This window comes from Cibotium barometz, chromosome 46 (genome assembly GCF_041138505.1).
Source record: "Cibotium barometz isolate CiBa-2024 chromosome 46, ASM4113850v1, whole genome shotgun sequence".
Lineage (NCBI taxonomy): Eukaryota > Viridiplantae > Streptophyta > Polypodiopsida > Cyatheales > Cibotiaceae > Cibotium > Cibotium barometz.
The window spans coordinates 27,045,102-27,189,280 of record NC_141091.1 but is presented as its reverse complement, the minus strand read 5'-3'; the positions used below and the strand labels follow the sequence as shown (position 1 = coordinate 27,189,280).

Below are 144,179 nucleotides of genomic sequence, written 5' to 3'. Positions count from 1 at the left end.
CTGCAGATTTTTCTTGGCATGTCGGGGTTCTACCGACAGTATGTGAAGGACTACGCGAAGATCGCAGTCCCGTTGACTGACCAGTTACGGTCAAAAACAAAGAACATTAGTTGGGGGGACACCCAACAGAAAAGCTTTGATAAGCTCAAGGTGACCGTAGCAGCTGCACCTGTTTTGACAATTGTCGATCCGAATGAGCCGTTTGTTTTGGAAACAGACGCTAGTAATGAGGCCATTGGGGCCATACTTATGCAAAGGGGACGCCCAATTGCATTTGAAAGTAAAAAGTTAGATCGTGCGCAACGTAACTACTCGGCTTACGAGCGAGAGTTACTAGCGATAGTTCATGCACTGAAAAAGTGGAGACACTATTTATATGGTGCCACTTTTGAGGTCCGGACGGACCATGAAAGTCTGAAATGGCTTTCAAGTCAAAATGAACTGAAGGGTAGAAAAGCTCGGTGGGCGGAGATTCTACAAGAGTTTGACCTTCAGATACGTTACCAGAAAGGTAAGTATAACGTGGTGGCAGATGCACTTAGTCGCATGCCACAGATTAATGAACTTAGTTTCACAGTCTTCAAGAATGATTTCTTGGAGTCCCTACGTGGTTTATGTGAGCACGATCCATCTTTTACAGAGGTCTGGCGCGCTGTACGCGTACGCACTTCTTCACAGACGCGACCACCTCCCTCGTTGGCACGTATTGCTAGTCCGGAGAGACTGGCCGAAGGTGCAACGGGAAAGGAAGCGAGAGTTAGTCCGGAGAGACTAGCCGTGTCTTCTGGGTATAGTTTGGAACCGGAGAGTTCTGACGTAGGCCCTTCATCACCTTTGACTGCCACGGCTTCAAAGGGGAGTGATAAACTTCGTCGGGGGGAGAAATATGCTAATTACTCCATTGACGACGGGTACTTACTCTACAAGGGTAGAATATGTGTACCAACTATTGGTGACTTTCGGGCCCAAATTCTTAAAGAAAGTCATGATAGTCCAAGTGCGGGTCATCCCGGGATTCAGAAGACCTATGCACTAGTAAAAAGACAGTTTTATTGGCCTAGTTTGTTTAAGGACGTCCAGACTTATGTGCTGAAATGCAATAAGTGCCAGGTCAATAAACATGAACGTCTTAAGGTTGGAGGACTACTCCATCCGCTGGAGATTCCTCAAGGGAAATGGGAAAGCATTTCCATGGATTTCATTACTGGTTTACCCAAGACGAGTCGAGGGAATGACTCGGTGTGGGTGGTAACTAAAATGGCAAAGTTTATTGCCACGAAGAAAACTGTTAAAACGCCAGAGTTGGCAAAACTCTTTATTGAACATCTCTACAAGCTATATGGCCTGCCCGCAGATATAGTGTCGGATAGAGATAGAAAGTTCAACAGTCATTTTTGGAGGGAAGTCTTCAAAAAGCTGGATACTACTCTGAGTATGAGTACGGCAGATCATCCGGAGTCTGATGGTCAAACTGAAAGAGTTAACCAAATTCTAGAGGATATGTTGCGTTCTTATGTTAGTAAGAAGCAATCTAATTGGGAAGAGTACTTACCCTTACTGGAGTTTGCCTATAACAGCTCCAAACACTCAGCGACTGGATTTACACCATTCATGTTAATGTATGGATTCCAGCCGAGATCTCCGATGGCTGTAGGCCTAGAAAAGGAGAAGATTCAATCTGTCAAGGATTTCCTTGAAGATATGAATGATATGCTCAGAGCCGCACGTGAGAGCATTCGTAGCGCTCAGGATCGCGCTAAAACTTATGCGGATAAAGGACGAAGAAAGGTGACCTTTGCAGAAGGTGACTTTGTATTCCTCAAGGTTCCTGCGCAGTCAGAAACCATGAAAACGGGAAAGTGTGATAAACTTTCTCCGAGATATTGTGGTCCTTTTAAAATCCTTAAGAAGATTGGGGATGTAGCGTATAAACTTGAGTTACCGGAGAGTTCTCAAGTCCATCCTGTCTTCCATGTCAGTAAACTGAAGAAATCAGTTCACGGGTTAGAGAACGCAGTTTCTCCAGAGATTTTGGTGGACTTGATAGAGCCACCAAAGATACCACATGAACCTGAAAGGATTCTACAGTATCGTGATAGACAGACCCGACATAAAGTGTACCAGGAGGTACTTGTTAAATGGACAGATAGGGATCAGGAGGTAGCTACCTGGGAACGCCGTAGTGCAATTTCCAAAAGGTTTCCCCAGTTTGTTTTCGAGGACGAAAACTCTTCTTAAGGGGGGGGTAATGTCACGTAGGCTGTAATGCCTGTGACCGACGGCAGACCGGATGGCCATATCCGGGGTTCAGTGGGAGAGGACGCCCATGCGGAGTCATGGGCGGCCAGGCTAGTGTGGACGGCAGGCCACACACTATATAGCCTGGGGGATGAGGGGCAATCCTCATTCTTCCTCTATGGCTGGGTGGTGAGCCAGAGGCCGTCCCCTCTCGTGGTAACGCCCGTAGCGGCGTTACGGATATCTAACACAATCCCACTATTTCGTCCCTATACTTTCTCAAGTACATTTGTCAAATACACTTAGCTCATCTCTCATAAACTACTAACTCCATTCACTTTCCATTCTCATAGAGCTTTCAAGCTTACCCACTTACTCAAGAGAAATCTCATGTATGCTTCCAGCAAATAACATGGAGCTTCAATCTCGAGATAAAGTAAAACGGGAGCAAGAGAACTCCTAAGCATCGAGCTATTTCCAAGACCTCTTTGACTGTTATACCAAGCCTTCCCATCCCCGTTGTGGCTTTCAATGAAATCACATCCTTTCCAACCACGCTTGATTAGCTTGAAAGTCAAGCAAAACAACGATGTGTTTTGAGGCCTTTTTTTTCTTGATTTTCAAGCTAATCGATGCTCTATGGTTGTGCCCACAACAACCATGCCAAGACATATATTCAAGCTCTTTCAAAGCCATGCCATGTCTATAATCTCAAGTATGTATCCTCTTTCCCATCATTTATTTAGTTTTTCAAGCCATGCCATGCCCTTCGATGCCATGTCATGCTATCCCTTGTATATAATACCCTTTTCAAGCCACTTTATGGCATGCCCTCACCAAACTTGGTTCAAGGCCATGCATAATACCCTTTTCAAGCCACTTTATAGCATGCCCTAACCAAACTTGGTTCAACTAGAAAGCTCATTGAGCTTATATAGTTCAAAAACTGAGCAAAATGGGTCTAAAAAGAGGTGGCGTTAACATTGAAGCCCTTTTTTTTAAATATCGATTTAGACCTTGAATGCTCCCTTTCCATGCCTTGAATGCCTTTCTTTTTCATAGATTGATTACACATGATGCCAGGCCATGCTCATGATGAAGCCTTTTATGCCATGCTATGACATGTGCAACATGCAGCCAACAAGGGTAGTGTATCCATTCTTCACCTTAAAAAGGATGGAGTTATAATCGAACCCCTAAACAACAACCTTGCACCTTTGCAACATCAGCGGACATGGAAATCGTTTCTAAGACTGGAGATGATGAAGCTAATGACAAAAGCGTTTCTCTGTTCTAGTCTAAGAACGAGCGTGCTCGTTTGTGACGCCGGCTCGAAAAACAAAAACGAGCACGGGGTCAAAAACGAGCACGCTAGTTGTAAGACTCGAACAAAGCGCTCATTCTAAGAATAGGAAAGGGCAGGGAAAATAGCTCAGTGTTTTTTTGTTTTTCGAGCCGGGGTCAAAAACGAGCACGCTAGTTGTAAGACTCGAACAAAGCGCTCATTCTAAGACTCGGAAAGGGCAGGGAAAATAGCTCAGTGGTGGCACCAACTTCTAGCTGGAAGTTCAACATGCTATGGTGGTCTCGGCAAACGAAGCTAGGGGAAGATATTATGCTTGAAAAGGGTATTTCTGGCAAAATGTAGCAGGGAGATGGCTTCTTGATGGACGTCTGAAACACCAAGAGGACTCTGAGTGCTCATGACTTCATGCATCTCTCGCAGTACAGCAAAGTGAGTTGTTGCCGTTTGCTTTCATCTTTGCAGAGGAAAGGAGAGGAAGCTGCTCTGCCCTCTAGCGAAGACCTCGCGATGCTGACAGTGGGTCTCCGACATGCCCATGGGCAGAGCATAGACTCGCCATGGATGGGCGCACGGGATAATCGTTCCAACGACATGAGAGCTTTGTGATATGAAGGTGTAGGGAAAGGATAGGAAAGTCCTTTCCTTGAAGGAGAAGGGGCGACGCATGGCTGCCGGAGCCTCCCTCCTCCAGGGAAAGGATGACCCCCGCCCTTTCCCGGCCGTCAAGGACAGGGGAGTCAGAAAAGGACTCCAGATCTGCTTCATTCCGGATGATGGCAATAGCGCCATCGATACTTCTCCACCCAATCAGCTCCTGCAGAATTTCTTCTGTAGCTGCTGATCTGTAGAGATCTGCTTCATCTTTCCCGTACAGAAAACAAGGCTCGTTGGATGGCCCTGATCCCCCCTCTGATGACTCAGTCCTCGACGGCGCAGGAAGAATTGAATCAAAAACAACATTTGGATGAAGGTAAGAGAAGACTCTCCCTTCTCTGGGAAAAGGGATGCCGCCCTTGCATTCGGTTGAGGACTTTGCACGCATCTTGCACAAGTGCAGAACGAAGAGAAACCTAGGGCTTGCACTGCGCTTGCACGCCTACATCTGTGAGAGTGGGCTGGAAGGTCATACAGCACTGGGGAACTGCCTCGTCTCTACGTTGGTGGACGTTGGAAGTATGTGCCATGCCCAGCTTGTTTTTGACCAGCTGCTGTATCGTGAAGAGGTGTCCTGGAATTCTCTCATCAAAGGTTATGTTAAGCACGGGGAGCCACATCATGCTCTCACCATGTACCAGAAAATGCAGGAAAACGGTTCTCTTCAACCTTGTGGACGTACTTTTGTGGCCTTACTAAAGGCTTGCACTGAGCTGAATGACTTGGAGACAGCTTGTGAATTACATTCAAAGATTGCCAGAGAGGGATTGCTGGAAACTAATGTTTTTGTTGGCAGTACCTTGGTCGATATGTATGCCAAATGTGGGGTCTTTGTAAAAGCACAGGAAGTGTTTGACAAGCTTCCAGTTCGAAATGTAGTCTCATGGACTGCACTAATTGCAGGATGTGCTGAACATGGGCACGATGAAGAGGCCCTCCGCTGTTTTGAACAGATGCAATACGAGGGTGTCTCTCTGGATGCTGGTACGTTTGTTTGCGTATTGAAAGCTTGTGGCAGTATTGGAGCCACAAACAAGGGGCGTGAAATACATGCTAAAGTTGTCAAAAGAGGGTTGGAAAGTGACCTTTTTGTTGGCAACACTTTGATCGATATGTATGCTAAATGCAGCTTGCTTGCAGACGCACAAGAAGTGTTTGACAAACTTCCAGCTCGAAGTGTGGTCTCATGGAATGCACTTATTGCAGGATATGCAGAACATGGGCGTAGTGAGGAAGCACTCAACTGTTTTGAACACATGCAAGACGAGGGGGTCTTTCCAAGTGCTGTTACACTCGTATGCTTCTTAAAAGCGTGTGGCGGCATAGGGGTCACAGATAAGGGCCGAGAAATGCATGCTGAGGTTGCCAGAAAAGGGCTTCTGGAAAGAGACCTTTTCATCGGCAGCACTTTGGTAGATATGTATGCTAAATGTGGCTTGCTTGGAGAAGCACAAGGAGTGTTTGACAAAATTCCAGTTCGAGATGTAGTCTTGTGGAATGCAATGATTGCAGGCTATGTGGAACACAGTCGTGGTGAGGAAGCACTCCATTGTTTTGAACAAATGCAACTTGAGGATGTCTCTCCGGATGTTGTCACGTTTATTTGTATCTTAAAAGTGTGTGGTAGCACAGGAACGACAGATAAGGGCTGCAAAATACATGCTGAGATTGCCAATAAAGGCTTGGAAATGGGCCTTTCCGTTGGCAGCACCTTGGTTGATATGTATGCCAGATTTGGCTCCCTTGCAGAAGCTCAGGAAGTGTTTGACAAGCTCCCAGTTCGAAATGTAGTTTTGTGGAATGCACTGATTGCAGGATATGTGGAATGCGGGCATGGTGAGAAAGCACTTCACTGTTTTGAACAAATGCAAGGTGAGGGCATCTCTCCGGATGCTGTCACACTTGTTTGCAGCTTGAAAGCTTGTGGCAGCACAGGAGTCACAGTCAAAGGACAAAGAATACACGCTGAGATTGCCAGAAAAGGGTTGGAAAGAGAGCTTCACACTGGGAGCACCTTGGTTGATATGTATACTAAATGTAGCTCACTTGCAGAAGCACAGGAAGTGTTTGACAAGCTTCCAGTTCAAAATGTTGTCTCCTGGACTGCACTAATTGCAGGATATGCCAAGATCGGAGAGAGTAAAAATGTTTTTCATATGTTTGATAGAATGATAGCAGAAGGTATCGACCCAGATCTGGTCACTTTCCAGAGTGTTCTTAATGCATGCAGTCATGCAGGTCTAGTGGATAAGGGCCAGACATACTTTGACGCCATGAGCGAGGATTATGGTTTCTTCCCAACTCTTGAGCATTATACTTGCATGGTTGATCTCCTTGGTCGTGCAGGCCATATAGACAAGGCAGTAGTGATGGTCAAAAAGATGCCGTTCCATCCTGGCTTAGACTTGTGGCTTAATGTTTTGGGGGCTTGTCAAAAGTGGGGGAATGTGGAGTTTGGAAGGCATGCCTTTGAACATGCAGTGCGATTGAATGAGAATGACGCCGCAGCGTATGTATGTATATCTAATATCTATGCAAATGCTGCCAAGCAGGACGCAAACAATGGTGGATAGATGCCCACAGAGTTGTGCGTTTTTTCTGGTTGGAGACTAAGGACAATAACATCCTTCTCTCTAAATGGTGGAGGATATGCCCCAAGTTTGCATTGGGTGTTAGCAGATGTTTCTTGATGATGCAAAGAAAGATGGGTTATGGAGGCACGATGAGAAGCTGGCCACTGCATGTGCATCAATCAATACGCCTAAGGGGACATCCATACATGAAGTCAAAAGGAATAAGGTAAGTGAATCTTAGCAAAGCATGGCAAAAGGAAGAGCCATTTGCTGTTCACCTTTAGACTCCAAGAATATTCCCTGTTTTTAATGGATTAAGCTGCTTAATTCATGTACCACCCTTAATAGAAACATCCCAGCATTGTCACTTTTGAGCTTGTGTCAGTGCATATTGGGGGTTGAAGATGAGCTGGGCGCCCCCTTTTGGATCTTTATTAACAAGGGTATTTATACTTGGATGCCAAGCTTCACATGTACCAAGGAATTCTCTATCCTTAGTACCAATTTTTCAGTACATGTCATACTAGCCCAAACCAAGTCAATGAAGAATCCTCTAGAATTTCCACATAAGTATATATAATAGGATAGGTATCTTGAGATCTATGTTGCTAGTGCTAGTGCTAGGATGTTATCAGTACGTAGAAGACCCTATGTCAATGTTGAAAGCAAGATTTTTTCACTTCAATGAGTTCAAACACCCTCTACCTAGACTTGATTGTAGTGCAACAACTGACATGATACAATATTATGGCATGACATGGGAAGGTGAGAAACACACATCAAACTAAAAAAAATTAACATGAATTTATGGTGATTTAATGTTGAACGTGTCAATGAAATTCTTGCAAAATGCAATGGATTGATTATTTTTGCATAGAAGCTAGATGAATGGCAAATAATCAACGGTCACAAGCAAGAGAGGATTAGTTCAACAATGATGAATAGATCACTCAAGGGTAAGAAGACATCAAAAGAGGAACATCTTGAGACAACATTGAAGTACAGGAGATGCAGGAGGCTCACGATGTAGATACATGGCAGCATAATGATTCTCAAGGTAAAAAAGAAGAATATAAGGGGTATATTTTGGTGTGCAATAACAAAAAAAACATAGGGTGGTAAACTACATTTGACCTTCCCAAAGAATCATGCAAAACCTTGAAGTGGTACTTTTTGATCAAAAGAATCACCAAGCTCTCTAAAAAGAGTCACCTTGATCAAAAAATGGGACTATTGTTGAGACTACTATTGAAGGAAGGAGATGATGAACTACTTGAGACTATTGCTATGAGAAAGGAGGTAACACTTTTATAATAGGATCTCTAAAAAAGAGTCACCATGATCACAAAGTTGAAGATGGAAATCAATGCAAAGAACTTAAAGGAATTAGCCAAGAAGAAGATTGAGGAGATTGAAGTAGTAGTTATAAGATTCTTCTTAGGGGGGATCTCAAATATATAAGATTATGTGTTATTGTAGCTATTTATATGGTAGTGATGAGTGGACGTAGACTAATAATGGGCTAGGGCATTTTTTCCCTCTTTAGGAGTTTCGCCCTCCCCCCTTCCCCCCCCCCCACTCGCCCCCCCCTAGCGTATGTACACACTCTTATGAGTGTGTGTAAGTGACCTTATCATGTGACTTCACTTGTATTTCACTCATTCTCATCAATCTACTTTGAGTGTTGTGCTTCTCTTTATCTTTCCTTGTTGCGTGTTACATTTGTGTGTGTGTTTATACTTTGATCTCCACTCCAACAATTGGTATCAGAGAAGGTTCTCTTGGCTCTCACCCCCTTCTCACCTTCTCCTTGAGCTACTCTTTTGATAGTTTTAGATTGAGCTATTCTCTTAGGTGGAGAAGGTATACCTTACAATGTTCCATTAACTATGCTAACTGATGAAAAACAGATAGAGGGAGAGGAGACACACACACAGGAGCAAACCCTAATGTATATTGCAAACCCTAACCATTGAGGGAAGCCATCTCCCTTCTCACACAATGCATAAAGCCATAATCCATAATACACAAGACACACTATGAGTTGTGTCCACACACATCTAACCCTAGCTAGTGTCCACACACTATGACCAACTGGATGCGGTCATTTATGTCTCACACATGCTGCTACCTAACATGCCAGCACATAGTGCAGCTGGCACACACTGACATCGATCTTGAATCTCAACAGCCCCTCTCATGCTCATGATGTACTGCCATAGATGAAGATGTAGATGAGCTTGGGCTATCAAAGCTCTCAACACTCCCCCTCAAGCTCATCCCACGTACTCCCAACATAGTACGGAAGTACTCAAACTTCTCCCTACTAAGTGGCTTTGTAAAGATGTCAGCCACCTGCTCTTCAGTCTTCACATACTGTAGATCCACTGTACCATCCCCTTCTCTCTGACAAAATGATAATGGACCTCTATGTGTTTGGTCCGCGCATGAAACACTGGATTCTTGTGCTGCTGATGTTGTCACAATGAATGACAACTTTGCCATCAATAGGCTCACCCAAATCAGCCAAGAGATTCTTTAACCATATTCCTTCACAAGTAGCAATGGCTGCACCCCTATATTCAGCCTCTGTACTGGATAAAGCAATAGTAGGTTGCTTCTTGCTACTCCAACTCACCACAGCACTTCCAAGTGCAAAGGCATAACCACTAGTAGACCTCCTGTCATATGAGCTACCTGCCCAATCAGCATCTGTGTAGCCATGTATATCCAAGCCTTTACCATGCTCATAAAGAAGACCATAATGTGCAGTGTCTTTACATATCGCATAATGCATCTCACTGTATCCAAATGAGGTTTTCTGGGGCTCTGCATAAATACTAGCCCCACATCATAACTCAAATCCAGGCGTGTGATAGTCATGTAAATGAGACTACCAACCATCTTTCTGTATATAGATGGATCATCCAACTCCTCACCAAAATCAGCCCGCAACTTCACATTCTGCTCCAAAGGTGCACTCATTGGCTTACACCCTGTCATGCCATATTTTGCCAACATATCCAATGCATATTGGCGTTGCACTAACCATGTACCTGCATGGTCTTTGATCACTTCAAAGAAAGTATCTCAGTTCACCCAAGTCTTTCATGTCGAATTGCCCACTCAATGCTTTCTTAACATGCATCACATCTGTACCATGATCACCTGTGATAATCAAGTCATCTACATAGATGACAAGTAAAACAATCCCATGATCTGTTTTCTTCATATAGAGTGAAGAATCTACTGTAGAAACCTAAAAACCAAGGGAGATAAGATATCTGCTCATCTTATCACTCCAAGCACGAGGTGCTTGCTTCAAACCATATAATGCTTTTTTCAATCTGCATACATGAGTGGGATACTTTGGGTGTACATATCCTTCTGGCTGTGTCATATACACTTCTTCTTGTAGATCACCATTTAGAAATGCATTTTTGACATCCATTTGATGCATTTTCCAACCATTTGCTGCAGCCATAGCAATGACTGCTCTCACTGTTCCCATCTTTGCCACTTGACTAAATGTTTCATCATAGTCCAAGCCTTGGGTTTGTGCATAACCCTTAGCTACCAATCTCGCTTTATGTCACTCAATGGAACCATCTGACTTGCATTTCACTTTGTAAACCCATTTGCAACCAATAACATTTTTGTCCTCTGGTAATGCAACTAAATCCCATGTATCATTATGAACCAATGCGTCCATCTTAACATCCATTCCTTTCTCCCATACATGCTTTCCAATAGCTTCTGTATAGCATGTAGGTTCCACATGCTTCACCAAAGAGGTCATATATGCATAATGCATAGCAAAATCATGATATGTCAACCTATCATACCTGACCCTTTGGGATCTCCGCAATGCATGCGAATCACTCTGAACACCTGTCACTCTAGCATGTGGTGGCACATATCTATCCTGCCTTGCACCAGGTGTGCATAAAACAAGTATGCCAAGTTTCTCATCCAAACTCTCTGAACTTGACGACTCATAACCTGTAATTCCAATTCCTTCAACCTTCTTTTTCCCTTTATCCACAGCACTGCTCCCAGTGCTCACACTCTCATGTCTCAAATGTCCTGACCATGGACGTACAGTGCTATTGTCAGACTCTGCTGGCCCAGACATAGAAGTAGAACTAGAACTTGCTTATGGCAAGTTCACATGCACGTCCTGACCATGGACGTACAGTGCTATTGTCAGACTCTGCTGGCCCAGACATAGAAGTAGAACTAGAACTTGCTTGTGGCAAGTTCACATGCACATCAGCATCAAGTGATCAATGACACCCTCATCCTTTGCTTTGTACCAACTAGTAAGTTCATCAAACACCACATCTCGTGAGATAATCACTTGCCTAGTTTGTGGATTGTAACATTTGTATGTCTTACGATCCTGTGCATAACCAACAAACACACACTTTTCTGCCTTAGGATCCAATTTTCTCCTTCTCTTGTCAGGCACATGTACATAAGCTATGCAACCAAACACTTTGAGGTGTCCAATGTCTGGCCTAAAACTTGTAAGCCGCATCTCTGGCGTACTTCCATGTATGGCTGCTGTGGGTGTCTTATTAAGTATATACACCGTAGTAGCACATGCTTCTGCCCAATAATATTTTAGCATGCTCTTTTCATTGAGCATTGCCCTGGCCACTTCACAAATGACTCTATTCTTTCTCTCAGCAACACCATTTTGCTGAGGTGTATACCTGCAAGTTAATTGCCTTCTTATGCCATGCTTTCTCAAGAAATGCTCAAAAGCATGTGAGGTGTATTCACCACCTCCATCTGTCTTCAAACATTTTATCCAACAGCCATATTGCTTCTCCTGCAAAAGCTTTGAAATCCATAAACTTTCCCAACACTTCACTTTTCTCTCTGAGAAAGTAAATCCATGTCATTCTATTGAAATCATCAATGAATGTCACATAATATAAACTGCCTTTAATCGATGGATTTTGTGTAGGACCCCATACATCGCTATGTACTATCTTAAGTCGCCTGCTACTCATGTTGTCTTCTCTAGGAAACCGCAACCTCGCCTGCTTTCCAAATTGACAGGCTTCACAAACATGCATATTCCCATCATACTTGAATCTAGGCAACCCACTAACAATGCCTCTTGTCTGCATATTCTTTAATCTTTGTATATTCACATGTCCAATCCTCTTATGCCACATATCAATGTCATGTACCATATTTTGGCTTTTAAAAAACATGGCTGATTTCAACTCAGGAATCCCAGCATCTAGCTTAAACAACCTGCCTTCTTTCTTTCCTTTGGCAATGACTCTACATCCATTTTTGAAATCCTCAATGAAGCAACCCTGCTCGTTGAAACGAACTTGTAATCCCTGTTCCACCATTTGACCAAGAAGGCACATACAATACATCTGACATAGATCTTTGTTTCACCATTGTGCATAACCAATGGTACACTTCCAACATGTGTAATGGCATGCTGGGTATCATCTCCTTTTTGTGATAGAAGGCACATACAATACATTTGACATAGATTTTGTTTCACCATTGTGCATAACCAATGGTACACTTCCAACATGTGTAATGGCATGCTGGGTATCATCTCCTGTTTCCACATAACCTTTCACATCCATAGGCTTCATATGCTCAAACCATTCACCATGACAAGTCATATGGTTTGATGCTCCAGAGTCCATATACCAAGTGTCATCATTTTCAGCATTTGTTATCATAGATCCCACAACATGTTTCATGGCAAACAAGTGATTTGCGTTGCCATCATTACTGCTTGATGCATAATTTCCACCACCATGTTGTGCATAATGTCCACCATGTTGTGCTCTACCCCCTCTCAAATCAATTTGTTTGTGGAAACAAATGATTGGAAATAAGGATTCAACCAGAGATTTTGAGGATTATGATCAGTGACACTATGATTTCATTCAATGATTGTTTTAAAGACAGCTGAATCTGTGAAAAAGGTAATTTTATATTGGGTGTGTAAGTGGTATGACTAGTTTTAAGTTTGCATGAATATCCGACTAGGGAGCATGGGAACTCTTTTCCCTGTGCTCCATCAAATCTCTCCCAAGAGCCTTAGTGAAAATATCTACACAATTCTATGTTGTTGGACATAGCTAAGCTCCACCTTTCCATCCATGATAAGCTCATGCACATAATGATACTAAATTTGTTGGATTACGTGTTTGTGGGCACCTCCAAGTTATGAGTCTCTCAAGGGACAGTAGGAGAGCACCGCTTGTGTGTGTGTGTGTGTGTGTGTGTTTTGGTAGAGCATGAGTGTTGGAGTATCGATTGTTTTTACGGTAGTAACACACACACACATATGCAACAAGTAGAGAAGGAGAGAAGCACAATACTCAATGTGGATGTTAGATATCCGTAACGCCGCTATACGGGCGTTACCACAGGAGGGGACGGCCTCTGGCTCACCACCCAGCCATAGAGGAAGAATGAGGATTGCCCCTCATTCCCCAGGCTATATAGTGTGTGGCCTGCCGTCCACACTAGCCTGGCCGCCCATGACTCCGCATGGGCGTCCTCTCCCACTGAACCCCGAACATGGCCATCCGGTCTACCGTCGGTCTCACATGCATTACAGCCTACGTGACATTAGCCCCCCTTAAGAAGAGTTTTCATCCTCGAAAACAAACTAGGGAAACCTTTTGGAAATTGCACTACGGCGTTCCCAGGTTGCCACCTCCTCATCCCTATCTGTCCATTTAACAAGTACCTCCTGGTACACTTTATGTCGGGTTTGTCTATCACGATACTGTAGAATCTTTTCAGGTTCATGTGGTATCTTTGGTGGCTCTATCAAGTCCACCAAAATCTTTGGAGAAATTGCGTTCTCTAACCCGTGAACTGATTTCTTCAGTTTACTGACATGGAAGATAGGATGGACTTGAGAACTCTCCGGTAACTCAAGTTTATATGCTACGTCCCCAATCTTCTTAAGGATTTTAAAAGGACCACAATATCTCGGAGAAAGTTTATTACACTTTCCCGTTTTCATGGTTTCTGACTGCGCAGGAACCTTGAGGAATACAAAGTCACCTTCTGCAAAGGTCACCTTTCTTCGTCCTTTATCCACAAGTTTTAGCGCGATCCTGGGCGCTACGAATGCTCTCACGTGCGGCTCAGAGCATATCATTCATATCTTCAAGGAAATCCTTGACAGATTGAATCTTCTCCTTTTCTAGGCCTACAGCCATCGGAGATCTCGGCTGGAATCCATACATTAACATGAATGGTGTAAATTCAATCGCTGAGTGTTTGGAGCTGTTATAGGCAAACTCCAATAAGGGCAAGTACTCTTCCCAAATTAGATTGCTTCTTAATAACATAAGAACGCAACATGTCATCTAGAATTTGGTTAACTCTTTCAGTTTGACCATCAGACTACGGATGATCTGCCGTACTCATACTCAGAGTAGTATCCAATTTTTTGAAGATTTCCCTTCAAAAATGACTGTTGAACTTTCTATCTCTATCCGACACTATATCTGCGGGTAGGCCATATAGCTTGTAGAGATGTTCAATAAAGAGTTTTGCCAACTCTGGCGTTTTAACAGTTTTCTTCATGGCGATAAACTTTGCCATTTTAGTTAACCTGTCCACTACCACCCACACCGAGTCATTCCCTCGACTCGTCTTGGGTAAACCGGTAATGAAATCCATGGAAATGCTTTCCCATTTCCCTTGAGGAATCTCCAGCGGATGGAGTAGTCCTCCAACCTTAAGACGTTCATGTTTATTGACCTGGCTTACTGCATTTCAGCACATAAGTCTGGACGTTCTTAAACAAACTAGGCCAATAAAACTGCCTTTTTTCTAGTGCATAGGTCTTCTGAATCCCAGGATGACCCGCACTTGGACTATCATGACTTTCTTTAAGAATTTGGGCTCGAAAGTCACCAATAGTTGGTACACATACTCTATCCTTGTCTGGTCGAGCTCGACCGCCGCTACGGGCAATTCGACGTGCCATTAACTGGGGAAGTCATTGGTAAGCAAATGTCTAGTGGTACTCACGCAAGCCGTGATTTGGTATTTCAACCAAAACCCCAAGGTAAATTTCATGCCTTGATTTTGCATCATGTCATTAGCACAGAAGCTAATGTACTGGAGAGCACTCTAGTAGCGCAAGTTCTTAGACTATGCTACTAGATATTTGTAGACTACACTACCATGTTGCATCACCAACTTGTTAAAACTTCTGCTTGGAAAACTCTACGGCCATAGGAGAAATAAACTAGAGCCAATCTAATCATACATCACAAGGATTAGTTTCAAAGCTGAGAGATACTTTCTCTCTTAGAGTAACATCTTTGCACAAGCATATGCTCTAGAATCTTTTTGAGTTTCTAACTACCATCAATCTACGGATGGTTAAACTCCACTGTAACTCAGAGTAAATGTAAGTTTTGAAAATTTCCCTTCAAATATAACAATCAAACTTCCTATCTCTTATGCCATACTATATTTGCGAGCAGACCATATAGTATGTGGAGATGTTTGATAAAGATTCTTGCACCACTACGGGTGTCTGGAGTTACATCCAATCACTTACAATTCTTTGTTGCTATTACCAGACACATCCCTTCAAGTATTGTCTGGACTCACACAACTATTCGAGTTTATGTGATATTTGAGGATATTCCTCCTTTCCCTCAAGAAAGGTTTTTGTCCTCAAAAACTCTACTCTCAAGCGGACTAGGCGCTAGTGTCATAGGTCCAAGAACAAATCTAGACCGTGTTTAATATCATATGTTATATTCTTGAGTCCTTCCAAGAAACTTTCAAACATCTTGCAACGAAGATGTGGTTTAGTGTCTACGCACATATGGTGGTACTATTGATAAACTGCTTTGCAACAGATCAGTGGTTTCACACTTGTAACAAAGTGCTTCATTGTTGCATATTATTACCCTTCATAAGCGGTTACACACTTATGAATCATTTGGGTGGGTTGTACCATCTATGAAGAAAAATTTCAAATTACTAATAACCACATTATTAATCCACAGATAATGACTGAGCTTGCTGCGAAGCCATAGGTTGCTAGATAATTGATGGTAATTACACAAGCCCAATGTCTCATTACATCATACATTCAATATAAATGCAAACATCACAGTACTTCGTGATGATGAACTTAGGAATTTCATCCTATCCCTGTTTGGTGTTGGTATGAAGTATAACTATGAGAACATTGTTTGCTGCCTTCCATTATAGCGGCAAAGCTACCTACCCATCCGCAGGTGGCAATCTCTACCAAGCTATAACCAATGACAAGCAAATAAACGAGTACTCTTGTAAGAACTTCATAACCATATCTCACACCAAACTCATAATCACTACGGATTAAATGCCAGGGCTTGCAAAACTACGGATGACCTTGACAACTCACTAGGACTAGTGATGTGTAACTTTTAAGTTACTCCACTCTCCTTGCTTATTCCATACCATTGAACAAATCGGTCCCTCGATTTGAGCAACGTCAACATATTTATGAGTACCTCGATACTCATGGAGTGTGGTTCGGTAATTTAAAATGTTGATCTAGAGTATCTTTCACTCGAGGATCTTAATTTTATTAGCAGCTATGTATTAGTAGTGAGTAACTACGTACCCACTATCATCACACTAGTAGCTCCATACTAACTCCGTACCCAATGGCGTACCTTCCCCGAGTGGGAGTACCATATACAACCATCTATAACAAGATGCTTAAGTCACTTGCTGCTAAGAACTGACTACACAAATTGACATACTAGTCTGTGAGTAACTCCGTATCCAATGGCGTACCTCCCCCGAGTGGGAGTACCATATACAACCATCTATAACAAGATGCTTAAGTCACTTGCTGCTAAGAAGTGACTACACAAATTGACCCCTCTATTGCACATTGCAGTACAATTTTTGGTATTACAACACGAATTTTTGGACATCCTTATCATAGAGGTCAACTTAAAAACTAGTGCATAGGTCTTGTGGAGTCTCGGCTGACCTAACCACACCACTGGTGACTTCCTACAAAAAATGTGGCACCGAAGTCACCACCTATGTACTTTAACTCCGTAAAGTACATGGTCTTCATCTATCATCTATGGAAAGTTGTAAAACATTCCTGCGATGGATTTTTATCACCCTAAAATTATTGTGCACTATTTTAGTGTGAAGAGCTTTTTTCCTGGGTACCATGGTTCACCCCAAGCTCATCTGTTGCTAAATTCTACGATTTAACAAAAGATATGTCTGCCTCCGAACACTCTAGTTCAGCCCCAGACTTTGAGTTTACTTCTTAACACTCCGGTTAAGTCAAAACTCACCAGATACAGTAGGATTTACCACTAAGCTCTACAGCTTAGCCTCCTATCCTAACTCAGCCCGAGTTTATGTACACTACATATGTCAGATCCGATACTAACACAACCAGGCTCGTCTGGAGTGAGATACTACTCACTATTGCCATGTAAAACCTTATTAAATCCTAGAAATGCTCCACTCATTCCCCAGGGGTCATACGACTTATAGGGTTTACACGCACATGAACTTTGTAAGCAAAATAGCCTGTCATGCAATATTACAATTGCTTATGTAGGAAAGTAATATATTTCCCAAATTCATATGGTAGCAACTAAAATGTGTTCACAATCGCACACTTATGTTGAACATAGGCAAGACTACGCTTGCAAAATGCTATAGGGCGTCCCCCATGCATGAAACTGTCCAACCAAACTAGTCTTACTGCTAACCTCTAGATTTAGATCACTCCGAAACTAAATCACTCTGTTAGCACTAGCACACCATCATGGTCTTGCTACCTAGAGCTTCTCTGAACTCTGTAACTGGGTTTTATCCCAACTTATGGCTATATTTGGTAATTTTCAAAGTTCAAATTTTATCTTGCACACTTTATCACTACAGACAAGTGTACATACAGACCTGCCAAAGAGTCAAGTTACATGCACAAGCCTTGGCGTCCCATTCCACCAAGACTACAATCGATTCCGTGAGAATTTGATGTCCCATACCATCAAATTACCACCAAACCAATTGATGTGACATATAAAAAGGCCCTTTCCCCCCTCGAAAAATCACCACAAACTCTCGAGCAGTGGGATGTCGACGCATGGCATTAAAAAGAAGAGAAAACCATGCTAGTAAGTTTAAGAACAGTTCTCTTCGATCAATTTCTATAAGGGCATTGAGCATTACATCTCAAGACTATACCCCTTCAGATTTACCTTTGATTTCTACAAATCAATCCTAAATCTGCTATTATTATCTAGGCGTATGCTAATCCGTCAGATTAGTACTCCTAGATAAACCATTCAATTGAGTACTGCTAGCAGCACTGCTAGCCCCTTTATCCCAAGTAATACACACCTTAGGGATTACTTTGACAAGGCAATCTACGTGACTAAATCAAACTAGTCACCACTCTCTAGGCCCTTTATCCCAAGTAATACACACTGCTAGCAGCACTGCTAGCCCCTTTATCCCAAGTAATACACACCTTAGGGATTACTTTGAAACGTGACTAAATCAAACTAGTCACCACTCTCTAGGCCCAAGTAGTGACACTATTTTGTTACTACCAACAAGGGCCAGCTTGCCCTACGGGCCAAGGCTCTCTTGTTGCTACAAACAGTAAGCAACTTGTTTGGACACAAGGCATAACCACATCAAGACTACGCTTGTACATGGTTCTCATTTGCCAAAGTTTATCACAATCTTCTAGCAACAACTGTTAAAAGATTGTGAAGGGTTATGAGCACTACGGCTCAATTAAGCTTACCTTGATTTCTTGTGATAAGCACTTCGTCTAATTTGGGCACAACTGACGCCATTGCCGGTCCTCTTAGCCCAAGTAAAACACACCGCAGTTTTAGATTTACACTATAGCCAAACTACGTGACTTTGATGGTCAATACTAAGTCTATGCTCAGCTTAAATTTAGTCTCTCTGAACCAAATGTGTGATCACCACATGTGCTACTTTCGAGGCGCTACGGCCATAGAAGTGTTCACTAGGCACAACGGCCATAGAACGTCTCTCTCCTCTCGAAGGACTCGGCACTACGGCCGTGGGATTTGTCTCTCTCTTAGCACGCGGCGCTACGGCCATGTGCGGTGGGTCTCTTTCGTGGAAAACGGGCACTACGGCCACACGGCACGACGGCCGTGTTGGGTTTGTTTCATGGGGTGTACCGTTGTTTTGTGTTTTTTTAAAAAAAATAATAATAACGGGCCGGGCCGGCCCTCGCCGCTTGGGCGTGGCTGCCCGCCCGCCCGTGGGGAGCTTGGCCGTGGCTGGCCGCCCGCCCGCTGGCCGCCAATGTGAATTTTTTTTAAAAAAATAAAAAAATAAAAAAATAGCGGGCCGGGCTGACCCTTGCCGCTTGGGCGTGGCCGCCCGCCCGCCCATGGGGAGCCTGGCCGCCCCCGCTGGCATCACTGGGCTAGCCGCCTAAGGACTGGCCTGGCCGTCGCCGCCCCTGGCTGGCCTGGCTGGCCCATGGCTCAGGCAAAACAGCAGCAGCGCCATCATCCACACGCCCGCCGTAGCCACCTGGCTTTGCTGGTGCTTAGTCATTACACCTAGGTTTCCTCACAGACGGGTGGCGCTGGCCGCCGCAGCCAGTATTCACAGTCGAGGGAGAAAGAAAACAGCCAGCAGGTCGTGTCTTCGCGTGCTGCCTCCCCCAAACGTTGCAAACGGGTCGGTAAGACTGTCGCCCCTCCACCACCACACACAGACGTGGTCTGCTCTAGCAGTCGTGGGGCTGGTGTCGCCCCCCACGCTGGTCAGTATTAGCAACGGGCACATTTGCTTTTCTTCGCACATTTGTGCTCTTTGCCCCACTTCTCAGACGACGACCACTAGATGTAGTGGGGCTGCTCTTCGCCCCCCCACCTCCCCCACACACAGTATAGAGGCGACTTCTCTGTCACGAATTTCAACGCAGACAATTTCAATGCAGAAAAGAAAAAAAAACAAAAATTGCTTACCTCCAATTTGCTTGCTGTGTGTGACGGCGGGGAGAGAGAGAGAGAGAGTGTGTGTGTTCTTCCCTTCCATTCTTCTTGGCCGCCTCCCTCCACACACTCCATTGGAGATAAGGATGAGGAGATGAATGGTTGAAAAGCAATGAGTGGGCTCCGGTCCCCCGATCACGCGCGGACCCTGAAGACCCCATCGAACCACGCTCTGATACCAGTGTTAGATATCTGTAACGCCGCTACGGGCTTTACCAGAGGAGGGGACGGCGGCCTCTGGCTCACCACCCAGCCATAGAGGAAGAATGAGGATTGCCCCTCATTCCCCAGGCTATATAGTGTGTGGCCTGTAGTCCACACTAGCCTGGCCGCCCATGACTCCGCATGGGCGTCCTCTCCCACTGAAGTGTTAGATATCCGTAACGTCGTTACGGGCGTTACCAACCACAGGAGGGGACGGCCTCTGGCTCACCACCCAGCCATAGAGGAAGAATGAGGATTGCCCCTCATTCCCCAGGCTATATAGTGTGTGGCCTGCCGTCCACACTAGCCTGGCCGCCCATGACTCCGCATGGGCGTCCTCTCCCACTGAACCCCGGACATGGCCATCCGGTCTGCCGCCGTCGGTCACAAGCATTACAGCCTACGTGACAGTGGATTAGCTAGAATGAGTGAAGTACAAGTGAAGTGACGTGATAAGGTCACTTACACTCATGAACATGTACAGGGATATGGCTGATCAATCCCCACAAGGCAACAAGCCCAAAGCTTTGCGAAAAGCTTCGAACTTTTCACGAGGAAGTGCCTTCGTGAACAAATCTGCCATGTTGTCATGTGTCGGCACATAGACCAAGCTGATCTCTCCTGTACAGAGTCTCTCCCTGACATAATGATAATGCAACTCAATGTGCTTTGTGCGAGCATGAAACATTGGGTTCCTACCAATGCAAATGGTAGTGGAGGACTGTTGTCCAACACCCAAGTCAGCCATAAGGCGTCTGAGCCAAACACACTCAATGGTGGCTGTAAAAGATGCCCTATACTAAGCTTCATAGCTCGAAGTGGCCACTGTTGGCTGCTTTTTGCTGAGCCATGACACGCTCAATGGTGGCTGTAAAAGATGCCTTGTACTCAGCTTCACAGCTCACTGTTGGCTGCTTCTTGCTGAGCCATGACACGCTCAATGGTGGCTGTAAAAGATGCCCTGTACTCAGCTTCTTCACAGCTCGAAGTGGCCACTGTTGGCTGCTTCTTGCTGAGCCATGACATGCATGAATCACCAAAATGGAAGCAAAAGCCACTAGTGGACACTCTAGTGTCATAACATCCAGCCCAGTTTGAATCTGTAAAAGGTATGCAACTGTGAATCACCTCCCCTGGGATAAAACAATCCAAGGTACTGAGCGCCCTGCAAATAGCAAAAAACTCGCTTGACAGCTTGCCAATGCCTAGTGCCTGGGCTATGCATGAATCTGCTCAACTGTGAGACCCCAAACTGAATGTCTAGCCTCGTATTGCATAGGTAAATCAAACATCCCACAGCCATGTGATACAGTGTGTCAGATCAAAAGGTTCTCCTAGATCTTGAAGACTAAGCCTGGCACGTATCTCAACTGGTGTAGCAACAGGCTTACAATCTTCAAGCTGAAACCTTTCAGCAGCTTCTGTATATACTTTGACTGTAACATGACAATACCATCATCACAGTGTTAAAACTGAATGCCCAAATAGAAATGCAACGGGCCCAAATCTGTCATCTCAAATGACGTGTGTGATTCAGCCTTGAAGGCCGAAATCTGATCCTCATCAGGGCATGTGAGCAGCATGTCATCAACATACAAGATGATGACCAAAAATGAATCCTTAGTCCTTTTCACATAGAGGATACTCTCAATAAGACCGTTGCAAAACTGAAGTGCAACCAAGTATGCATAAATCTTTTCATACCATGCCCTGGGAGCCTGCTTAAGGCCATACAAGGCTTTCTTAAGCCTGCATACTTTATGTTCCTGCCCCTTTTGCACAAAACCACAAGGCTGAGATACATATGCCTCCTCGTGCAAATCACCATTCAAGAAGGTAGTCTTGATGTCCAACTAATGTACATGCCACCTATGATGTGTTGCCAATGCAATAATACACTTAATGGTGGTCATACGAGACGTGGGTGCAAAGGTCTCATCATAGTCAATGCCCTTCTATTGGGCATAACCCTTTGCAACAAGCCTTGCCTTGTAGCGATCAACACTACCATCTGCCTTTCTCTTCAGCTTGTAAAGCCACTTCGTAACAATGGCTTTCTTGCCACCATGAGGTAAATCTGCCAAATACTAAGTGTCATTCTTGAGTATGGAATCATACTCATCTTGCATGGCACACATCCAATGGAGGTTGTATTTGTAGCACCCTGTTGAGCACCACTGTGCTCGACATATGGCTGTCCCAAATTGAACAATGGCAAGAGAGTATCAAAGATATCATGTGAGCATACATCATGCTGTTTTTTGCATGAAAGCATGGGCTGAATTGAGTTCTCCACAAAGACAACATCTCTACTCACCAAAATCCTCTTTGTAGCCGGATGGTAGAGTCTATAACCCTTGCTTTTTGAACTGTATCCCACAAAAATGCATTTGACCGCCTTATCATCAAGCTTACTGTGTTGCTCCTTAGGCACAAGAGCATAAGCGAGGCAACCAAAAACACGCAAATGAGCCATAGAGGGCTTTCTCCCATTCCAAGCTTCATAAGGCGTTATTGACTGTAAGGCTTTGGTGGGGCATCTGTTTAAGACATATGTCGCACACATGACTGCCTCCAACCAAAAAACATGAGGCAAATCTTGCCCCTTATCCATGCATCGTGCCAGCTCCATAAGAGATCTGTTCTTCCTCTCGGCCACACCATTCTGCTGAGGTGTGTAAGGCACTATGCATTGATGTTTAATGCCTCTTTCAGCCCCATAAATACATGGAATTCCTTTGAAATATACTCCCCCCCTCGATCGGTACGAAGGGTGCCAACTTTGCAACAAGCAGACACATTTTCAGCCATAGCAATGAAGTGTCTGAAGCACATAAATACCTCTGACTTTGCCTTCAATGGTACACCCAAGTGTTCCTAGAGTAGTCATCTATGAAGGTGACAAAATAGAGGTAACGGTGTCCTCATAGGACCGCAAACATCACTGTGTACAAGTTGCAATTTTTGGATAGCTCTCACAGATCCATCCTTTGGGAATGATGCCCGTTGCATCTTGCCCAAAATGCACCCACATACATGCTTGACAGGGGTCTCAAGCGGTGGCAACTCTGACACCATATCCTACTTATGTAGGCACAACAAACTACCAAAATTCAAGTGACCAAAGTGAGCATGTCATAGCTCTGCATCACTCATAGCACGTGTGGCAGTAACTGTACATGCATCATGTGCCAATCTCTCATATACATCCAATATGTAAAGACCATGGCATAGTGTACCGGATGCAACAATGATGTCTCCATTACTCCGGTCATGAACCGTACACCTGTCATCCACAAATCTGACAACTAAGCTTGCCTTAGCAATGGCAGAAACTCACAGCAGGTTCTTCTTGATGCCAGGACATATAGTACATCTGAGAAACTAATTGTCCTACCATTTCCAGCGGTGAGCCGCACAATCCTTCCAACTCCTTTCATAGGGTACAAGGAGTTGTTAGCACATGTGACACTGCCTCCTTGGGGAGCAGACCCAAGAGACTCAAACAAATCACGCTGAAAAGTAATGTGCTTGTTTTGCTAGCACCACTATCAAAGTACCAGACATGTGCATCAGAAACTGGTAGACATACATCCTGGTAGACATACATCCTGAGAAGGATCATAGTTGCAATGCACCACGAATGCCCAATCATCCTGTGCATAATAATCCACATAGTCAATTGGCAGGCCAAATTCAAGTTAATATTAGTAGTAATAATATCATACTAGCATATATGTTATGTATTATTCGAACCCAATATTGGATTTAAATACTTAGTTATTATGGTCTCACCACCTTGTGTGTGTGTGTGTGTGTGTGTGTGTGTGCAGGTGTGCATGTGCGTGTGTGCGCGTGTGTATGTAAATAATATATAAACAAATATACAAATACGAATTAACATATAATGGTATAACTAAATATACTTGTTTTTTACATGTATTTAATAGAATTGTTAATAATTAATGATTTTTCAATTATGCACATTCATGGATAAATAGCGCGCGCACACACACACACACACACAAGATAATTCTTAGTTGAGAGAGAGAGAGAATGACATGTAGGAAAAAATTTCAAAGAGAATTAAGTATTTCCAATTTATGAAGATTACCCAAAAAAGGTTTCAAAAACATTATTGCGACTAGAATATTCTATCTTCATCAATCAATACTCGCGAAAAAAGAAAAAAATAAGTTTTTTGTGCCCTATTTCAAGGAGCCATTACTAACATTCCTAAATTTGGAGGGGGGAAAATAGCCCAATGGTAAAGCTTCAGCTTTGGATGGTTAGGTCTCGAGTTCGATACTCACACCTCCTCAGGTTAGAGGTCTCGAGTTTAATACTCACCCCCACCCCGGTGTTCTGCCGCGCACCGTAGATCCCACCTCTTGGACCCTGTGCCAGATACAGCTGAGCCCCCACCGAGGGCCTTGAGCTTTGGATGCTTGGGTCTAGAGTCCTCCTCCTCACTCCATATATGTGGTTATGAGGTCAACTGCATGATTATTAAAAAAATAATTAAAAAATCCTCAACCAGGGTGATTATAAAAAAATAATAATCCAAGATTAACACTCAGACGTTTATCTAGGGTGACATTTCACCGTTCAACATTCCTTGCCAACTCAAGGGAGGCGAAGAGCCATTGTGATGCTGCTATCTATGAAAGTACCCATGGGGAGCCTAGCGCCTGGCATGGATGTCTCCAAACTCTGTCTCGGTAACATGTTGTCTCTTTTTCATGTGCTTACACAGAAGCTTCTTTGCTAATTAGTCTGCAAGTGTGCTTAGATGAACTGCCAAGCTTTGCTGTTTCAACAAAGAATACAATGCAGATTAGATGCATAGAAAACTATGGCTCGGTTGAAGAATTAAATGATATTGGTTGGGGCGGTGGAGGAACTCGGACGCTATTGAGCCAAGGGTAGGAGAATTGACAACATCGCTTGCAAAGATGCTATCAACTGCTGGTTCTGGAGTTGCATAGCGTTTAGTTCAAGCTTTTGTTGCTATTCTCGGGTTGCTTGGTCCGTTTGTCATTGGTCCTGCGTTTTGAGTCCTCGGCTCTTTGTTCATCATCATGTCGGGCTTCTTTGGCCCTTCGTTCTTCAGCCTTTTTGGCTTCTTCTTTTTGTCTTTGTTGCTCCATGATAAGGAACAATCTTTCGAGTTCTGAATGTTCTTTTGGCTTTTCAACTGCTTCCTTGGCTTTTTCAGCCTCCTTTTTAGCTTTTTTTTTTCTAGCTTCTTCTTCTTCAGCCTCAATTTTTTGCTTGAGCAATGTGTTTTTATCCAAGATTGCTTTGACGAAGTCTTCAGTGAATTGTGGAAGCATTTATGTGGTGGTGTCCTCTTTGTTGATCTCTCCTTCCATGTCTTCTTTGTAGCTTTTGAAGAAGTCTCTCTTGACATTGTGGAGGCCGAGGTGGTTTTTCTTGACCGCAGTTTTACCATCCACGAGATGTTCTCACTTTTGGGTAGCTATGTTGGGTCACAACCTGTAGCTGTGACACAATGTAGCATGCAATAGATTGGCCGTAATGACGTGCAACAAAGCTGCCTTTAAACGTGTGAGTTTATGCAACCCACTTTACTTTAAGAGAGAGAGAGAGAGAGAGAGAGAGAGAGAAGATGAGAGCCGACATCACATTGGGTCACTGAAGGGCCTCCCCCTACAAGCAAGAGTATTTGCTTGTATTTCTTTGGAGAGCTTTGTAATGATAATGAATGATGATTGTGAGAAGTGCCCAACGCAAGGATGATAGGCCGAATGTAGGCTGAACCATATGTTGAACCAATAACACTGTAGAAGCCACTTATGCGAATCTAGAACATGTTGAGGATATGCACATATGTTGGCTGAAGATGAGAGGATCTTCTATGCTGCCTTGGACTGAAGCACGGAGTGTTTGAGGCTATTTGTTTGCTTCTTCAAGAATCGAGGGGTCTCAAGCAGCACACATGTTCTTTTGAAACTGCTTTGCTGAATTCTGATGTTTGAAGTGATTTATGCAATGGACCATGGGCTGATTTTATATGCATCTTTGCTGCTGTTAGTCCACATATGACGCTATCGGCTAGTTTAAATGTCCCACAACTTGTTGAAAATAGCATTTATTGCTATAATTGCTAGTGGACTGACATTTGATGCTTCGGACTTGCATTTAATGCTGTTGACTTGATATTTGATGCGACTGGGTGTTTAGGGGGGTGTATGGTGTGTGAGCACCATACACAAGGCATCCGTCAATGTGGGGAGCCTTATGGGTTGGCCCATGCCCTAGATGATGCTTACATGCTTTCCATATGCTTCTTTGTGAGATTGACCTAATGCTAGGTTGACTTCTACATGCTTCTACATGATCAATTCTCCAAGTCGGGAAGAGGATTGACATATATAGACTAAGGCTTGGAAGACTGGCCTACATGACATTTCCTGGACTGATTGGGGCTCACAATGGGGCCATGACATACGACAAATAATCCTAAAAAAGGTATGAATATTGTATGATTGTACATATAATGCTGAGGCAGTGTGTCACATAGCACTATAGTGTAGGGTGCATGTGACAAGTAAACTCATAGTGATAACTAATGTGTTAGAATTTGTGCATATCAATGTTTTGAAGGAACATGACCTTTTATTTGGCATTTATGTATTTTCTCATATTTGCCTAGTCGTGGGGATTTATGGGTCGTGGGTTGTTTGTCAGCTAGCCTCATGTGCAGTCGGCCAGCTCTTGGCCTTTCTATTTAAAGGGCATCATCTCATCACTTGTAATCCAATTCATCTATTCACAGGCACATTGTTTGATACCCATCTGCTGGTCTGTCATCTCTCTCTAGTATAGGCGTGGTGTCCGAAAGCCAGGTGTCCTCTGTCTCCTGCGGGCTCTGAGTGTCTCTACTCTCTGGAGAGTAATTCCCTGCTGTGTAGAGAGAGAGAGAGAGAGAGAGAGAGAGAGAGAGAGGCCCACTGCTGGGCTGTCGGCTGTGTGTCCTCCTGGGTAGTCCCTCTAAAGAAGTCAGTAATCTGTCTTCATGTGGACTCCCTGCCAGTCGGGCGTCTGCTCCTGATAATGGACTCTCTGAGCCTACGGATCTCCAAGAGATAAAAACCCAAGCATCGCTGATCACAATAGTCCCTGACTCTAGCTAGTGGTCCAAATCCCTCTCTGAAAAGGCAATGGTAGCGCCCTCGAATCTCATCATATGCTGTGCAGCGACGACAGATGTAGTGCTCCTCCGTCTCTGGCTCTATCCAACAAATCTGACAAATCCTGTCCCCTGGAGGTATGCCTCTAAATTTGCTTGTCTCTATCTCTAACTGATGTGAAGAGGTGCGGATCTGTCCAATGGCGCACCTCAATCCATGAGACAGATGGGTATCCATGTAGCTCAGTCTAAGTATAAAGCCATCCTCAGTGGTGCGGAGAAGATGGTCTCTATAGAAAGCCATCTTCGTCCCCAACTCCTGTGAGGGCTCTAGCCATGTCGTCCTAGTGTCCAATTGAATGAGGTCCTGTCTGATGACTCTACTAATCTGAGAATGTGTCAAGGTGAGAGAGGGTGCCTCCAGAGAGTACTGGAAGGGTGGAAGTCTGTCTAAACTGAACCCATGGAGCTCAAACCAGGATGCTATCTGCGCATACCAACATGAAGTGTCTCCCTCCATGGCTAGCTGATGAGAGGACTCTAAAGCAAGTCGTGCATACCGGTGTTGGGGAAGCTCCCAGGTGCTATGAATGAAGGACTGATTTGGCAAGAGCCTTGACTACGATCGGTGGTGCTCCCATCTTGGGTCTTATAATCTCATGGGGTACCGAGGCCTTAGCCCGAATCATCCTGGAGATCATGGACACAAGTGGTCTCTCCATCGATCTCCATCCATCGTATGTGCGTCCTGATCGATTGTGACGATCTAGGCTAGGCCCCCAGATCTGTACTCCATATAGCATAGCCGATGTGACCAGCGTGTCAAAAAGCCACAGCTTAGTGCGTGGCTCCTGAAACTGAACCTGTGAGCACATCCTCTCTAGACCTCCTAGTGCTGCATATCCTCTAGTAAATCTGGCCTCTGCTGCCCCCCTCATGGAAAATGTGGGCCCTGTGAACACCACTCCAAGATATGTGTATGAGTCAACATACTCCACTGTCTCTTGCCCATATGTGAAAATAGGCGCTGATCTCCAGACCCACTGAGCTGTCGTGCTAAACACCATAACCTTGGTCTTACCAAGGTTAACTGAGAGCCCACTGTCCTGTGCATAAGCATGTAAAGTATCCAAGTGCCTCTGCATACCCTCTAGTGAGTCTGCTATAAGCACAATATCATCAGCATATAAGAGCAGAGGTATCCAAGTGCCAGCCAACTGGGCTCGTCTGTCCGCTCGTGTCCCAATATAGTCAGAGATCTCATCAATGTATAGTCCAAATAGAGTCGGAGAGAGCGGGCAGCCATGTCTCTCTCTAGCCGAGCTAAGAATGCTCTCTTCTTCCGCCGAATGAGGCATCGGAAGATGATGCGTGACTGTCTATATGTAGTAACACTTGTGGCCACCTCTCTCTGTAGCCGGGCTCTGAGCTCCCTATAGTCATCATCATACCAACTATTCTATGGCATGCTCCCAGGACGTGGTCGTACTGTGGGCTGCGTGTGTGGGAAGGGCATCCCTGTAGCTATATGTAAAGCCTCTGTTAGGATCTGAGTGAGCTCTGCTAATGGCCTCTGTGGATCCTCTGCACTCAACAAGCTGTAGATCTTTGCAGTGTATACTCCATCAGTCTCTCTACAGAAGGTATATCTCGGATGATAGGAGGACTGCCCAACCTGGCGGGTACTATAGTGGAAATCCACTGTAAAGGAGAGAAGTGCATGATCCACCGTAACTCTGATGGGCCTGGGGCCAATCGCAAAATCCTGGATACTCAGGATGAAGGTTGGCGAGGCTAAAACATAATTCACTGTTGTGGCCCCATGTCTGTGTGGAAAGCAAGTAAAGCCACTGGCAAGTGGATACCTCTCTAGGCCATTTAAAATGGCCAGCCCATGTGTAGTCCCCATCTCCAAGAGGTATCTCCCATACTTAGTACACTCCACCTCATCCTGTGATCTTCGGGTCAAACACATCTCCTCCACATCTCTCTCTCTCAACATCTCCTCCGAAGTGTCAAAGAAGGAGGTCTGGTATTGAGCCCGAGCATTAAAGTCCCCAAGTATGATAACATCTCCCTCCCTGGAGAACTCCCATATGTCCTCATCTAGAATCATATATGGAGATTGCCCCTTGGGCACTGCATAATGAGATGTGCTGGGTGGAAAGCAACATATAGCAATGTATAGGGATCTACCCTCATTTGCCCTCACTCTGACCCACATGTACCTCGCGCTCTCATCACGGCGCATAACATGGATGAGTGGCTGAAGCTCCTCTCTAAAAAGAACTGTAACTCCTCCAGATCCGCGACCACCATGCTTCGAACGGGCCTCCTGTCTACAAGTCGTCTCCCATCTGTATCCCACCACTCTGGGTAATGTGCTGCCTGGGGCCTGATGTGTCTCCGAGTAGAAGATGATGTCCCTATCTCTGAAGCTGTCCTCAAAGGCCCCCACATCCAGTCTCAATGCTCCGTTGCAGTTCCATACTGCAAGTCTCAGACTGGTCCCATAGCTCGCACCGTCAAGTGGTGCGTCTCTCTAGTATCACCACTCTGCCTCCTCTGTAAAATGCTAGCTTCCCTTTTTCTCTGGCTGCCCTAATCTCCGGCATGCACTCCCTCATATGTGCTAGCTGTGCCAAGGTGAGGTCATCTCCTAGAAAGATGCTCGTTTTCTTAAGGGCAGAGCGCTTGGCCAAGAAATCCTTCTTGGCCTCCAAGGTGGGAAAGCGTAAAATGAGAGGTCTCTCCTCCATTCTTGTCTTTCTTGCTCACTCTCCAAGCCCCCGTGTGTGTAGGCCTCGAAATGCCCATGCGTGTGTATAAATCTTTGGCTTCCTCCTTTACATTGTCACCGTCCTTAAGACCCGTGATCGGCACATGAAGTTACCTTGTCTTTCTTCTTTGTTCCTCCTCAATGGCTAGGTGATAATCTTCGAGGTAGATGTGCTTTCGGCCTCCTTGTTCTTACCTTTCTTCACCACTTCTATCCATTTCTCCGTTTCATCTACTTGCTTTTGCGTCTTCGTGACCACCTCCACCCACGAGGAGGTCTCCTGGGCCTTCTTTTCTTCTCCCTCTTGAAGTGTTCTCACTTGGGCCTTGATGGTGTTCAGCTCCTCCATCATGACGGGCTGAATTTCACCTTCCTCGAGCTTATGTTGAGCACGTGCTTCTTCTATCTCCTTCTTGAGATTTGCCATCTCTTTATCTTGGGCTGCTATCCGCGCTTCAAGCTTCTTGACTTTGTCAAGAAGGCTCCGGTTGACCATATTAATTGCATTGTCCGTCTCTTTCTTGTGTTGTTGGATGGCTGCCTTGATCAGGTCTTCAATGTTGATCCTCTCCATCTTGTCTTGGGCTGAAAAAGGCTGGTTTCTGGTTAAAAATTAATTTACCCTTGGCCATAGGAAGAGCTCCGTGCGTGTCTGCATGCAGTGCTTCCCACGGAGAGAGAGGCCAGAGGGGGCTGTTGCGAAGAGAGAGAAAGATAGGCAGCATGCGGGAGAGGGAAGTAGGCAGGGGAGAGAAAGAGAGAGAGAGTGGCGGGAGGGTGCTAGGAGGAGAGAGAGAGATGGCCGAGTCCTTTTGGGGCGAGCAGAGAGAAGAGAAGAGCTTGTGGGGGCGTAGTGAGTGTACTTAGCTGTACCCGACGTGTACATATTGTCCCTACTGTACTTCACTGCCTGCTATCCGTACTGTCTTTTACACTGGAGTTTCAGTGGAGCTCCCAGCTGTGTGGAGGTTCTTGTGACTCGGACGTCTCAGCCACATGGGGAGTATACATCTCGACTACTATCAAGATTGATTCATAGAGGTGATTCGATACAATGATGAGATTTCTCTATGTACAATGAGATAGCTTCACAGTTATTAGCCTGTGGAGGATGGGCCGTATTGCGAGTTGAGGTGCACTAGTTTTATTTGTACTTATCTAGTAATTACGAATTGTGCAAGTTAAGGTTTTGCAGAATAGATATCCCTTTCCACCGTGATCGGATGAACGTGGATGAATCATGTGATATGGTTGGTCTAACGAGTATACCAAGTGTTGTACAATTGAGGAGGATGATGTCTTTATGTCAGAGTGACTATTTTCTGATTTCCTGGATACCTTTGGCTTATGTACATGTTTTAGCTGAGGGTTACTGTAGATGCTGGATGATCTTTCACTTGACGGATCACTATATTTGTTGTATGTCTTCTTACATGACATTCTATGCTTGGCCTCATCTGGGTGTTTTTGGATGAGAGATGCTATGGATTTGGTATCTGAAGAGGTTCTTTGATAGGACCTGATCATCACAGGATTTTGGATCTCTTGGCTGGGGCATGTACATTCGGGTGGGCAGACACGAAGGTTAGAAACGTGGTGAGTTTCCTTGGTACTATTGGGAATTTTGTTATGTTGGGCTTTATTGTCTCTTATGCGAAGCAATATGATTCTGTTCTTGGTAGTATTTGGGATTTCCTAGGATTCTTCTCTTGTTTTTTGCACTATTGTCAATTGGTTCTTTGATTGAAACAAAGGAAGTGCTGATGCTTTTCACAAAATTCCTATGTAGGACTTGGATGTGGTAGCAGTACTCAGAGAGTGGCTAGCCAAATGTAGCTATGATTTGTGACAGTGAGTAGCTACGAGTACAGTGTCATTTGTGGTGCTGACATGCTTTGTCATTTTTCATGCTACAAGGTTGACGAAGAAGGTTATAGCAAATGTTGTATTTGCCAGATTGATGTGGGGTCTAACCTGAAAGCGGCCGACATTTAAATGAGAATTGATCATCTAACGTGGGCTTATAGGTCTAAAGTAGGTCTTATATGGAGTATATCATGGTGGTATGGGACGCTAGGATATGTTGCATGTAGGGTTTCTAGATGCATTTATGCTTTTGGTTGGGTGTCAGTTGACTGAAGGTGAGAAGCATTGATTTTGAATCAACTTCAGGGAAGGGAAAATAAAGATATTAAGGATTGCAAATTATTGGAGGTTTTGTTGCTTATTATTACAACTTTGATTAGATCTATGATTGATGAAACGGTTCGTTTGGTCATTAGTATGGTGAAAGTATTATATTTTGCCAATTCTGAAAATCGATTGGCACATTGTTTCAGCTAGCCAATGGATCCAGATGGTTGCACATATTTATTACCCAGAGATCTGTACTCAGAACATGTATCACTGATGTTGAGATTAGTTGATTTCTTGGGTGATTTATTCTTCCGAGATGACATCGTTTGTGTGCCAAATGTTGTTGGGGACTTACTGGCTAGCACCTTTATTGTACCTCGACAAAAAAATTTGGGAGTCCGTAAACTGGTGTGTGATGGATTAGTAGAACATGTAAGGGGCATATCCTGGTGGTATGGGACACTAGGACCTACCACGTGTGGTTTTACAGACTTTGACAAGGTGGTTATTTTAGCCTTTCATGTGGAAGATGTCCAAAACTACGTGGTAATGTGTTGATTGGTATTTTGACACTTCAATAGTCAATGATTGACTAGGTTGAGTTGCTTCTCTTGTTGATTGTCCTCAGTTTGCCAGGCAGCAGAGAGGATGTAATGAAATGTTACATGCATTTCGACACCAAGAGACCATTTGGTTGGTCAGAATTGCCTATGATTATGCTGAGCATATGACTCCTAGCGATAGCTTGGTCATGTTTAGTACAAGCTCTTGTAGCCTAGGTTTCTTGAAGGAATGACTCTAGGAGCAAGCAGTCCTAGTAAGGTATGACTATAGGAGCGATAGCTTGGTCATGTTTAGTACAAGCTCTTGTAGCCTAAATTTCTTGAAGGAACGACTCTAGGAGCAATCAGCCCTAGTAAAGGGCTGATGAATTAATGTTTAGTTGTTGCATGGATGTGTGCTGACAGATATTTGCTCGGACTAGAGGGTTTTTTTAGTGGTGTTCAGGTGTGAATGCAGCAGGCCTGCTATGTTTTATCAGAGGTATTCTGATTTGAATATTGGCCCTATGATGAGTGCATTCTCTGATGTTACTTATGATGAGTGTTGAGATACCCGATAGTTTTATGATTCTTGGATAGGGAGGAATTTGTTGATCTTCCCTGGTCATGTTTAGTACAGGTTCTCGTAGCCTAGATTTCTTGAAGGTATAACTCTAGGCCTAGTAAAGGGCTGATGACTTATTGTATAGTTGTTGCATGGATGTGCACTGACAGATATTGGCTTGGACTAGAGGGTTTTATTAGTGGTGTTCAGGTGTGAATGCAGAAAGCTTGCTATGTTTTATCAGAGGTATTATGGTTTAAACATTGTCCCTATGATGAGTGCATTCTCTGATGTTACTTATGATGACAGTGTTGAGATACCCGATAGTTTTATGATAGGGAGGAATTTGCTGATCTTCCCCAGTCTAATGGCAAACAGAGAGGGTGAATCAAGTTTTGGATGCTTTGTGCATAGGTCTCCAGGCAACCATCTAATTGGGAGAGGTACATCCCAATGGTCGAGTTTGCTTAAGATCCCTGGTAACAGTAGGACTTCTGGGTATTCTGATTTATGCTGTTAGAGATTTCTTGATGGATATGTAAGAGATGCTAGTCGCTGCAGGATTCTATCGGCAGTGCTTAAGATAGAGTGCAGTTTTACGCTGGTAGGAAGTGTTCATTGAGGAAATTTGCCAAGGGAATGCTTGTGTATTTGAGCGTACAAAAAAGTTTTGAGGTGTTGCGGGTGGGGATGGATCCCCTAGGTACGAGAAACATGAATTACCGGTGTGGATAGGTAATATGATTAGCTATGATAATTGTCTTCGTACTTGATGCTAACCACATGGTTATTAGTGGGGCCTAATTTGGGACTAGGGAACCTTGAAGATTAGTGCAACAGGCTGTGATTACTTGGGTTAAGGTTTATTAATGATATCCCATAAGTTATAGCTATTTATGAGTCAATGGCTACTTATAGGTTGTTTGAGGCTATATAAGTGGGGTGAGCCTATTGTGTGGACAACTATATTGTTTTTTATCCTATTGGTATGGTCGGATGATGGGAGGCCTATGCCTAGGCTTCCAATGTGGTCCACGGAAGCCTTAGCCCAAAAGGCTCGGGGGTGGTCTGTGGGGACGTGGACCTACGGTTCGGAGGTGAGCTAGCTTGCACCCCTTCTATTTGGTACTGATTTTGTTGCTTGTGTTTAGGGAGATCTTGGGGGGGGGGGGGATCTTACAGTCGGCCATGTCCCCGACTGGGTACATGGGTACATGCGTACATGAACCAACCCTGCAACCCAATGATAAGCTATCTCGGGAAGATCTCCTGCTACCCAAGAGTGCAGTCCATTAACCCACACTTGCATACATCCTGCTTGGCAAGGTACCAAGTCTACATACCATCTCCTAACCATTTGGCCACCATCCATTCCAATGTCTAAACCAAGAACTGTTGGTGCTTACAACGGTGGCTCCTCGTATATGGGGCCTTACAAGATGGAACACATCCATCACCTGCACTTGGCAACATGAGGGTGGAGCATTGAGAAAATGCTTTTCCAACACATTTTGATGAAGGATCTATTGGACAATACTTGGTAGCCCGTTGATCTTGTGGGCCTCCATAGTGGGGTGTAGGATCTGGTTATTATACTTCCAGAAAACCTGAGTTAGGTATATGGTCCTTTTTGTATAGGTTTGAGAACCGACGTTTGCTACTTATGATTTGCATTTTGGAGAGAAAGCAGAATCTAGAAGTGCTTACCACCTTCATTATGGATTGCTCTAGAAATGCAATGTGACTTGAGGAGTAAGGCCTTTTTAGGCTAGGATTTGAGTGACTTGGGAGAGAATGAATTCTCCACGAACAAGCTGCTTCAGCTATAAGTCCTCTTCTACGAGCCGTGGGCTCAAGGGTAGAAAGGATGAAATTTCAGATTTTGGTTTTGCTTTGAGAGGTTTCATGGAGTTATTTTCTGTTGCAAGCTTTCTTGCCCATGGTGGGACCGTCACTAGAAACTTCCATGGGAATTGATTCTGTGTGAGGACAGATTTTGGTGGAAGAAAGAAGATTGAGATAAGGAGAGAAGGTTGGCAGATAAGCCTTGGCCGTACCAAAAGTGAGTTGGGAACTTCTCCCGACAGACTTAGGTGAGAGAATTTGCATCTTGTGGGGAAAGCTTCATTAACAAAACAAAGGCTTGTTGGTGCCTTTGGCGAGTTCTAGTGGAAGGGAGGAATTTCCAGCCCAAAGGTGCAGGAAGGTAGCAAAATAATCTATTGATTGTTGAACCATTTTGGAGCAAGGTCTCAATTCAGCCGTCAGTTTGGGTTGCTGGTAGAGGGGATGTTGTGATCAGATTATGGTACTCTTGGGTATTTCTTGCAGAGTAACATAGGTTGCTTTCTTGCTTATTGGGTTGTGCTAGAGGAATTTTTCCTTGCCCATGAAAGCATGTACCACATGGTGTAACCAATATACTTTGAAAAAGAGCTATTGGTGGGCTATACGATCAGTGATATGGTGCAAAGATTTATGCATGAGGCAGGAAAGTTGGTATGACTTGCTACGGACATATGTGTTGATTTGGTTAACACATGACTGTATAGATGTGTACTTTGGGTATTGTACATGAAGTAAGTGCATGTCACGTGCACCCATGCACTGAGGTACACGGTGACACAGTAGCTCATCCACAGCGCAAGAAACATGTACAGAAGTAGTACCTTGATATGATATGGTGTGACCCCTTTGTGAGCCCTAGTCCGCTGGGACATGTTAGCCACGAGCTACGTAGGTTAGTCTCCCCACCATAGAAGTATGTCAGGTACCTACTTTGGAGAATACAACAAGTAGTCCTCATATAGGTGCATGTAGATGTTAGGCTTAGGAGTAGAAGTCATTAGAGCATGTTAGCTGCATCCATGTAGTAGGGAGTAGCCCTAAGGCCAGCCCCAAGGCCAACCCAAGGACGGGGAAGCCTTGCAAAAGGTATTAAATACCTTTAGCCACCATCTAGGCCCAGCTGGCAGCCCTAGATAGAGCCTGGGCCACACACTCCCTAAGCATTGATGGTCTACTATCTTTCCAGTATAGCTGTGATGTCCCCCTCTTGCCCCTCACGCACCAGGAGATCAATCGCCTCATCCGCACAGACTTCACGAAGTTGAGTACCTGGCTATGTGATCAGTTTGGATGGAATTCGCCTTGACCCTAAGAAGATAAAGGCAATCCTCGATTGGGACATTTTGAAGATAGCCCAAGACATACGATCCTTCATGGGACTTTGCCAAGCGTATAGCTCACATATGGATCGGTTTTCTAACCTTGCAACACCATTGACAGATTTGCTCAAGGGAGTGAAGACTAGAAGACAAAAGGTTTTAGTCACACAGGAAAGGCTTTAGAGGCATTCTTTGCTTTGCAAAAGGTGGCTTCAGAAGCACCAATCCTCAAACTCGCATCATGGGATGATCCCTTTGAGGTGATCATCACCGATGCTTGTAATATTACCATTGGAGCTATATCGCAACAAGAAGGAAGACCCATGGCATATTATAGCAGGAAGTTGAATGATGCAGAAAATAACTATTTTGTCTATGACAAAGTGTTGCTAGGGGTTATCACAGCCTTGAAATAGCGGAAACCTTTTCTTAATGGAAGGGAATTTACTGTGAAGATAGACCACCAGGCCTTGTAGTGGTTATAAACTATGCCAAGTGCCCAGTGGAGCGATAGACAGCACTGGTGGAGTCGGTTGTTCCAATTGTTTGGTGGAATGATTTGAGTATGTACCAGGTAAGCACAACCCTGTAGTAGACGCTCTTTGTTGGAAAGGTAGTATGCAGACTAGTATGCAGACAGTACGGGAGTCCACTGTGTTGGAGATACAAGGAAAGGATTTAGACAGTATGAAGACACAGTATGCAGATTGTCCAAAATTTGGAACTCCTTATAGTATAGCCCTTTATTTAGAATCAGGTCATTATACCATTCACAACAGTTGGCTCTTTTACAAGAGTTGGCTATGTGTTCTCAGGGAGAAGAGACCGGCGCTTCTCCATGATGCCCATGATTCACTCATTGGTGGTCATCACGGGATTAATAATACTTTGGAGAAGTTAGACAAATCATTTTATTGGCTGAAGATGTGCAGGGATATATAAAACTATGTTTCGGCATGTCCCATATGTGAGAAAGTGAAAGTACCTTACACCAAACAGGCAGGGTTGCTTCAGCCATCACCCGTTCCTGAGGGTCTATTTTACGACATTTTGATGGATTTCGTTTAACCACTTCCTGCGTCTACTGGATCTTGGAATACTCAGTGTATGATAGTTGACACATTTTTTAAGTTTTGTATGCTTATACCATGCAAATAGACGGCCACAATAGAAGATATAGCCCAGCTTTTTCTTCGACATTGGTATCCGTTATGTGGTTTGCCATGGACCATTACTTCATATCGGGATCCGAAGTTTACATCTCACTTCTGGCGAGATTTGTTTGACAACTTTGGTACCAAATTGCAATTGTCCGGTGCATTCCATCCCTAGACCGATGGTGAAACAGTTGGCTTTCGATGTGCTTAAAGCGTATTGCCATGATCAGCAATTGAAATGGGAGCTTTATCTCCCGTTGGTGCAGGCGATTCTCAATGACACACACTCATCAAGTGTCAGCAAAACTCCTTATGAGCTAGCCTTTGGTCGAAGATTTTCATCACTCGGATGATATCTCCTTCCTTGGAAGTCAACAAGACATTTAGTCAAAGAGTGCCTTACCAAAGCTCAGGAGGCTTATACCAAACAGGCAAATAAGTCAAGGAGAGACCTCAACTTCAAAGAGGGCGAATGGGTATACTTAAGGATCATGAAGCAAAGACTCAAGCAAGTGGACAAGCGATGTCCAAAGTTACCATTTAGGAGTTTTGTTCCTTTTCCCATTATCAAGAATTTATGTGATGTCGCCATGCAACTCAGATTGCCAGACAGTTGGACGATGCACAATGTCTTCCACGCCTCTTGGTTAAAGCCTTATATCGGACCTTCATTGCAAAAAGAAAAGCAGCAACGAGAAATGGTTGATGAAACAGAATTGATAGAGCCTGAGCAGATCCTTCTACATTGCTGGAAGCATGGTTCCGGACGATGACTTTGCCAATTTATACCAAGTTCAAAGATCGAGGGACCCATGAAGCTGTTTGGCTAGATAAAGAATTCTTCCTCGAGTATCCACAGTTATTGGTGGACTAGCTTGAATCCATGAACCTGCTACGAAGCTAAGTAGGAGGGAATGTCACGTGCACCCATGCACTGTGGTACACGGTGACACACTGGCTCATCAATAGTGCAAGAAACATGTATAAAAGTAGTACCTTGATAAGATATTTTGTCGTATGCCATGACCCCTTTGTGAGCCCCAGTCCACGACATGCCAGACACAAGCTACGTAGGTCAGTCTCCCCACCATAGAGGTATGTCAGGTCAATGTTAAGTCAAGCCTCTTAACCCACTTTGGAGAATTCAGCAAGTAGTCCTCATATAGGTGCATGTAGATGTCAGGCTTCGGAGTAGAAGTCATTAGAGCATGTTAGCTGCATCCATGTAGTAGGGGCTTGCCCCAAGGCTAGCCCCAAGGCCAACCCAAGGAGAGGCAGCCTTGCAAAAGGTATTAAATTGGTGATCTTTTCTCCAAGGGGCATCCTTTTGTGGATCATTGGCCTTCTTGATGACCTCACCCCTTGTCTTCTTGTTAGGGAATGAGACATTCTTGCTTTTATCTGAGGAGGCCACATAGGAGGATCTTTGCACTCTAGTACAGAGAGTCTGGTGGTATGATTTCATGGATGCACTTGACATACAAATCCATCTTCAATTATAGTTCAATGTTATTTACCTAGTGCTAATCCTTCGGATTAGTGGCCTAATCCGGAAGGGTCAGGGGAGCCCTGAGATTAGGATAAATTAGGCTAATGCGGGTAGCTAAGGTTATTATTAATAAATCCATGGCTAATGTTCAAGTCTGTGGGAAAGTGCAAAAGCCCCCAGTTCTGCATTTCATCCTTGCTTGCCAATCAAGTTTCCATTGAATTTGTTGTTCATTATTGACCTTAGAATCAATTTATCAAGCACACAATTTGGATATGACCATGTTGATCATAATGTTGCTTGGTCAATGGGGCTATGTCTTGAATTCTTGATACAAATTCTTCTAAGATTTGCATCAGCTAATAGTTGACTCGATTTTGATTACCCTTTGTTTGAAACCTTGCTCATGTGATAGAAACTTAGTTCGCTAGTTTTATAAAGCATGTTCTTTTGGACTAACCTTATACAAACTTGCACCTATTCTTGGGCACTGATGACGTGAGTAGAGATGTCATAGCTTATTGTCCACGCTATGCATGATAGAGTTGATGAACCTGCACTTCATGTTCGGACGGACATCGGAGTTAATGGTTGCACTTTTGAGTCGAAGTCTTTTTAAAAGTTTAGCTTAATGTTTGATTCTGGCTCTTAAGTGCTTTAGGTCTAGAGTTTATAGTTGTCTGTTTTGCTATTTTGTGTTGTTGTTTAGTATCTCAGCTCAAAAGGTTTAAGTTCTTATTAAGAAGAATTGTGTGTATGCTTTTGTGTTTGTATTTTTTATTTTTTAGTTTTTAAAGTTTCTTTCATTCATGTAATTGTTTTGTTTTGTTTGTTTGTTTGTTTGTTTTTTGTCAATGTCTTAATTAAAAGTCTTCGTTTGATATTATCTTTTGATTTCCTCTCCTTAGTAGCTAGGTTTGTTAGTTTATTTATTTTTTATCTTTCAATTGCTTTGTTTTTGTCTTTGTCCTTCTTCACTATTATTTCTTTCTCAAATCTCTCAATTCGTAAGTTCAGATTTTTATGACCTTATGAAGGTATATAATTATATAAATATTAAGGATTTGTGCTGTTTAGTTAAATATCACACTAGAACTTTTAGATATGTGTGCAGGTACCATGACTTTCGGTGAACGAAATACTTTTGAAGATGCTGCTAAACAGCTCAGTATGGCAATTGATTTTGGAATCAACTTCATTGACAGTGCGGAGATGTGAGTTTTTAGTTGAGAATCATGCCATCTTTTCCAAAAAATGCTAACAATTTAACGCAGTTTGGTCATGCTTAGCCGTGGTTTAGAAAGTTTTAGGGCTTAATGCCACTGTCCATTCAGGTATCCGGTTCCACAACATGCAAGAACTCAGGGGAGATCTGAAGAATATGTGGGTCGATGGCTTAAAGAAACAGGAATATCGCGAGACAAAATAATCTTGGCTACAAAGGTCTGATTTGGATTTTCGATGACATGATATTATGTTCTTAGGTAAAGTAAGTTTGATAAAAAAGCTGCTGAAAAAGGCCAAGTGATGCTCATCCTGTGTGCATCACATAAACATGAGTTACCAGATGTTGCATACACATTACGGCATGCATAAAAAAAACAAAAACAAATAAGAAACAATTCTATAGTAAGTATGAAAAGAGGTGTAAAAAGTTGGAAGACTCAACGTACAAATACACCATGCAAAGCATGGAAAATTCATGAAGATGGTTGAAATCTCCAAGATAAGCTAGAAGAAGCCTTAGGGAAGAACGGGATTGTGGAGGAGTCCTTTACTTTGTGTACTCTGGTTCAAGTGGTCATCAAATTATAAACAATGTCACTGTTGGGATTCAGAGTCTCATGTGTGTGTGCCGCCTCGTGTCTGTGAACCTCTGTTTATGTGTGTGTGTGTGTGTGTGAGAATTACTGCTTTCAAAGCCATGGATAAAGGAACATGCAAATCAAATCGGGTGTGGCATATAAAAAAGTCCTTAGGTTGGTGGAAAGGTAATTTGAGGAATATATGGCAAAGCAAATTGCCTTTAAAACAGTAAGTTTTTCTTTGGAGAGGCCTCACGGGAACGCTCCTAGTAGGAGAATATCTGGCAAAGCGGAAAATTGCGACCCCAAATTGTTTGCGGTGCCATCATCACACTTAAAGTACTTATCATTTTCTATGGGCATGCACTGACAAGGGATTTTTTGAACCGTCCATTTTCTTTCCTGGCATGACATTTGGGAAAATGTTTTGGATGTTTGGAAGATATCCTTCTAGACTACAAGAATATGCACTTTTCTTTGCCTCGGCGAGATATTGGGCTATATGGCTGGATTGCAATTATGAGGTGTTTGCACATCCTCGGATCCACAAGTGCAATTATGAGGTGTTTGATCATTACGTTCTGGGGCGAAAAGAAAAGGGCAGTCCTCTGTAGCAGCATCCACCCACACATGCTGGAACACACTCAAAGAACAAAACAGGGGCACCACCAGCCTTTACTAAAGCTGGAAAAGGGAAACTCACACACTAAACCTCAAGATCCTCACAATCCACAGTTCAACAACTCTCTACAGATTCTGTCCAAACAGTGGAGACCCTCTAGAGACCAGCTCTTGGACAAGACATGCACAGATGCTTCTGGAGAAGACTTTAAAATCTCTCAGAAATAGAAAGATCTCTTTATTTTGCTCACTTTCTATCTGGGGGGGGGGGTGCGGCTGGGAGATCCAGTTAACCAATAGAGGGCAATTTTCGGGGACAAACCCACTTGCCTACGTTGCCCAGCACATACAGAGACCATCCAGCATTGTTTGTGGGACTGCACATAGGCAAGGATCATTTAGTATGGGATGGACAGCCTGATTCATAGATTTGTATCATTGATCACTTATCTTGCTTGGGGATATGTTAGTGGCTTACCCAGTCTGGACCTCAGCTATTCTATAAGAGAGCAGATTCTTCTAGAGCCATCTAAATATGTCGTCACACAGTTGAGTTTTGCCACTTGGATGAGGTGCCAATCTCTCAGTTCAGGTCATGCCTACACCAGTCGACACAATCTGTAGAACTATTGCCAGAATTACTGTGTGGAACATGCTAGATGCACCAAGATGGGACACTTCCATGCCACTGCGCCTTCAATGGTGCTTTGGGGACTTCAATTCAATGTAGAAGGCTTCAATTTGGAAAAGCCCCAAATTTGGATGCTGCAGGTGCTCCAGTTTGATGCAGAGAGCCAATTTTTGCAAAAGCCCCAAAATTCAGAGAATGCAGAAGCTTTAATTTTATGATTTTACTATTTTTTAGAAAAATCCCCAATTTCAATGTCATGCAATGACTCACGTTGTTGGGAGTTTTTTGAGTGTGGTTTTCTGGCAAATGTACATATAGATGCATGTTCATATAGCACGGAATGTCCAACACCTCACCCACTGAGGAGGACAAGAACCATTTTTTTGTACATAGAAGGCAGAGCGGAAAATGAGGTTCTCCCACTTGTATGAAGGAAGTGTTGAATAGTGCATGGGTTGAGCTTGTGGCAGTGGTGCAGAGGGTACATACAAAATAATAGAGTTCTGAGATAAATTTTCATCAATAATGATGACCAAACCAAGGGGGTGAGGTTTCTTGTTGAGGGCACACACGCGGTCGGAGATCTTCATCACCAACATCAAAGGTGTGCATGGTATTAGGGCCTTAATATATAAAGGCCTTAATACCTAAGGCCATAATGCATAAAGGCAATAATGCAATACCATTTTCTTTAAAAAAAAGGTGGCAGAAATAAAATAACAAGTGAAGAAAGGTTCAAACAGAAGCTGGCGGATGCAAAAGCATGGCGGGTGTGGTGGTTGCCAAATGCAGAACGAGGATCCAGAAATTGCCCGATATCGCCAGAGGACTTCTTCAACACGCTGACAGTATAAAGAAGAGGTGTGCGGTGGCTGTTAGGGGAGTCTTTTGATGTGTGTATTCTTTGTATTTGTGGCCGCCATTTCACTGAGGTTGGTGATGGCGGAGGGAGTGTGATGGGGGGTTTTTTCTTTGGTTGAGGATGCCGCCTCTGAGGCCAGTGTGACTGTGTGTATATTGTTGAGGTTGCCGCCTTTGGCACAGAGTGGTGTGTTGCTTTGTTAGCTGCCGCAGAGCTGGCAGGGCTCGTGTGTTTCATTTTAGTTGTTTTGCCCCCGGTCCTCTGGGCTGGCGATGCCAGAGTGAGTGTGTGTTTTTCGTCTTTGCTGCTGCCGGCTCTCAGAGCCTGGCGACGCCATTTTATGTGCATTGTTCATGGGTTGCTGCAGCAGCAGGGAGTGTGTGTATGCTTCATTAGGTTACTACCGCTGGTAGCACAGAGAGTGTGTGAAGTGTTATTGTTGGGTTGCTGCCTCTAACCGCAGAGAAGGAGATGTTTCTGGTTTCGCTCCGAAGAGATGAGTGGATGCTGCAGGAGAAAAGGCAAAAGTATGAGATGAAGACCTCTTTGTGAGGATAATGAAGATGATGAACACTATGGAAACCCGGGGAGTTCGTTAAACTCTCTTCAACCTCAACTTGTGAAGAAGCTATCTTGACTCCTACTCGCGATATACCTGCTTGGTGATGTTTTTGTGAGATGAGTACTATCATTTTCATACCTATCATAGTGTAAGGGCTAGCATTAGAAAAAATTTATGGTGCTGATTTGGCTTGCTCATTCATGAGCTTGTATTGTGAAAGAAGCTTGTCGCCTGAGTACGAATCTAGTTGGTTGTGTGATGTATTGCGTGGTATTGTGAGGGTGCATCCTCTTGTGTAATCACTTCTAACCTTTGTGTTGAACTTAGTATGGGTTAGCAAAGCCATGGCCAGTTTTGGGAGTGTGGTTTGAAAATGGTGGATGTTCATGGTGTGTATAGATATGTTGGGTTTGAGTCATTATGCTATGCATATGTTATCAGTGGATAAAGGCTATTTTACACACAAGCTAGCAACACATCCTACTTATTTTATCAACTTGAAACCACTAGAACCTCATATACTGTATGTGTGTGTGTGTGTGTCTGTTGATGTCCTTTGTGTGCATAAGTATGCCATTTACATGCTAATATCTCATTCCCTCTCCCTTCTTAACTGATCTATTGCTTATGGCTGTTGAGCCTGTATAATCAAGGGTTCCCACCCATATATATCATCTACCAATGGAGTTGTGAGGTAGAGAAGTGTGTAGTCACCCATGTTTAATGCAACAAATGCAAGAGATCTCCTTGCATTCCTTACAGTGGAGTTGAAGAACGGGTGATTCATTGCAACACCTTGTCAAGTGCAGAAAGTACTGAGCGGGAGTTTCCCCTCTGTTGCACACCTCCCTCCTGTTCCTTTGCCCTCCCCCTGACTGTGCTCCTCCGTTTCGTCCCTCTTCCTCGCTATAGCCATGGCCTCCCCCTCCTTCCTCCCTTTTGCCCTTCCTCCCTCTCGCTCCTTCGCCCTCCCCCTGACTGTGCTCCTCCGTTTCGCCCCTCTTCCTCGCTATAGCCATCGCCTCCCCCTCCTTCCTCCCTTTTGCCCTTCCTCCCTCCCGCTCCTTCGCCCTCCCCCCTGACTGTGCTCCTCCGTTTCGCTCCTCTTCCTCGCTATAGCCATCGCCTCCCTCTCCTTCCTCCCTCCCGCCTTTGCTTCTTGCTGTCACCTCCCTCCTGTGTGCAGCTCCCTGGCTTTGTCCTCCGTTGCGTATGTCCCTGACTTTGCCCCCGGCCTCCTCCCTCCATCTCCGCTTCTGCCTCTTCTTCGCCCTGCCCTTCTCCCCTTCAAGCTGGTCCGCGTGCACCCCATCTCCTCCTTCCTCTCCCGCTGCGTGCTCATCCAGCCAATCCTGTCTCACTGCCCTGCCGCCTTTCACCCTCCCTCATCTGCCATTGCCTCTTCCCCACCTTCTCCATTGTTTTTCTGGTGCCTTCTGCTCCTGCCTGCCTTTTGACATTCTCACAGGTGGGCATCTTTAGGTTTGTTGGTGTTGGACTCACACACTCACACACACAAACCTGCACATTAGGGTTAGGTGCAGGATAGAGAAGCTCACACAAAAATGAGAGAGAGAGAGAGAGAGAGAGCCAAAAGTGTGGTATCCACAAAATGCAAGTCAACCCTTGCATGTGCTTGGTACGTGCATGAAATACTGGATTTCGTGCCACGGCCATAGCACTTTGGCTATCAGCGAGAATGGTGGTGGGTGTCTGCTGACACTCATGAAGATCAGCCAATAGTCTCCTCAACCATACACAATCTACTGTAGCTGTGAAGACTACCTTGTACTCAGCCTCACAAGTAGATGTGGCAACAGTGGGTTGCTTTTTACTCAACCAAGATATGCATGAACTGCCAAGAAAAAAACAATTCCCACTGGTGGATCGCCTGGTATCATAATCACCAGCCCAATTTGAATCACTGTATGCATAAAGCTGCAAGCTGCCCCCCCCGGGATAGAACAAACCAAGATCCAGGGTACTCTTAAGATAACGAAAAATGAGTTTGACTGCTTGCCAATGCTTTGTGCTTGGGCTGTGCATGAATTTGCTCAACGAAGACACCCCAAAAGATATGTCTGGCCTCGTGTTACACAAGTAAATGAGGCATCCCACTGCCTGGCTGTAAATGCGGGCCTCAAAAGGCTCTCCAATATCATGCATAGTAAGCCGTACACCTGGTTCTACCGGAGTAGAAATGGGCTTACATTCATCCATGTGAAACCTTTTTAGCAAACTTTTTATGTACTTAGTTTGCTGCATAACAATGCCATCATCTGTATGCATAAACTGTATGCCGAGATAGTAGTGTAAAGGCCCCAAATCTGACATATCAAATTCAGCTTTCAAATCAGCTTTGAAATCTGAAATTTGTGCTTTGCTAGTACCTGTAATGAGCATGTCATCTACATACAAGATGACTATAAGAATATTGGCATCGGTTTTCTTCACATACAATGTGCTTTCAGCTGGACTATTCACATAACCTTGGCTGGTTAGATGAGCATGTATCTTATCATACCAAGCTCTTGGAGCTTGCTTTAACCCATACAATGCTTTGTGTAACTTGCATACTTTATGTTCCTCACCAGGAACTACAAAACCAATGGACTGATTTACATATACTTCCTCCTGTAAATCCCCATTTAAGAATGTAGTTTTGATGTCCAATTGATGCACTTTCCATCCTTTATGTGCAGCCAATGCAATCATTGATCTTATTGTGGTCATTCTCGAAGTAGGAGCAAAAGTCTCTTCATAATCTATTCCCTTTTTCTGGGAGTAGCCTTTAGCCACAAGTCTTGCTTTGTACTGTCAATAGTACCATCAGACTTTCTTTTGACTTTTTACATCCACTTTGTTCCAATGACATGCTTGCCTTTAGGCAATTCCACAAGATCCCATGTATTGTTCTTCATGATAGAAGAAATTTCAACTTGCAAAGGTTGCAACCAATGCTCATTCTCATGTGCTTCTTCATAAGAAGAAGGCTCTTCTGAATCAAAGAGACCACCCATTGCTAATGCAGACTCCCCACGATGTATATTCAAAGCATGGCTGGAACTAGCCCTTGTTCTACCTGTGAGTGGAGCTACAAGTTTGCTTTCTTGCAAAGTTTTCAGCAACCATCTTGGCACTGACTTGGCTATGTCTATGGCTGTTTGCTCTTCCCTGACAAGATCTTCCACTTCTTCCATAGAAGGGGGCTGAATGGCTGGCTGTTCCACATGTTCTACATGTTCTACATGAGGATTTTCTTGTGTAGGGGCTGGCTGATCTGAATCCCCCCTAATTGCAATGGTTAAAAGTCCATCAAACATGTCCTGTATGCCTGTATCATTGCTTTTATACAAGCTGTACATGGGCTGTTCTGAATTTTCAGCAAATACCACATCTCTACTGACAAAAATCCTTCGTGTAGTTGGATTATAAAGACGGTATCCTTTGCTCTCATTGCTGTAGCCCACAAAAATGCATTTCATTGCTTTGTCATCTAGCTTTGTTCGGAGTTGTTCTGGCACATGTGCATATGTGTCACATGCACTCTGCACTCAGTGCATGGTGACAAGATGGCTCATCATCAGAAGTGCAACATTTGTACAGTTTTAGAACCCAGTAGGATGATATTTGTCGTACGCCGTGACCCCATTGTACATCCTCAGTCTAGGATAAGTCAGGCACGAGCTACGTAGGTCATTCCTCAGCTTTAGTGGGTCAGTCAGTCAGTCAAGTCCCTTAACCCACTTGGAGAGAATCATTCATGCATGTAGAGTCAGTAGAAGCCTTAGGGTTTGCATCAGAAAGCACTCTGCATCTTGCATAATATGCATACATATGCCTGTGCATCATTTAGAACATCCCCAAAGCCTTAGGGAATTTACTGGGATTTATCTGGTATTTTTTCCATATTTATTAGTATTTATTTATCATTATTTGCATTATTGGGCATTTATAAATATTAACTTTATTAAATGACCAACCTCCAGTTAGTATAAATAGGCTTGCCTAGAGCCTCTTTTCCTCATTCAGTCTTCATTGTGCTAAGAGCTCTCCTCTCTCTTGCTTTCAGCCCAAGACTAATCCAGCCCTAGTGCCCATAAGCTTTCTTCTCCAGCCCCTTGAGATCCATAGCTTCAGCCCAGCCCTAGGTGCCTGTCTTCAGCCTCTTTCAGCCCTGAATTCAGCATCAGTTCATGCCCACAGTTCAGCCCACAGATCAGCATAGTTTAACGCCAGCAATCAGCCTTCATATCTGCGTTTTTGCACAGCCGTACAGTAGAAGACCTCTGCGTTTTTCTGTCCAGCAGCCTCAGTTCCCTGCAGCTTCTGTCCAGCAGCCCCAAGACACCTGCGTTTCAGTCCATCAGCACTCCAGACACCTGCGTTTCTGTCCACAGCAGATTCCAGCCCTGAAGCAACAGTCTACAGCAGTTTCCAGCCCTGAAACAGTTGTTTGCATCAGTGTCCAGCCTTCTCTGCATCATCAACACATTCAGCAGTCATCTGGTGAAGGTAACTCAGCATTCATATGTGTTTTCAGCATTCTAACAGTGTGTAGAACAGTCCACCTTCTTCTTCTTTGAGCCTCAGGTGTGCAGCCCTTCCTCATGCCCTTGGGAGGAGTGCATAGGCTCGAGATCAAGTCATTGAGGTGTTTCTACAGCAGTGTACAGATCAGCCGCTCTCCGATCCTCCGAGATCTTGCGTTTGGCTTATCTACAGTCCAAAGTCATTCTCTCTAAAGTAATAAAGCAAATACTATCTCGTTATCGGGATAGGGGGCCCTTCAGTGGGTAATTCGGGACCCAATCTGGTGTACAGTTCTCATATCTCTCTCTCATCTCTTTAAAGTTTGAAGTAAATGAAATGGATTGCTAAACTCACGAAACTCAGGATACAGAAGACGGTGTGAGCATATTGTGTGACAGGATCAACCAATACAAAGACTTCCGCTGCATATCACAATATGCCAAACACCCAAATGTACGCATATATAGTCCACTGTTGGCTTTCGGCTTTACCAAGCCTCAAATGGTGTAATGGTTTTCAAAGCTTTTGTTGGACACCTGTTCAATACATGAGTTGCACACATTATAGCTTCCACCATGCATCTTGCCATCTCCATGAGAGATCTATTTTTCCTTTCAGCTACACCATTCTGCTGCAGTATATAAGGCACAGTACATTGGTGTTTGATGTCCTTTTGAAGCATATAATCCTTGAATGCATTTGACATGTATTCTCCATCTCTATCTGAGTGGAGTGTTTGGACTTTACATCCACACATATTTTCAGCCATTGCTACAAAGTGTCGAAAGCATGTAGACACATCTGCTTTCGCTTTCAAGGGGTAAGCCCAAGCAAACCTGGAGTAGTCATCAATGAATGTGACGAAGTAAAGATGCCCCCCTATGGATGGTGTCCGCATTGGACCACATACATCACTATGTATGAGCTGTAATTTACTTTCAGCTCTAACAGCTCCATCTTTGGGGAATGGTTTTCGTTGCATCTTTCCGAAAATACACCCCTCACATACATGTCTTGGTGGAGACTCAAGAGGCGGCATATTATCAGCCATATGATGCTTCTGCAAAAGCATCAAACTCCGAAAATTTACATACCCAAAACGAGCATGCCATAGCTCTGCATCATGCATAGCAGGAGTGTGGGCAGCCACTGTATTTGCATCATAAGTACGCTTGTCATAGTTGTCCAGCTTATACAAGCCTTTGTATCGTGTTCCAGAAGTGACTATTTCATAACCCTTTGATGGGTCTTTTGTATGTCTCCCGCATGAATTAACCTAACCCTAATTCTTAATGTACTAAGTGCACTATGTGTACTATAACTTATGGGCTTGTACACACTATAAGGGTGGGCACAGTGCCTTTACCCCAACATCTTTTACCAAATACTTCCCGTCTTCAAATTCAACCTTTAAACCTTGGTCGTTTATGGCTGAGACGGAGAGCAGATTTTTCTTTATCCCTGGAACATACAATACATTTTTCATACATATATTGGCACCATTGGCTGCAATAAGTATGACATTTCCAATTCCCTTTACTGGATATGTGGTATGATTTGCACATGATATAGTGCGGCCATTTGAAGTATAAACCAAGCGCTGAAATACATCTTTGCATGAAGTGATGTGGCTGGAAGCACCACTATCAAAATACCATGATGCATTCTGTCTGTCAGATGCAATGCAAGACATATCAGTGGACTGAAGTACTTGGTGTGTCACTAGTGCATGTGACCAAAAAAGTGTACTCTTCTGGGATTACATAAGCTGATTGCTGTGCTTTGTCATCAGAAGAGTCTGCTACTGCATTGCCTGCTTCTTTCCTTTTCTCTTTTGCAATCCGCTTCCTACATTCACTGATGTAGTGTCCAGGCTTATGGCAGTAGTGACATTTGTCCTTCTTTTTGGGCTTGTTTGCATCCCCTTTGTCAGACTTTTCACCACCAGAAGAGGGCTGTCCATGACCAGCCTTGCTAGACTATTGTCCCCCATGCTTAAAGCTCTTTGCTTTGTCAGACTTTTCACCACCAGAAGAGGGCTGTCCATGACCAGCCTTGCTAGACTATTGTCCCCCATGCTTAAAGCTCTTTGCTTTACCCTTATCCTCGGCTGTAAATACCTTGTCTCCACCACGGTTGCTCGATAAGTTTGCTCTTGTTGGCTCTTCCTGCAAGAGTAAACCCACCAGCTCTTCAAAAGTGACGGGATCACCACCTCTTCTCATTGAGAGGTTGAGAGAGGTGTGAAAGCCCAAGTAGGAAGGTGGTAAAGAATGAAGAGTATTGGTGAACATCTATTTGTGCGGGATAACCTCATCAATGTTGAGCAATTGTTCCTGCAAATCTTTCACTTTGGTGAGATGATCTGCCATGGAGTCACCCTCATCCATAGAAAGAAGATCCAATTGCCTCTTCAAGTAGGTAACTCTTGCCTCGTTGCGTACCTGATACATTGCTTCCAATGTGTCCCATGCAAGCTTCGATGTCTTGCAAGAACGAATGTGCGGAATAATAGTCCTTTTCACTGAAAGGGCTATCAATGACATGGCCTGTGCATGTCTAGAGTCCCATCTCTTCTGCTCTTGTGTGGGAGCAGGTTCTACATCAGGAGCTCTTTGAGCACCTCCCCTTTGAGGCGTGGCTGGCTGTATGGTAAGTGGGCGTGTGTCATCACCACACACGATGCCCCAAAGCCCTTTGGCTACCAGCAAATTACGGATCATGAAACTCCAGAGGGAGTAGTTAGATCCATCCAACTTGTCCTCCTGGGTGAGACACCAAATACATCTGTAGCATTTTGTGCCATGTCAACAAAATATACCTGCAAGCAAACCAAGCACCAATGTGTACTGCCAGGCAACCAAATGTCCTGTGCAAATGTATGCCTGCAAACCAAAGCAAGTGTAAACCTGCACCAAATTGTCCAATTACACACAATGTGTATACATACGCGACAAATCACAGTTGTGATGCCCAATTACATGCTCCAATCTGAAAATCCCCAACTTTTATGCACTCCAATCGCTTCAATGTGCATTTAATTGGCCAATTTTCACAAAAGCCCCAAATTTCTGCAACTGAAAGAGGTTCAATTTGCTGATTTTGACCTCAATTTTGAAAACCCCCAAATTGCAAGCAAAGCAACATGCCCACTTTTATTAATTTGTCCTGAAATTGAGAAATCCCCCAAATCGCATGAACCCTTTACCACATGCAATGTAGTGTCTGCAAAATCTTCAGGCAAGGGCAGCACGTGTGAAGCAGGTGCTAGGCGGGGAGCAGACAGGCACGTACGTTGAGGGGCCTACAGCCAGGCGCAACCATTGGAGGGAGCCGCTAGAGCTGGAGAGTCGACGAGGAGGAGCACACGTGGTCCTCGTACGCGGCAGTACAGGTCGCTCCGTGGGCTTGCTGGTGTGACCAACAGGGGACGGAGGCGCTGGGCACGAACAGGGGATGGAGGCGATAGGAGCAGGGCGAGCATCGAGCTTGAGACGGAGGCCGCAGGGAAGCCCGAACGGGTTGGAGTCGTGAGCAGGGCACGTGCGGAGCAGCGACGGCGACCGTAACGGAGCAGTGACGGAGGTCGTCGGATGGGAGGCGATGCAGGGCGGCCGAAACGGAGCAACGACGGTGGGGCAGCCGGAATAGGTCTGTGACGGGCGGAGGCAGTCCTCGCAGCACTGTCGCTGCCGGCTGCAGAGGGAGGTGCCGCCAGTGGGCTGAGCGGCAGTGGTGGGCTCCCCACTAGTGCCGTCGGTTTCTGGTGGTCGGACGGCGGAGCAGCAACGGAAGCGCCGGCGACGGAAACTCGCAGGGCGACGGAATTTTGCAGGTTTTCCTCCAAGGGCAGAATCCCAGGGCCAGCTCCTTGCTCTGATACCAATTGTTGGTGTTGGACTCACACACTCACACACACAAACTTGCACATTAGGGTTAGGTGCAGGATAGAGAAGCTCACACAGAAATGAGAGAGAGAGAGAGAGAGAGAGAGAGCCAAAAGTGTGGTATCCACAAAATGCAAGTCAACCCTTGCATGTGTGCCACATCTATATAATATAGAAGTACAAAATATTATATGTTACCAGTGTCCTTTCACACTTGATATCCAAGGGGAAAAACGACATGGGAAAAAGTGCCCTTGGTTAAGCCCTGTTCACACATAGCACTACCATAAGTGAGCATATGCCTACAAGGTTGGGCTCCAAGCGCTGTTTTCTGTTAAATGTTTTCCTCTCAGTGTCACCCCTAGCAGAGAGTGGGATTGTCACTCTGCCTAGAGAGTAGGATTGCGAGTCTGCCTTCACTCCCAGGCAATCTCCCTAGCTCAACATCTGGGAGATAGCAATCTAGTTCACATCGTCACCCACTTTTGGGTCCTGGCCCGCATGGAGTTAGTAGGCTCCTGCCTCCATGTCAGGATGGAAACATTGACGCCCCAAGCTTGGAGATGATATTGTATGTGTTCCTCCATGTGGTAGTCACTGTCCTCTTGAGGCCCTTCCTCTGCTTCCTTTATTGCGACGGATGGAGCACAGAGTAGGCATATTGCAGGGCTAGAGCGGAGTGGAGCTTTATGGAGGACAGGATCAGGGATCACGTGGCCCACATCTAGACCTGGTTAGACTGTGAATATTCCCCCCAGACCGACCCCGAAGACCATCTGTGGAGAGGTTGCCATGAGGAGGTCCCACTCTCCCCATCCTTAGTTATGTGGATCGTCTCTTGGAATGTTCACAGGATTGGGGGAGGGGGTAGGGGGCACTTCCACTACAGAAGAGGAGTGCTTCTTCAGGAGCTTCAAAGAGCATGTAGGAGGCCCAGTTAATCTTTTGTTCGTGCAAGAACATCTTTTTTTTAAAAAAAAATAGAAAGAGACTTCTATTAAGTATGAGAAAAACATACACAGCTAAAAGCCGGAAGAGAATAGAATCACCCCAATATGTAAGGTGATTTCAACCACTAAGGAGCATCATGATGCTATGTAAGACTTGTGGTACTAGAGGAAAAGAAGATGCCATGGTCCCATTCCCGCATAAATATCACACGCTTCGCTTGCGCAGAACGAGAGGGCCCCTGAATGCGAGCCCAAGTAGCCATAAGAGTGTGGATGATATCACCCCATATAGTACTAATGCACTGAGACCCAAAAATCTCGACACCCTCAAGAGCCTCTGTGCATCTAGCTCTCCAAATCTGCCATGCTGTAATACTGGCAATAATCTCCCAACTGGTGTCAATCCTTTGTCTAGGGGGTGTATAATCAGAGTGAGGAACATCCTACAATAAATCATGCTGGGCAATACCTCTACGAATGAAAAAAACAAAATCTGTATCACTGCTCTCATAAAAAAGTTGTGGACCGAACTGGGAGAGCCAAGCAACTACCCCCCCCCCCCCAGTCACATGCATGGCTCGGCCACTCAATTTGCCCATAAGTTGGGCTACAGGACCCCAAATCTGCTGTGCAATGCTGCATCCCCATAGACAATGTTGTATGGACTTAGAATCTGCCGCACATCTAGGACAGGAAGGTGCTACACCGAAAATTGATCTCCACTGATTAGTGGGGAGACCACCATGTAAGAATAACCAAAAGAAATGAGAGATCTGGCTCCTTATGTATGAGTGCCAAAATCTATGCCAATATCTGCGCTGTATCACTGGAGAAATATCATAGCTCTCCCAATGAGGCCTGAGAGTAGGGATCCTATGCATTTGTCGAGTGAGGAGAAGCCTGGCATTCCGAACAATGAAACTGAAAAAAGGAAGGCTTTTCAAAGGATCGAAGGCATTAATCCACTCCCACTCTCCTGGATCCCACCGAAGATATCTGACAGGACTGCCACCATATAGCCACAAACACCAAGAGCCATGAGTCACTATGTGAGGAGAAGGGTCAGTGAACCAGTGCTTCCGTGAGTGACCAGCAATCCTCACTGGACTAAGCCTAGTATTTGGTATGATCTCCTCCATACTACATCTCCTCAATCTCCCACTAGGCATGATAGAATAAATGAGGAAATCTGTATCCTCCTGGCCTGGGAGAGCAATGACCTGCAGAGGTATGCCTATCCTCGAAAAAACTCCCAGCCAGCTCGGATGATAGTCTCCGTGAAAGGTCCCAGAAAGCCACTCATGCAGAATAGCTGCATCAATCTGATCAATACGAATGCGAGAGCCCCTAAGATGCTGAGTGGATGCAACTCTCCGATCCTCCGGAAGACTCTTAAAGGTATTCCATGCAAGAACTGTGTATGCGCATCTCTCCCATCCTGACCATTGCATATAACGAGATGCACCAAGTGACCGACCAGCCTCATCCCTAATGAACTCGTTCCACATAATAGGTTATCGGTCAGCCTCGTCCAAAGACCTAGGAAGCCTTTGTCGCAAAAAATATCTCATGCTTCTCCATGCTCTGACAATGGCTGCAATAAGAGGGGAAGATGGTGCCCTAATATCAGCCTCTGTGAACAAAAAACGTGTGTTGGGCATCCAGTCTCTCCCGACCTTGGGTGTACATTTGGAAATCTGAGAGAAGAAAAAATCCTTCCACGGTTCAGTGCCTGGTAGGAAACCTCTGACCACAAGTTTGCAAAGCAACGCCCTGCACTGAATATCCGGATCGATAATATTCAAGCCCCCCTCTCTTTTGGGTTGAATAACTGTGAGCCAAGCTACCCTGGCACGAGTGTCTGAGGTGCCATCCAAGCCCGACCAGAGAAAATTGCGGATCAATCTCCGCAATTGGCCAATGCACGCACGAGAGAAACACCAACAAGACACAATAAACCAAGCTGAGGCAAGTAAAACCTGATTAGCCACCAAAGCTCTGGAGGCTAAATCTAATCTCCTGGAGCTCCAATGGAGGAGCTTCTTCCGGATACTCATAAGTACCGGAGCAAACTGCTGTGCAGGAGAAATATCAATCCCAACTTGGCATCCCAAATATCTAGCAGTGCATCCTTTGCTGATCCAAGTAAAACCAAGCTCTGCACCCCAATCAACTCTCGGTGAATCACTAACCCAAAAACCAACAGATTTGTGCCAATTAAATAGTGCCCCTGCTGCCAAACAGAACTCCTCTAGTGCTACCCGGAAGGAACATAAGCATATATGTGAAGCCTCCAAAAACAGGGCTGTGTCATCAGCTTACTCAGAGTCAACCAACTCTTCATGACTACGAAGAGGCAACCTCAATCCTGAAATACCAGCAGTGGAGCGGAGAAAGATGCTCATGGCCTCTGCAACTATGATATATAATAAAGGGGCTAATGGACAGCCCTGTCGTACTGAGCGAGAAATCTGAAACCGCTCTCCTCTATCACCGCAAGCAAGAACTCTACTGTGGGCATCACGATATATGCATGAAACTCCCTTGATCCATCTCTGAGAGAAGCCCATATGACTAAGAGTACCCTCAAGGAAGTCCCAATCCACTCTATCATAGGCTTTCTCAAAATCCAAGAGCAGAATGGCTAAGGGCTGATTGCTCGCTTTAGCCCATTCGACGGCCTCCCAAAACGAGAAAATGTTATCAAAGATGCTCTTGCCGTGTAAGATTCCATTCTGGGTATCATGAATTACATCCTGCAAAATTGGCTGCAACCTGATGCTCACTGCCTTAGCAAGAATCTTATAGGCAGTCCCAAGTAAGGTGATAGGTCTCCACTGGCCAATCAATGTCTTATCCCCGCTCTTAGGAATAAGATAAATAAGCCCCTTAGTGAGAGAAGAAGGCATAGAACGTGTGTCCCACATCTTCTGCAAAGCCGATGTTATCTCAGCCCCAATCTCATCCCAAAAAGTAGTGAAAAAAACAGGGGAGAGGCCATCCTCCCCTGGACACTTACCATGAGGTAAGGCATGAAGAGCATTACTGAACTCCTGCATAGAAAAAGGGGCATCCAAAGTGGCACACATCTCCTCAGTGATCAAATGTGGCAATGCATTCCAAACCTTCCTCTGTGCCGTGTGTCTCATATCAGAATGCGGCTCAGCACTAAGAAGCTGGCAATAGAAATCGGTGGCAATCTGTCTAACCGTAAGAGGATCTGAGTGAAGAGTGCCATGTGAATCCTGCAACTCCCTGACACTATCTCTGGCATGAGATGGGCCGTGAGAAGCAAAGAAATGTTTGTTACATCTGCCACCCATCTGTGTCCAAAAGGATTCTTGGGCATGGAAACGGTACTCCGCACGCTGCTCAAGAGAGTGATGAAGTTCTGCTCTAACAGTACATAAAGAATCTGCAACCCATTGAGCATGAGGATGTTTCTCGTGCTCTTTCTACAAGGCAGCCAAGTCCAAGGCCTTTTGCCTCTTAGACAGGGCACATGTGTGATAAAAGTCACTAATATCACAGAGAGCAGAGGCTAGGCTTTGAGAGGCCTGTAGGAAGTCTTGAGATCTTTAAATATCAAGCATACGACGTGATAGTTCTGCATCTGAAAACAAATGATCAAGGATGCGTACATGGGGTGCTGATCCATGGCAATTCGGATCTCTAATACATAAAACCACTGGGCAATGATCCGATTTGGAGGAGCCTGTAGCAATCAAAGTATGTCCACCTCTGTCAAGCACCCAATCATCCACATAAAATCTGTCTAACCATGCATAGATACACCCTACATCTCTTCTCCTGTTAGACCATGAATAAAGAAGTGTGGATGGACTCCTCAAAATGTCATCCTCATGCCAACAATCTCTACCATGAATGGAGAGTATAAACCTCTCCCAAGACGCTCTTTCAAGAGGATGCACCAAGCCCTCATGTCCACCTCTTTTATCCGTTGGCATCTCAACCATGTTAAAATCCCCACCAATAATCCAATGGTCGGCAAGAGGCATCAATGTAGTGAGAGATTTCCAAAAGGCAATCCTCTCACCTCTATGGTTCGGAGCATAGAGGTTGAGAATACCAATGCGTGTAGTACCCTGCATAAGAAGGATCCACTGCGCTCTTGCAGGCAAAATGACAGGAATATCACCTTTTGGCAGGGTGTACCCACAAATGGGGGGAAGATTTTACCTGGACGCATCCATACCTTTTGGTCCCTAGCTTTTGGCCTTGAGCGGAATGAGGAAGGGGTGTGCATTTTGATTAATGAGCAGACGCTTCCATTGGTGCTGGATTTAGGCATCATTGTTCAGGGGAGGGCGCAATGGATTATAGTCAGGGTTGGGGAGGACCCAGTGGGTTCTCCTCAACATTATGGCCCCAATAGGGTGGTGGGGTAGACCGAGTTCTCGCCCCAAGTGAGACATGCTCTTCCCCAGGCTGATTTTTGGTGCACAAGTGGAGATTTTAACATGTTGGAGGACCTAGAGGACGAGCAGGGGGGAGGCTGTGATGCAATCATTGGGAGTGAGTACACGGCTTGGGAGGACCTGGTCCTCTCCCTAAGAGGATAGGATCCTTGGCACTTACCAGAGTTTGACTAAACGCCAGAGGAAGCCTTTGCTTCTCTATCTCAGACCAGAGGATGCATGGACGAACCTCTCGCGCATTGACAGATGGTATTCTCGCAGGCACCACGTTGTCAGATCATTTTGTCAGTTGTACTTTTCTTGGAGGATGTTTGGAGACTAGAGTGGTAGCAGAGTGTCCGAATCCGTGACAGCTTGGTCGAGGACCCTAAGATCATTAGAAGAGTCGAAGAGACTTGGGAGTGTTAGAGAAGATATGGAACCCCGGGGAATTCACTTTCCATAGAAAGGGGACGTCAACTACGTGCATGAAACTAAAAAAAACCCCCTATTTAAGTTTCTCTAAAAAATAAACTATACCCCTTGCTAAGCAGATATTGATGTTATACATGGATGTAAGTGCTAGAAGCACAAAGACCTTCATATACTCTCCAAAAATTATTCCATGTGTGGTTAGCTTAAAAGAGTAGTAAACTAATAAAGTTTTCAAACTACACTAGATCACATATTGTAAACTACAAGAAGAAACATAACCCCTGCTTTCATTCTCCGTTGTTCCCTTGTCCCCCCCCCCCCCCCCCCCACCATAAATGTCCCTCACCTCGTAACTTATAAGCTTAAGTCCCCCCTTCCCAAAAACCCCCTCCCTTACACTCATGTGATACCATAAAATATGGCTTGGGGGAGGGGCGTCTTGAGGGGGGAGAGGGTGAGATGGCTCTGGAGCAAGGTGAACTTGGTCCGGCTCTTGAGGGGGGCGGTGAGATGTGGGAATGGGGGTCGGCTCATCATGTGATGCAAGGGTGGGTCTGGAGATCTACAAGGGCATTGGGTGATGGGGGGAGGGGGGGGGTGGGGGGTGATAGTAGGGCAGGTCCAGGAGATCTCTGAGGCTACTGGCTCCAACCATTGTCTCGCGGAACGGGCCCTCTACTGGAGGGGCAGCGGGGCGGGTGAGTGCTAGTGGGTGCTGCAGCTGTGGTGACTAGCGTTGAGGTTGGATAACAATAGTTCTGGTGGGGGAGTGTCGCGGTCTCATAGGAGGAGTTCTGAGCCAAGCGACTAGCCAATCAATGTTTCAAGTGTGACTCCACTGAGCACATTACAAAGGATTTTCCGAGGACATTGCAAGCCGAGGAGTATGAGCTAGAGAATGTGTCCGGAGATGCATGTGTGCACATCTCAACGTTTTTGATTTCTTGGGGTGAGCACACACCAAGGGTGTAGCATTGCATGAGGCGGCCATGCGCACAAGAGGAGGAATTTTCCATCCAAGTCTCTGAGGGAGTGTCTTCACACAATTGCCAACTGCACTAGGTGGAGAATCTTTGGCTTTAGTGGCAGTCGCTTCAGTTTCCAGGCTAGTACAAGAGGACTCTTCTCACCTGCTGATTGTAGTGGGTGGAGTATCTTCAGTGTTGGATGTCATGGAGGCACCGCAAGAGTACATGTCACCAGATTTCTCTTTATCTTGGGAGGATATGCTAGTTGATGTGTTTTCACAATGCACATATTTCTTGGAGACTGTATAACAGTGGGGGTTTTTTCTTCAATGTATCAGAGGAGGTATTTCTTGGATTATGTTCCACAAGTTGTGGTGGTCTAGACATACAGGTGCCGAGCAGTACTGGTGAATACAGATTTGATGCCAATTCTTCTAAGGAGTATTGTTCTTGGTTCTCTACTCTCTTCCATTAGAGTCCATTGGAGTTGGTGCAAGCAGGTCCTGTGATTATTCAAGCCACGACATTGGTGGATGGAATGTGGACAGCGGAGTTTCGCCAGGCCATTCTCTAGAGTGTTCTCTTGGGCTACCGGAGGGTACTCAACAGCCTGCAGTGTTTCTTCATGGACAGTTGGACAAATGAAAAGTGCTGGATTAGGTGAGGGTTATCCACAGGTTTCTTTGCAGGTCTTTGTGCTAATGCCACGAGGACGAAATGTGAGCCTTCCCATTGTACGCAAAGTGGTCTCATAGAGTTTGGAATCTTGGGTACCTTGGATGAGCATTTCTGGAGCTTTTTCTTTCATGAAAGGGCACTATGTGGACACCGTGCAATCGAGGACAACTACAGTAATGCAAGTGGGGGAGAAGTGACACCTTACCTATGGTACATTTAGACAGCCTGTAGGGAACTCGGGCAGCAGGCGCACAGGTTGGCCAGCCCTGGGGGCAGTCTCGGGCACACCATGAGCTGGTTGGCCACGAGGAACAGGTTCGCATCATGTTCAGCAGGCACCTAGGCAGCATACATGTTGGATGTGGGCATCTATTGTAGTTGCGGGGTGTTATATGCAGTTGTGGTCCTTCAGCAGGCTCACAGCTAATTAACAGGTTGACCAGCACAATAGGGAGCTATATATACGCACATGGGAAAATTGTCAATCTCATCTGCATTTCTCAGTGTTGAAGCCATATGGAGCAACTCTCTGGTGCGAGGGATCGTGGTCAACATTCACTGATGCTTCCTTTGAAATACAATTGTAACACCTTTTTCTTGTACATAATACAATTCAGTAGTTTTGGGTGGTTGTGTGTGCTGTGTTTGAATTTCGCTGCTCTCTTCTCTCTACTCTCAAACCCTTGTACATAGGCACAAGAGCAGTTCATATAATAACATGTATGGCCACATATTAATGCAAGTCAACACATGTGGCGATGTCCAAAACTGAAGTCCCATGTTGATTTCTTGCCATAACCTGTCATGGGCACCCAATTGATAAACCCATCCCAAATGAGTGTGAAATTCATTTCTCACCGGGTCCACCCTTTTGATATTAATGTGATAGCTTTCAAAAGACCGAGCTGTGCAGCTTGTAACTTGTCCACCCGCACTATATGAATGTGGATATTCATTTAAGAGCCCGTTTCCGCATCAAATCCTTTCCTTTATCTTGGGGGGCGATCGAGCTTCCCACACGAGACTTGGCCATTTCTATGTACAATGTCCTGTCCTGGTGGTCACGACCAGGTTCCAGGCGCTTGGTTCTTGTATTGGGTGAACATCCCATTCCTAAATCTTGTACTTTGTTGATGTTTCAAGCATCCTGGTGTTTTCGAGAGCCTGTCCACGTGTAAAAATACTTAGAAATGTCCAAGCTAGTGATAGTAGGAGTAACGGGTGAAACTTGTGGTAGAAGCTTGGGGGTTGTGGGATTCCTCCTGCCATGGATGCTCCTTTGAACTAATCCTAGTGAGAGGTACAACGAGTCTACCAAAGCACAATAGGACCATCCAGCATGATCAAGTGGACTGCTCTCATGGGTTCTTGCTCAGAGTGCAATAAATCATCCACAAGAGAAAAAAGTTCTGCACTTCCTTTGATCAAAGCCTAAGCTCTGATACGAATGTTACACAAGTGGTGGTGGAAGGACTTCAACAGTGATTAAGGTGTGCATGAATTACTGATTCGGAAGAGATTAGACAAGGAGAGAGAGAAGAGGTAGAGAGCTTTGCACAATACACAGTGTGTGGTCCGACCCACCGAGTTAAGGGCCCCCTCTGGTAACAGAGTATTTGCTTTGTTTATGCAAGAGAAATGAAGTACAAAACTGTGCATGGATATTTCTTTAGATGGACTGACCTGAATGGAGTCTTGCTCCCTCAAAGAACACCCGTAAGAACTCGAATTTGGCTGCCCTGAACTGGTCGCCCCCTTGCCTGGCTGCCAGATGCACCCGCTGGGCGTTGCGTTTTCTTCTACACAGGTTGGAGATATTTGTTATTCTTGGACTGAACTGGGTTTGCGATTCTGCAGAAAATATGCCCCTTGGTTGACCCCTTTGCGCCTTGCGTTTTGCTCTATTGGCTGCTTTGGACGATGGACGCTGGCGGACTAGCGGGTGCATGTGACAGCTGCTGTATGTACTGTCCCCATTAAGAGGAGAAGCTGTGGTTGAGTGTCTCAGCCGCCCACTTTTCCATATCCACATGTGATGGTGGCCTAGGAGGCACAATGGTGTAGAGACAGCTTAGATAGATTTGGCACACTGACAAATAGGTACACGCTTGAGTGGGCGGTTATCTCCACAAGGGTCCACACATAGGGTTGATAGACTTTACTATTGGACACCCCGTCGTAAGTCCTAAGGTTGTGAGACCTAGACAGTTTTGGATGGACTCGTAAGCTGTTGCATGACCGTAAATCTCTTGTGACTAGCATTATTGGTGGGTGGATGTGGAGCAGCCATATTGACCGAGTTTGCACCTACTAGACGGTGAGACCGCTGAGGGCCGCTTGGACTGAATGCGGTTCACTCAGGCTATTTGAATGGCTAGCCCATCAACTCAACAACTGCATGTGTAACTGCCTATTGCACCCTAGCTTTTATTAGCATACAACCTTACGTCTCAACAATTGAGATGAGTCATTGAAGCTCCCTTCAAAGGTATGGGACTTGGCCATCGATTGTGTCACATCAGGAATAGTATTGTTCCCCATCTCTGTTATTGTGTGCAATCTGAGTTTAAATTTTGTGCCGTGATATTTGTCACATCTTGCAGGTTTCACATCACATCTGGTTGGTTTCATGTCGTGTTCTTATTACTTGTTGAGCGTTGCCTGCATACATGGCATATTGTATTCTGTAACACCTCCAGCTCATCTACATTGTACACTGCTCTTTGATTGTGCTTCAAATCAGGCTCTACCAGCAATTTCAGCTTCTTCGTTAACCTCTATTGCTTCAGTTGATTTATCCCAATGTTCCCTGACTCTTTCATTAAAGCTACTCCTAGTGTTCACATCAAGCATACTAGTTTTATCATTTTCTTGTACCGATTGTGACCAGCTAATTAAAGAACATGATTCTGCTCAACTGGCTTTTATAGCAGTGGCCAACAACACAGTTGCTTCTCTTTAGTGCCGATATTGCTAAGATCAAATTCTCAGTCAAAGCTTAGTAAGGTGATGCATCATCTTTCAGAAGGATTGAGGAGTACTGAGAAAATTTCCCATCGCATTCTGGTTTGTCATAGGCATTATGAGCAGATTAACCATGAAAGGAGCTGGTTGTTGCTTTTTTGTATTTTAGACCTATAGAGTTGGATTCAAATATAATATCTTTGTTTGTACTGAAGCGGAAATTTCCTCCTGCAATGCCAATATATTGTGGCTCTTAGTGGTTTTCCTGTAAAGGTTTCAGGACCCTCTGGGAAAATGACGTGGATCCGAGGTGGACCGCCATGTATTGATGCCAAGAATATCATGTATGCTTTAGATGGAAGGTATATCTTTCTAAGGATTTTTTGAGTTGTGGAGCTTGTTTGTATTGGACAGTTGGATGATTGTAGGTTATTCAGGTTGTATGTAGATGATGATACTGTTTCAAAGCAATAAGCTTAGTGATTATAATTGTCATACATTGTGTGTCTTTGCCAAACTAATTACTGTCTTTGAGAAATCTTCTTGGACGTCTGAATTGGGCAGGCTGAAGAATCATTCGTTTATTCAGTGAATGAAAAGAAAGCATGTGCATTTGATAGACTCTTCTGTGTTGTGTCAGCCTTCATCATTGTTGACCTGCTCTCTCATTCAAGCATGTTTGTTATGCCATTATGTAGTACTAGGCTTGAACCTATAATGATATTTTTTAGCATGCAACTCAAATATACGATCACTCAAAGATGACCCAATCGCTAAAAGCCATACCACTGTGTCCTCTCTTACTCACCCTGAGCCCGTAATCCTAGCTTGTCATAGACTAGTTACTTACAAGAAACTTAAGGGTGTACACTAGGAAAAGGTTTATTTGTACACGTGCATATGCATGCACCCACACACACTCAGAAAACATATAATTGTCATAGACTAGTTACTTACAAGAAACTTAAGGGTGTACACTAGGAAAAGGTTTATTTGTACACGTGCATATGCATGCACCCACACACACTCAGAAAACATATAATTTCTTAATTTAACTGAATTCCTTGGGTAATAACCATAGTGTTTGGCTTAGGGGAGGTTTGATGTGGCAACAAGGGTTGTGGTGATGACTGAAGTGAAATTAAATTGCAGGGATGTACAGCCAAATGAAAGCTTGTGCAGTAGAGAATTTCAAAATCTTTGTGTTTTGAAAACGACGAGAGGATAACGCGAGCTCCCCGAACCTCCCTCTGTCGACTGTGTCGCCCCCCTTCCTTCCTCCCCCGCTGTTCGCCCCTGCTTCTGTCCGCCCCTGCTTCTGGTCGCCCCTCTTCCTCCCGCTGCTGTCTCCAGTCTGCGCCCCTTCCCCTCCTGCTCTCCTTGTTCGCCTCCCCGCCTCCTCCTTTCTGTGCAGCCTTTGCTGCGCTGCGCTGCCCTTCCTCCGCCCTTCTTCGCCCGTTTTTTTATTTTTTGTTTTTGTTTTTTTTCTTTTTAAAATTTTTTTTTTTGTTTGTTTTTTTTGGTGGGTTGTTTTTGTTGTTTTTTGGGTTTTTTTTTTTGGGGGTTTTTTTTGTTTTTGTTTTTTTTTTTGCCCCTTTTCCACCCTCCTTTCCTTTCCTCCGCCTCCTTGCTTGCCTCTTCCTCTTGGTTCGGATTGCTCCTCATCTAGGTTCAAGTCGGCCTTTTTCTTCGATTAGCATCATGGCTAATCAATCTTTTCCAAAGCGGAGCTCGTGGTCCTCTACGCTGAAATCGAGAAAGGCTCCAAAATGACCCTCATTGCCAGAATCTTTGGATCTCACCCTTCCTGTCTCCAGGCTCGGGATTGGGTCATGGCGGCTCTGCCCTCCGACCTCGCCTCTCACTTTCGAGATGTCAGGTTGCTTGGAAGAGGTTTCTTCCAAGTGGATTTTGATTCTGAGGACACAGCCTCAGAGGTTTTGAAGGGCAATCCTTTGCAATTGTGCCCGAGGAAGATATTCTTTCTTCCCTACTTCAGCTATTTTGACCCTGTTGAGGAAGACCGGAACCGTTTCCTGATTAGTCTCAGATTCCCAGGTCTTCCTCGCGCATATTGGCCTATGTTAGAGGCCATCGGGTCCGCCTTTGGGCTGGTTCTTCAAGTGCCCTCCCTCCACGCCTTGCCGACATCTTCTCCCAGGTAGTCACTGCCTCGGCGGATGCTGTCCCCATTGAAGCACTGACATTGAGCTCTTTGAGGACTATGTTTTGCTTCCGGGCCCTTGTAGCCCGTTGAAGCAATGTATGGAGATTACAGGTAAACCCGATCAATGCCGGGTTTGTCACCAAGAGGGTCACTTTGCTCGAGATTGCCCTCGGGCTCGGGGTCGCAAGAGGCCTCGCAAGCGTGCTTCTCAGGCACCACCTCGCTTGGTTCCTTCCCGTCCTTCAGTCCGCGAGGTGTGGCGAGCTGTCTCTTACGCCCGCTCCCCTAGTGCGATTGATGGGAGGCCTCCTCGGATCATGTACAGATAGATGATGTTTATGGTCAGAGGGATGTGTCAGCCTATGCATCTTTGCAGAGAGATGATATCTCAGATCAGGATGATTTTGTTGAGTCCTCTCTACTTGGAGGGGGCGATATGCAGGATGTTCAGCATAGTGGGGATCATGTATTGCAGGATTTTTAGCATGATGCCATTGCTCTTGATGCGCCGCAGGGCAAACAGGTTTCTCGTACATATGCAGGTACTGTGGAGGGCCTTGGACAAGGGCATGTTAGTGGACTTTGCCCCGTGGATTATCCCGTCCTCTTGCATTATGAGAGGCGTCCTCAGGATGCCCATGGTCTTCTTAGATTGGGGGTGAAACCCTCTTCTCTTCCATGAGAATCGTCTCATGGAATGTTCAGGGCCTTGGAGGGCTTCCCACCCCTGGTAGGAAGCGCCTTCTGAAGGACCAGCTTCACCCCGCTGTTACAGGAGGGTCTATGGATGTACTTTTGTTGTAGGAACACAAATTGGATAGATCTCAGTGTGGCAAAACTGGTAAGATGCTTTTTGGCCACACCTTCTGGTCCTCGGCAGTTGGGACTAGAGGGGGTGTTTGCATTTCAGTGGCAGCATTTGTTATGCCTCATGTTATTGGGCATGGTGTTATCATCCCTGCTAGAAAAAAAAGAAAGAAGGAAAGATTTTATTTACGTCTTCCAAAAGACCGAACTCGGCCCATGAGACAAATCGGAGTACCTGTATGGGGTATCCTCTGTCATCCCAACAAAATGAAAAAGTACTGAATAAAAAAGCTGAATCTGGGTGTGTAGGGGATGGAGCTCTATTACTAGGAGAATGCAAAGCTATATGCATGGAGTATACAATCATGATATGCAACCTAGCTAGCTCCATCCTGTACCATACTGGGGGTATAAAATGGTATCCATCAGTGAAGGGGGTGTCCACAGCTCCCTGAAGAACATGCCTGGGTGTGCTCTGAAGCGAGCCAGTCGCTCCGCACCCTCTCTGTGAAGCTGAGCTCTGATCTCTGTCATCTCTCTCTGGTATAGGCGTGGTGTCCGAAAGCCAGGTGTCCTCTGTCTCCTGCGGGCTCTAAGTGTCTCTGCTCTCTGGAGAGTAATTCCTTGCCGTGTAGGGGCTGGGAGGGGTATGGATCTCTGAAAAAATGTAGTAATCTGTGTCTGTCGCCCCCCCTCTGGAGCTGTTTGAGCCTGTAATAATGAGGGTCAGTGGATCTTGATCATGCATGAGGGTCAGAAATCGGGAATCTTGAATATCTATGCACCTAACGTGAGAAGTGAAAGGGTGGCCTTTTGGGACACCATTACAAATGTCATTCCCTAGGTTGATCATTGGATAGTGGAAGGAGATTTTAATATGGTTGAGCAACCTTCTGACAAGAAGGGTGGACGCGAAGGGGGTTTACACCCTGGGAGCGAACCTCATAGGAGAGGTTCACGCTTTCCTTTTTTGGCACGGATTGCTGGACAAAGGATGACTTCCAGAGAAGGCCAAACTCCTTATCTTTCTCTTGGCATAACTGCAGGAGCAGGGATGAGAGCATCTCTGCACGTCTGGACAGGTTTTATGTGGATGATTGGTCCATGGACAGAGGAGGCATCATTGCTATTATGCATGGCACCACCAAATCCAATCATTGCCCCGTCTTTTTGTGTCTCAGGGAGCTCGGGGCTTGCTCGACCTCTCCCTCCCAAACTCTCTTTATCTAGATGCTGACATCTCGCTTGAGATCAGAGAGATATGGAGATCTTGTGACGGTGATGGCACAGAAGCGGTAAAGCTGTTTACGCCCTTATAGGGTGCCACACTTCCACATACGCATATAAACACACCAGAACACCAGACCCAAATTGCATGAACAAGATTTATATTCTAGGACAGATCCTTAACTTTACAGAATTGTATATTTCAAACACCAGCCCCACTGCTAATCAACAGAAAGCAACACCCCTGGCCTGAAACTCCAGGAGATAGAAATCCACAAAAAACCACACACACACCCTCTCTCTCTGGCTCTCTGTGCTGATCCTCTGTTACCTGCAGCTTATCTGCAGTGCTACCGGCCTCACCAGCCTCTGCACATCCCTTGTCTATGGCCACACGTGCCCTCTCTTTCGTTCACGGCGAACCTCCACTTGTCGAAAGCCCTCCTGGGCGTCCAGCCTCTCTCTGTTCACCAGCCACCCGTCTCTTCACTTAAATGGCTCCCTAGCCCATTCTCTCTGCCCACCTGTGTTCAGCAGCAGTCATCCAGGCGCTCTCACCTCAAGGGCGGCCTCTGCTCTCCACGCGTCTGCTAGCTTCAGCTGCAGCCACCAAAGGCGGCCTTTCTGCAAGTCGCCAGCCCGTCAACAAGGCCAATAGAGTCTCACCAGCCTCTCTTCCTCTAGCGGACCTTTTGCTCTCACCTGCAACTTCCTGGGCTCGTGTATATATGAATGCATGGCGTGTGTGAAGAGCTTTGTTTGGAATGCGTTGCCAGGTGTACTGGGTGGACGGATTTGTTTTGGGTTTGTACAGGCCTGTCCGGAATGTGGTTCGCTGGAAGTGGTTTCAGCTGTTCAGTCGCCTGATTGTGTGCGCGTCCAATGTATAAGCGGGCATCGTGGGTTGTATGTGAAGAGTATGTGAAGGCATGGGCAATTAGGAAAGAAAGGATTAGTGTTGCCTTGGGCATTTGGTGTGAAATGGAAAGCGAAAGAGTGATATGGCCATTTTCTAGGCCTTACAAAAAATGATAAATAATGATCCACGTGGCCAATTTGTGGAAAGGCCACATGGCTGTTTGCCTTGCAGCCAGCGTAGATGCCAGCGTGCGAATTCTGGAAGCTGGCGAGGATTGAAGAGTGAGGAAGTCACCTTGTAGAAGGGGGGGCTCTTGGGCGTAGCCGCAGCCATACACAGAGGGGGAGCTGGAGGCCGCCTTGTTGTTTGGGCTTTCAGGCGCAGCTGCAGGTACACACAGCCAGGGCCTCCCTTGTCAAAGGTTGACGGGCTGACAGCGCAAGGCGAGAAGCAAGGTTGGCGTGGAAGCGAGGGCTGGCGAAGGCGTAAGAGGAGTCGCCTTGCGGTGGTAAGCTTGGGCGTGTGTAGCGACAACGCAAGGAGAGAAGCAAGAGCTGCCGCAGCCGGAAGCTTCCTGGAGCGGACAGAGTTGTGGGTGATGTGGTGTGGCCGCCTCGTGGAAGAGAGGCGCTAGGGAGAGTGGAGCGCACGCGTGTGTGGGAGGGTTAGCGAGCGAAGGCAAAACGACTGGTGCAGCTACAGCCATACGGGGGCTTCTCAGGTGAGAGCACAGGCAAGAGAGAAGCTGCTGGCGTCAAACGTGAAGGGCTGAGGACAGAGCCGATGTTGGGAGAGGAGCCGCCTTGGGGTGGTTAATAGAGCAGGGTGCCGAGTGAAGAAAAGAGAGGGCACGTGTGGCCATAGACAAGGGATGTGCAGAGGCTGGTGGGGCCGGAAGCACGGCAGATAAGCTGCAAGAGGAAGTGGATTTGAAGTGGCTGGTAGAGGATCAGCACAGAGACAGAGAGTGAGAGTGGCCGGGTTCATTCTGGTGTGATTGGCACAGCACGCAGGCGAGTGGATCATGCGGTGATTGGGGATGTGGTGTATCCTCGGCAGTGATGACAGGTCTGAGTGAGTGTTTGTTATGGTTGTGTGAGTAAGGCTTCTGTGTCGGGAGAAGCTTGTATGAAATGTTGTAACTGGAAATATATTACTGGGTGTTTGCTTTGTCTATGGTGCCCCTGTTTTGTGCTGTCTTTCTGGCGTGGGTGGGTGGTGAAGTGTGAGAACTGTTCCAGCCGGTGGCTGGTGGTGCCTCCGTTCGTGTGTTGTATTCCAAGTTTGGGAGGTGAAGGGCTATAGAGGCAGGTTCTTTCTTCTTTTTTTCACCTCACATCCTTCTGGTGCCCCCACTGAGGATAGCTCTGGCGTTGTTCTTTGCCTAGAAGGGCGTATGTTCCGCTGAGGAGAGCTCAGGGTTTTTTACAGGTTTTCAGGATGTGGTCTTATCCGGAGTTTCATGGCAAGAAAGGTGAGGATGTGTGTGACTTTTTGGAGCAGATGGAGTTGGCATGCATTAGCAATCATGTGATAGATGAAGAGCAGGTTCTGAAGCTGATAAAGATTTTCTTGAAGGGAGATGTCCGAAGCTGGTTAAAGGATTTTGAAGCACAGGATGCTGGTGTTTTGACCTTAGACAGGTTGAAAGAAGGCCTTTTGGAGCATTTTCAGCAAGTGGAGGATTCTAGTGTGCTTTGGCAGAAGTTGAGCATCTTGAAGTAGGTACATGGGCAATCACTGGATGATTTTGTGAAGGTATTTACATGTTTATGGAGTAAGTGGTGTACGACATTAAAGCAGGAAGTTCCTCCAATGTTTCTGAAGAAGAGCTTGTTTATTGATGGTTTGCTATCCCATTTGAAGGTCAGGGTTGAGTTAAAGAATCCCAGGTCATTTGATGATGCAGTTAGGGTTGCTAGGGAAAAGGAAGGCAAGTTTTTGAAGCAGATGGAGATGGGTATTTATCCATATGAAGGTATTGTGTCTGCAAGGGATATGCAGGTAAATTTGGTTGAGGTGGATAAGAGTCCTATGCAGAGTTTGATTAGACAGGAACCTCAAAGGCCGATACAGGTACAAAGAGGGATGTTTTATGTGCCTTCTGATTTTTTTCCAAAGTCTTTAAAGCAGGTGAAGGTGGATGAGAAGCAGGATGAGGAATCTGGGTCAAGGTTTGAAACAAGTGAAGATAAGAAGTTGCCAGTGGATTCTTCTTTGGATTTGGAGGTCGTGGCTGTACATGACAGGGATTTGGATGATATGCATGCACATGGAAGCAAAGAGGATGATGCCTTGGGATTGACTGATGATAAGAAGAAAGAGGAGCTGGATACAGGATGCTTGGAGGATGGTTCTTTGCCAGATTCTACAAGGGAGGAGGATGGGGTAGAGACTTGTGATGAAGTGAAGATGGTTTGCAATGCAGATGTGGAGAGTATGGAGGAAGATCCTATCATTATGGATTTTCTTGGACAGCTTGATGGTGGTGATATGGTACCTGTGATGAATGGTATGTATGTTTTTCGATTTGATGCATTATGTGCTGGGGAGTCTGTGGACGATGATACTAGGAGAGTTGGCAACACTCAAGAAGGTATGCATGTGGATTTGGCTGATGAAGAGCGTTGTGAGGTGAGTAGTGTGCTTGAGGATGATATATGGGAAGTTGCTAGCCTTGATGAACAGGAGCCAGAGATGGATATGGATGCAGGTATGGTTGAGAGTGTTACAAAGACTTCTTTGTGTGTTGTTGAGATGCTAAAGGCAAAGTCCATGGATGACAAAGGTTCTGAACCAGTTGAGCTGAATGGTTGTGAAGAGATGCCTGAAGTACAGGAACTGGAAGTGCTTGTAGACACTGCTGCTGGAAAGGATCTGGATTTTTGTGTGCAGAAAGGTCAAAATGTTGGAACTTGGTCTTCACATGTGTTGATGAATTGGATGCCTAATGCTGTAATGCCACAGGTTTTGAAGACGGGGAGGTTTGTTGTGGGTGAAGTGGACAGAAATGATTTTGTGGCCTATGTGGTTGATGTTTGGTATGCAGTGATGCAGCCATTGTGTTTCATGGATGTTGGGGAATGGGATGGTGAGTTGCTGTTTCCTTTTGATCCTGGTGGATAGCTATTGGATTTGTCTTTTGCTGTTGAGCATGAATGCTCTAGCAGATGGGGGGGTTGGCAAAGTATGTCAGGCGTTTTTCTGAAAGATCTTTTGGGCTCGTGTATATATGAATGCATGGCGTGTGTGAAGAGCTTTGTTTGGAATGCGTTGCCAGGTGTACAGGGTGGACGGATTTGTTTTGGGTTTGTACAGGCCTGTCCGGAATGTGGTTCGCTGGAAGTGGTTTCAGCTGTTCAGTCGCCTGATTGTGTGCGCGTCCAATGTATAAGCGGGCATCGTGGGTTGTATGTGAAGAGTATGTGAAGGCATGGGCAATTAGGAAAGAAAGGATTAGTGTTGCCTTGGGCATTTGGTGTGAAATGGAAAGCGAAAGAGTGATATGGCCATTTTCTAGGCCTTACAAAAAATGATAAATAATGATCCACGTGGCCAATTTGTGGAAAGGCCACATGGCTGTTTGCCTTGCAGCCAGCGTAGATGCCAGCGTGCGAGTTCTGGAAGCTGGCGAGGATTGAAGAGTGAGGAAGTCACCTTGTAGAAGGGGGGGCTCTTGGGCGTAGCCGCAGCCATACACAGAGGGGGAGCTGGAGGTCGCCTTGTTGTTTGGGCTTTCAGGCGCAGCTGCAGGTACACACAGCCAGGGCCTCCCTTGTCAAAGGTTGACGGGCTGACAGCGCAAGGCGAGAAGCAAGGTTGGCGTGGAAGCGAGGGCTGGCGAAGGCGTAAGAGGAGTCGCCTTGAAGTTGATGGAGTCATAAGAGGAGATCTTGGAGTCTCTAAAAGATAGGTTGGCTAAGGCGTAGGAGGCCTATACTCGTAGGTCAACAACGATATAAGAGAAGTGATCTTCTTGGAAGCAGATTGGGTATATTCCACGATCATGACGTAGAGTTTGAAATGGGTGGGGATGTCCAAAGTTAACGTTTCGGAGCTTCGGACCCTTTCCCATTCTAAAGAAGATCAATGAGGTTTCTACGAAGCTAAAGCTACCACCTAGTTGGACCATGCATGATGTGTTCCATGTCAGTTTCTTGAAGCCTTATATTGGACCTCCTCTCTTCGAGGTCCACGATGAATAGGAACTAAACATAGTGGATGAAGGTGAATATTCGTATGATAACGTTGCCCCACGAATATCTGCATAGGGAACCGATACTACGAGTTGCCATAAATGGGGATGGAGAAACAGAAACAAACAGATAAGTAGATACAACTTTTTACTATTTATCTTTTAAATGTTTGTTTCTGCTCGTCCCTCTTTCTAGTTATTATTCAAGTAACCAATTAAATTTGGCTATACAAGAATTGAGAAAACCCCTTAAATTAGTAAAGTGCCTCACTTTATTCTTCTTTTTTATTAACTAGGAGTACGGAAAAGATTCTATTCGAGGCAAATGGAATTAGAAAACCCTATCAGTGACTATTTTCTTAGCTCCTTCACAAATCAGGAAAGTTTTGGTTTCGAAACAATTCCTCTTGCATCATTCAAGCACGGCTCCTCTAGCCAAAAAGAACGATAGTTCCTCACAAAGTTTCAAGATCGAGGGACACATGAAGCGGTGTGGCTTGACAAGAACTTCTTCGAAGATTATCCGGCATTATTGACGAACAATTTGGAGGCCTTGCAACCTCCATCAAGTTAAGCAGAAGGGGATTGTCAACAGAAGTCAAGGATGTATGCCTAGGCTCTTGCCTGTGCATACCTACAACCAGTCTTCTGCTTTCAGCCCAAGGCAAAGAAGTGCAGTCTCTTCAGGAGTATTCAACACACCTACCCTTAGTCTCGGGCTGGTGTATCTCGAAGATAGCTTCACAGTCGCCTAAAGCTTATGCACGGTTTTGCCGGGCGTTTGGTCACTTTGTCCTTGCGTTTGGCGGTCAGTCAGTCAGTTTGTCCGCTCAGTCTTGTGGACATAGTTTAGCTTGTTTATAGTTCTCTAGAAGAAGAAATAAAGCAAATACTCCTGCTTGCAGGGGCCCCCCTTCAGTGGGTAATTCGGGACCCTATTTGGTGTTGTCTCTACTACATCTCTTTCAGATTCATGTATGTTGTTTTAAAGGATTGCTAAAGACTCACTAAACTCAGGTTTAAAGAAAGGCTTCGTTGTTTCACACGGTCCTAGCTTGGTGCATGTTACATTATATGCTCTAGCTGCAATCAACTAATCAAACAAAATAAGCTTATAACCAGGCATCTGTCTATCTAATTTCCAATCCATCAGCATGTTTTGTGCATTAGAGTGTGGAACAGGTTGTATAGGCTATGTCATATTGGTTTGTGATGCATGCCCAAATCATCATAGTTGTCAGGTACGATACCGTACGATTCATGCGATATGATATCGTACGGGAAAATACGGTATGATATAATTTTTTTTCTTATTGTACGATAAAATATGGTGTTTTAAAAAAATACTTATAAACTTAGGTATTTCCAATTCGAGAAATGGAGTTTTTTTTTTTCCAGAAAGGAGACTTCTATTAAGTATGAAAAAAATTTACAAAATGGAGATTTCACACCAAGCAAGGTGGAGATCTCAATCAATCAGGAGCCTTGTGGGTTCCGAATGAGAGGATATGAAAAAGATACCAATGTCCCACTCTCTCTTAAACTGGCTTTGCTTCCTCTCCGTAGCCCTCGAAGATCCTTGGATTCTGGCCGAGGTAGCCATAATGGTGTGAATAATATCACTCCAAATCTTGCAAAGACACTGAGAAACATGAATGGGAGTACCCTCAATGGCCTCAGCGCATCTAGCCTTCCAGATATTCCAGGCTGAGATGCTATCAATAATTTCCCAAGAGCTGTCTAACCTCTATGCCGGAGAGACAAAGTGTGAAAGTAGCAAATCTTGAAGAGAAACTCAAATAAAGGAGGAAATCTGTGGCTTCCTATAAGAATGCCATAATCTCCGCCAAAATACCCTCTAAATGTCACTCGAAATGCTGTAAGATTCCCAATGGGGTCTAAGAGTAGGGACACTTTGATTGTGTGCCAAGATAAGATGTCTGGCATTCCGCACCGTATAACTGAAAAAAGGCATGCTTTTCAAAGGGTTACAAGCATCCTTCCACTCCCACTCACCGGGTCCCAATGCAAATGTCTGATAGGGCAGCCACCATACAACCAAAGGCTAACACTCTCTGTGTGTGGGGGGGGTGTCAACAAAGACGTGCTTCCCTAACCTGCCAACTCTGACTGGACAAATCTGGGGGTCCTCAATAAGGTCCTGCACGTCACGTCTTTCCAGCTGCCATCCATCCTGTATAGAAAAAAACATCGGTAAATCCTCCTCACTAGGCAAGGGGAGACCCATAACCTGAAGAGCAACACCTGTCCCATAAAAAACCCCAAACCAAGAATGATGACGGCCATCCAAGAAAGATCCAGTAACTTGGGCTTATACGAAGCGGTAATTTTAACAAGAGATATGAACACAATGATCTCAATAATCATATATTATGATTGCCAGAAAAACTCTGGACTGAGTGTGAAAAAACCTGCGACTCAATGTACAAGAGAGTGAAGGGAGATAATGGCTAAGAAAGGCTCACAAACTAGAGAAAGCATACATTAAGGCGTCTGTCTCTCTTTGTGAGGGTGCTTATTTATACCCAAGCATGCCTGGATGCCCAAGCTTGATGCCTTGAGGCCCAAGCTGAATGTCTTGTCATTCAAGCTAGATGCCGTGAGGCCCAAGCAAAATGCCTTGCGGGTCAAGCCGGGTATTATTTGTAAAGAGAAAACTTTCCAAGCACACTACCTTTATGTGCACATGGGTGTAGTCCGAAAAGTGTACCTTTTGGAGTGAGGTGTACGCTACTGACATGCCCGGTAGATAGCACTATTGTAATTTTTAGCATACTCTATCGACAAGCCCTGATAGATAGCATTTTTATATTATGTGGTTGACAAAAAGGTGCAACCACTCACCTGAGCCACGTGGGCTACGTTACATCAATTTTGGAGCAATGTGCGTATGATGATTCCACTGACCCTTCGCGAGTTAGCATGTCAGCAACACAATTATTTGTGCCTTTGACATGTTTGCATTTGAACTTCTAGCAGGCAAACTATCCCGCCCACCAGAGAAGTCGACTGTTGCCGATTTTTCGCGTACATTTTCTAGAGAGAGAAATCCCATGAAATTATTGAGATCTGTCTTTAGTGTGAATTCCACGGGAAGAACAAACAGTCGGAAATTCTCAAAATAATTTTTTTGCAGATAGAATTTCCTTGTGGATGGAAGGGTAACTTAGTTCTGCATCATGAAATCTTCCTGCAGCATATCTGCAAATTTCTTTCTTTCCATCCTTCGATTCCATGAGAATGCCGTCCCAATATTTGTCAGAGGCATCTGAATAGATTGTAAGATGTCCATGTGAGAGGAGATGCATCTTTAGAAGAGAGAGACAAATTTCTTTGATCTTCTTGACTGCTTCTGTCTGTTTGCTAGTCCATTCAGACTTGTGAGTCAAGAACTTTTGGAGAGGTTGCCGATCTTTGGAGAGGTTGAGGGGATAGATCCAAGAGACATATTTGAGACATCCAAGGAACCTTTGTGCAACCTTGACATTCGGAAACCTTTTGGAAAAACTGCAGATCGTCTGCATAACATGTTCCTGGAGCATTATCTGTCCCAAATAAATTGTTACTCCTAAAAAATTTATCTTTTGAAGGAACATGTGAAGCTTTGTTTCAAAAATCACAAATCCAGATTTCTGTAGTTCATTGAAGACTTGTTCCAAGTGCTTGAGGTGCTCTTTAAGACATTTTGAGAAAATTAAAATGTCGTCGATGAAAGGAGCTGCAAACTTCCTGAGTTGCCTGAAGACCAAGTCGATGCATCTTTGGAATTTTGAGGGTGCATTCTTTAATCCAAATGGTATCAGTGATCACTTTCCATTGAAATTGTCCCTGTGGGACTACAAAGGCCGTTTTGTGTTTGTCTTTCTCGGCAATCTTGATTTGATGAAAACCGGACTTCATGTCCAGCTGAGAGAACCATTTAGCAGCAGAGATTGACCTGATCAGATCATCCTGGTTGGGGATAGGATACCTTTTATGTGTCAGTTGTTGGTTCAGCTTCCTGTTAACGAAGAAAGCAGGAGTGGACCAGTCTGAATCTGCTTCTTCGATTAAACCTTTAGCTAGCATTTCTTGGATAAGGCTCTTGCATTCTTCAAGATCATCATGATTCATTCCAGGGTGAGAGGCTTTGGTCGGAGTGGCTCCTTCTTTAAGTGGTAGCTCAACTTCAAATTTTGATCTCTCCCATCTGGCAAGGGGGTCTTCGGAGCAAAGGGTTAGATACTTTTTATGCATATAGCATCGATTTCTGTAGCATACCTTTGCCTTTCAGTGTTGAAGAATGCCTCTATAGAATCCTCTTTGTTGATAGGGCTGCCTGTAAGGGCGGCTACTCCTTTTATCTTTAGATTTTCATAATGTCCCTTTTTATCTTGATTCTGAAGATGTTTCTTTCAGGATATACTGCATACGTTTCGAAGGTGTGGAGAAAGTCAGTGCCGATTAGGATATCGCAGTCATGCTTCTCATGGACATACAATCTGATGGAAACTGCTAGATTGTTGATCAGGATGTCTGTGACAAATGTCTCTGTGATTAGTTCTTTAGTGCCATTTGCATAACTGACATCTATTCTGCATTTGCTCATCCTTTTGGGTTGAATGAGCCCAGGCTTGATTAGGCTTATTGTGGCGCCAGTGTCGATGAACATGTCGAGGGGGAGGAAAGCAGATTGATTGTTGGCGATCTTTGTCCTGTTCCTTGTTCCCATAATTATTTGATCAAGAGAGCTATTGACCATCTTGATACTGGTTTCGAAGGAATTGGCCAGTGCTTCTATGCATTGAAGTTGTAGTTGCTCCATTTTGGTCAAGAGCTCACTATTCTTTTCTAGTAGACAGTCAAGATCTTCCTGCTGTCTAGCAAGTGCCTTTTTGTACTTTTCAAGTTCTTCTTTCAGCTACATATTATCCTAGGCAGATGATTGATTATCAATTATGGCCTGGTTGTAGTCACTTGTCTCAGTTCTTCTGATTGTTTAGCCAATTCTGCTTTAAGTTTTGTCACTTCTACCGTATTGCTCTGGAATTTTCCTTTTACCTTGACTGGCAGTCTCGGTGGAGATTCATCTCTGCTCCAAGAAAATCCCTTGGTTATTTCTGCTACTTGTTGTAGGGTGAGATGATTCTTTTTCTTTTTAGAACGTTCCTCTTCCTCTAAGTCCTCTGATTGTCGCAGTAGTTCTTCAAGCTGTTTGTACTGCTGTTTTGAAGATCGGTTGTTGTAGAGGAATTCTTCTTCTTCATTGTAATCGGGTGTTCCCTAGCGGCGGTTATTACTATTTCCACCATGCTTGCACTGAGGGTGTCCACCAGTGCTTCCCTACTGGTACTCCTTTTGCTTCCAATGTCCACCAGTGCTTCCCTGTTTATGCTCGATTTGCTTCCATTTTTGGTTGTCAGAATTAGGAAACTGAGGTTTAGTTCTGAAAGCGTTGATTCTGACAGACTTCACTAGTTTTTCTCCGAAGTCGGAGGAGGATTCTTCTTCTGTAGACGACGGTGGAGGACTTGGTTCTTCTTCTGAGCCTAAGAAGTCCATGAGGACGTCCATGGAGATATCTCCAGCAAGTTTTGAGTTTGTTTGAATCAATTCATACTTTGCATTTTCTGCGAGGAGAGCCTTTACCTTCCTTTTACTTGCCTTAGGGCAATCTTTGGCATAGTGGCCTTTCTTGCCACAGAGAAATCATGCATCCCCTGTATTTACTGCTTTCTTTATGAAGACTCTTCTGAATGGTTTTCTTTTGAAAAACCTTTTGTGTCCTTTGGAGGCTTTTAGTTTTGCCTTATCTGACTTCTTGCAAGAGCAACTTTCCGCTTCAAACTTGCATCCATAGTTTCTAGATTCATTCCAAGTATCACAAAGCTTGACTGGAAGGTTTGCTTTTTCATTATAACTCTTCATCATTTTTGATGCCCTTTTATCTATGCACATTTGTCGGAGAGTGAGGAGGATGTGCTTATGCACTTCTCCAAATGTCATGTTCTGAAGCTGCTCAAGACCTCCGTTACCTGCTTCATCTTCTGTGGCTTGAAGATCTTTAACAACCTTTTCTGATAACTCCTTTGGATAGGAGCTTATGTAAAAATGCTTGGCCGAGGGATCATTCCATAGATGCCCTTGGTAGATCAAGTGTTGAATATTATCCCTTGATTCTTGTTAGATCACATCACTTCATTCTCCAGAACTGATTTTTATAATGTTCCTTCTTATCAATTGATTCTCCAAAAAATTGCCTGAGTAGAAGCTTTTCAAGAGAGGCTATCCCTTTGCCCATCTCTATGCTTTGTGTTTCTATAGGAAGCCGGTACCACCATGTTCTCAAATCTCCTTCAAAGAAGGTGAGTAGGGTGAGCATCACCTGATTTGGATCTTTCTGATTGATGGAGGTTTTTCTAAAGAAGTATGCAGTCTTTCTGTCAAGGACTGCTGTGGCTTGTTGCTTTGTAAGGCCATCTAGGTTTATTGATTGCAGTTCTCCTTTGTTTAGTAGTTTCGTTTGCTGATGGCTCTCCTTTCTCAAAGGGAACTACTTCCATATTGACCTTTCCATTGATGAGCTCGGCTTTTGCAAGCCGTCTTTTTTAATCAAAGACCCTTTCAGAGTTGTGGACTTTCTCTTCCCAACAACTGAATGTGAAGGATCTTCCTTCTCCCATATCTTCATCATCTATTACCCATGCAACTGGGAAAATAGGTTGGTCACTCTGGATGTAGGGAGCTCTTCTTGTGATATTATTTATATCTTCTTCAGGGAGCTTTCTACCAGTTGTGCCTTCATGAGAGATGCATTCTCTCCATCCAATATCAGCTTTTGAGAAATTGATGGAAGAAGGGGCTTCTTGCAACATGAATGTTGCGGGTTTTGTGTCTGCTTCCACACATTCTAGGGCTTCTTCATCATCTGAATATGCAAACAATTCTGCAACTATTTTAAAGTCAAGCTTTGGATTCAAACCTGATATCATGGCCTCATCGGTCTTTTGGGGTTCGTTGATCCTCCTGGAAAGCTTCATGTTTTGGAACATATCCATAACATTCTCCAATTTTTCTTCTGCAGCTTTGATGCTGGCCTTTTGTTGCCGAATGTCATCTTCTCTGTAAGGCTATATTGCCGGCACCAATTCTACAGTGAGCGAGGATTTGTGGGTTGGCAAAGATGGCTCGTATGTTTGCTGAGGATATTCCTCTTTAAGGATCCTGTTTAACCTTGCCAGGTTTTCTGCAAGCGAATTCTTCATCGGGTTGGGGAAGACCGCATTGGCTTCCTCAACTTCTACGCCCCTAATGGGGCGACCGGGAGAGCTGAGTTCTGGAGCACCATTAGGCAGTCCCTCCCCATGGCAGACCATTGGTGCCTAGGGGGGGATTGCAACATGCTGGAGGATGCAGAGGACAGGATGGGGGGCAGCCAGGAGACCATTCATGGGCCGGAGCTCGCTGCCTAGGAGGAACTAGTGCTGCAGGTGAGAGGCCAGGATCCGTGGACTCTCTCGGAGTTTGGCAGGTTGCAGGGGAGTTTATCTTTCTCGCGCTCGGATAGATGGGCCATAGGAGTTAACCTTTCCCGCATCGACAGGTTTTACATTGATGAGTGGGCTTGCGATAGAGGTGGCACTGTGGGTATACTTGCAGGCTCCTCGTTTTCAGACCACTTTCCAATGCTTCTCCAGATCGATGACCCCACGAGAGGAGAGCGAGGCTAGAGCGTCCGGATTCCAGATTGTCTCATAGAGGAGCCCGAGATTGCGACCAGAGTTGAGCAGGTCTGGTAGGAGCTTCAGTTGAGGAGAGGATCGGCAGCCAGCGATCTTGCCAGGGGTTTGCAGGAGATCAGCAGGATGCTCAGACAGGCTGCCCTGGACCGTGTGGAGGCTTTCAGAGAGCAGGAGAGGAGCCTGTGGAGGAGTCTAGCTTCCCTTCAGAGACTTCAGGAGAGGGAGCCTACGAGCCCTTGGATTTCAGAGCAGATGGAGTCAGCTCGCACAGAGATCAGATCCATCGAGGAGAGGAGGGTGGAGTTCCGGTTCCATGCTCGGGCTTCTTTTTGGACACAGGCTGGAGACAGAGTGACTCGAGACTTCTTTGAGGCGACAGGGCCCCGCTTCAGACGAGAGGGTCTCAGGCATCTTCGGCAGGCTGATGGCCAGGTGGTGGTGGATCCCCCCAGGGTTCGGGCGATCGCCACAGATTTTTACAGGGTTCTGCTCTCTGCTGAGCCAGCAGATGACAGGGTGAGAGAGGCTCGGGAGGCAGTCTGGAGCTTCACGAGACCGGTTGTGCCGGCCCATTTGCAGCACTCCCTTCTCTCCCCCTTCTCGGATACGGAACTGGAGGAGGCTCTGCAGGCACTTCCTCGGGGCAAATGCCTTGGTGAGGACGGTCTCTCAGTGGCTTTCTTCTAGAGGTACTGGGGTCTCTTGCATAGGGGCTTCAGATTGGCATTCCAGGAGATCATGGAGTCGGGAGACATGCCGGACAGCATGGCAAAGGGGTTGATTCACCTGATCCCCAAAGAGGGAGGAGACAGACTGGAGATTAGACAGTGGAGACCGATCACCTTGCTAGGCACGGCCTACAATGTCCTAGCTAAGGCGATCAGCAGGCGGCTTCAGCCTCACCTTCCGGACATCATCCACTCCACGCAGACAGGCTTCATCCAGGATAGGAGCATCCTGGATAACATCTTCTCTTTCTGGGAGGCTACGGCTTTGGCTAGATTTCGGCAGGAGGATCTGGCAGTGCTCCTTCTCGACTTCGAGAAGGCATATGATCGGGTGGACTGGGCCTTCTTGGAAGGCACTATGGAGAGGATGGGCTTCCCCCCTCAGTGGATCCGTGGGGTCTCTGCACTCTACACATCTGCCCATAGCCAGGTGCTAATACAGGGCGTGCGCGGAGAGAGGTTCCAGCTCTCGCGCTCGGTGCGGCAGGGGTGCCCCTTGGCGCCCTTTCTTTTTCTTTTTGTGGCGGAGGCCATGAGCACTTTCTTGACGGCACATGATACAGGTTTGCGGGGCCTCCAGCTCCCCATCCGCACCTCGGAGGAGCTCCTAGACTCGGAGTTTGCGGATGACACTGCTGTCTATCTTCAGGGAGGGGAGGAGAACCTCCGCCGCTTCGCCTCAGCCATGGACAGGTTTTGCAGAGCTTCGGGCGCTTTGATCAACTGGCACAAGTCGTGTGGGTTGTGGGTCAGTTCTGTGCCCCCCCGGACTTGGAGGCCAGTTGATGGGTTTCAGTGGCTGCCCCCCGGCACTACAGTGCGCTATTTGGGATGCTATGTGGGCATTGACATATCTCCGGAGCAGCAGATAGCCCCCCTTCTTCTGAGCATTCGGAAGAAGCTTCTGTATTGGAGTACCGCTCGTTTATCTCTGGCTGGCCGAGTGGTTGTGGCCAACCAGGTCCTGCTTGCTACCATGTGGTACATCACTTCTTGCTGGGCTTTCTCGCGGGCGTGTATTGGCCAGGTGCAAAGGCTCATCAGGAACTTTCTTTGGTCCGGTGGCGACGGGCGGCCCGCCAGGGCCAAGGTGGCATGGGCTGTGATCACCCAGCCGAGGGAGAGAGGCGGCCTGGGCATAGTGATCCTATTTGTCAGAGTCGAGCTTTGCTTGGCAAGTTGGTGGTTCGTGGCCTCCTACCAGGCGCTGAGCCGTGGAAGGAGTTTCTTGTTTCCAGGATTCTCAGCCGCACTCCTTCTCTTAGCGGGCCCTGGACCCCCAGCATCAGGTGGATCTTTACAGAGCAGCGATCCAGAGGAGTGGGCCTTGGCTTCGAGGAGCGTTTTGCAGCTAGCCTTCTGAGGGCCTGGGAGCATCTGAGGCCGTCACTCTTCCAGACTCCCCCGGGCACCGATGAGGAGCGCCTGAGACAGCCATTGATCTGGAACCCCTTGATCCGACTTCCCAGTGGTCATATGGTTGGATCGCGATCTCACGTGTCGTGGGGCCCTTTGAGCTCCGGCCCAACCCAGTCCCTAGACGACTGGATATGTTTTCAGCAGCTACCTCTAGAGGCTCAGGAGAGGAGACTTAGCGGGATGAGGGGCAGAGAGTTGATGAGGCAGGACATTGAGGCGGCCATCCCCCGGGAGTGGCGGACTCCAGTACAGGACCCTCCACCTCCACAGTGGATGGGCGTCTTTACTCGGCATGAGATCCTTCTAGCGGTCTGCGGCTCAGCAGAGAGAGTCGCCCCACTCACCTTCGAGGTGGGAGAGGGAGGCCAGCTTCAGAGGACCCGACTAGTTTTGGATGAGTTCCAGGGTTGTATCTTTCAGAGGGTGCGGGTGGTCGGCTTTCATCACAGACAGTGGCATGTAGACCCCTCACCGGCCTTGATAGGGGAGGACTATTCTTGGAGATTATGGGCTTGGGACAGCAGGCCCCTTATTCGCCTTCAGTGGGATCCAGGCGAGTGGCTTTGGTGAGATCCCTACTCGGCCCCTACCAGCCCAGGCACCCCCTTTTTTCAGTACACAGCGAGGCTGGGGCGGCGGATCCAGAGGCACAGGACAGCGGGCACCCCGGCGGCGGCCGAGCATTGGCGGCGACAGGGGCTCTCCCATTCCTTCCTTAGGGACTTCTGGCAGCGCCTTTGGGCCAGCTTCCGGCCCCGGAAGGTGACGCTTTTTCTCTGGCTTACAGTGCATAGAGGATTGATTGTGGGGGCTTGGCTAGCTTTTGGCAGACACCCAGCGTCCTGCCCTCGGTGCGGCCATGCACAGGAGTCGCAGCGGCACTGCTTATGGGATTGCCCACAGGCACAGCAGGTCTGGCAGCGCGCTCTCAGGATGGTTTTTGCAAGCTCGCCCGGTGAGATGATGGCGACGTGGGGTGCAGTGGCTTGGGCCACGGACAGCGGCCCGGTCCTTGGATACGAGGACGTCCCTGGCAGTGTGACCATCCAGGTCTCTAACAGGGCGATGGCGGTGGTTCCGACGCTAGACTTCTCTTCGGCAGTCTCCCAGGAGGGGGACGGGCACAGATGGGAGATGATCAGCAGCATGACGGCTTGGCACATATGGAGAGCCCGATGCAGGGAGGCCATAGACCGCCAGGCGACTCCACCGGCGGAGGTCATACAGGCCCTCTGGGTGGACATCATTCACACCTTGAGAGGACACTGGGGGAAACTTCAGGGCGACTCAGATCGCATGAGAGGTCGCCGCAAGGCGTTCCTCCGCACTTGGCAGCCTGGCCCTTTCCTCATCGCGAGGGGCGAGAATGTCACTTGGCACTACAGGCCTCCAGTTTGGCTCTTCTCACCTCCCGCATGTACTACTAGGTAACCCCCCCCCAGAGAGCGGCCAGACACGGGGGTGGAGCTCCGGTGTTCACTGTGTTTATTATCCCTTCTTGTGAGGTGAGCTTTGTAGCCTTATGGCGTTTTCTCATTAACTAATAGAAGGATCGTTTTTCCCCCCCAAAAAAAAAAGATTCCTCCCTCCAGCAATTGAGATATACAGGTGTAAGAACCTCCCCTTCTGATCTTGTAATTATTCCCCTCTTTGAAATAAAAGAAAGATTCTGTTTTACACTGTTTTAGTCTAGAGAGAAAATGTCTAGAGAGAGGTAATGAGATATTTTTGGATATAAAAATCCTCCTAGCATCTAAAATAGTTTCCCGTGAAACAGAAATTCAAAAAGAACTTTCCAATGTGCATTTGGAATTAATTGAAAAGAAGTATAAAGGACCTTAGCCTAAGGGTCTAGATTTTCAGAAATTTTTAGATTATGGTTCAATTAAGGTTCTTATTGTCCAATAGGATCAATCCAAGTGTGGGAAGGAGATAAATCCAAGTTATAAAAGAAACCCCCCCAAAAATGAGTATATGCTCACATAAGATGAAGAGTTGACTAAGGACAAGGTTTATTAGTAAAAAACTATGAGTATTACTAAAAAAATAACATATTTTGGGTATAATGATTCAATTTTGACACCTTGGTAAGGAGAAGGGAGCTCTTCAAGGAGGCACCTATTTCACTTGTGTGGTGGAGTTTTAAACTCAAAAATATTGTGATATTTTTATCTCTCCTCTCTCCTAGATCAAACCAAATCAAAAGGAAGCCAAACTAGGTCCAAATCTTTGTCCAAATTCAGCCAAACTGAACCTGGAAAATTCTAGAAACTAGTTCGACTTGGTTAGAGGTCTCCCTCACCTATAAATAGATCCTTAGCTCTTTGTAAAAAAATATGAGAACTATACCATGTCAGTATTATACTGAAATAATGATATTTTTTATTATCCTCTAAAAATCCTCTACAAATTGAAGAGATTGGAGCTTCTCTCTCTCTTCAATCTTCCTTAGTGACTCCAACAATATATCAAACCAATTGATTGGTTGGGGGCCTCTACTGTGATCAAAGAATCAAGTAATTTAGGAGGTAAAGTGTGGATTATTGTCTTCTTTTTCTTAAATCTCCAAATGTTTCTCTTCTCAACCCCTCTTAAGCTTGAGAAGCATTAATTTGAATGGCTTTTGAATACTATTGAATCTATTTAATGTATTGTAATGAAGAAATACATTAATTTTTATTTATGCTTAATTTATAATGATTTTTAAGCATTTCTCTCTCTCTTCCAAAGAATGGTCATTCCTATGACCTATTCTCAATTCAAATGAAGCTTCTCATGAAGCATTTCTCTAATCTAAAAGTAATTTCTATGCTTGTCTAATTGGAGGCCAAAAAATAGCTTTTAATACTTATATGCTATTTAATTTATGGTAAAATTAAGAATCAATCCATAATTGGAGGTCAAAATAATGGCTTTTAATACTTTTATGCTATTTAATTTATGGTAAAATTAAGAATCAATCCATAATTGGATAATGATCCAATTAGTGGTTATTCTAGTCACATGAATAATACTAAACTTTATTCTTTCAAATTTATTGAGAATTATCAGTAATAGTAGCGGAGCTATGGTAAAATTTCTGAAAAATAAACACATAAATCATTTTCATTTATATTATGAAAAGAGGACTTCCTACTATATTATAGGATTAATCATCCTAGATTAATTGAATGATTCTCATTATAATCATGAAAATTTTAATTTTTATATTTATGCATAAATAGTAATTAGCAAAAGAAGAATTTCTAGTAATTTATTTAAATGTTAAAAGAGAAATTCCTATGACATTTGAAAATTTCATCATTGAGATGAAAAAAGAAAAATTCTTAGCATATTGGAATTAATGAGTATTTTAATTAAATTTAAAGATAAAATTTAGATAATTTATTTTATCTATAAGAAATATTTAAATATTAAAAGAGGAATTCCTATGACATTTGAAAATTTCATCATTGAGATGGGAAAAGAGAAATTCCTAGCATATTGAAATTATTGGATAATTCATTTAAAGTCAAAGATGAATTTTAGATAAATTTATTTTATCTATGAGAAATATTTAAATGTTAAAAGAGGAATTACCATGACATTGGAATGCAAATAATCAAATGCAAAAAGAGAAATTCCCATGGTATTTGAGATCTAAGAAATTAAATGGAAAGAAGAGGAAATTTTAGTATAATTCATTTTATGATTATTTACCAAAAGTGAAAATATAGGTAGAATTGATTTCTACAAATTCCATGAATTCTTTTATTCAAAAGAGGAATATTGAATATAATTCAATTGAGGAATTGAAAAGCAATATGGAAATAGTCGTTGAGAAAAAGAACCTTTGATTAGGTCAAACAATTGATAGAAATTTAGAAAAAGTCTCATTATCGGTATCAAACTAGAAAAAGCTATTAAATAAGAATAGCATGTGAATGGATGTGATAAGATGTGTATGGGAGGTGATAGAGTGTGAATGGATGTGATAAGACGCGTATGGGATGTGATAGGATGTGAATGGGATGTGAGAGGATGTGAATGGATGTGATAAGATGTGTATGGGATGCGATAGGATGTGATAAGATGTGTATGGGATGCGATAGGATGTGACAAGATGTGATGTATTGAAATGGATATGGATGTGAATAATGAGATGAGAGGATATGTGAAAGGGTGAGATGGGAAGTACATGGATATGGAAGTGGATGTGTATGTGGAAGAATGGATGTGGATGTGCATGTGGAAGAATGTGGAAGAATAGATGTGGATGTGTATGTGGATGTATGGATATGGATGTGGATGTGTATGTGGATGTATAGATGTGGATGTGTATGTGGAAGAATGAATGTGGATGTGTATGTGAAAGAATGGTTGTGGATGTGTATGTGGAAGAATGGACGTGGATGTGTATGTGTATGTGGAAGAATGGATGTGAATGTGTATGTGGAAGAATGAATGTGGATGTGGATGTGTATGTATAGATGTGAATGTATATGTGAAAGAATGGATGTGGATGTGCATGTGAGAGGATGTGATGTCGATGTGAGTAAATAGATGAGATGTAATGTGATGTGAATCGAGATGTAAATGGATGAGATGTGATGTTGTGTGAATTGGGATGTGAATGAATGATATGTGATGTGAATGGATGAGATGTGATGTCATGTGAATTGGGATGTGAATGAGTGATATGTGATGTGAATGGATGAGATGTGATGTCATATGAATCGGGATGTGAATGAATGAGATGTGATGTGAAATGGATGTAATAAGATGTGATTTAAATTGGGATAGATGTGAATGGATGATATGTGATGTGAATGAATGTGATGTGATGAGATGTGAATCGGGATAGATGTGTATGAATGGATAAGATGTGAATGAATGTGATGTGATGAGATGTGAATATGAGTAGATGCGTGTGGATGAGAGCTGATGAGGATAAATGAGGAAAGATACGATGAGATGAAAAATGATGTGATTGGATGAGAATGGGAATACATATGAAATGGATGTGGATTAAGTAATGTGGATTGATGTGGAACAATGTGGAAAGACGAGAGTTCGTTATAGAAACTGTATTTATGACATATTTTTAAATGACTGTTTTGTGTCATGAATGCTGGGGAAGCATTTTGACCGTCTTGTGATTAAGGTCGTAGAGACCTAACTGATAAAGTTGCAACAGCTCACGGAGAGTCAACGGAGGACGTCTCGCGCAGCAAGGTCGGCCGAGGTCTTGAGACGCCTCGGTTCGATTTAAATGGTGAGCTTTCGGTACGGTGGATGAGGGACCAAGAAAGCGGCCTATGAGTGAAGCGCTAGGTGACTTGCGAAGGATCCTAGAGGATGCTGACCATACGGTGCTCGGGCTCTGGGTTGCCGAAGATACCCACATGTGCGTCGGGGAAGATATTGGAACAAGAAGTAAGAGGTGTTTTTTGAAACCGGGCATGGATCTGGTTGATTGACCTTGCTGGTCCTCAACGGATGAGTCCATGGCTCTTTTATATGGAGCTGTTGGTTGATCTTGCTGATCTTCAACCAAGATTCCATCTTGATTTTTATAAGTGGTTATATTGTTGGGTACTATGAGCTAGGAACTATCAAAAACGCCCCTGAGGGACAGGTGGTGAGCGTTATGGTTGCCAATGATACCATAGGTACACCGATGAATGAATGATTGGAAATTAGGATTCAATCGGATATTTTGGAGGATTATGATCAGTGACACTATGGTTTCATTAAATGATTGTTTTAAAGATAGCTGAATATGTGAAGAAGGCAATTTCATATTGGGTGTGTAAGTGGTGTGACTGGCGTTAAATTTGCATGAATATCCGGCTAGGGAGCCTGGGAACTCTTTTCCCTGGTACCCGGGACAAAACCTAACCAAATTCTTAATTGGATCCCATCACTACAGTGGTTGGGCGGTTGGCTAACCCATGGGACTGGATGGGGTTAGGCTAGACTGATGGATCCGTAAAGTGAGACTCAATTTTGTTGTAGTACGATAGATGAAGTAAATCCCGGATAGTAATTGTTCTATGGAAAAAAATCAACGGCTGTGCCTCTCGATGGGGAAAAAAGTTTTGATCTCTATGATCCAAGTGCAAGTTTCTTCCTTGATCTGACCAAGCGACTTACAGGTTCGGTCGGATCAGTTCGGTCAGTAATGCCCTTGACTACGTTAGAGCCAAAAATATCCTGGAGGAATCGCTCGTGCTTTTCGGGCGAGGGAAGTTGTTCCAGGCTTAGTTTTGGAAGAACCGAGGGATTAGTCTCTTGTCCGGATATCCGTGGTGGGCGAGGCTCCTAGTAAGGGACGCTGCACCACGCAAGGAGTGCTACTTTCGCTTCTAGCACCCCCGAATCCGTTACGCGGAGGGGGCAAGGATCTTTCAACATGTAATCCTGTAGCCAATTCAAAAAGAGACAATGTATCCATAAGTGCTTTCACATTAGCATGGCTACTTTTAGGAAAAAAGGAGTCGTCATCAGCATATGCTTGTGAAAGAAATTGCGAGCCACCACACATTGCTAGGCCATGGAGGTTGCCATCCGCAACCAGCTTGTCCATATACAAGAGCATAGGATGGGTAGCAATTGTAAATAATATTGAATTAAGTGGCAGCCCTGACATATTGATTTTCCTAGTTTCCAGGGATTAGAGAGATCTCCTCCCAATATGCATTTTGCCGATCCTTCAGCATACAACCAGTGAATAACATTTCGCATCCTTGGTCCGAAGCCCATTTTGCTCGTCACTTGTTAAAGCCTAAGCTTATACATCATACAATGCTAGTTTACACAACCACCTTGAACCTGTGTCTCACATTAATCACTATTATTATTTAACATTGTTGTATGCCATCATGGAGAAACTAAGTATTGTTGGTTGCAGCCTGAAGCGTCTGCAGACTGACTATATTGACCTCTATCAACTTCATTGGCCTGATCGGTATCAACCTTTATTTGCATCACTACTGACTTTATTACCTTTACGCCATGTGAGGAACTCAGAAGTTTTTCTTTTAAAACTATTGGCGGATGTGTCATAGTTATGTTCCCATGTTTGGGGAGGTGGATTATGATCCTAGTCATAAGTACTCGTCAGTTCCTATGGAAGAACAACTAGAAGCATTGAGTTCAGCTGTTGCCGCAGGGAAGGTTAGTTCAAACTTAAACCAGATTTATATATTATTAAAGGCATTTAGAAACATTATTGTGGATATCCAGGTAAATCAACGTAGCTATTCATATGACATCTTTTGATTATACGTTCTAAATCAAAAGGAATCAACAAGCATAAGTCTGACATTATTCAGTACTAATTTCAGGTAAGGCATATTGGTCTTAGTAATGAGACAGCATTTGGTGTTATGGAGTTTTGTCATTTGTCAAGCACATTACCTGGATATGCTCCTATCGTGACTATACAGGTAAGATGCTTGCTATTTCTGGTTGGAAGAATTGTTGTATCAAGGAATTCAATGTGTCTTACAAAGGGAATCTTAGATGAGTTTTGATTTTGTTACATACAATTTCTAATCATGGCTGTTGTGATTGTTTTTGGAAACAGAATGCATACAATCTTCTGTGTCGTACATTTGATGCAGGCTTGGCAGAGTGCTGCAGTGAAACAAGGTTTGTGTTGAGTCATATATCTGTTTGAGTATTGCCCAATCCAATTGAATTTTTCCTGCTCATGATAAAAACATGGGCATGATACATTGGATGCTGACTTCTTGCTTTTGAGTGTGATTGCACAGTTGGGATTTCTTTCTTTTCCTTGCATATGAAAATAAAAATATTAATTTGATCTGATACTTTGCCATGATAAGTTAGGAAAAAATTTCGGGGGGCGTTGTGTCCAATGCGATGCAATTACCCAACTACATACTGTGCGTAAGAGTGAGTGTGTGTGTGTGCCGAGGAGAGAAGTCATCCAATGGATAAGCTCACTGAGGCTGGCAGATCACATGGGCTGCATCTCCCTGATGGTGGGCATTTGGTTGCTCAGGCATATGATGATGACTCTTTCTTTTTTCCTCAAAACATGCAATCGGATCTGCAATGTCTCATGAACACTTTACATATGTTTGGATTGGTAGTAGGTCTTTTTTATCAAATTTTAAATATCAAAACTATTGCCTCTTAATGAAGTTCAAGGCACAACATTTTATGGCCTGGGCAAATCATATAAGCTACACAACATGTTAGACATCTGTGATATCCTGTGGGATGGAATCTTTCGCTTCGTGATGCTACAGATTGGGTGCGGCAAAAACTTATGATCAAATTGGAATATTGAAATTTCTCTACTTGGCCACTTCTTGTCAGATTGAGAATAGTTCAATCGGTTTTGATGGTATACATTTAGTTTTTTCTCCCTCTTTTGGCATGGTCTAAAAACCAAATCTCTTGTTTTATGACAAAAGCATTGAGATCTTTTGGCAAAAATCTCATTATAAGAAGGCCTTGCGACTCCTTAAGTATGAGTTTATATGCTCACTGAAATGGCTCTCCGTCCCCCTGACGAGCTTACTTTCTTTCTACAAAAGCCATTCGGGTTTGCCAAGATGATGTTAATGCTGAAGCAAAAGTTTTGTCCTTTCCTTGAGCCCAAAGCCATTGGCAGTTGGGTATTCCCTACAGACCTTTATGGCGCGTGTTATAGAGACACTTGCAGCCTTTTACTCCTCTACGGTTGTTCTGGATGGTGAAAGAATGAAGGATTGGATTTTCCAAAGGGAAGATCCTAACCTTATCCTAGATTCTCTTTTCCTCAAGTTTTGGCTGCTTTGATCTATTGGTTGAATATTCCTGCGCCTTGGTTTGTTTGAGTTAATAAGATGTGGCTCCTCACTAAGACAACCCATTGGTGGAAACAAAATCTAAAGAAAATTTGGCATAGTAAATTGCCACTCAAATCTAGATTATTTTTATGGCAATGCTTGTTGGGAGTGCTCCCAGTTAGAGTTGGAGAATTCTCAATGGTTTGAATATTCTCAACTTACATTATCATGTCTTGGCCAGAAAAGCCAGTATGATTGCTGATTTTTTGCGACAAAAACAGCCATGAATATGATTTGGGCATGCATTACAGACCAATATGGCAAGAGATTATGTGGATAATGCAGTCCATACATCGTGGTCCACCCTCTAATGCACAAAACAGGTTGATGGATTGGAAATTAGATAGACAGATGCCTGGTTATAAACAGGTCTGTAATGCCTGGGCATGCATTACAGACCAATATGGCAAGAGATTATGTGGATAATGCAGTCCATACATCGTGGTCCACCCTCTAATGCACAAAACAGGTTGATGGATTGGAAATTAGATAGACAGATGCCTGGTTATAAGCCTATTTCATTTGATCAGTGGATTGCAGCTAGAGCATATAAGCTGATTATTCCCCCCCCATGGATTATTAAGCACGTGAACCAGCTTTGGCGGATATCTAAACCATTGCGTTGGTGGAAAACATGCCTCAATAAAATTTGGAAAAATAAACTCCCTTTGAAAAAGAGTCTTCCCATGTAGATTCTTGGTTGGGGCACCTCCTATGGGTGTACTACTGGCCAAGAGACCCATTGCCTCGCCATTGTCAAAGGTGCTATCATGCACGAGAAACGGTGCCTCATTTGCTTTGGCACTGTCTGTCTTCTTGTGCTCTTCTTGATAGGATTTCTGGATATTCGAAGGCCTCATTTTACTTGGCATCATTTCTCCAAGAAATTCTGGCTTTTTGGCAGACATTCCAATGAATCATTGGACTACTCATGGTTTCTTGTGTGGACAAGATTCTAGGCACTATAGACTCTCTAGCATGATAGAAATCAGCGAGTCTTTACCGACTGATCAGTTGATACCTATACTTATTTCTTTCTGTGAATCTCTCCAGGACTCTTATGCGTTGGGTGAGATCACTACTAGGCAATTAGATGTGTTTTTCCATTGTTTCTAGCTTGTCCTTTCTTATGGGCAGCTATACTTGTACCATACCTTGAGTGATTAATTAGATAGCGGTTTCATAAAAAAAAGTGTGTGATCAACTACAAAGATGGGTTCTTGTTAGAAGATTCACAATGTATATACCAAATGCCACTGTGATCCCAAGGAAAGAGAGGTGAAACGAGCCAAACTTACAGCCAAACTTACAGAGAATCTGGATGAATGGGGAGTCCGGGTCATGCTAGAGTGGGGAGAGGCGATCCATCCTGAGTCCTTGCCTCATGAACCAGGTGCATACTTGGCTATTCCAAGACTCATGCCAGCTGCTAGGAGGACTGTAGGGTGAGCCTCGGGAGTCTCTAGGGGGCCATGGCATTGATCCTATGGTTTGGAAGAGTGCCTCTACTACCATGGGTGCTGCAGCAAGCTCTGCCAAGGTAATATCATGTGGGACTGATGGTTTGTTGCGTATCATACAAGAGAGTATCATGACCTGAGGTCTCTCTATCTTCAGACATTTGGCCGCTGTAAGATCAGGTGCCCAAAAGGGTGCTCCATACATCAATGCTGGAGTGACCGAGGTATCAAATAGCCACATCTTGGTCCTCGGCTCCTGGAAATGGGCCTAGAAGAACTGTCTCTAGTGACTCCCAAGTACACATGAGAGTGCAATCTCCACTAGGCTGCCCATGTAGGAGGGACACAGTCGAGATATGAAAACAGGGGATCTATTGAAGACCATAACCTTGCTTTTTCCTCTTGTTGGCCGCACTAGGAAAAGAAGGCTATCTCACACAATAAGGAGAGGGGGAAATAAATGCACAAGTGGTCTGTAATGCCAAGTGGGCTCGCCACCACTATCTTTAAGAAAGGGACCATGCCGCCGGATCCCCAATGAGGAAGGACTTTCAGCACTTTCTCATGCAGTCTCAACCACCTTGAAGCTGCCCCCACTGACCTCAGAGGAAATGAATGATGTCAAGCCAGATGCTCCGGATAGACTCCGCTGGCTGAGTGAGGGTGCCTTCGATGGCTTCGTTGCATCAAACTCTCCATACATGCCATGCGACTATATTACTGCAAATCTCCCATCTCTGGCTGGAACCTAGAGTCCAACGACCTCTAGGTGGAGCTAGAACAGGCAGTATGTCATAAAGGATGACAGGAACTGCGTGATTAGATTTCATTTATTGGGACTGTACATATAGGATACCTAGATCACAACACATGAGCCACTCTCACACAAATGATAGTACTACATGGATACTTTCATGAGGCTTACATAGGATGGTTTCATACTGAGGGCCAGATATCTTGACATATACATGTCACATGCCATGCAGATTACAGTGGGCCAGTCGCGGGTGTCATCGCACCGCGTTTGAGGATAGAGACAGGGAGAGCCATGGAGAGGAGAGGATATGCACTATGTGCCAGTGGAGGACGAGTCAGAGCACTTGATATGCAGGTGCACCGTATATTATGAGATTCGAGGGAGGTTCCAGTGTCTCTTCAAAGAGGGGTTTGGACGATTAGGGATTACCCATATCAGCGGTGCCTAGCCTCTTCCTACTAGAGCTTCATCGCTAGAGAAACTCACTGACTAGGGAGTTGAGACCCCATGGGAGACATCCACCTCGGCCCCAAGTGACCATCACTCAGTTCTTCTGACCATGAGAGGACACCACACAAACCGGAGGTGACATGCCTGAGCCACACATTCTTTTATTTTTATTTTTTTTCAGAAAGAGACTTCTATTAAGTATGAGAAAAAACATACAACAATCACAGCTATAAGCCGGAAAAGAATAGAATCATAAGGTGATTTCAACCACGGAGGAGTATCATGATGCCATGTAAGACCTGTGGTACTAGAGGAAAAGAAGATGCCATGGTCCCACTCCCGCATAAATATCACGTGCTTAGCCTGTGTAGAATGAGATGAATGCGAGCCGAATGCGAGCCCAAGTAGCCATAAGAGTATGAATGATATCACCCCATATAGTACTAATGCACTGAGACCCAAAAATCTCGACACCCTCAATTGCCTCCATGCATCTAGCTCTCCAAATCTGCCATGCTGTAATTCTAGCAACAATCTCCCAACTGGTGTCAATCGTCTGTCTGGGGGGTGTATAATCAGAGTGAGGAATATCCTGCGATAAACCATGCTGGGCAATACCTCTACAAATGAAAATAACAGAATCTGTACCACTGCCCTCATAAAAAAGCTGCAGACTGGACTGGGAGAGCCAAGCAACTGCCCCCCAAGTCACATGCATGGCTCGGCCACTCAATTTGCCCATAAGCTGGGCTACAGAACCGCAAATCTGCTGTGTATTCCTGTATCCCCATAAACAATGATGTACAGTCTCAGAATCTGCCGCACACCTAGGACAGGAAGGTGCTACACCGAGAACCGATCTCCAGTGATTGGTGGGAAGACCACCATGTAAGAATAACCAAAAGAAATGAGAGATTTGGCTCCTTCTGTATGAGTGCCAAAGTCTATGCCAATATCTGCGCTGTATCACTGGAGAAATATCATAGCTCTCCCAATGAGGCCTGAGAGTAGGGATCCTATGCATCTGTTGAGTGAGGACAAGCTTGGCATTCGGAATAGTGAAACTGAAAAAAGGAAGGCTTTTCAAAGGATCGAAGGCATCAATCCACTCCCACTCTCCTGGATCCAACTGAAGATATCTGATAGGACTGCAACCATATAACCACAAACACCAAGAGCCATGAGTCACTATTTGAGGAGAAGGGTCAATGAACCAATGCTTCCCCGAACGACCAACAATCCTCACTAGGCTAAGCCTAGTATATGGGATGATCTCCTCCATACTACATCTCCTCAAACTCCCTCCAGGAATGATAGAGTAAATGATGCAATCTGTAGCCTCCTGGTGCGGGAGAGCAATGACCTGCAGAGGTATGCCTATCCTTGAAAAAACTCCAAGCCAACTCGGATGATAGTCTCCGTGAAAGGTCCCAGAAAGCCACTCATGCAAAATAGCTGCATCAATTTGATCAATACGAATGCAAGAGCCCCTAAGATGCTGAATGGATGCAGCTCTCCGATCGTCTGAAAGACTCTTAAAGGTCTTCCAAGCAAGAACTGTGTGTGCACATCTCTCGTATTCTGACCACTGCATATAACGAGATGCACCAAGTGGCCGACCAGCCTCATCCCTAATGAGCTCTTTCCACATAATAGGTTGGTGGTCAGCCTCATCCAAAGACCTAGGAGGCCTTTGTCGCAGAAACGATCTCATGCTTCTCCATGCTCTGACAATGGCTGCAATAAGAGGGGAAGATGGTGGCCGGAAATCAGCCTTTGTGAACAAAAAACGTGTGCTAGGCATCCAGTCTCTCTCGACCCTGGGTGTACATCTGGAAATCTGAGACAAGAAAAAATCCTTCCAAGACTCGGTGCCTGGTAGGAAACCTCTGACCACAAGTTTGCAAAACAAAGCCCTGCACTGAACATCCGGATCGATAATATTCAAGCCCCCCTCTTGAAATCAATCAAGAAAGTCTTAAAAAAAATCAATTTGGCCCTTTTTCCATTTTATGTAAACCTTGCTTAAATCAGAGTCATTAATCCTAATTACTTTATTATTTTTAACAATTGAGGGTGCAAATCTAGCATTGAAGTGTTGCTATAGCATGTTAAAGCATCATTGATTAGAACCCCCTTGTTTGGAAACCCTAAAATTTTCAGGGCATTATATAAAAGGGATTAGATAGTGGTGTTGGAAACTCTCCTCTGTTAAGACCTTTCAAGATTCATAGCATATCGTGGCTATCCACATGTTCATTGAAAAGTTCAATGTGGAAGGTTTTCACACCTAGCAGACTATGCTGAAGTTTAGTCTCATGAGGGAGGGTCTTTGGCCTATGTTCTGGATGTCTGCTGCTGTGGTTTAAAAAAAGTGCCTTAAGATGATTCTAAAGAAAACATGCTGGATTGCTGCTACTGTGCAGGGTATCATTACTAGCTTACAGTCCTTTAGCCATGGGACTATTATCTGGGAAATATCTTGTAAAAGATGGAGGGCCATGCAATGCTAGGCTGAACCTTTATAGAGGTCTAGAAGACTGAACACAATAAAATTTGTTTTTTTTTTTGCAATATCTTTGAGATCAATAAATTTTCGGTTTTTCTGAAAACGTACAGAGGTCTTCAACATGCTGTATTTGCTTTTTAAATTTCTTATTTTGAGATGGTTATTCCTTTTCAGGTCGATATGCTGAGGCAGAATGCCGTTACAATCTCAAAAAGCCTAATGTTATACCCGCTGTTAAGGTCATACACATTCACCTGTCATTAAACTTGCTTTTCCTTTACCCAAATTGTAGATCAATCTTTTTCCACGAAAATTTATAGGTGTGGATAACAATTTGCAGGTAAGCCTTTATATGGAAGGCCTAAAACTTATTTCCAGATGTTGGTCCTGTGGGATCCCTTAATACAGCTATTGTGTTTGGCACTCACAGCTATTTCTTTGGGTGTGTAGCTGCTAGTTCTCTTGGGTGCAGTAGGTCCTCATGGGCTTGGGCCCAGAGCATACAAAATCAAAGCCAGGGGTGGCTGAGCCTTAAGTGAAACTACAAATCAGCTCTCATGTGGAGCAACATGTAGATTCCTCATGCGAGGTATAATCAAAAGATGAGAGGGGAGGCTCCTTCTCCGGCTGGCAGGTCTTGGAGGCCAATCGATGTGATGAAACTCTAAGCTGACCAATAGCCACTCGGGAGCCGTGTGGTAAAGAGCCCTCCATGTATCTAGGCCTCTCTTTAAATCCATCATCAGTGATATTCATGAAGTGATCTCTGTAGTATAGCATCTTCAGTGGAAAAGGCTGTGTAGGCAATATCCATGTCTCTTGTGTATAGAGCTGCCATAGGTCCTGTCTCAATACTCTGTTCCTCTCACTATGAGAGAGACGGATATGTGGTGCATCCCTGTCATACTGGAATGGTGGTAGATGATCCATGTCTAGGCCATGCTGTGAGGACCAATGTGTGACTTGTGCATACCATGATCCCCTGTCTCCTGCCTCAGCCAGCTGTCTAGATGGCTCAAAAGCTTTGTATGACAATCTGTCCTGTGGCATCTCTCTGAATCTGTCTAGCAGGCATATAGTTTGGAATATGGCCTCTACCATCATAGGAGGCGCAGCAAACTCTGCTCGGATAATGTCATGAGGTACCGACGGTTTGTTGCGTATCATGCGTGCCATCATGAGGGCCTATGCTCTCTCTATCTGTGTCCACCAATGGGTAGCAAGCGCCCATACCGCTGCTCCATACATCAGTGCCGGTTTGACTAATGTGTCAAATAGCCACCCCTACGTCCGGGGCTCCTGAAAATGCACCTGGTGGCACTGTCTCTCTAGCATAGCCAATGCTGCATATCCCCGTGTCAATCTAGCTCTGGCTGCTTAACCCATGGTGAAGCGCGTGGCTGCTCTGCAGAGAAGATAACCCCTAGGTACACGTATGATGTCACCACCTCCACCTCCACCTCCACCTGGTGTCCTGCGAGAGTGAATGTCAGCTGACTCCTGCCTTGTCTCGATGTATGAAAGACCATAACCTTGGTTTTCCCAAGGTTCACAGTAAGACCCCTCTGTGTGCAGAAATCATGGAGTGCATGTAGATGCTGCTGTAGACCTCCTGGAGACTCAGACACTAATACAATATCATCAGCATAAAGCATAATATGTACTGAGGTACCTGCTAGATGAACTCCATCTCCGCCTTCCCGTGTAATGAAGTCAACCACCTCATCAATGTATAACCCAAATAGCGTGGGGGAAAGTGGGCATCCTTGCTTCACACCAATGGTGCTAGCAATAGTCTCGGACATACCTCCTGGACATCTGACTCGCCCAAAAACCTGCTCATATAATGCATAGATGCCCCATGTCATATCTGCTGGTATGCCAAGAGACTGCGGGCACTGAAAGAGCCTCTCTCGTGGTACTGTTTCAAATGCCTTGCGGAAATCCACAAAGCAGCAATAGAGCTTTCTCTTCATCGCTCTGGTCTGATCAATCATACATCTCAAAGTGAATACATGGTCAGTAGTAGACAAAGCTCTCCTGAAACCTGCCTGCCCTGATGAGCGTAAACGTGCTCGCTCACCATATAAGCTAAGCTCTTGCTCCAACACTGCACCATAGAGTTTGGCCAACACGTGGCCAACCATAACCGTCTTGTAGTTGCTCGGATCGAGCATATCCCCTGTTTTGTGGATCGGCACAATGGTGTGCATCGTCCACTCCGCAGGCAAACCCTCTGCTAGTGCCCTGTTAAACAGGTGTGCAAGAAAAGGAGCCAAAGAATCTGCTGCATATATGAGATGCTCACCCTGTAGGCCCATATGGTTGGCGGCCCGTCCATGCTGTAGGCGGCGGATAGCCTCCTTTACCATCAAGTGGGTAAAGAAGCTAGCTGTGGTAGGTCAAGGCTCCTGTGGCTGAGGTATAGGTGGCTACTGTGGGGCGTGGTATAGGCCCTCTGCATATGTGTGCCATGTCTGTGGGTCTACAATGGGTGTCGGTGTCCAGGGCTCTCTGAAGTGTTGCCATGAGATAGGGCTATCTCTACTCATGAAGAAATGGAAGATCTCTAGCTCCTGTATCTCTGCGAAGGCCCGCCTTTTGCGGCGAGTAAGTCTCCTCATCTCTCTCCTCGACTCCTGCTGTGTGATGGCTCCCAAGGCTCTCTGTATGCGGAGCCGTGAGTATAGGGCTTTGCACTCGTCATCATACCATCTGTTCTGGGGCATAGTCCTAGATCTCGCAGGCTCTCCTGAGTGGACACGATTTGGGAACCTCTGTAATGCAGCCGTGTGTAGGAGTGATGCTAGCTGGGCTGTAATGGTATCCATAGGTGCCAGGGGATCCATGAGTAGGAGCCCATCCTCTACTCTGCCAGTGTATATGTCTGCCATGTCATGTGTGAAGTAGATGGTAGTGTGTGACATGTAGCATAGTAGCTTTGAAATGCGTTTCAGACCATATGAAATGGACCAAAACGTTTCATTTTATTGAAACATGCTTTTTATCAACTTTTTTACTCCCAAAAAAATATCAGTGCATCGATTTTCCGTTTTGTGGCACACGTTTTGATGTCTCGACTCCTCCTGTGTACAATGTACCCTGTACTGGCCGACTCTGAAGCTATCGGGTCATGGGGGAAAGTGCCAAGGTAAGCCTACATTGAGTCGTGGTATTTTTATCTTCTTTTTGCATATGCTTCTGTACTATATGGGCTGCTGTAGCCTGTTGCATGTAGCCTTCTACCCTTTTTTTTTGGCATATGCTTCTATAGGTTGGACTGTGGAGCTTGTGCAGCTACCGCCTATGGCCCCATAAATACTATGGGTGTACCATGTTGGCAATAGTTATTAGGGTATAAAATCAGGCTTTTTCCCTACAACTAAAATGGGGATTTTTACCCATAACCTATGCAGGGTCTCAGGCTACAGGCAACATGGTATTTCTCTTGCAACTTTGCAAGATGCCTCGCACACAGGATCCCTTGTGAAGCAATGTCACATGGGAGAGCAAGCTTATAGGCTCAAGCTTAGGAAAATGGAGGTGCAATTTTCGTGCAGAGGTGCATCCGGGCAGCATTACACGGTTGAAGGCACACTTGACACATACAAAGGACCATGGGGTGGGACCTTGTAAGGCCGTACCAAGGCACATTTATGAAAGCCTCAAGGCTCAGAAGGCTAAGGAACTAGGCCTTCCTGTTGAGGAGATCGTGGATCTTGAGCATTTAAGAGAGCCTGCCATCACTGTGGAAGAGCAGGGATTCTACAGTAGGTGACATGCAAAGTCAACGTCATTACACTTTTACTGTTGGGAGTAGCTCTAGCTCAGCACCTCGAGCAAAGAGGACCGCTTTACCTTTGTTGAAGAAAGGGCATGTGAAAGTAGGGTCTCAAAAGGCCGCCATGAAGTAGGCAACAAGGGAGATAACCAAGCTTTTTGTGTAGTGTGCAGTCCTTCAAGATTTTGCGGACTCCTTGATGGAGGACAACAATTAGAGTAATGTCACGCATAAATTGTGAGTGGGATGGTTCCTTATATGAGACCTTGCGTACTACACAGCTTCGGAAAGGGAAGCTAGTAGTGGAGATAAGAGATGGAGCCGCTTAAGGCTCTACTTGGGTAAAGTACGGGTGTACTTTGATGTGTGATGGCTGGTCTGATGTGAAGTAGAGGAGTGTTTATAACATTTTGGTCTCCTTATGCAAAGACACTATGTTTATTCGTGCCATAGATGCCTCTGTGGCAGGGATAGTGGTGATAGGGGAGTTCATCTTCAAGCATATACGCCAGGCTATACAGGAGATTGGCCCAGACAACATTGTGCAGGTGATAACAGACAATGGATCAAATTGTGTTTCCATGGGAAGGATGCTTTAAGAAGAGTTCCCCAAGATTGTATGGACACCCTGTGCAGCACATAGCCTTGATCTGATGATAGAAGATGTGGGAAAGCTGGATTGGGTGAGAAACATTTTTTCTGTAGCCTCTAGTATGGTGAATTTTGTCACTAAAAGGCCGAAAGTGCTGAGCATGTATAAAGCCAATTCTGAGCAAGAGCACTGTTGTATCTCAACACAAGCATACCTTTTTCCAAATCCTTGTTACCGTGCTTCTCATTGAATGCTTTAATTCTCTTCTGACTAGTCTTCTCATACCACTTGATGGCCTCATCCCTATCCAAAAGAAGAGAGTGCAGGCTGGTCCATCTCTTCTTCTCTTGTTCCTCGAGTGCTAAATCATTTGCAACATAAAATCAAGTAAAGGGAGCATGATATTAATAGGCAACACACACTCATCACCATACACCAGATGATAGGGAGTGAATCCTGTAGCATTCTCTTCTGCAATACACTATTAAAACTTTCCACAAGCCCATTGCAGTGGGGATAATAAGGAGTAGTAAACCTGTGCTTTATGCTCAACATTTGGCAAGATCCTTCATCTGTTACATGCATTCTTGTAATGCAAAGTTTCCATGATTCTGTTTGAGAGATTTTTAAGAGTCGTGCAATTGTCGTGTCTACTTTCTAGCTCTTCAAATCCTTTTATCAGTCATACTCTCATGCATTCAAGGAAAGTTGTGTTGTGTATTATGTTTTGTTTTTACCTGACATTCCAATCACTTAATACTTTCTGACGAGATTCTTTTTATTATTTTTTCCAGCAGGTCTAGAATAGTTGATTTAATAACTCATTGGTAGTCAATTTATCATTCTTAAGTTTTTAAATGCAGGCTTACGTGGAAATAGCTCAGCGGCATAGTCTTAGTCCTGTGGCACTAGCTATTGGTAAGCAAGTTACACTTCCTTACTTTATATTGTTACATGCAATTTTCTTATAACTATTTGTAATTCACATAAACCTTGAAATTGATGTAAAATTTCATTAATTTCTGCATGCAATGAAGTAAGATGCCAAACTTTTTCCAATGCCATGCATATTATAGAGCTGAGAGTTGGCACAAACTGTAGGGTGCCTATAGATGTGTATACTGCCTGTGCTTGTGAATCTTCATGGATTTTTAAAGGAAATATCTTTTCCATCTCCCATGTTTTGTCTATAGTCTCTTTGGTTAAGCCCACCAAGGCCGGCCGGGGGGGGGGGGGGGGGGGGGGGGGTGGGGGGGCATGATACTAACTTGAGTGAAAAAGGCTGACTTGAACACTAGAAAAACTTTCCGACGTTGAGACTAAACGGGAAGAGTAGGGGGAAGGCCCAAAACCAAGGCCAGGCAGCAGGCCAAGGCAGGGCAGCAAGAAGGAAGAAAAGGGAAGGCACAGCAGAGGGGGCCACTGGTGGGCAGCAGAGGGGAAAGGTGGGCAGCAGAGGGAAGAGGAAAGCAGGCAGAAAAGGGCGAGGCAGGGGAAGGTGGGAAGCATGGGGGGGAGGAGGTCACATCCAACTGTCTCCAAGCCCATGAACAGACGCTGTCCCCAAGGTTATGGTGCTTGCTCGTGACAGTGAGCTTATTGAGGTGCTGCTTCTGGGACCTAATGGTCCGTTAAAGCAATGTATAGAGATTGCAACTAGGCCTGACCCCAATGTTACGTGTTGCTTTGTAAGATGATTTTCAGAGGATTTTTTCTTGGCATTGAGCCATGGAAGGACTTTGTCATCCAGCAAGTTACGAGGTGTACTGTGGCTAGATATACAGCTTGCATTTTATCCTCTCGGAGGCAGAGCATCGGTCCCCATCCTCCCCTTTGGTTAGATCCCTTCTTTGGGCTTGGGATTGCATGAGGAGGTTCTTGGTTCACATACCTCCGTGGTCAGTCAAGGAGGCTAACAGACAGCCCGCTATGTGGAATGACTTGATTTTGGATGAGTATGGTAGACCTCTTGGGGCAGCTATGCATATTAAGTGGGGGGGTGGCTTGGAGACTCTCTTTCCCGCAGTGCTGGATTGAAAGAGGCTTAAAAGCCTCACGGAGGATCAGAGAGAGGTCCTTACGCATTATCTAAGGGGCACTAGTCAGAGGATTGTGCAGATTGATGCTGCCATAACCAACCACTAGCTCACAGGGACCTTCTTGGAAGGGCTTCATCACTTGTGTTCTGGAGCTTTCTGGGGGGCAGGTGTACCTCTATAGGTTATGAACCTCCCCGTGCCGGGAGAGATGACGTACCAGTCTTTTTCTCTGTACAAGATGGATGGTATTTGGAGAGATTTGACATGAAGGATATCACCCAAGGGCTCGATGGTGCGTCCCTAGATGCTTGGAGCCTTTAGTTGCATGGTGGATGGTGTGTCCCGTGAGAGTTGTTGGCCGAGTAGGAAAGTACTGTTATATTGATCCTGCCTTCAAGGATGATCACAGATGCATGGAGCCTTTTGTTGCATGGCGGATGCCCTATTAAGTATTTGCATTTGGACCCCGGTGAGTGGGTGTGGAGGGATTACCAACCTGATGAAAAGCATGCCTTACTTTAGTTATACTGTGTGGAACACCATGTATCTTGTCTTGGGATACATTCAGAGAGTCCCTACTCCTAGACCTCATTGGGAGGAGGTTGTGGCATTCTCAGAGGACACATATATCCTCCTTTATTTGGCTTTCTCTACATGGTGGCTTCGCCACCAACCAATGGAGATCAGTCATCGGTTTAGCCCAGCATCCCCAAGATGTGCAGGAGCTTCAGAGACAATATACCATTGCTTATGGGAGTGCAAGGATCTCCTTGGAAGGATGCTTACATTTCTTTTCATGCTATCATTTGGCTGACACCCACAGCTCAATTATAAGGGGAACGACAGGGACCAGCACACAAGTTGGATAGTGCATGGGAGATTATTTGCTAGCACTGCAGGCTAGCACATTTGGAAGGCCACATGCACTGTGGCCATTGTAAGCACTTTGATTTATGAGTCATAGTGCATTTGCAGGATTTAGAGTGATATCATCCACACCCTCATGGCCACTTGGGCCAGAATCCAGGGATCTTCCAGGGCCGTGGAGAGTAAGTGCTGCCAGTTTATGAGAGTGGAATTATGGCATCTTTCTCACTACGACACATATGAGACCTTGCTGGAAGCACAAGGCACCTAATTGGTTAAAAGTTCTCCCTTGTTTGGTTTGAAGTCTCCCTTTTGTATATTTTTTCGTACTTAATAGAAGTTTCATTTCTGGAAAATAGGTAACGTTACTTGCATTTTACCTCTTCCAAAATGAAGCTCTAGATGTCTTGAGATAACTAGCAGATTGATGCCTTTTAATCTGTGAAAGATGAGAATCTAGTTGTTGTATCAAACAGCACCCCATATGATGTGATACATCTGGGCCCCATAGGTCATTATCCAAGTTGAAAGGCTCAAGACCAATGAGTTGTAGCCTTGAAAACATTCAAACAGCACCTTTTTTTGCGAAGAGTAGAGTCAAAAGATTATCAACTGTCCAAAAGTAGATTTCAGCCCCCTACAGAGGAAAGGTGCAAAGAGGCGTGCTCCCTCCATGGCTGGCCAATCTTGGAGGGAGATTACATTACAGGAGGGAAACAAAGATGCATATAAAGGGGAGGTTTAGTGGTTAATAGAGCCATTAGGCTAATTATAGCATATGTTTATAGGGTCACTATATAAGTTAGTTCTATGGCTTAGTTGAAGGGGGCGAAGGGGGGATCAATGATCAATCATTCCATCCTGGACTCGTTGCTTGGCAGCTAATACTTTTGCAATGAAACCTGAGGGGTGTGTACTAGTGGTATGGTCGTGGGTGCTTAGTGCATGTGTTTATGTCTCTAGACGCCTCTAGACCCCCAGCTCGGGGGTGATCCTAATGAGCTCTAGGGTTGGTTGGTGAGGTAGATGTGAGGTTCCTTGTGTTCCTGAGTGAGAAAGCTAACGATAGGTGGTTTTGCAAGACGTGGTCCTTACATTGTTATCAGAGCCAGACCGATTGGTAGTGAGCTTTTGAGGAATGGTTTGATGGTTCTGAAAGTGCTCTTTTGTCGGTCGCTTTGTTGCCCTTGTCTAGGGATCTCCACAAGAGGCTTCCACATGATTTGAACAAGGAACTAAAATAAAATCAGTTGCTCCTCATCTGGGTTCAAGTCGGCCTTCTTTTTCGATTAGCATCATGGCTAATCATTCTCCCTCGGCCGGGCGAACCATTGTTTTTTCCGAAGACGAGCTCGCGGTCCTCCTTGCTGAAATCGAGAAAGACTCCAAAACGATCCTCATTGCCAGAATCTTTGGATATCACCCTTCCCGTCTCCAGGCTCGGGATTGGGTCCTGGCGGCTCTGCCTTCCGACCTCGCTCCACAATTTCGAGATGTCAGGTTGCTTGGAAGAGGTTTCTTCTAGGTGAATTTTGATTCCGAGGACGCAATCTCAGAGGTTTTGAAGGGCAGCCCTTTGCCATTGGGCCCGAGGAAGGTTTTTTTTCTTCCCTACTCCAGCTATTTTGACCTTGTTGAGGAAGACCGGAACTGTTTCCCAATTACTCTCAGATTCCCAGGTCTTCCTCGCGCATATCGGCCTATGCTAGAGGCCATCGGGTCCGCCTTTGGGCTGGTTCTTCAAGTGCTCCCCCTCCACGCTTTGCCGACATCTTCTGCCGAGGTGGTTACTGCCTGGGCGGATGCTATCCCCAGGGTCATGGTTCTTGCCCATGACTGTGAGCTTTTTGAGGACTATGTTTTGCTTCCGGGCCCTAGTGGTCTTTTGAAGCAACGTATGGAGATTGCAGCTGTCAGGCAAAAATTTGAAAGGTGTTTTGGGCTTGTGTACATATGGATGCATGGCATGTATAAAGGCTTTGCCCTGAAATGCCTTGGCAGATGTACAGGGTGGATGGTTTTGCTATAGGCTTGTACAGGTTTGTCCGGAGCGTGGTCTGCTGGAGATGATATCAGCTGTTCGGTCGCTTGAATGTGTATGCGTCCCAAATAAATGGGCACTAGCAGGTTGTATTTGAAGGTGTGTGGAAGCATGGGGGGCAATTAATAATTGAAGGGGCCAACGTTGCCTTGTAGATGGTGTGAAATGTCAAGTTTGGATGGGCGTATGCATGGTAGGATAGAGATGGTGCAAAAGCATTGGATGGAAGAATATGCTGAATTGGATGGTGGCCATATTTTAGGCCTTTTAAAAAATATACATTCACGTGGCCAGCAGAAAAAAAGCCACATGGCCGCTTGCTTTGCAGCCGACGCCTTTGCCAGCACAACGCCTAGAAGGTTGGCGAAGAGAAAAGTATGGAGGGTTGCCGCCTTGTAGGAAGAGAGACTTCTCTGGTGAGCGTGGGAGAGCGAACAGAGAAGAGGGAGCTGAAGAGGGCTTTGATGTTGGCGTAGTTGCTGGCGACACACACAGAAGTGATGGGCTGCAGAGGAAGTTGAGGGTTGCTGGTGGGGCGCCCTCTGGAGAGAGAGAGAGTGGTCGGGTTCTTTCTGGTGTAGTTGGCGCAGCACGCAGGCGCAGGGGAGAAGCCTTGCGTTGGGTTTTGAAGCGTTCGCTGCAACTGCTGAAGAGAGGTGGGCGACGTCGACTGCAGGTTGGAATGAAGGAAGTGGTGTCTACGTGTGGTGGGACCGCTGCTGGATGTAGTGGGAGGAGAGAAGAGTGGCTGGCGAAGACAGAGGGGAGCCGCCACTGGAAGGACTGAGGCTGGCGTGTGAAGGGCGCCGAATGCATGTTGAAGGAAGGTGTTGTGCAAGCGTGGCTACAGGCGACTGGCTGGGAAGTCGCCTAGCTGAAAAGCTTTGGTGAGCTGTTGGAGCAGTAGTGGGGCTGGTGGTACCGACTCCTGCGAACCAGAAGAATGAGTGCAGTGCAGAGAGTAGAGGTGCCGACTTGGGTTTTTTGAAGACAGGGAGGTGGTCGCCTACGACACCTGGCTGAGCAGAGCTGGCGAGAGCAGAACAGGTTAAAGTGTTGATGTGTTCATGGTTGAAGAGGCTTGGTTGTCAGACGCAAGGTTGTAATTCCAGAGGCAGTGAGGCCGTGGTTGAATTCCCTTGGCAGTAAATCCAAGCCCCAGAGTGTTTGTATGGTTGTGTGAGTAAAGCTTCTGTGTGGGAAGAAGCTTGTATGAAGTGTTGACTGGGAATTTAATTGCTGGGTGTTTACTTTGATTATGGTGCCCCTGTTTTGTGCTGTCTTTCTAGTGTGGGTGGTGTGGTGAACCGTGAGAGAAGTGTTTCAGCCGGTGGCTGGTGGTGCCCCCGTTGGTGTTAGTGTTTCCAAGGCTGTTGGAGGGACAGCTATAGAGGTAGGTGATTCCGTGTCCGGAATTTCCGACAGCTTTCCGGTGCCCCCACTGAGGAGAGCTCAGGGATTGTTGCAGATTTTTATGATGTGGTCTTATCCAGAACTTCATGGCAAGAAGGGTGAAGATGTGTTTGACTTCTTGGAGCAAATGGAGTTGGCATGCATTAGCAATCATGTTACAGATGAAGAGCAGGTTTTGAGGCTAGTAAAGATTTTCTTGAATGAAGATGCCCGAAGCTGGCTTAAGGATTTTGAAGCACAGGATGCGGCATATGAGCTACATGGTGTTTTGACCTTAGACAAGTTGAAAGAAGGCCTTTTGGAGCATTTTCAACAAGCGGAGGAGCCTAGTGTGCTTTGGCAGCAGTTGAGCATCTTGAAGCAGGTCCATGGGCAATTACTGGACAATTTTGTGAAGGTATTTACATGTTTGTGGGGTAAGTGGTGTACGACATTGAAGTAGGAAGTTCCTCCTATGTTTCTGAAGAAGAGCTTGTTTATTGATGGTTTGCTACCTCATTTGAAGGTCAGGGTTGAGTTGAAGAATCCCAAGTCATTTGATGATGCAGTTAGGGTTGCTAGGGAAAAGGAAGGCAAGATTTTGAAGCAGATGGAGATGGGTATTTATCCGTATGAAGGTGTTGTGTCTGCAAGGGATATGCATGTAAATTTGGTTGGGGTGTATAAGAGTCCTATGCAAAGTTTGATTAGACAGGAACCTCAAAGGCCTATACAGGTGCAAAGGGGGATGTTCTATATGCCTTCTGATTTTTTTCCAAAGTCTTTAAAGCATGTGAAGGTGGATGAAAAGCAGGATGAGGAATCTAGGTCAAGGTTTGAGACTTTTGCAGATGAGGAGTTGCCAGTGGATTCTTCTTTGGATTGGGACGTCATGGCTGTCCATAACAGTGATTTGGAATGTTCTATTGAAGATCATTTGCATTCGGATCTGGATGACATGCATCCACAGGAAAGCAAAGAGGATGATGCCTTGGGATTGGCTGATGATAAGAAGGAAGAGGAGTTGGATACAGAATGCTTTGAGGATGATTCTTTGCCAGATTCTACAAGGGAGGAGATGGGGCAGAGACTTGTGGTGAAGTGAAGACGGTTTGCAATGCAGATGTGGAGAGCATGGAGGAAGATCCTATTGTTACGGATTTTCTTGGACAGCTTGATGGTGGTATGGTACCTGCAATGAATGATGTGGATGTTTTTCCATTTGATGCATTATGTGCTGGGGAGTCTTTGGACGATGATACTAGGGGGGTTGGCAACATTCAAGAAGGTATGCATGTAGATTTGTCTGATGAAGAGCGTTGTGATGTGAGTATTGTGCTTGAGGATGATATGTGGGAAGTTGCTAGCCTTGATGAACAGGAGCCAGAGATGGACATGGATGCAAACATGGTGGAGAGTGTAACTAAGGCTTCTTTGCGTGTTGCTGAAATGCTAAAGGCAAAGTCCATGGATGACAAAGATTCTGAACCAGTTGAGTTGGAAGTGCTTGTGGACACTGCTGTTGGAAAGGATCTGGATTTTTGTGTGCATAAAGGTCAAAATGTTGGAACCTGGCCTTCACTGGTATTGATGAATTGGTTGCTAGATGTTGCAATGCCACAGGTTTTGAAGACAAGGAGGTTTGTTGTGGGTGAAGTGTTCTCAAATGATTTTGTGGCACATATGGTTGATGTTTGGTATGTAATGATGCAGCCATTGTGTTTCATAGATGCTGGGAAATGGGATGGTGAGTTACAGCAGTTTCCTTTTGATCTTGGTGGATAGCTATTGGACTTTATCTTTTTGTTGCTGAGCATAAATGCTCTAGCAGACGGGGGGGTTGGCAAAGTATGTCAGGCAAAAATTTGAAAGGTGTTTTGGGCTTGTGTACATATGGATGCATGGCATGTATAAAGGCTTTGCCCTGAAATGCCTTGGCAGATGTACAGGGTGGATGGTTTTGCTATAGGCTTGTACAGGTTTGTCCGGAGCGTGATCTGCTGGAGATGATATCAGCCGTTCGGTCGCTTGAATGTGTACGCGTCCCAAATAAATGGGCACTAGCAGGTTGTATTTGAAGGTGTGTGGAAGCATGGGGGGCAATTAATAATTGAAGGGGCCAACGTTGCCTTGTAGATGGTGTGAAATGTCAAGTTTGGATGGGCGTATGCATGGTAGGATAGAGATGGTGCAAAAGCATTGGATGGAAGAATATGCTGAATTGGATGGTGGCCATATTTTAGGCCTTTTAAAAAATATACATTCACGTGGCCAGCAGAAAAAAAGCCACATGGCCGCTTGCTTTGCAGCCGACGCCTTTGCCAGCACAACGCCTAGAAGGTTGGCGAAGAGAAAAGTATGGAGGGTTGCCGCCTTGTAGGAAGAGAGACTTCTCTGGTGAGCGTGGGAGAGCGAATAGAGAAGAGGGAGCTGAAGAGGGCTTTGATGTTGGCGTAGTTGCTGGCGACACACACAGAAGTGATGGGCTGCAGAGGAAGTTGAGGGTTGCTGGTGGGGCGCCCTCTGGAGAGAGAGAGAGTGGTCGGGTTCTTTCTGGTGTAGTTGGCGCAGCACGCAGGCGCAGGGGAGAAGCCTTGCGTTGGGTTTTGAAGCGTTCGCTGCAACTGCTGAAGAGAGGTGGGCGACGTCGACTGCAGGTTGGAATGAAGGAAGTGGTGTCTACGTGTGGTGGGACCGCTGCTGGATGTAGTGGGAGGAGAGAAGAGTGGCTGGCGAAGACAGAGGGGAGCCGCCACTGGAAGGACTGAGGCTGGCGTGTGAAGGGCGCCGGATGCATGTTGAAGGAAGGTGTTGTGCAAGCGTGGCTACAGGCGACTGGCTGGGAAGTCGCCAGTTGAAAAGCTTTGGTGAGCTGTTGGAGCAGTAGTGGGACTGGTGGTACCGACTCCTGCGAACCAGAAGAATGAGTGCAGTGCAGAGAGTAGAGGTGCCGACTTGGGTTTTTTGAAGACATGGAGGTGGTCACCTACGACACCTGGCTGAGCAGAGCTGGCGAGAGCAGAACAGGTTAAAGTGTTGATGTGTTCATGGTTGAAGAGGCTTGGTTGTCAGACGCAAGGTTGTAATTCTAGAGGCAGTGAGGCCGTGGTTAAATTCCCTTGGCAGTAAATCCAAGCCAAAGTGTTTGTATGGTTGTGTGAGTAAAGCTTCTGTGTGGGAAGAAGCTTGTATGAAGTGTTGACTGGGAATTTAATTGCTGGGTGTTTGCTTTGATTATGGTGCCCCTGTTTTGTGCTGTCTTTCTAGTGTGGGTGGTGTGGTGAACCGTGAGAGAAGTGTTTCAGCCGGTGGATGGTGGTGCCCCCGTTGGTGTTAGTGTTTCCAAGGCTATTGGAGGGACAGCTATAGAGGCAGGTGATTCCGTGTCCGGAATTTCCGACAGCTTTCCGGTGCCCCCACTGAGGAGAGCTCTGAGGAGAGCTCAGGGATTGTTGCAGATTTTTATGATGTGGTCTTATTCAGAACTTCATGGCAAGAAGGGTGAAGATGTGTTCGACTTCTTGGAGCAAATGGAGTTGGCATGCATTAGCAATCATGTTACAGATGAAGAGCAGGTTTTGAGGCTAGTAAAGATTTTCTTGAAGGAAGATGCCCGAAGCTGGCTTAAGGATTTTGAAGCACAGGATGCGGCATATGAGCTACATGGTGTTTTGACCTTAGACAAGTTGAAAGAAGGCCTTTTGGAGCATTTTCAACAAGCGGAGGAGCCTAGTGTGCTTTGGCAGCAGTTGAGCATCTTGAAGCAGGTCCATGGGCAATTACTGGACAATTTTGTGAAGGTATTTACATGTTTGTGGGGTAAGTGGTGTACGACATTGAAGTAGGAAGTTCCTCCTATGTTTCTGAAGAAGAGCTTGTTTATTGATGGTTTGCTACCTCATTTGAAGGTCAGGGTTGAGTTGAAGAATCCCAAGTCATTTGATGATGCAGTTAGGGTTGCTAGGGAAAAGGAAGGCAAGATTTTGAAGCAGATGGAGATGGGTATTTATCCGTATGAAGGTGTTGTGTCTGCAAGGGATATGCATGTAAATTTGGTTGGGGTGGATAAGAGTCCTATGCAAAGTTTGATTAGACAGGAACCTCAAAGGCCTATACAGGTGCAAAGGGGGATGTTCTATATGCCTTCTGATTTTTTTCCAAAGTCTTTAAAGCATGTGAAGGTGGATGAAAAGCAGGATGAGGAATCTAGGTCAAGGTTTGAGACTTTTGCAGATGAGGAGTTGCCAGTGGATTCTTCTTTGGATTGGGACGTCATGGCTGTCCATAACAGTGATTTGGAATGTTCTATTGAAGATCATTTGCATTCGGATCTGGATGACATGCATCCACAGGAAAGCAAAGAGGATGATGCCTTGGGATTGGCTGATGATAAGAAGGAAGAGGAGTTGGATACAGAATGCTTTGAGGATGATTCTTTGCCAGATTCTACAAGGGAGGAGGATGGGGCAGAGACTTGTGGTGAAGTGAAGACGGTTTGCAATGCAGATGTGGAGAGCATGGAGGAAGATCCTATTGTTACGGATTTTCTTGGACAGCTTGATGGTGGTATGGTACCTGCAATGAATGATGTGGATGTTTTTCCATTTGATGCATTATGTGCTGGGGAGTCTTTGGACGATGATACTAGGGGGGTTGGCAACATTCAAGAAGGTATGCATGTAGATTTGTCTGATGAAGAGCGTTGTGATGTGAGTATTGTGCTTGAGGATGATATGTGGGAAGTTGCTAGCCTTGATGAACAGGAGCCAGAGATGGACATGGATGCAAACATGGTGGAGAGTGTAACTAAGGCTTCTTTGCGTGTTGCTGAAATGCTAAAGGCAAAGTCCATGGATGACAAAGATTCTGAACCAGTTGAGTTGGAAGTGCTTGTGGACACTGCTGTTGGAAAGGATCTGGATTTTTGTGTGCATAAAGGTCAAAATGTTGGAACCTGGCCTTCACTGGTATTGATGAATTGGTTGCTAGATGTTGCAATGCCACAGGTTTTGAAGACAAGGAGGTTTGTTGTGGGTGAAGTGTTCTCAAATGATTTTGTGGCACATATGGTTGATGTTTGGTATGTAATGATGCAGCCATTGTGTTTCATAGATGCTGGGAAATGGGATGGTGAGTTACAGCAGTTTCCTTTTGATCCTGGTGGATAGCTATTGGACTTTATCTTTTTGTTGCTGAGCATAAATGCTCTAGCAGACGGGGGGGTTGGCAAAGTATGTCAGGCAAAAATTTGAAAGGTGTTTTGGGCTTGTGTACATATGGATGCATGGCATGTATAAAGGCTTTGCCCTGAAATGCCTTGGCAGATGTACAGGGTGGATGGTTTTGCTATAGGCTTGTACAGGTTTGTCCGGAGCGTGATCTGCTGGAGATGATATCAGCCGTTCGGTCGCTTGAATGTGTACGCGTCCCAAATAAATGGGCACTAGCAGGTTGTATTTGAAGGTGTGTGGAAGCATGGGGGGCAATTAATAATTGAAGGGGCCATCGTTGCCTTGTAGATGGTGTGAAATGTCAAGTTTGGATGGGCGTATGCATGGTAGGATGGAGATGGCGCAAAAGCATTGGATGGAAGGAATATGCTGAATTGGATGGTGGCCATATTTTAGGCCTTTTTAAAAAATATACATTCACGTGGCCAGTAGAAAAAAAGCCACATGGCCGCTTGCTTTGCAGCCAACGCCTTTGCCAGCACAACGCCTAGAAGGTTGGCGAAGAGAAAAGTATGGAGGGTTGCCGCCTTGTAGGAAGAGAGACTTCTTTGGTGAGCGTGGGAGAGCAAACGGAGAAGAGGGAGCTGAAGAGGGCTCTGATGTTGGCGTAGGTGCTGGCGACACACACAGAAGTGATGGGCTGCAGAGGAAGTTGAGGGTTGCTGGTGGGGCGCCCTCTGAAGAGAGAGAGAGTGGCCGGGTTCTTTCTGGTGTGGTTGGCGCAGCACGCAGGCGCAGGGTAGAAGCCTTGCGTTGGGTTTTGAAGCGTTCGCTGCAACTGCTGAAGAGAGGTGGACGACATCGACTGCAGGTTGGAATGAAGGAAGTGGTGCCTACGTGTGGTGGGACCGCTGCTGGATGTAGTGGGAGGAGAGAAGAGTGGCTGGCGAAGACAGAGGGGAGCCGCCACTGGAAGGACTGAGGCTGGCGTGTGAAGGGCGCCGGATGCAGGTTGAAGGAAGGTGTTGTGCAAGCGTGGCTACAGGTGACTGGCTGGGAAGTCGCCTAGCTGAAAAGCTTTGGTGAGCTGTTGGAGCAGTAGTGGGGCTGGTGGTACCGACTCCTGCGAACCAGAAGAATCAGTGCAGTGTAGAGAGTAGAGGTGCCGACTTGGGTTTTTTGAAGACAGGGAGGTGGTCGCCTACGACACCTGGCTGAGCAGAGCTGGCGAGAGCAGAACAGGTTAAAAAGTGTTGATGTGTTCATGGTTGAAGAGGCTTGGTTGTCAGACGCAAGGTTGTAATTCCAGAGGCAGTGAGGCCGTGGTTGAATTCCCTTGGCAGTAAATCCAAGCCAGAGTGTTTGTATGGTTGTGTGAGTAAAGCTTCTGTGTGGGAAGAAGCTTGTATAAAGTGTTGACCGGGAATTTAATTGCGGGGTGTTTACTTTGATTATGGTGCCCCTGTTTTGTGCTGTCTTTCTAGTGTGGGTGGTGTGGTGAACCGTGAGAGAAGTCTTCCAGCCGGTGGCTGGTGGTGCCCCCATTGGTGTTAGTTTTTCCAAGGCTGTTGGAGGGACAGCTATAGAGGCAGGTGATTCCGTGTCCGGAATTTCCGATAGCAGGTAAACCCGATCAGTGCCGTGTTTGTCACCAACAGGGTCACTTTGCTCGAGATTTCCCCTCGGGCTCGGGGTCGCAGCAGGAGGCCTCGCAAATATGCAGGTATTGTCCAGGGCCCCGGACAAGGGCATGTCAGTGGACTTTGCCCTGTGGATTATCCCGTCCTCCAGCATTATGAGAGGCGTCCTCAGGCTGCCCATTGTCTTCTTAGATCGGGGGGTCAAACCCTCTTCTCTTCCATGAGAATCGTCTCATGGAATGTTCAGGGCCTTGGAGGGCTTCCCACCCGTGGTAGGAAGCGCGTTCTAGAAGGACCAGCTTCACCCTGCTGTTACGGGAGGGTCTATGGATATACTTTTGTTGCAGGAACACAAATTGGATAGATCTGAGTGTGGCAAAACTGGTAAGATGCTTTCTAGCCACACCTTCTGGTCCTCGGCTGTTGGGACTAGAGGGGGTGTTTGCATTTCAGTGGCAGCATCTGTTATGCCTCATGTTATTGGGCACGGTGTTATCATCCCTGCTAGAGCGCAGTGGATCTTTTTCATGCATGAGGGTCAGAAAGTGGGAAACTTGAATATTTATGCACCTAACGTGAGAGGTGAAAGGGTGGCCTTTTGGGACACCATTACAAATGTCATTCCCCAGGTTGATCATTGGATAGTGGGAGGAGACTTCAATATGGTTGAGCAACCTTCTGACAAGAAGGGTGGACGCGAAGAGGGTTTACACCCTTTGGAGCGAGCCTCATGGGAGAGGTTCACACTCTCTTTCTTTGGCAGGGATTGCTGGACTGAGGATGACTTCCAGAGAAGGCCAAATTCTTTATCTTTCTCTTGGTATAACTGTAGGAGCGGGGTTGAGAGCATCTTTGTACGTCTGGACAGATTTTATGTGGATGGTTGGTCCCTGGACAGAGGAGGCACCTTTTCTATTATGTTTGGCACCACCGAATCCGATCATTGCCCCGTCGTTTTGTGTCTAGGGGAGCCTGGGGCTTGCTTGGCCTCTCCCCGTGTCCGTATCCTTGACTCTCTTTATCTAGATACTGACATCTCCCTTGAGATCAGAGAGATATGGAGATCTTGTGATGGTCCTGATCCTCGTCATAATATTGCGCTGGCTCTTGAGAGGACCAGCCATCATTATCATAGCGTTGCCTTGTCTAAGAAGAAGGAGGCTCTGGACAAGGAGAGAGCTATTAGGCGTAGGATTGCTGCTCTTCAGAGGGAACATGAAAAGCATCCACATGCGTCTTGGATTACAGACCTCTTCACCACAGTTAGAGTGGAGCTATAGTTTGCCATGGACAGGAGGGCTGAGTTTGCATTTCATGCGAACGAGGCTTTTTGGACTTAGTGGCAGATCCAACAAAAAGTTTTTTTCAGCACTTAGACCTTCCCATAGTAGGGATCCTATGAGGTATTTGCAGGATTCAGAGGGTGAGGTTCAGATTGAGCCTGACAAGGTAAGGGGTATTGCTTCAGATTTTTATCGGTCTTTGTTGACTGCAGAGGTGCCCTCTCCTCTGAGAGATGTGGCATGGCAGAAAGTCTGTGAGTGCATGCCCAAGCTCATTACAGATGCTATGTGTTCTTTTCCCTGGATGCCCCTTTCTTGAAGGATGAATTCCTTCACGCACTACATGCTCTTTCCAGTGGTTCATGCCCAGGGGATGATGGTCTTTCTCCCGCCGCCTTTATTCTTTTTTGGGATCATATTGGAGATGCTATCACTATTGCCTTCAGGAAATGTGGCTGTCGGGTATGATGCCGCCTTACCTCACGGAGGGGCTGAGTCACCTTATCCCCAAGAGTGGGGACAAGAGTGACATTAAACAATGGAGGGCCATCACTCTCCTTGGATCTGCATATAAGATCTTAGCTAAAGCCTTGAGTATATGGTTGTAGCGGATTCTCCAAAGGACTATCCATGATACACAGAATGGATTCCTCCAAGGAAGGAGTATATTTGATAACATCTTTTCTTTTTGGGAAGCTGTCGAGTGGGCAAAGTCTAGTCAACAGCCTCTTGCCATTCTTTTGCTTGATTTTGAAAAAGCTTACGACAGAGTGGATTGGGATTTTTTGGAGGGCACTATGGCACATATGGGGTTTTCCCAAAACTGGATCAGAGGGGTGTCCTGCCTATACAGGGAGGCTCATAGCACTGTCTTAGCTTGTGGGGGGCGCGGCGAGCGTTTTCAGATTTCCCGTGTGGTGAGGCAGGGCTGTCCCCTCGCCCCTTTACTGTACCTCATTGTAGCTGAGGCTATGAGCAAGTTTCTTCGGGCTGCACCTGGTGTTGTGGGTCGCAGGCTGCCTTTATGCATAGAGGAAGAGTTTTTGGATTCTGAGTTAGCAGATGATACGGCATTGTTCCTTGAGGCTTCACATGCTTGTTTATGTGCTTTCCGGACAGCCTTGGAGGCCTTTTGTTTGGCAGCAGGAGCTACCATGAATTGGCATAAATCAGTTGGTTTTTGGATCAGTTATTCTCCTCTTGCAGATTGGGGTACAGATGTTGGTTTTACTTGAATTGAAAGAGGATGCTCTGCCAAATACCTTGGTTGTCAGGTGGGCGTTGACATCTCCCCCCTGCACAACAGTTTGCTCCAGTGCTCTTAAGCATTAAAAGCAAACTTCATCACTGGAGTAGAAGGAAGCTCGACTTCCCCTCGAGAGCTTTGGTGGTTAGCCAAGTTTTGCTAGCCACGTCTTGGTTTATGGCTTCGTGTTGGATTTTTCGTAAGGGCTGCATTGGCCAACTTCGTCGCCTTATTCGGAACTTTCTTTGGTCAGGGCTTGATGGAAATGCACACACTAGGGCCAGAGTTGCTTGGGAAACCATTATCAGGCCTAAGCAGGAAGGGGGATTGAATATCATTGACCGCGAGGTGCAATGTAAGGCTTTGCTCTGTAAGCTTGTTGTTAGGGTCTTTCTTCCAGGCACTAAGCCGTGGAAGGACTTTCTCATGCAGCAGATCACGAAGTGTATCCCTGTTCGCGGAGGTGACTGGACTCTCAGCTCACACTTTTTTTTTTCAGACGCAGTTCACCGCTTTCCCATGTCCCCCCTGGCTAGGTCCGTCCTACGCGCCTAGGACTGCCTGAGGAGTTTTTTGGTACACATCCCCTTCGCGTTCAGCAGAGGAAGCTAACCGGCAGCCCATTCTGTGGAATGATTTGATCTTAGATGTGCATGGTAGGCCTCTTGGGGAAGCTATTCATATTCTCTGGGCTGGTTGGGAGACCCTATGCCCCACAGTGCTAGCTTGGAAGAGGTTTCAGAGTCTTACAAAGGTGCAGAGACTGGATATCACGCAGCATTTGAGAGGTTCTAGCCGGAGGATTGCACAGATTGATGCAGTCATTCCTAACCACTGGATTACTGGATCTTTCTTTGATGGCCGTCATCATTCTTGGTTTGGGGTTTTCTCTGGGACAGGTGTTCCTCTTCAGGTTATGGGTATCTCCTTGCCTAGGGAGTATGATGTACCCGTTCTTTTTATCTGTACAGGATGGATGGCAGCTAGAGAGATGTGATGTGCAGGACCTTATTAAGGGTCCCCAGATTTGTCCAGTCAGAGTTGTTGGCAGGTTAGGGAAGCACGTCTTTGTTGACACCCCCCCCCGGCGGGATGATCACAAAGAGTGTTAGCCTTTGGTTGTATGGTGGCTGCCCTATTAGACATTTGCCTTGTGACCTTGGTGAGTGGGAGTGGAAGGATGCTTGTAATCCTTTGAAAAGTATGCCTTTTTTCAGTCATACGGTGTGGAATGCTAGACATCTTATCTTGGGACACATTCAGAGTGTCCCTACTCTTAGACCCCATTGGGATTCTTACGGCATTTCGATTGCCATTCAGAGGGCATTTTGGCGGAGATTGTGGCACTCTTATAGGAAGCCACAAATTTCCTCCTTTATCTTGGTTTCCCTTCATGGTGGTCTGGCCACCAATCAGTGGTGGTCTGTTACCAATGCTTGCCCAGCATGCCCTAGATGTGCAGGAGTTTTGGAGTCAGTTTACCATTGTTTATGGGAATGCAGGGAAGCACAGAGGGTTTGGTCTACGATTGCACACATCTTTGGTAGGATTAAGAGGGATGCTATCATTTCTTTTGGTTCTATCATTTGGTTGACACAATCTGGGCCTCAGCTGAGGTTCGAGGGGATTGACAGGTGCTTGGCCATTATGGTTAGGCAAGGAGTTGCTCGGCAGTGTTGTCTTCAGGATTTACCACTTTAACACTTTGTCCCTCTGGCGCAGAGGTTAGACAATTCTTGGGAGATTATTGCTAGCATCTCGGCCTGGAATGTCTGGAAGGCTAGATGCACTGAGACCATTGAGGGTACTATTGTTCTTGTTTCTCAGTGTCTTTGCAGGATTTGGAGTGATATTATTCACACCATTATGGCTACCTGGGCCAGAATCCAGGGATCTTCGAGGGCTGCGGAGAGGAAGCGCGCCTAGTTTATGAGAGTGGGACATTGGTATCTTTTTCACATCCTCTCATTCGGGACCCATTGGCAGCAGAGGGCTCCTGATTGGTTGAGATCTCCACCTCGCTTGGTGTGAAATCTCCTTTTTGTAAAATTTTTCATACCTAATAGAAGTCTCCTTTCTGAAAAAATAAAATAAAATAAAGTCAATTGTGAACTTCTTGCAAGGTGTGCAAGAAATAGGTGGAATCTCCTATCTCTGAAGATGCGGTGGAGTGTCAATCTGTGGAGATGTGGTGGAGTGTCAGTTGGTGCCGTTAGAGCCTTCAATGCACCCCCTTGTGTGGTGGTGTGTCTCCACTTGATGATCCATGCTTGGCGCCTCCGTTGACTCACCAGTCACGCTTTGCAGTGGACAGTCCACATTGGTGGACAGTCTAGGTTGCATCTTGGTGGACAGTCCATGTTGCATCTTGGTGGACAGTCCAGGTGTGTGGGCACCCTTGGTGGCTAACCACTAGAGTGCTCACCGTCCTTGGTGAGGAAGATAGAAGTATTTTGCTTGGAGGAGTACCCTTGGGGAGTTTCTTGTTCTTTTTCTAATTTTGTTTTATATCATCAACCACCAAGACATGAGAAGGTGGGGTCAGGCTTGCATCACCATAGACCAAACCATTCCCCCTATTGCACCAAGGGCGGGTTTAACCCTCTACCCCCTTGGCTCCTAAACTTCTCAATACACAAATGTTTAACTCTAGCATTATGCCCAGCCATACAATCGACAAAACCATATACACATGATTGATAAAGTTACATGTATGCATGAAAATGCACCCAGGATGTGACTTAAAGCACCATGCTTATGTCTAGAAGAGGGTGCCGATGATGTTATCTTCCAATTATGTGAGCAAGCACGTACTAGTGGGAGTATTGGCCCTTTAAATGATTCAGTAAGAGGCCATTTAATGAGAAGTTCAAAGACCCATCATCAGCCCAAGTCCCTGTACCAGAGATTCCAAAAGTGGCACTAATTTGACGAGAAGTTCAAAGACCCATCATCAGCCCAGGCCCATGTGTACCAGTGATTTCACTCTTATTCCTAAGAGTGGGGATAAGACATTGATTGGCTAGTGGAGACCTATCACCTTACTTGGGACTGCCTATAAGATTCTTGCTAAGGCAGTGAGCATCAGATTGCAGCCAATTTTGCAGGATGTCATTCATGATACTCAGAATGGATTCTTACACGGCAAGAGCGTCTTTGATAACATTTTCTCGTTTTGGGAGGCCCTCGAATGGGCTAAAGCGAGCAATCAGCCCTTAGCCATTCTGCTCTTGGATTTTGAGAAGGCCTATGATAAAGTGGATTGGGACTTCCTTGAGGGTACTCTTAGCCATATGGGCTTCTCTCAGAGATGGATCAAGGGAGTTTCATGCATGTATCGTGATGCCCACAGTAGAGTGCTCGCTTGCGGTGATAGAGGAGAGCAATTTCATATTTCTCGCTTAGTATGGCAGGGCTGCCCTTTAGCCCCATTATTATATATCATAGTTGTAGAGGCCATGAGCATCTTTCGCTGCTCCATTGCTGGTATTTCGGGATTGAGGTTGCCTCTTCGTAGTCAAGAGGAATTGGTTGACTCTGAGTTAGCTGATCACACAGCCATGTTCTTGGAAGCTTCACATATATGCTTATGTTCCTTCCGGGTAGCACTAGAGGAGTTTTGTTTGGCCGCAGGGGAACTCTTTAATTGACACAAAACTGTTGGTTTTTGGGTTAGTGATTCACCGAGAGTGGCTTGGGGTGCAGAGCATGGTTTTACTTGGATTTGTAGAGGATGCACTGCTAGATATTTGGGATGCCAAGTTGGGATTGATGTTTATCCTGCACAGCAGTTTGCTCTGGTACTTATGAGTATCCATAGAAGCTCCAGGAGATTAGATTTAGCTTCCAGAGCTTTGGTGGCTAATCACGTATTGCTTGCGTCAGCTTGGTTTATTGCATCTTGTTGGTGCATTGGCCAATTGCGGAGATTGATCCACAATTTTCTTTGGTCAGGTTTGGATGGCACCTCAGACACTCATGCCAGGGTAGCTTGGCTCAGAGTTATTTAGCCCAAACGAGAGGGGGGACTTGAATATTATTGATCCGGATGTTCAGTGCAGGGCGTTGCTTTGCAAACTTGTGGTCAGATGTTTCCTACTAGGCACTGAGCCTTGGAAGGATTTTTTCTTGTCTTAGATTTCCGGATGTATACCCAGGGTCAAGAGAGACTGGATGCCCAGCTCACGTTTTTTGTTCACAGAGGCTGATTTCAGGGCACCATCTTCCCCTCTTATTGCAGCCATTGTCAGAGCATGGAGAAGCATGAGATCGTTTTTGCGACAAAGGCCTCCTAGGTCTTTGGATGAGGCTGACCGACAATCTATTATGTGGAACGAGCTCATTAGGGATGAGACTGGTCGGCCACTTGGTGCATCTCGTTATATGCAGTGGTCAGGATGCGAAAGATGTGCACACATAGTTCTTGCTCGGAAGACCTTTAAGAGTCTTTCGGACGATCGGAGAGCTGCATCCATTCAGCATCTTTTTTTTTTTTTTTCCGGGAGAGAGATCCTACTAATAGTTAACATTACAACTCGCTCAACGTCCCAGCCACGCTGGTGTCGTGAGCTACAAGACCATCTACGCGGCTCTCTGAAGAGGGCGACGAGCACACTCGACCACAGAGAGCAGAGGGGCTACACTGGAGTCCTCCCAGGAAAGGCGGCCAGAACACGATCGACGCCGAAAGGGAAGCTTATGGAGAGCGCGGATGAGAGGTGCCGCCGAGGGGTCCAAGCAGGGTTTGTCACGATTGTGACTAACTCTCTTAATCTCTTCTTAATTACTCATTAATCCCTTATTAACTGAAAGGACACCTGTGAAGGGTCACACCCTTACACATGGGTCACTATCAAAGGACATGTCTATTCATTAAAAGGCACACCCCTAAGTCCAAAGGACATAACCGTTGACTCAAGAGCCACACCCCTTCCCAGGGATGTGTCTCTTCACTTGTAACCTTTCGGCCTCTATTTAAGAAAGGCCCCTGTCTCAATGCAAATAACTCATCTAATCTCAATCTTTCTATCAGCATTTGTCTTATGTTTGTTAATTAAGTCTTAATCATGTTAATAAAGCTATAAAAGCTTTACAGTGGTATCAGAGCAAACTTTTTTCCGCCCTGTGAGATGCCCAAACCCTAACCCTAAAATCAGTCCAAACCCTAACCCTAAAATCAGCTTGCCCAAACCCTAAAATTGGGTGTAGCAAGTGTTGAATGGAAGAGCAGGAGAGAATGCCCCATTTAATTCTACCCAATTTTGCCAATTTTGCTTGATTAAGCGTTTTCCCAATTTTCTATTAAAAAAAAAACGATGGGAAGCAGAGAAGCAAAGAAGCAGAAACTCACATCAAAGTGCTTGTAGTATGCCTGTGTTCTACTGGAGGCCCTCATCGCATTTTATTCTGGCTGCATACCTCTCCACGCAGGGTCGCCACCCTTCGATCTTGCCTCTTCACGTTTTCTTTTAAAACGTGACGGTTCACCTCACAAAAAATAAAAAAAACCACTAGCCTTATAACTTAAGGCTTATATTAAGCCTTATGACACGTGGTTTCACCAGCCACGTGAAGCGACCGGCAGCCAGCACCTAACGGCCAGCGCCAGCGCACGCAAGGAAACCCGCCAGCGAGGAATAGCAGCGCACACAAAAAAAAACGAATGGGAGAACCCGACGTGAAGCCGCCGGCCAGCGATTATTAAAAAAAAAAACAAAGGAGCACCCCTCCAGCAATCAGCACATTTTCAAAAAAAAAAAAATCCACCTGCGGTTTATGATGATGTTCTCCGCGGTGTGACGGCTACCTTGGTGCTTCTTCTCCAACAATACTATGGCAACCTACTTCAGGTGTGATCTTTCCATCTTCTTGGGTATACATATTTCACCTCAAGTGGAGTATTAACATATCAGCAACCTGCCATTTATTCTTTTTTGGGCTCTCCACCCTTCCGGGGCCAATACCTTTTTTTTTTTAAAGGGATCACGTGGACACACACTACCCTCTTCTCCGACGGCTTATGGCAGAGGAAACCTATGACTTCAGTTATTTACAGGATACACCCTCTCAGTCCATAGTGCCCTCTCCTACCCGTGTTTCTCCACCAGCCCCAACCCCTGTTCCAGTGAGTGTGCCCCCTTATGTCCAGCCCACTCATTACCGAATACAGATAGCCACACCGACTTCTCACCTCCGAGAATTCGACGTGTGGGTGATACGTGTTCGTACTTCTGCACAAGATCTGGATCACTATTGTTTTATGCTCAGGCGTCATCCTTATCTGGGTGCGATTCTACCCGAGTGTAGCATCATCTTTCATGAATATTGCACTTATTCTGAAGACATTTATCCATCTCCATTCACGGTGCGCCCCTCTACACCGGAGTATACACCCTTGACACCTGTAGCTGTCCCTACTCCTGTACCTTCTTCTCCAGTTGCAGACTCTCGTGAGAGCCCAGTACCAGAGGATCGTCCTTACTATACTGGATGGTCTATAGCCGCTTCACCAGTACGTAGCCTTCCTTCTCGGGATTTACAGATGCCGCACCCTCCAGCCGATGGTTCTTACTAGAGCCCAACGGCGTGATCAGCAACAAAAACCCCCTGAGCCTCATCATCTGGAAGCCTCTACATCAACATCTCCTCTCATGGCAGAACCGGTTGATATACCAGCCCCTCCGGAATGGCAGTCAGCGTTACAGCAACTCCAACACCAGTTGCAACAGCAACTCCAGGAGTCTATGGCATCCTTGGCCTCTCAGATCCAGCAGCTTCACACGGATCGCCAATCCAACACAAGTTCTGTGCCAGCAGCAGATGTTTCAGCAACAGTACCAGCAGACGAAGACGTCATTCCTTCCGAGGTAGAAGGTGACGATCTTAAAACTCTTTATCGTCTTTTGCAAGCCAGTAAAACAAAGAAATTGGAAATTAAACCCCCTGACTCTTATGGTGGTCAGCGCAATAAGCGCATCTTAGACCAATGGCTCTACAAACTGCAGTTATATTTTGAATCCATGACCCTTTCTGATTCCAAAAAGGTGACTTTTGCGGTATCCCTCCTCAAAGACACTGCTTTATTATGGTAGCAACGACGACAGCACTCTGGAAAAACGGTTACAACGTGGGAAAAATTCGAGCGGGTCCTCCGTAAGCAGTTCATACCTGCCAATGCGGATTTTCAAGCCCGTACTCGCTTACGCCATTTGGACCAAACTGGTTCCTTGGCCTCTTATATCTCCCAGTTCACCAACTTGATACTGGAGATTGATTCTTTGTCCCCAGCGGACGAACTTCATGCCTTTGTTGAAGGGCTTAACCCCACACTGCGTGCCGATGTCCAGAAATATAACCCTGTCGATCTTGCCGATGCCATACGATATGCCGAGCGTGTTGCAGACATCAATTCTCGAAATTCGACCTCTTCCGGTCGAACTAATGACTTTCAGAAAGCCAGTGGATCTCGTATGAGCCGAGACAGTCGCAGAGAGTCATCTGGCTCTTCTAACTCCCGACCTAATCCTCAATGGAATAATTCTCAACAACCTCGCCGATCAGAAGGATCGTCCTCTTTTCGGTTCCGACGTCCTAACTCCTTCCAACCACGCAGTTCGGATCGTGGACAGGACCAAAGACGTGACCAATCTCGCAATCCTCGTCCTTCTACTGTTCCTTCTGGACGGGATCAACAAAAGACAGGATTATGCACAATTTGTAATGGACCTCATCGTTGGTTTGAGTACCCCAAAAGACCAACTCATCGACAGAATTCTAATGCTGAACCTCCCATTTCTGCGGAGAAACCCCTAGTTGCTGACAAAGGAAAGCGTGCAGTTAATCACCATGCTATTGCACATGCTTCAGTAATCACCGCTACTGCTACAGCACAACCTGCCTCTTCACCGTTGCCTCAGCGGTCTACTCAAGTTTTGGTTCTTCAAGGTTCTATTTCCAGTCACCCTATTCAGGTGCTCATTGACAGTGGGTGTTCTCATAATTTTGTGGGAACCACCTTGACTCAGAGATTGAAGATTCGGACTTCTCCAAGTAGTGTTGTTTATGAAGTAGAGCTTGCCGATGGTTCTACAACCTCGTGTAACACCATTGTCAAACACCTCTCCTTTCGAATTCAGCACTATCGTGACAAATTGGATTTCCAAGTCATGAATTTGGCACATTATGATATGATCCTTGGTCAAGAATGGTTGTATCAATATGATCCCCTGATCAGTTTCCGGAACCATTCTATACAATTTGCTCAAAATGATATACTTGTGGCTCTCGAAGGAATCAGAGACCAACCTTCTATACCAACCCTTTCAGCTCTTCAAGTGAAACGGTGGGTCCGCAAGAGTGGTTGTTCCTCGGCACTTTTAATGGTCTATTCAGCAAACGACCCTCCCGAGGATATAGATACAAAGGTGATGTATCTCAGGCAACCTTTCTTTGCTCCATACTTGGATCTTTTTCCTCAGGAGCTTCCTGCGGTCCTCCCACCTCGTCGACCAGTCAACCATGCTATTGATATTCTTCCAGGTAGTGCTCCACCTACTCGTGCTCCATATCGAGTTTCTTTTACGGAATCTCAGGAGATACAGCGACAACTTACTGAGCTTTTGGAGAAAGGACACATTCGACCAAGTAAAAGCCCTTTTGGAGCTCCAGTGCTTTTGGTGAAAAAGAAGGATAAGTCTATGCGCCTTTGCATCGACTATCGTGCCCTTAATAAGTTAACTATCAAGAATAAGTATCCTCTTCCACGCATTGATGAATTGTTTGATCAATTGCTCCATGCAAAGGTCTTCTCCAAAGTTGATCTTAAGTCTGGATATCATCAAATTCGCATTCGCGAAGGTGATGAATATAAGACAGCTTTTCGCACAAAATATGGTCATTACGAGTACCTGGTCATGCCATTCGGGTTAACCAATGCTCCTGCAACATTTATGAGTCTAATGAATGATCTTTTTCGTCCTTTTTTGGACAAGTTCGTCATTATTTATCTTGACGACATCCTCGTGTTCAGTCGCAATATGGAAGACCACAAGGCACATCTTAAGATCGTTTTCCAGGTGCTTCGAGACAATGCTCTTTATATTAATCCAGGCAAAAGTGAATTTTTCAAGACATCCTTGGAATACCTTGGACATGTTGTTTCAGCAGACGGAATTTCCGTGGATCCAAAGAAAATACAGGTTATTGTCAATTGGCCAACTCCCACAAACATCCATGATGTTCGTTTTTTTTTTGGGATTTGCCAACTTCTATCACACAAAGGTTCATCGATTTTCCGAAATAGCTGCTCCTCTCACTGAACTTTTAAAGTCCGCCCCTGCATTCCAATGGACTGAAGCCGCAACAGAAGCTTTTGAAAATTTAAAGACAGCTTTGACAACAACTCCTGTCATGGCTATTCCAGACCCTACTCTCCCCTTTGATGTTTACACAGATGCTTCTGATATTGCCACTGGTGCCGTCTTAATGCAACAAGGACGTGCTATTGCGTTTGACAGTCATAAGCACTCTACAATTCAAGGAAGATACCCAGTATATGACAAGGAATTTTTAGCTATTGTTCATGCCTATCGAGCGTGGAAACATTATCTCCTTGGTGCAGATTCAGTGGTGAAAACAGATCATCATTCTTTGAAATATATCTTCACGCAGCCAGTTATGAATGCTAGGCAAGCACGTTGGGTCGAATTCTTAGCCAATTTTCATATGACCATTGAGTATGTTCCTGGTCTTACCAATGTGGTTGCGGATGCCCTCAGTCGTATGCTGTCAGCTTCGGTCTTGGCTATTTCTACAGTTGAAATGGATATACCTCAAAGTTTCAAGGACGGTTATTCAACAGATCGTGATTTTGGAAATGCATTTCGAATTCTCAATTCTCAGAATGCAACTCCTTCCGACTTAAAGATTTATGGCGCATATACAATAGTGGATGATTTATTATATTATCAAGACCGTATTTGTGTACCTCATGATACTCATGTTCGACGAGTATTGGTGAAAGAACATCACGAGGTCACTTATGCTGCACACCCAGGCATCAACAAGACTTATCGTCTTTTGACAGCTACATATTATTGGCCTCAAATGAAGCAAGATGTTATTAAGTTTGTTACAGCGTGTCTCTCGTGCCAACGTATGAAAGCTAGCAGACAAGTTCCAGCTGGTCTTCTTCAACCACTTCCAGTTCCAAATGAACGCTTCGATATTCAAGTCTCTTGGTACAAATTTACTCTTTAGCTCTGCTTATCATCCTCAGACAGATGGCCAAACGGAACGAGTTAATCAGATTCTGGAAGAAATGCTGCGACATTATGTTAAGTCTCGATTAGCTTCATGGGAAGAATATTTACCGTTGGTAGAATTTGCTTATAACAATTCTTATCATTCAGCTATTGGAATGACACCTTTTCAAGCAGCTTATGGCCATACTCCCCTTATTCCTGCCAACTTTGTTCTTCAACATAAAGTGGCTTTAGCAGATCACCTCATTCAGGAAATGCAAGATATTCTATTACAGATTAAGGATAAGATGATCAGCGTCCAAGAGCAATATCAACGCACAGCTAATAAGCGTCGTCGACACATTGAATTTCAAGAAGGAGACTTGGTATTATTATATATTGCCCCTCATCGATACAAGACAGTGAAATCAGTTTTTCCAAAGCTTCGTCCAAGATATTATGGACCCTTTCGTATTATTAAGAAGAACACATCTCTCAGTTATAAGTTGGAGTTACCACCTTCTTGGGGTAGAATTCATCCAACTTTCCACATTTCTTGGCTTAAGAAGTTTGTGGACGGTGATTCTCCAGTTTTAGATCATTTGGATTATGTTCCAGAAATCGAAGATGAACACATACTCTTAATTCCAGAGATAATTCTTGATGTCAGACAGAAAGAAACAAGACATAAACTCACTACAGAATTTTTGGTTAAATGGAGAGATCTTGATGATTCTGACTCTACTTGGCAAAGTGATGAAGACTTACAGGAATATCCAGAACTTCTTCGGGAATTCTTTCAAAGACAACCATCTCTTCTCAGCCGGAGTCTTATTTTAAGTGGGAGGGAATGTCACGATTGTGACTAACTCTCTTAATCTCTTCTTAATTACTCATTAATCCCTTATTAACTGAAAGGACACCTGTGAAGGGTCACACCCTTACACATGGGTCACTATCAAAGGACATGTCTATTCATTAAAAGGCACACCCCTAAGTCCAAAGGACATAACCGTTGACTCAAGAGCCACACCCCTTCCCAGGGATGTGTCTCTTCACTCGTAACCTTTCGGCCTCTATTTAAGAAAGGCCCCTGTCTCAATGCAAATAACTCATCTAATCTCAATCTTTCTATCAGCATTTGTCTTATGTTTGTTAATTAAGTCTTAATCATGTTAATAAAGCTATAAAAGCTTTACAGGGTTTGAACCCAAGACCTTTCGGTCCTAGGCAAACACTTTGAGTGGCTTTCTGGGACCTTTCACGGAGACTATCATCCGAGTTGGCTTGGAGTTTTTTCAAGGATATACATACCTTTGTAGGTCATTGCTCTTCCGGGCCAGAAGGCTACAGATTGCATCATTTACTCTATCATGCCTGGATGGAGATTGAGGAGATGTAGTATGGAGGAGATCATCCCAGATACTAGGCTTAGTCCAGTGAGGATTGTTGGTCGTTCAGGGAAGCATTGGTTCATTGACCCTTCTCCTCAGATAATGACTCATGGCTCTTGGTGTTTGTGGTTATATGGTGGCAGTCCTATTAGATATCTTCAGTGGGATCCAGGAGAGTGGGAGTGGATTGATGCCTTCGATCCTTTGAAAAGCCTTCTTTTTTTCAGTTTCACTGTTCAGAATGCCAAGCTTCTCCTCACTCAACAGATGCATAGGATCCCTACTCTCAGGCCTCATTGGGAGAGCTATGATATTTCTCCAGTGATACAGCGCAGATATTGGCATAGACTTTGGCACTCATACAAAAGGAGCCAGATCTCTCATTTCTTTTGGTTATTCTTACATGGTGATCGCCCCACCAATCAGTGGAGATTGGTTCTCGGTGTAGCACCTTCCTGTCCTAGGTGTGCAGTAGATTCTGAGACTGTAAAACACTACTTATGGGGATGTAGCACTGCACAGCAGATTTGGGGCTCTGTAGCCCAACTTATGGGCAAATTGAGTGGCCGAGCCATGCATGTGACTTGGGGGGCAGTTGCTTGGCTCTCCTAGTCCGGTCCACACTTTTTTTATGAGGGCAGTGGTACAGATTCTGCTATTTTCATTCGTAGAGGTATTGCTTGTCACCATTTGGCCACTCATTTCTCATCATGTATGTACATTAGACTGGTGTCCATGGCAGTTGTATATGTTGGGGATTGATGCCACTCATGTGATAGTGTGGACTTGGCTTTCCGTTGGGACTTGTGCCTTTGTGTACATGCCCGGAAATGCCTGGTGGATCGGTGTTCCATTGGGTCTGGTACTTCGTGTACTTGCCTGGAGCACATCTATTTTGGTATAGTCTCATGAATGGGGATTGTCCATACAAATGCTGCATCGCATAGCATCTTTATGTGCTTGCTTGCAATTGAAATTACATGCTGTTTTTATGCTTGCTTGACCAATGTGTACTTCCGAGTAAGGGGACGCCCGCCCGCGAACCGTGCGTGTAAAACTGTCTGCTGACATGGTTATGTGATCATAAACCTAGCCGTAGGAGTTAGCACAAATTTATTAGTGAGTGTGTACACACTTCATTCAGTTTTGGGTGACCAAAACTTATAAATTATGACCAGCCCGGTGTTCACACACACTGATGTCCCGAGGTGGACATAACCCAATGTCCACCGCCCAGACTTTATCCCCTTTGCACAAGGGGAGTAACCAGCCATGTGTCCACTCTAGCTTGCTCCACAAAGCACCTGCAACCTACACTGGGCAACTCACCACCTCACTCCTCCTCTCTCTAGAGATTGGCACCTTCTTCATGAGGGCTGTTGGGCTGCATTTTCTGCACTTTTCTCCTTCCCAACTCCATTTCTAAGCTTGCTAAGGTGTTTCTCAAGCTTCCAAGAGTGTTTCCATATTCTAATCACTCTCCTACACACTCCCAATGACTGAAATTTAGCAAAACAGCTCTCTTTATTGCTGTAATTTCTGGTCTTTTTACTGAAAACCCTAATCTCAGCCCTCCCTTCTTAAGTTCAACCATAGGGGAAGCTTTGCCAGGGTTCCCTTCATCCTCTTGAAGACTTTTGTTGTGAAGAAATGCGACAAATCGAAGATCTATTCACTCCAAGGACTTCCATCGAAGACTTTTGCTGTCATCGACTCTACTTGCAATTTGTAAGCTTTTATGCTTAAATATGGAAGAAAGTAGCAGGAGGGAGGAACTGGATTATAAGATCACATACCATGTATAGTGTTCTCTTGTCCTACATGCTCTCTTGCAGATTGTTGCTACCATGTGTTGGTGGAACAATAGAGAGCAGATAGTAGGGAACATGGGCACTTGAGAGGGTAGTGTGGGTTGCAAGTCTACATCGACAACCATTTGTTTGCAATACTGTATTCATATGCATTGGTATGGAAATCTGTTAGAAATGCCCATGACACTATGTACTTGATTCTCCCAAGATCAATATACTTTTTTTAAGGGAGGGGTCGGCCGTTCTGGCTCATTGTTTGTCTTTTGTCAATTCAGCAAATTACTTCTTGTATTTGAGCAAGTGTCCATCAAATCTTAGTGTATTTAAGTGTATTGATTAGCATTGTGTTCAACCAAGTTACATTGGTATCAGAGCATACGGTTCTCTTTTACTTCTATCGTGAGAGACGATTACCGTGAACACTAGCTATCTCTACACTTGGAACATTATGGACAGCCATACAGTGAATGTTGGAGATGCTAACACAAGAGGCAGGGACAATGAAATGCATGCCCCCAATGCTTTGCAGGATGAGCAAACTCATGTGGTGCACAATAGGGAACATGAATATGTGGGACAACCGTCCCTTTGTAAAGAGAAGATGCAGGAAGAAGAGTCCATAGTCTTGAGGGCTGAACTTACTCGTATGCAGGCTCTTCTTCATGCACAACAAGAAGAATTGAATCTCTACCGCCGTGAGGATCCATTGGTACATGGCCGTTTGAAGGCTAAGAAAGATGAATCTTATATGGATCATGCAATGGCAATGATTGCTCAAGAGTTGCACATGCAACGAGGGATGCAGCATGTGCATACTTAGCTTGTGCCGAGAATGCCTATGCAAAAAAGGCAACCATCCCACACGTCTTGGAATTCCCACAAGTGCCCGAACAAGAACTTAGGTCTAAGAGGATGAATCTCCATGCTATGGGAGAGGAACAATCAATGACTTCACGCCATGCAAGAATACCTTATGGAGCCCGTGAAGGATACAATGTTTATGGTAGTGGTCGAAATGTATGTGAAATGCCATTGCCGGCTGAAAATGTGCATGCACAACACATGCAACATGGGCTACAATTTTTTGTTGGTGCATGTATTCCGCATCTCTCTCATGCCACTCATGCCTTCGAGTGTGCTCGTGAGGGAGAAGCTATGGCTGAAAATGTATCAATACACATTGAGGGGCCAGCTATGCCTCATGCTTATAGGACACATGTATCTATGCCTTATGTATCACCTTTTGGTCCTAAAATGATGCCAGTCCACAGGGGCTGTCCCAATGGACAATATGGGAGAAAACATATTGAGATGCAGGCACAAGCATCAAAGTCTGGTGACTTTAAAGCCGCAGACAAATCTGTGAAGTTTGACGTATATCATGGAGAATATGATGCATCAAAGGCTCTTGCTTTTATTGCCCAGTTTGATATTGCTTTCAGTGATGAGGATTTCACTTAGAAATCCGTGATCCGGCATGTATGCATGTTAATGAAAGGCAATGCTGTCCTTTGGTCGCTTACGGAGAAGCTCTCACCGAATCTTGTTAGATCATGGAAAGAGTTCAAGGAGAGGTTCTATGCTCAATTCTTGCCTCCCAATGCATTGAATGAGATAACAATGAAGTGGGATTGGGTGAAGCAAAATGAGGGGGAATCAGTGAATGCATATGTACAAAAGTTTTGGAAAATGCTTTTAGAGGTGTCTCCATTTATGCATGTCACCGAGGCGGAAAGGAAGAGAAGGTTTCAATTGAGATCGCAACCCGTGTACAAAGCGGGAGTACAAATGTATCATGGTCACACCTTATATATATATATGTATGTATGTATGTATATATACATATATATATATGTATGTATGTATGTATTCAAGGTAAAGAGAGGGCTGTCCAAAACCTGCAAAATAATAGACAACCACCTAAAAAGGACCAAAACCAAGATAAAAATGGTTCAAAAGCTGAAAATAACACTACCAAGAAGCGTCCCTTCAAACTGAGAGACTATGATCTCACTCCTGAGCATAAAAAGCAGTATATGAGCAAGGGGAAATGCTTTACTTGTGGTAGCACCGAGCATATTGCAAAGGCATGTCCAAATAAGAAGAAGCGTGATAATGCAAATGCATCAAAGCCTAATGTGCATATGGTTCCGGATGTGCAGGGCAATACTTCACATGATAGCAAAGACAGGGTTGTAGGTAAAGCTTGGGAACAGCTCAAGGATCAGCCCGCTTTGTTCATGTTTGATGATTGTGCATCTGAGAATTTCATATCCACACAGATGGCAGCTGCTTTGGGTATTGAAGTGGAGGACATGGGTCCTCAAATTGAAGCACGGGCTGCCTTTGTTGGTAGAGCAGTGCAGGTCATGCCTATTTTTGGCAAGTTGCACATACACATTCAAGGCTATGTGGATCATGAGGATTTTCTTGTGGCGCCTTTGAATGGCTATGATGTATTGCTTGGAAAGCCTTGGCATACATGTATTGATCTAAGCAAGACTTACAAGACCAACAGGATCACCTTCGTGTATAAAGGCCGAGAGCATGTAATTGATGCTTGGTGAAGAGGGTGATACCATTCCCCTTGTATCTCATGTACAAATTAAGAAAGTAATGAAAAAGAGTGTTTTTGTGTACTTGATTTTTGTACGGGATCATGTTGAGGAAAATAATGTACATCTAAACTCTCTTAGTAATGATAGGCTGAAATTCTTGCAAGAGCACAATGATTGTTTTACTGATGAGTTACCAAATGAGTTGCCACCCGTATGACCGGAAGATCATCGCATTGATCTTGTGCCGGGTAGCTCACCACCTAATAGGCCAACCTATCGTGTAAGTGCATCCCAAAGAGAGGAGATCATGAAATAGCTGAATGAGCTTCTTGTGAAGGATTTGGTTCAGCCAAGGTCTTCCCCATATTGTTCACTCGTCCTCTTGATTCAAAAGAAGGATGGATCCTTTCGTATGTGTGTGGATTATAGAGCTTTACAACGGATTCTGCCCCTAACACTAGCTCTACAACTACAATGGGCTGATTGCTGATGGAAAAGCTTATCACTGATGGAGAGGGCTGATTGATGGTTGGCAGTTCCTGCAAGGAGCAAGAGCTTTGAAAATAATTCACATCCCATCGAGACCCTTCAGGTCTTTCGTAAACGTTAATAACATCTTTTCTTTCTCTCATAGCCTATGGGAGCTTTTAAAACTTGTGGTTTGAAACATAATGTGCTTACATGGTGTTTTCATCAATTTATATTTTCATCATTATACAGTTTCATCTATCATGAAGTGACACTGCATTTATTTTTTAACAGTGTGATAACTCTGTCCAAAACAGCCTCATTCTTATTTACAGATCAAAGATGCATAAACGTATGGTTGGATGTGTAGGAGGCAAATAATTTGTCAAAGTTAAATTTTTGAAGGGTGTATCAAAGTGATGAGGGATGCTCTGTTTCTTGCAGGCTTCGTCTTGAGGCACCCACTTGTAAAAAGTGCTGTCATTGGAGCAACCAATACAACACAATTGCAGGAAATCATTGATGCATGTGATGTGGATATCACTCCACAGATGATGTCTGAAATCAATCATGTGCATAACTTGTATCCCAATCCATGCCCCTAGAGAGAGGTTTATAAAATGTGAAAGGTTTTAGATTGAAGTCAACCCATGTGCAGTTTTGTGAAGTAGATCAAGTGCTTGCTATGGAAATCCATGTTCACAAGGTTAGAGAATGCATTCAGTATTAGCAAGAGAGTGGTTAACAAGGCCTTTTTGCCCAATCAAAAACCTTGCTTCAAGAGCAGAGGAAGGAGGATGGAAATGTACAAAGGATTTCTGAAGATCATGTCACACGACTAGTGGATACATGGTTATACACACACTAGGTGTTAAGTACATCTGTAATCATATCCACCCCCTTGAAAGGCATTTTTCTTTGAATATTTGTTTTCTAGCTAATCTACAGTGTTGAATTTTCAGTTTTTGTTTGTTTAATTCTATGTTCTAATGCATGATGGACTTGATTGATGAACTACCACTCTATTAGATTTCAATCACTCACTCTCTCTCTCTCTCTCTCTCTCGCTTTGCTGCTGTTTTGTGGGAAGTGGCAGACAACTTCAAATAGGTGAAGGTGGCTTCTGTTGGTGAGATCACCAACGCATTTATGGTTAAATAAGGCTAAATAATATGGGTACCAAATTCTCTTTCACATTAATTATTTAGACAAGGGAGGAGAAGCTTAGGAGATTTGGTTTTATTAAGGTACCATTTGAAGCTCTAAGGTTGAAATGGTACCTCAATAATATTTTAAATTAAGGCTATTATGCCCTCTTCTATATTGTTACTTACGTGCATCATCAATATACACTAGAGATAAAGTGCTTCTTGAGACTGGCACTTGAGTTCACACAACACACTCCCACACTACTAGATCACATGGGATTACATGGTCTCTAGATAGATTTCCTCCCAATAAGCTTAGAGTTTCCTTTTTTTTTTCCCCTTCCAAAAAAAGAATAGATTTATTGTATTAAGTGATAAATGTTACAAAGTGCAAGCTACAATCTTCTAGATCCATGTCACATGCTCATATAGATACAATTAAAGCAACAAAAAAAAAAGCATGAAAAGACAGTCAAACATCAAAAAGATACAATTAGGAGTATTACATTGTGTGCTATCTTAGTTTCCAATGTACCACAGTAGGGCAATTGTGGTAGATGGTTGATTTCTTGTATAAACCTTGGATTGTAACTTGGAAGAAAATAACCAAATAAAATTCAACACTTGTATGCCATTAAGGTTAGTAAATAGAAAGACCTCCTATCCCATTTATGAATCACTCAAAAGTTGACAAACATATGCAAAAAAAACATGTTGAGTCAATTGCTTCCCCTCTAATCTACCTCCTAGACCTTACCACTTCAAAAGTTGTTCTAATTTACACCAAGAATTTTGTATTGTTTCCATATGTCAAACCTACTAGTTATATATTCGAATTTGGCACATAAAAGGGAAACTTGTGGTAAAATCTACTATTTTAATAACTATGGTGAGATGGTTGATATGATTACTGATGGAGTAAAATCCATTGATGCCTCTTTAGCCATTTTTCCTATTTTAAAACATGGCCTTTTTAGCCAAATAGTGTCTTATTCAAGACTTGATTATTGCCTTTAGACCCTTGTTAAGTTTGGGGATGTGTGTTGATTGGGTTAACATCAAGCGAGGCTTATAGTGGTATAAGGGTCATAGGAAGGTCTTCGACATTCCCCTGTAATTTTTCGGCTACATTTATGAAAATACGTAGGCTCCTCGATTGGTTATCCGATTATATTGACACTAGAAAAGTGGCTAAAGTCTTAGGGATTTTCAAAGAAAAAGAGGGGGGAGAGGGGTGGTGAGGCATGCACATGCTCAAAATGGTTTCAAGCTGATAAGCATGGCTACCGAATCCTATTGGTGTTTTGATGAGGAGTTGGGCAGCAAATATGAATTGACATACCGCCAACCTCTATCTGTGCCCATAAGTGGTATCTCATCACATCATTGTGTGTGCATGTTGTTAGGCAAGTTGGAATAATGTTTACATAGACATTGTCCAAACACCTTTCTTTTATGTAACATTCTATATCCCCCCTCCTCCCCCCTTTTTCCCCTTCCAATTTGATAAGTGTATGCAAAGCATGTCTATTCTTTATATGTCTATGCAAAGCATGCACTTATCAAAGGGAGCATGAGTATCACAAAGTCAAAGTAGTTGAACATATAGTGCATATTTTGCATGTCTATGTGAAGCATGCACTTATCAAGGGAGCATGAGTATCACCAAGTCAAAGTAGCTCAACATAAAACTATAACCTAGTTGAAGTAGACATCATGGCCTTTAGTAATTGATGCACATAATCTCAAATATACAAACTATGTGTACGAACTATGCTCAGTTGGCCAAGGGCTATTCTTGTCCTAAAGCCCTATAACACCATGACATCCTCGCCGGTCCAGAGTATGATCAGTTTTAAGACATTTATCTAAACTCGGTAAAACTTCCCAAACCTTGAAGATCTTATGCCTTAAATGAATCCCAAAGCTCTAGAAAAGCCAAATATGAAGAGTAAAGAGCCCATGTGAATGAAATTATTAGGTTGAGAAAACCTAGAGTATTTAATTTCTTATTATAAAAAGAACTCTCATACAAGCCTCACATAACTTTTTCTTATAGTAATATGTTTTTGTGAGATTTTTCTATGCTTGTTGAAGCTTAAGCTCTCCACCTTTTGGATCAAGGTATGGGTAGATCCCTTTAATTTCTTAATGCTAATCATTTAATGCATGATCTAGACTCTTGATTGAGCGTTGTTTAGTTTTCTTTTACTCCATGCTAGGCTGAAAATTGACATAGTTCTTCCCTCTTATTTCCTTAAGCTTTTTGCTTGTTATGAGCTCCCTTTTGTAGAAACTAAGGCTTATTGGAGATGCCTAAGTCTGTCTCCATAATCTCTCTCTCACCCCAAATCCTTCAACAACCCAAGTCTCATCATCTAGTTACACGTCCAATTACACATCATCATCTCAGGAGCCCCTAACACTCACCACTCCTTGCCTCGATACGTCGGCCACCCCCTCTAACTATAGTGGAGATCCAAAAACTCATCAACAAAGACAAAGACCACCCCCCAAATGTCAACCTCAACAAACCTTTGGGGAGCTCACTAAGAAGATTTGGGTACTCGACTAGACACGACATGTTTGTTCGGACGCCAAAGAAAATCCCTAGTAGCCAGCCTTTGGTCCAAAGCCTACCTATGACCGCAACTCTACTGAGCACGAGCCTTAAGTGAAGGTGATGTATTTTCAACTCAAGCCCCATTGGATCCCAGTCAAGTTTTTAGAAGGTCAAGGATTCTATGAGGAAAACCATCTGTTTAGGTCCCAAAAATCTTGTAATCTACATCACAACTCCCTAAGTTCAAAAGAGTTAATAGATCCCCCAGCACCCACATTGCCAAGCAGGCGATACTTTGGTGTATCCTAACAAAAAGCTATTGAAAGATCGAGGCTTCTTTAATGGGAATCCCTATGTTTGGGTGCCAAAGTGAAACAAACTCGTTCCCTAGGTCTCTACAAACATACCCTCAAATGTCAAATCCAAGTTGGTTCCATGTCTCTAAGGCCATCCCCAAAGATTATAATTAAGAGTGGAGAGCAATGGCTACCACCTCGACTCACATGCCAACACCACCAAAAAAGCAATCGTAAGAGCCTTTAGATGTTTTACCAAGTCCATGTGTGGCGGTTTTCGGAACCCCATCAATCTAAATCAAAGAGGAGCCACCCGATCGAGGCACACACTCCCTTGGCATATGTCAAGCAACCCCAAGGCTTGACGGGAGCACTATGGTCCCACAATATTTTTATGCTCCACCTCGTAACACCAACTTTTCCGTTCAAAGGCCAAAGTTCAAAGAAGCACACCAGTGAAGCTGGCGATGGTGGCGTCCAAGCTTTCATCGTGGATCGACAAGCAATTATTCGTCTTTGCTCATTGAGCCCACAAACCTTAAACCCATGTTGTACATATGAAACATCATACCCCCAACCAAGTGTATAGACACATCTACTAGGAATAATGAAAAAAACCTAAAGACTAAAACTAAACTTAAAAACAACAAAAAATTATAAACACTTCCATGTACACACAAAAAACTCACATACGCACAAGAAATCCCTCTTTACAGTTGCTCACATGCACAATACACACGTGTACACACATACTCTCTACACACTTGATTATATGCACTTGCATAAACATGCGAACACACACTTGCATAAACATGGTCGAGAAAATTGGGAAGCCTGCACGCAAAGCCCTAAAGAGCAGGAAGAATAGTAGCCATGAAAAGTAAGAAAAAGGCAACAACATCACAAAACTGGAAAAGCTCCCTAAGCTGGTAAAGCAAATGACAAAGCGAATGATGATCCAAGAATAAGCAATCGGTAAACCCAATCCATCTACGAGCAAAGCCCAATTCGCATGACCTCAGAAGAAGCCCAAGAAGAAGAAGGCAACATCACACAAGCAACTGGCTATTAGGGGTTTCACCAAAAGAAGAGTAACATAACAACGTACACAGAGAACAACAATGAAACATAACTAGAATTGAATATTCATCTTTTGTATTGTATTGAATCTAAATTAGTTATTTCACAATGAGCGCTTAGCGTGTATATATAGTGTTTACAATGAAGATCTGAGCAGTATTAATGCCCTATTGAATCTCCACGGAGAATCCGCCTAGTATATGTTAATGAATTCTCGTATTGTATGTTAGCGCCGCTAACACCTGGCACACCCGGTGGGTTGGCCACATGGACGAACGAAACCCACTTCCTGAATGTCATCCCTCATAATCAGTCCCCCTCTGAAGTGACTCAGCGTCTCCGCCTGGATCTCCTCCGGGAGACTGCAAAGGCCTGCCAATCTCCAAAACTGCGTGCTGGGGGACCAGCTATCCAGTGATTTCATAGAATAAAATTCAAAATCTTTCAATTGCCAAGTCCGAAAAAATTCCACATATTTTTTAAATTTGACTTCTGGTTTAGTAGCTTCCGGATGAGCCTCCTTATAATCAGTATAAATCAATAAAGAATAGGGACTAGGGGTAGTCCATCACTCAGCAATAGGATCACGGCATGCTAGTGCTCAAAGCCAAAATTTAGCATCCCATTGTACAAATTTACTGGCTTCAGCATGCCCCCCTAGGAGTCATTTGGCCGTGTTCTGTTGGGCATTCTATGGACTCTTTGTCAACACTTTTTTCTTTCCCCCTTTTATTACCAGCACAAGTATACTTCAGTAAAAATTGATTAACTTTAGATAAAGAACTAACTAATTGCTCTAAGTATTTCGCCCCACCGAAACAATCTTGTTGATAATTATACAAGCTATCCCCCTTTAATTGCTACATCCACCGATTAGTTTCCCTCTCCTTATCTAGTTGATTCTCCAATTGATTAGATTGGAGAATCAATTCATCATTTGATTTGCAGAGTTATTAGAGTAGACTAGTTGAACTAGTAGGAGTATTGGATGATGAAGTTACCCCCGTTGAATGTAAAACTTGTTCGCGAAGGTCACCAACTTGCTGACTCCTTTCTTCTAGTCGATGAGTTAAATATATAACAATATTTGGGAAGCATTCCATCTAAGCTTTGTGGTCCTCCTGAGCCTTGACCAGGTCTTTCTCCATGGCGGTTTTCTCCTGTCTAAGCTCCTTGACCTACTTCTGTAGTTCTAGAATAACCTTCCCCTTGGTTGGTCCTTCTCCAACCAAGTTCTTCAAAGAGTCTGGTCTCTGCGTTAGCTTTTATTTTTCTTTAGAGATCTCTCAAGTTTTATCCTCATATTCTTTAAGCTGTAGGTAGAGAGAATTGCATTCATCTTGTGATATTTGCAGCTCCTTCTATAAGACGAATGCATGCTCCCGAAGAGATTGGCTATCCAAATTCACTAGTAAGTACAAGCTATTTTTTCCCATTTTAGGACCCACTGTCTCCTCCACTAGCCGTATTGATTCTACGGGGGCGAGTTTGAGCTTCTTTTCCAGCAGTAATACTTGGTTTTGTAACTCCGCCACCTACCCTTTAAGCTTGCCCTCCTCCGTAGAGCTATCCTTGTTTGGCAGATTGCCCAAATCTAGGTGGGAGCTTGTAGCAACACTCACAACCTAGTTGGGTTCCTCTTTAGCCTTGTCACCTTCATCATCATCAGGTTCAGGGTGTTGAGAACTACATAATACCACAGTTTTACAGGTAGGAGGTGGTCACTCCAATGCAAAAAGAAGACCTTGCACCATCTCTATATATAATTTTTCCATATTTGCAAGCCCTTTTAGCTCCCAGTTATCCCATTCTTTTGTCGTTATCATAATCACTTCAGTATCTTTGTCTTCGACATCAATGGTATCCTGGACATCACAATAGGATTTATACATATGTTTTTAAACCTTATCCACATTCGTAGATGAACGGATTTGTCGCAAATCAGCAAGGTGAGTTATTACCACATTTTTATCTCACTCCTCTTCCTGATTTCTAGCATCTGTGGCAACATGTAACTCTTGCTCCACTGTTGTGAGATTAATTCTGAGATCTATCATAGAGGTTTAGAGCCTTTTAGCTTTACTTTTTTATTTTTCAAGTTCTACAATATGTGCTTGCAACTGGGCTTGTAAATCTAAGATTTGTAGGGTTTTATCATGGCACTCTGCCGCCGCCAGAGCATTACTTAGAGATTCGACCATTTCTTCTTTTACTGCGAGAACAGAGATTAATTCTAGACTTTGAGTTTTTGACATCTATTCCATTGTTGTGCTTTTTGCCTCTGCATCTGCGAGTTGAACTTGTAAAGCAAGCTCCTGCTGTTGCATCAACAAAGCAGCTTGGGCGATATATGCCAGGTACTTCGTAGACTCTTTCACCTAGTCAAGGCAGAATTCGCAAGGAAAAGTTGGAGCACCTAAAACACCAGGATTGCCTCCTTCAGCTGGCTTCGTCTCCTCTGGTTTTTTGGACTCTTCCCCAGTGTTAATGGTGGTGCCAAAAACCGCAATGCCTTCAGGCAACACCAACTGTTGAGACACAGACAAGGAATTTGCAGACATTCCTAGAAGAGCTACCAAATATGGCCCAGTCTTTGTATGGGCCTTCTTTGAAATATTCTTTATTTCTATCACAAGAAGCTGATGGTGGAGAATGCCGGCCCAAAGAATTTTATATTGTTCAGGAGCCATCCTCCCACCCTTCTAGAGGCCTAAGAAAGCTTATGGGTAAGAGAAATCATTTCCACCAGAAACTTCACTTTGGATCAAATCTTCACATCGTCACAGTCTTGAATTAAAAACTCCTTTTGCTTGAGGGGCCTAAACCAGATAATCATTTCTTGCTATCCTTTACCCAAATCTCCAGGATCCTCCATCGACTACCATCCATATCTTCCTCGGTGTGGGAGATTGTGACGCCCTCCTCTTGGATGATTGCCCACGCCCCGCCGAATTTAGTGGACCACCAAGGCAATCCCATAAAGATTCACGCCTCATGAAGATCCTTCCGTATGACATGACATAGGCCAAGAGGGCGGCTACTCCTCATATAGATGGGCAATAAAAAGGTATCAATGATTGCCAATGCATGGTGAACATATGGCCTCTAGTGAACCGCTTCCCAAGAAGTCACCAATTCCACTAAAGGAACGAAACCTCGGGGGGTGCACTACTAGAAAACCCTAGGTATAACAAGCGTTCAAGAGGTATTTAAAAAAACCCTTAACTAAATTTTTTTCCCTAATAAAACAACCCCTCTTTACTTATGAAATAACGGATTTTTTTCTAAAGTTGTATTAAAAAACCCCTCCTGTTAGTGTAATCCTGTTGATTTTTCTCATGTATCTAATTAAAAAACCCCTCCTGCTGAACTTACTTGGTACACTAACATTTTTTGAGGTGAACCCCCCAAGAACGAAACATATACTCGTTTCCTTTAGCCACGATTCCATGGTAGAAATGACCAATGTATATGCCCACATGGATTCATCCATTACAAAATCCACCCATGGGTTCTTCGATGTCTCTTAACTTCCACTCGGAAGGATTTTGTAATGGATTCATCCATTACAAAATCCACCCATGGGTTCTTCGATGTCTCTTAACTTCCACTCGGAAGGTCATAATCACTAAAACTAATCTTCCACCACTAGTTCGATGAGATCGAACCCTCCAGAGTGAGAGCCTGATTCCCATCCATTTACTGAGCTGCCCATTTCGGATCATTTGGTCAACCCTCCAGAGTGTGAGCCTGATTCCCATCCATTTACTGAGTTGCCCATTTCGGATCATTTGGTAATTTCCCATAATATGGTTTCAACCGGAATCCATGCACCAGTTTAGGCAATGGTACACCATCTATTGTGACTAGAGAGAAGATACCTAGGCCATCTTTAGGCAAAATACGGTAAGGACCTACCCATCATAATTTTAATTTCCCAAGGTGTGGGACCATCTGAGAGTGAAAGAGCAATACTGGGTCACTTTGTGTTGCGGTCCACCCAAAGTTTGCACCTCTGTTGTACTATTTTCATTGTCCAAGAGCTTCAGAACCTATATCCGTCCAAGGCCATTAATTGATGCAATCTATGATGCATGGACTCTTCAATAGGAGGACGAGGAGAAACAGATACTCTGAGATTGGGCATAATGAACTCCATGGGTACCACCGCTTCTAGGCCATACACTAGAGAAAAAGGCATTAATCCAATAGCTACTTTATAAGCTATTCGAAAAGCCCATAAGGCTGAGTAAAGCTTTTGATCTCAATCCATCTGATTCTCACATTGACTATTTTCTTCAAAATTTTCAAGAGGAATTTATTTGTGGATTCTGCTTGACCATTTTCCTACGATAATAAATCGTGGACTTCTTATGAATAATCATATGATGCTCTATCAAACTGGAGATTACAACATTAAGAAATTGGCCACGATCACACTAACTAATTCAATTGGGCACCCATAACAGGTCATAATCATTTTGTATGAAAAAAATTCTACTGATTCCTCCCGGTTATCCCTCAAGGTGCGAGCTTCCACCACCCATTTAGTGAAGTATTCAATAGCCACCAGAATATATTTATTACCAGTGTTCTGGGCGAGGCTTAAAAGGACCAACAGAATCTAGCCCCCATTTTTGGAAGGCTCTAAGGGTCAAAAACATTGACCAAAATGGAGCCTAAATTAGTGGTGTAGGTATGGAAATCATGAATTTACCAAATATTTCAAGTGCTCTTCACCTATAGAATATCCAACAATAAATTGGTTAAATAATTATTCCATAAGCATACAAACCATCACCACACACATGTTCATCAGATGTAAGTACTCCAAGAATAACTCTACCATATGAACCAACTACTATAACAAACATAAGAAGCCACAAGTATACATCAATGTGCACACAAAATATATTAATATTTAAAATGGCATCACCCACAATATTAACATAATTTTTCATGACGCAAAGATAATTCAAGTGTTCCCAAATTATCTAAGAGGGTAGAATAATATTTTTAAGAGGGCTTAAAATACATTCTCATAACATTCTCTCTTGCTTCAATTTATAATTGCCCTCAATTGTGCAGCTTTGTTGGAAAGAATGGCAGACCTTAGGGAAGGCACAGAAGTATTCTTAGGTACCCATTTTGCATCTTCACGAGGATGATTTTGAAAAGTCACTAAATATTTGACATATTGATTGCTAGTACATGTTGATGTAATCTGATGATAGTATATGGAATCAAAACTTCTTCCTCACCCTCAGTAAGAGTGGATCCTCATACACAGGATGAGTGGGAAGTGATCCCTGCTAAAAGGTTTAAGCAAATTGTTGAAAGGTTTAAGAAAACTAACATGAAATAAATTATGAATCTACCAATGAGAAGGCAATTCCAGTCTATAAGCAACTAGGGTAAAAAATAAGATGAATATATGTGTAGGTGGGTTGGTGATTATTCCTCCTATATAAATCTAAAATTATAGAAAATGGGATGAATTTTTTAAAAAATGCCCTAAAATGTCCAAAATTGGGTGAATATTTTCTAAAACCCTTCAAAACGGCCAAAATTTAGGCGATGTTTTAAGATACTGGGCAAATTACTTTGTGGAAAATCCCAAAAAATAGCCAATTGGCAAGATTATTCCCTATTTTTTTCCTTGTAAGCAACATCATTAATTTTGTGAGTCACCTTAAAAGGTCCATAAAATCTTGGGGCGAGCTTAACAACTGGGAATTTCTCAACACTCTTAAGTCTACGTTTCTCAATTCTCAAAAGTACATAATCTCCAATTTAAAAAGAGATAGCTTTGCTTTTGCAGTTTGTTTTCTTAACATTTTGCTCTTGAGCATGTGTAATAGAATGTCTTATGTTATTCAAAATGTTACTATTTGCTTGATAAACATAATCGCGGCTTATTAAGAAATCAATGTTTTCTTACAAGGTAAGCCTATTTCTTACAAGGTAAGAAATAGGCTTGCTTACTTAGATGGTCCACTATAGTCCAAATCATGTCATTAGGCAAACCCGTGATAAAGTCCATTGATAATTGTAAAGCAGCAAAAAACACCTCGATGACCCATACATGGTGGTTGATGCATTTCCTCCAATACAAACCCATGATGAAGTCCATTGATAAGGACAAAAGAATTCTATAGACACTAATTGTAAAGTAGTAAAAAACACCTCGATGACCCATACATGGTGGTTGATGCATTTCCTCCAATACAAACTATATGAAAAGTTGTGTAACACATAATCTCTTTTGAAAGAAAAGGTAACCATCATGACACGAGTAATCACCAATAGGGTTCCAATTATTATCTCTAAGCTAAATCCAAACCTTAGAGAAATTAGGGTCATTCTCATATGACTCAAGGGTTCACTCTTAATCATAGAGATGTTGTGGACACTAGGACATTTACTTAAAGCATCTATCACAATGTTTTCCTTCCCTAATTGATATTGGATCACGGATTAAAAACTCTGGATAAATGAAGCTCATTTGATATGGCGGCGGTTAGAAATCAATGATTGGGTGTTATTTAGTTTTTGATTAAAAATTCAGATCCCATGAAATAATGTTTACAAAGCTTTAGGACATGAACTACAACATCTAACTCCTTGTCATATGTACTATAATTTTTTTCTATTGGTTTAAGCTTCCATCTTGCATGAGAACAACACCAAAACCTTGACATGCAAATTGACTTAGCTCAATACTACTAATATGGCTTGAATTCATGTTGAAGCTGAACAAAAACTCTTTGTTGAAGGTGGAACTCGAGTCTTGCTTCACACAATAATTCCGGAGGTTGTGCGAGTATACCAGCTTTAGCATAGGTCAAATTTTATTGGAATTAACCCTTGCACTTTTCCCACTACGTAAAAACTTCACTCTTGGCTCTCAAAGCTGAATTTTTTAAAAGAAAATTTTGAATTTATTTGGAAATTTCTAGTATTTTTTGGCTAGATTTTTTACCTTTTATGCCCAAAATAAGACAAAATTTGAGTTTTGAGCCTTAAAAAATCACAAAAAAATTACCAAAATTTCTACCATTTTT

At 44.6% G+C, this 144,179-nt stretch overlaps 2 protein-coding genes across 3 annotated transcripts; both read left to right on the top strand.

The window, feature by feature from the left end:
- The first annotated feature begins 4,548 nt into the window (after window positions 1-4,548).
- Window positions 4,549-6,771, top strand: LOC147612081 (pentatricopeptide repeat-containing protein At3g02330, mitochondrial-like). The gene is made up of 2 exons (XM_086784163.1): window positions 4,549-4,993; window positions 5,102-6,771. Exons 1-2 carry the CDS (start codon window positions 4,549-4,551, stop codon window positions 6,769-6,771), a joined length of 2,115 nt encoding a protein of 704 aa, XP_086640289.1.
- A 17,830-nt stretch (window positions 6,772-24,601) lies between these two features.
- LOC147612080 (uncharacterized) lies at window positions 24,602-132,946 on the top strand. Of its 2 annotated transcripts, none has more exons than XM_086783947.1 (12): window positions 24,602-24,754; window positions 40,139-40,238; window positions 40,359-40,467; window positions 62,612-62,700; window positions 88,375-88,431; window positions 88,532-88,640; window positions 88,811-88,912; window positions 89,053-89,117; window positions 95,422-95,525; window positions 95,679-95,743; window positions 100,741-100,795; window positions 132,473-132,946. In XM_086783947.1, exons 1-12 carry the CDS (start codon window positions 24,685-24,687, stop codon window positions 132,631-132,633), a joined length of 1,086 nt encoding a protein of 361 aa, XP_086640073.1. In that variant the 5' UTR covers window positions 24,602-24,684; the 3' UTR covers window positions 132,634-132,946. The 2 variants fall into 2 exon arrangements, with proteins under 2 accessions (XP_086640073.1, XP_086640072.1); XM_086783946.1 differs by having other exon boundaries at window positions 24,613-24,754; window positions 40,127-40,238.
- Window positions 132,947-144,179: the final 11,233 nt, after the last annotated feature.

Bases quoted from the DNA above. Each gene is read 5' to 3' on its own strand.
- LOC147612081 (XM_086784163.1), top strand. From the start codon at position 4,549: ATGCCGCCCTTGCATTCGGTTGAGGACTTTGCACGCATCTTGCACAAG. The intron at 4,994-5,101 runs GTACCTTGGTCG...CACTAATTGCAG, and splicing joins AACTAATGTTTTTGTTGGCA to GATGTGCTGAACATGGGCAC.
- LOC147612080 (XM_086783946.1), top strand. From the start codon at position 24,685: ATGCTGCTATCTATGAAAGTACCCATGGGGAGCCTAGCGCCTGGCATG. The intron at 40,239-40,358 runs GTGAGTTTTTAG...CTGTCCATTCAG, and splicing joins TTCATTGACAGTGCGGAGAT to GTATCCGGTTCCACAACATG. The intron at 88,913-89,052 runs GTAAGATGCTTG...TTTTGGAAACAG, and splicing joins CTCCTATCGTGACTATACAG to AATGCATACAATCTTCTGTG.